This window comes from Nuphar pumila, chromosome 15 (genome assembly GCF_984573655.1).
Source record: "Nuphar pumila chromosome 15, dmNupPumi1.hap1.1, whole genome shotgun sequence".
Classification (NCBI taxonomy): domain Eukaryota; kingdom Viridiplantae; phylum Streptophyta; class Magnoliopsida; order Nymphaeales; family Nymphaeaceae; genus Nuphar; species Nuphar pumila.
In genome coordinates, this window is record NC_143263.1 from 41,552,556 (window position 1) to 41,696,734 (window position 144,179).

A 144,179-nucleotide genomic window follows, 5' to 3' on the forward strand; every position below is an offset into this window, starting at 1 on the left:
ATGAGTATGAGGTTGATGTACCCCCAAATGGATTAAATCCATATGTACATAAACCTAGCATAACATTTCTCACTTCCATTGCGAAAGTCTGATGAGTACGATCAAAGTGCAGGATGCGTGACCTTGTTTTCATCATGTCAAACTTTATTTGCATATCATTTCATGTGTTTAGCTGTCTTCGAAGACATATACAATCGTTGCAATCTAGGGGTGAGCGAGAAGTAGCAGAGTGACTTGTATGACACTTCTTTTGACCATGTGCTGCCATTGTCCCTTGTCTTTGGCTTAAACCGAGGATGCCCACATGACAAACATGATATGCTGTTTTCTTGATCTTTAAAATACATGCAGTGATTTAGATAATCATCTATCTTTTGATACCCCATACCTAGAGCGTTAACCATAACCTTCGCATGATAGAAATTTTGTGGCAATTTCTCATCTTTGAGTAACATAGTCTTCACAATAGAGCACAGACGGTCAAAACATGATTGACTCAAATTATACTCTGACTTCAAATTCAGTAGTTGAAGAACTGCAGACAAGATAGTGTGACTCTCGCAATCATTCCACAGTGGCTCATCAGCATCTCTAAGTAAGTCATAAAATCTACTAGCTGCATTGTTTGCTGCTTCTTTCTCTACCCCAGTTTGTACATCACTAGGACCCACAGTAGAACCCAGTTCTGGTCCTGCAACATCAAATATCAAATCCATATATGGATTATCATGCACCACATCTACCCGTACGTCAAAATTTGTTCAAAAATTTTCACCATGAGGCGTTCAATTTTGATAACCACTCACAAAACTCTTCCTGTATAGGTGATATCTAACGCCATGAGGTTTTACAAATTGATTGTTCTTACACATTGTGCAAAGGCACCTGATCCAACCGATGTGATCCACTGTACTGACACTTGTTGTTGCAAATTCAATAAAACTGTCAACACCATCCATATATTCAAGCGACACCTCATTATCAACTATCCTACGGTACATTCATTCACGGCTTGCTGTCATTTTATCCTATAATGTTACAAATATTATCTTCACCAGTTAAAAGAAAATCATAATAATGCGTTGATGAAAAAATATCAAATTTATCATGCATTATTGGATATATATATCATAAAGATATTTAGAAAGATGAAATCATATTCATAAACACGATATATTCAATTTAAACATATTTTCATAATACAATTTCACACGGAGGGCATAATTAATTCGAAAATAACTTCATGCAAGCATGGATACACGACACACACACACACACATATAATCACAAAGCTATTTAGAAAGATGAAATCACATTCATAAACACGATACATTCAATTTAAGCATGTTTTCATAATATAATTTCACATGGAGGGCATATTTAATTCAAAAATAACTTCATACAGGCATGGATACACGATACACACACACACACACACACACACACACACACACACATATATATATATATATATATATATATATATATATATATGACAAAGATATTTAGAAAGATGAAATCACATTCATAAACACAACACATTCAATTTAAGCATGCTTTCATAATACAATTTCACATGGATGGCATAATTAATTCGAAAATAACTTCATGCAAGTATGGATACAGTCACGTCAAACATTGCAATACATTCAATCCTTCATATAACAATAATGTCAAACATGTACCTGCAACAAACACACTCCAATATCCCGCTAACTACTACCATGACTAGCATGGACTCCAAACTATAAAAATAAGAGCACTTCTATTTCCATACATTCAAATCATGCTCAGCATGATCTCTGAACTCCAACAAAGCAATCCTAGATATTCGTAACTAAGTGAGTGTGTGAACAAGAAAGTGTTGCATCCAAGAAAATAAATAACATGTGATGCACTTGCATCACTTACTCACCATGGGTATTTACCCAATTTGCATTGCTTTTGCCTTTACATTTCTTTCTTATTTCTTTTTGTATTGTATTTTTAGCCGCATGCGATGCTTAGCACTAAGCATCTCTCAATTTTATATTGCAATGCACATTTTTATATTGCAATGTACATTTATATACGACGAAGAGGAATGAGGGCGACGATGAGAGAAGAGGTGCAGTCGGGGCCAAACCCCTCCCTCGTAACCCAAGCAATAGGGAGGGGGTCTCGGCCCCTCCCTTACGAAGAAGGAGAAACTGAAGGAGGCTAAGCCTCTCCCTCAAAACCCAAGAAAAAGAAGACAGAGAGGGAACTCGACCCCTCCCTGGCGAAAAAGAAGAAACGGGTGGGGCAAGGGTGTTGCCCCTGCATGCCGAAAACACCCAGGCAGTAGGGGCAAAGCCCCTGTCGACCGGAAGGAATGAGGGAGGTGCCCAAAGCCCCTGCCTCATTCTTTGTCACAGGCGGCAGGGAGTGTCTCCCCTGCCGACCTGTTGAAAAAACTGGCAGGGGTGCCCCTGCTTGCCGGTCGAAAAAGGGAGACAAGTTGAGGTGCAACCCCTGCCTGTCAGCAAAAAAAAAAAAAATAGAGGACAGGCAACCTCTGCATGTTGACCGAAAAACAGAAGGAGACGAAGATAAAGACAGCAGAAGAGAGAGAGAGAGAGAGAGAGAGAGAGAGAGAGAGAGAGAGAGAGAGAGAGAGAGAGAGAGAGAGAGAGAGAGAGAGAGAGAGAGATGAGGGGGGCCGAAAGGCGGAGGGTGTAGCCAACGACAAATGGCACACGGGGGTTCTGGCATCGAGTGACCTCCGGTGAGGCGAGGATCGGGGCTCAGGGAGCAGCGGCGGGGTGGATTCTGTTTGGGTTGCCGACGACAGGTAGCCAAATGCAGGGAGAGTCGGCAGAGGCAAAGGGGTTGGCGGAGGCTAAAGGGCCAACGGAGGGTTAGGGTTCTCTGACTGATAACCCGATTTGAGAGAGAGAGAGAGAGAGAATTTTGCGCCTTAGATGGGCTTATATCGAAAAATAACGACTAAAAAGTTTCGTGTCAAAATCCGTCACTAAGTAGCAACGAAAAGATTCTGTCACTAATCCGTCGCTAAGTTGCGACGGAGTTTGACACAGAACTTTTTCGTCGCTAATTAGCGACAGAGTTTGAGACAGAATGTTTTTGTCGCTAATTCTGCAGCAAATTTCAATTTCAATGACGACTACTTTTCTCTCGCTAATCTGACGTAACTTTGCCACAAAAATAATCCATCGTCAATTTTCATCGCTAATTAACATTTTTCTTGTTGTGGCAGGATTTTTTGGTGTTTAAAAAAACAGCTATTGACAAAACACAAAATTTTGTGATTTAAAAATTCTATTTTTTCTTTCAAAAAATATGATCTAAGAGTTGATTCTTCCTAAATTTGACCATGCTGAATCCATCTATAGGGTCACATTTGATCAAAACAACCGAATAATAAGATTAAAGTGGGATATGCCACCGGGGATGAGCTGAGCCGAACTGCGCACCGCACATCATCATCTTCATCATTTTATTGTTCAGTCTAGGGGTCAGCTCACCAACTCCGTGTGGTTGGTAGGAGCTGTCAGTGCATGTCTCTCCTTGCAAGTTCAAAACCCCAGTAGTACTATTGAACAATAACTGGTGGGGGTCTGCCTAACCACAGCTTGACTTAAAAAAAAAAAAAAAGGTTATGAGGCAGCTCCTAACATCACTAATTAAGTTGAACGGACATCACAAGTTTAAAACCCACGGTGAGCACCTCTTGTTAAGAGCGAAGTTGAGTGTTCTCCTTGGCGGGTAAGAGTAAGATTTTTTTCTGGTGACAACTGACATGGTGCCTGATTTTGATTTTTTCAGGTGACAATTACACGACCAAGGCGTCTAATTTGATAGGCGACAAAAGGGTAAAACTGTCAACAATAAAAATCAAGTAGCCATGTCTGGCAATTTTCAAGTAGTGAATTGGCCATATTTGACATATTTCTCTAGTCTCTGCCAAAACAAGGAATGGTGCCAAAAAGTGAGTACCATCTAATTCATTTCAGAAAAAAGAGATCAACATCTCATAAATGGATTGTAAGACCATCCAATAAAAGAAATGACTTAATAGCAGGTGGCTTGACGATTCTTGTTAAATGGCTTGTTTGACTGGCATTGATAATCTAGAATTTTGTAGATCCCCCACATTCATGTTACCAGTGAAAACACCAAAAGTTCGTGCAAATCTTGATTTTGATGATATTGGGGTACAATCATTAATGCTTTTAAGAGAAAAAAATCATAATTTCTCAGCTTTTAGGGGATGTTTGTTACACACCTACACGAGGGAAGCCACTTTCCCTTGAAAGGGATGTTGAGGAGGGAAGGTGCTTCCTCATGGGAAGAGGTGTGAACCTATTTTGATTAGGGGCGGGCATTGGGCCGGCCAGCCCGGCCTAGGCCCATTTGGAGCTCAGTCCATCCGGTTTTGAGCATGAACCGGCCTGGAAACTACCTGACCCATGTAGTAATGTGCTGAGTTTAGGCCTGGTTTTTAATGAAAACCGAGCCCGGGTTTGAAAAGCAACCGATGACCCAGCCCATTTGTCCAATAGGTCAATGTTCAGTGGATCGATCCAGCTCGACCCAAATCCACTTGCAAGTTATTTTCTTAAGTTAATAAATCAATTCTTATAAGATAAAAAAAATGAATTAAATGAAAATTCATAAAATTCAAATCAGAATTTCATAATACCAACTAATTATCTTTATGGTTTTCACACAATTAATGCAACTGAGAAGGTAAATAGCAATCTAATAGTTACCAAGTCACCATGAAGCCACTTAATTATTTTTAGCTTTTATATTACTAATTAAGACAATTAATTAGGTAGACCAGGCCCATTGGCTTGACCCAATAGTCCGTGGAACAACCCTGGCACGACCCATTTATATAACGGGCCAGGTTTTGATCCCACAACTAATATATTTTCTAAAAAGAGACCCGCTTTCATAGGATAAGGGTGTGAAATAAATGCCCTCACCATTCTTACAGAACGCAGTCTTTCTCCCTAGGGGACAACTTTACAACAGGAGTGTTTGGACAGGCTGCAGCTCCTCTCGGATTGCATCCAAGATGGCAGCTTCGTGATGAAATCAAATGGAACCAAAGATCAAAAGTGCTATTTGGTCACTCTCTTTGCTCAAATCTCCCAGCATTGATGGGTTTTTTTCGTAGATTTTTTTCAAATGGTTTTGGCCCATGGTGAAAACTGATCTCTTTCAAATATACAATGAATTCTTTATAAATAGTGTGCTTCCTAAGGCCATAAATAAATCTATATAGATCCTAATTCCGAAGCAGCACGATGGCGAGGATATCGGTTCTGGACGCATGTTGGTGAATGTTATGAAGCACGCCAGGAAATTCAGAAAAGCGAGGCCTATTTCTAGAATTGTGGGCAAAAGGTTGGCCTCTAAATGAAAAATTTCCTAAAATATACTATAAAAAATTTAAAGTGGCAGATCCACTTTAATGTTTCATAAATTTGGAGCTTCAAAAAATGCGGCTCAAAAGAATGTTGATCCATATAGCAGCATTGCATAAATCCCCCCTCGGGAAAGTTGGATTCCCATTGAAAATTATGAGTATATTCTGATGCCCGAACTTTACTTTCACAGGTGTGGATAAGCTTCATACATCTTGCCAATGTGACATTAAGGTCATCCATGTTTGTTCCAAAACACACACTTTGCAGTTACAGCCTTACGAGGACTCCATTACATATGAGTTCTAACATCTTCCTCCACTTGTATATAAAATTCTCAATTTTGCTCATGTTTTTGGTGCCCCACTGAATCAATAACAAGTTGAACTTGCATGCCCAGAGCAAACTGTAACCAGGCATTGATACAGTCAGGATTTATAATTGAATTACACGTGAATGAGACCTTAAATATATAATTCTTTTTTATGAATTGAAATGAACTATCATATGGTTAATTGCTGGACCTGTAGATTTGCAGAATCATGGTACAGTGATTATGTACCTGTTGGAATGTTGTATGAGATAAAATGATCTCTCATGCAATTCTCGTCATTTTGCACAATTTTCACTTTCATATCAGAATCTATATCCGAATATAAACGGGCCAAAGGAGACAATATACATCTGTGAAAACACTGCCATAGAAATGATTTCACATGGTTACACTCAAAATATCAACTTTCATGCCATGTGTGCACGCACCGCACCGACAAACATGCAGGTCACACAGACGTGATCTTATATATCTATATATAGGGTCACTAGAATATGCTAACTGGAAATATGTGAACCGGAGTGTGAACTAGGCATTTCGACACATTTTTTTGCAAATCCAACCCTACATAATGGACTGTTGGATCATGTATTTTTGATGAAAAAATGTGATTTTTAGATGCTCGAATATTTACGAAAATTCTGAGCCATTGATTTTCAAGCCTTAAAATATCCTTCTTATACAACACAATCAAATCGGATGATCCTAGAGTCTGTTTCCCAAAAAACAAGCATATAGATCACATTTGTATGATGAAATTTAAGAAAAAAAAACCCCATGAAAATCTCGGTTCATACTCCAGTTCACATATTCTAGTGGCCATATCCGTGTGTGTTTATATATATATATATATATATATATATATATATATATATATAAAGAGAGGGATTCAATAATTGGTAAATATATTAAAGGGAGAATATATTGATACATCCAAAACTGAAATCAGACAAGACATAAACGTTGGCCTGTGATACACACACACCCATTTCACTCGTATTCCAAAAACCACATTGCAGAAGCACCATCAATCAATGGAAGAATTAATCAGGCAGATTGCCTGACTGCCAAGACAAATGATCACCTGAAAATTGCTTGATGAATTTGGAAGGTTGTTCTCACTATAGGTGAGAGGTGAGGATGGTCTGAGGACTAACCTAAAGGTTATCTGAAGATGGATTCACTGTATGGCACAACTGCAACCTCGACCATTTAAGTCTTCTCCTTCATCCCCTGATTCATCTGCTTCACTGGTAGATCAAGAGTAAACAGTTAGAAGTCGAAGGATGAAGACCAAGTCAAAGTGTGATTCAAAAGACTGCAATAAAACACACCTTCAGTAACTAGTTAACTGAAGCAAAATGTCTCAAAACTTTGTGGCATATCTAATCCATATGGAAACCAGATATTCCAATGATGTAAATTTTTGACAGTATGTTTCTTTAGAGTGTGTTCCTGAAGCTTGACAGTGGATTGGATAGCTCTTTTAGATGCTTTGGAAGCAGAAACATCATAAACCACGAGTAGAGCAATATTAGCTTCATTAAACAGAATACTTTGCACCCTCTTAATATGAGGGATAACTCAAAAGCAGATTACTTGACTATGAAAAGTTTGAGCCAGGCAACTCCTATACCAAGTAACAATGACTTTAGTCAGTTTCAATTCATAAATGATGATATAACACGTCTCAGAACAAACTTGGCAAACTCTCTTCTGTTGGTCAATTTGTATTGTAGGGTTATGAGTGGTTGACATTGCTACGGTACACAAACTTGGATAGCATCAAGAGGTCACAAAGAGAGGTTATTCTGACAATGACGTAAATAGCAATCATGTAAATAACCACTAAACTAAGCATAGATAAACATTTATGGCTGTGGGCACTGCCCTAGAACATCATTTTTTGGGGATAGGCAAGCCAGGGGATAACCTCCATGGGATTTGAACCCAAAAATCCTCAGTTGTTATAGTGCAATCTCACAGTCCAGATATCTCATTTGAGCCCCCTAAAAGAGTATTGAACTACCTACAAAAGGAAGAAACAAGGAAAAGCCTGCACCTGTACCTAGGGCTACTCATTTGTTGCATCTCTCTCTTCACACACACACACACACACACACACACACACTTCTTTTGAAAAGCATACGTTGTGCCATCCACACCCATTGTCATACCATGTGTATGTATGTACCTATATCCATATGACACAGGCGCACATACACACAAAGACACAACCGTTTAGAAATTCGAGCTTCACATCTCCATAACCATTTCATACCCTGCCCCTGCACCCATATCCATGTGATGTAGGTGACTTTTTATATCAATCTTTTTTTACTGCAATTCTTTGTTAGAATCTATAAGATTGAGAACCATTTGCATGACAGTCAGGTCAGTGCATGCTAGCAGCATAGCTCTTCTTGTTGGTTACAGACTTACAGTAATTATCCTCATAGCTTGGTAGCTTCTTAGGCAAAGCAACATCCCAGAAAGGATCAGGGCTTGTTTGTGAAAGTGTCGGACTTTATAATTTTATTAGAGAAGGGCACTTACAAAATACAAATAATTTTTGGGTTTTTTCCAAATTCATCCCCGCCTTATAGGCTAATTCCACATTCATCCTTCCCTTAAACCTAATCCCAAAAGAGTCCACGTTTTAAACCATTAGGACAAAATCGTCCTTCTGTTAAGAACCATGATGTTAACTCTGGTTAAGAGTTTACCATGGTCAAATGGACTTCTCAAATTACTAAAAAGACATTTTTGAGTTGTGTTTTACTACATGATGTCCTTTATTATGAGACCATATGGGCCTCTACCCTTCTCCATTGCACATCATCCATGCTTCTTCCTGCACCTTTTTCTGGCATATACGAGGGCTTCTATGGCATCTACAAGGTTCTGCAGGTTTGTTCCCTAATGGTGGAGATTTTGTTCGGCAACAACCTTGATCCAATGCGGTGAGGTGCTTGCGTGTTCAAAATTTTCTCTTCAATGTGTGAAAACTTTCAAACCTTCTGTGAAATTTCTAAACAAAAAGTAACACGTCAATCTACAATTAGGCATGACTAACCAACCCCGATCTTCAATTCAAAACTGCATAGTCGAGTTGCAATGGAGAAAAAGCAAATAGGATCATAAATGCCCTTCATCAATATCAAACTTGAGCACCCCAGATAATACCCATGGAATGAATCACCTAATCGGCTAAAATAAGTTCATCAGAAATCTTGGCTTAGTCATAACACATGGATTAATCACCATTTTACCTTATTCAAATCATGGCACTAAAACACGTTCTGGAAATTCAATCTTCTTCAATAGGGACAGTATCCAAACTGCGAGTCTTGAAAAACTAATTGCTGGAGAAAGGGAAAAAGAATCGTGCGATCGAGATGCTAACACAAGCCCAAAAAACCAACTGCTTCAGAGGCGAAACATGAAAAATCTGATCACCATGATTCCACCCTTAACAAGAAAGAAAACAATCAAATGCAGGAGCCCCAATAATCCTCAACCTCATAAAGCAAAACTCTCTCTAAACACCGACCACCTTTGAGTTCCTTCTATCAGATATGAAACTACAAAAAAATTCCAAATTATTCACGCTCCCATACAATACAAACAGCAATAAGATCAACAATGCAATATTTCACATATGATGCAAAAGGAAAATTGCAGCAAGGATAAGGTAGTTGATAGGGTCAAAGCATCATTTCACTGGTCCTAAACAGTTTCCGTCACCTACTTTGATAGGAGTTCACCTCAAGGATGGATTTGGCATAGTTATGAAAAAGACGGGGACTATTTTGGGATTAGGGACAAGGCAGGAACTAATATGAGATTAGCCAATAAGGTAGGGATGGTTTTGGAAAAAACCCATAAATTTTTGAAGTGAATACGAAACCGCTTATTGAGGGGAAGTTCTTGCATCCTGCACCTTATTTTCTAAATTCCCTTTTAGTTTGATAAAGAAAACTTTATTATCCATGTCTGTAGTCTGTACACAATTTTTGCTAAGTTGGGGAGATTTTATAAGATATGGTCTCAAAGTGTGAGCATTTTTACATGTTTCATGCATGAGTATTCTATTTTGCTTCTGTACTATATTTGTTGTCTGCTAAACACCACACTTTGGCACTTTCTTTTTCCAACAAAAGTAAAAGTATTTTTCTGCATTAGAAAAGCAAAAGGAATGCAGAGTGTTGACTCGAGTGGAAGTTAATATATAGAAAAAAACAAAGATATTAAATTCTAAATTATGTCATTTGCTTCCTAACTACTTGTAAAGCTAATCCTGTAGCCTTATCTCCAGAAAATAGAGAAGCAACTCATTCCATGGACTCCATGCCTTAGGCATCAAATCCTGCACAATCCGCATGGCCACTTACAGGTGCAACTGAACAAGAGAAACAATGGTTTTTACTAGAAAACTTGAGGTAAGTTCCTCTTCACATCTTATATCCAGGAGGAAATGGGTAGATGAGACTGTAATCAAAAGACATGGCTGGGATATTTTAAGAATGAGACTCTATGGAATAGGTACTTTTCTTATCTTAAGAACACATAAAGCAAAATAGGCTGGGATTTTCCAACTCATAATTGAACAACTAGAGGATCCAGATAAATGTGTTACTACAATGCATACAAGGTGTATTCTTCAAACACATGAGGTCAAGAAGTAGCAGGTAGGATGGCCTCTTGTGCACCTTGAATAAGAGTTGGAAAGAAAAGCCTTAAGATTTCCTTTTGTGCACCTTAAATAAGAGAGAAGAACCACCTTGAATAGTTTTCCTTTTCTGCACCTTAAATAATAGTTGAGAGAAGAACATAACAGAAATGGATATTTTACAAAAGGGAATTCTCTTATATGTAAAATAGAAGATATGAAACAGATTTATTGCTCTTTCTTTGCTTTGCTTTTTCACTTTCTTAGGATATAATCAAGAGGAATCTCCACCTTTTCCTCAGTGTTTATATATAAAAGAGTCATATATTAGCTAGAGTGTAGATAAAAGTTATTGCATCAAGCCTTATTCATAAATTGCATATGAAGCAAACTATAGATCAAACAGGGCATTTGCTATTCAAATATGGATGATGTGATCTTATCCTCGACTCCCATCCTTGTCATTCTACATAGACAAGAGGCACATCATATCCTGCTGTTTCACTGTGACACATTACAATGAGACATGCTCCACAAAAAGCACTTGTATATTTAACAGTTTTACGGCTGAGAGAGACGATTCTCCACCTACTCAGGCTCCATATTTTCAGTTCTCCTTGTGAAGGAAGGTGATTGAGAATTCCCATCATATGCACTTTTATAGTGATATTCATTTGGTCAAAAAATTGATTACAACAGTCTGCCACAAAATATGAAAAATCCAACCGCATTTCCTAAACAAGGAGAGGGAACAAATTTTTATCCTCGCTTTTCGATATATCCAGTACCTCAGTAACCTGCTATTCCCTCAACACCCTAAATCCAAATTCTACGCCACATAGATACGGCCGCGGATACGGGGATATGGCCATTTTTTATGAAGTTTTCCATACAACTAGTACATAAGGGCACACAATACAGGGGGCAAAATGGAGTATCTATGAGACATGGTCCAAATTCTATACACAGCTTAATGCGGTCCAAACAGTTATCCAAATGATATCCTATTTCAACTATTATATAATCATGGTATTTTACCCATCAAAGAAGCAATAAGTAACCGATTGACCAAACAGGCTATAAGCACCATCTTGCAGTCCTAATTTTATGAAATTTCTCTACATGAAAAAACACATACATTTTCAAACAAGCTGAACTGCAAAAATCCGATGCACAAAATCCTAGTTTCCTATCCTATATAACAAAAGCATGACTAGAACACCCCAAATTTACTGCCCATTCACGTAACCCATATTTGTTTTAAAAGCAAACAGGAATCAAGAAAGAGAAATTAAGAAACCTTCCAAATCAAGATCAATAAGATCAGAAACAAACAGAAACAATAACCATAATAATCATAAAAGGATAGGAAAGAACCAAATTCATCACAGTAGAGAAAAAGCAAAAATGGTACCTTGGTTCGAATTCCCTGATCTCCGTGAGCTCTCGGCCGCATCCGTCGGTCCACTGAACTTTCCTCTTCACAGCAGTGCCCAAAACAAAACTCTCGTCCTCCTCTCCCTTATGCTCCTTAGCAGCAGCAGCACCATCACCACAACCTGTCAATGGTTTCTTCAGGCTACTCTTCTGGAAGACCTTCACACCCACTTGATCATCAACCCCATTGGCGACTCCGGTGACCCCGGACGGCGAAACCGACGAGCCGCCGTCGAGCTGGACGACGGGTTCGACCTTGAGAGGCGATGCGCCATCGGCGAGGCCCGGCGACGGGCGGCCGAAGCAGAGGAAGGGGGCGCACCCTCGGCGGGTCTTGGCCCGGTTCTTGACCTTAGCCAGGGGTCGGTCGGAGTTGATCTGCTGATCTTGTACCAATTGATAGTGGTGGTTCCAGGGAAGCACTCTCATGGGTTTCTCGTCCCTCCGCCCCCCGATCCCGAAGAGGAGAAAGGTGAGGCCCTTGGAATAGCCGGAGGCGGACGAGGAGATGAAGCCTCCTTCCACTGCTAATAACATCACCCTTCCTCACATCTGATGCTCTCTCTCTCTCTCTCTCTCTCTCTCTCTCTCTCTAGAACGACAAAGATATAGAGGGCATGAACGCTTCGTTCGCTGCTAACAGCATCCTCTTCTCATATCTGATGTTGGTCTCTGTGCGTGCGTGTGTATGTGCAGAATATGAAAATACAAAGGTATGAACCCTCTTTCTCTAAAAACAGTAACCCTCTCTCTCTCTCTCTCTCTCTTTCTAGAATGATAAAGACACAGAAGGTATTAACGCTCCTTCGACTGCTAACAGCGCCACCTTCTCGTATCTGATGCTCTCTAGAATGATGAAAATACGGTCATGAACCATCTCTCTCTATATCTCTCTAGAGATTAGATAGAGAAGATAAATTTGGGTCTTTCTTGATGACTGGGGAAGCGGAGAGAGAGAGAGAGAGAGATGGGGACAACACAACAGGCACCAGCAGTGGATCAATGATCCCATAATTTTAGAAAAAGAGGGGCAAGCTGTCACCGTAACTAGGGAGGGGGGAGGGGGAGGGTGGGGCCCAAGCCCACCACATCAGCAAATGGGCGGCATGGGAACCATTGATCATCCACCGCTCCCTTCACTTTTAACTGAAAAGAAACAAAATAGATAAAAAAAAATGGCCGGCAACACAAAAAAACATGGGACAAGAGGGAGAAGTCATTTGACCAAAGTCCATCACACCAGCCTCCAAAATGACCACAAATGCCATTTAAGGCCAAACCCTCACTTTTTTGTTTTCTGAAAATTCTTAACAGGCTTCAAGATGTCCCAAACCAACTCCACCTCTTTTTGGGCCGGTCTATGGTATATATATAAAGTAATGATAGTGTGCTCTCAGGACACCTACCACCTAACAGAAAAATTAGATTTTCAATTTTTTTTTGAAATTTTTTAATCGATCAGACTATAAGTATTATTGAGTAGAAAACAAGTTTTGGATTATGTGATTATTGCATATGTAGGTTTTTTAAGACCTTTACAAATCAACGGCTCACAATATATCAAAGATGCCTTCAAAAATCTTATGTTTTTGTTAAAAAATCATGATCCAAAGCATTAACTCTGTCAAATAAACTATGTTGAGTATAATATATACCATAGAACTATCATTTCTAGTTCGTGAGAGCACTGTAGCATTAGTCTCTCTCACACATATATATATAGCAGTGGGTACGTACTAAATGAATTAGGCTAAATGAGTTTATCAAGTCTTTTCGTTTTACTTTTAAATTTTGACCGTACAAATGTGACCTATGTACTTGATTTTATAGGAATCAGCTCTTGAAGTGTTCGATTTTGATACATGGGTGGGCTTTTACAATGTTCAACAAATCAACATTCCAAAATCTTTGTAAAATTTGGAGGCTCCAAATATAATTTTTTCATAGAAAACACATGGTACAGGTGTGGATTCTTCCTAAATCAACCATGCCCAAAACATTTATGCTGTCAAAACTATGAAAAAAATACAGAAAGAGCAGAAAAACCTATTTAGCATAATTTATTTAGCAATATATATAAGGACAGAGACAGAGACAGAGAAAGGGGTAGGTTCATGACACTTTTTTATGTCTACTGCATGCCTACCGAGCTTTCAAAAGATTGTTTCTATTTTTTCTAAAATCTGACCATATAGATGTGATCTATATGCTTGACAATTGGATCGTCTAATTCCAACACCAAGTTAGGTTTTTATAAGATTAAAAAATCAATGATCTATAATTTTAAAAAATATTCAAGAATTAAAATTCATTTTTTTCTCAAAAAACATGATCCAAGTGTGACTTCCTAGTAAATCGATCATGCAAAACACATATGTAGGGTCATATTTTTGAAAAACAATATGAAAACCCTATCCAAGCTTAGTAAGCACGTAATAGGCACAAAAAGCATTAGACACCTCTCTCTCTCTCTCTCTCTCTCTATATATATATATATATATATATATATATATATATATATATATATATATATATATATATATATTCCAATTAAAAGAAAGTCCAAAATCTACAACCGATAATAATAATCGATGGCATTCCTTCTCTAATGATTAAGTTTTTTTATCGATAAGACTTTATATATTAGATTTTTATCATTCGTTTAGTGAGTGTCATGTTTTGGATTATGAATTTTTGACGTTTATGTTTCAAAAAAACATGTCTATATATTTTTTTTTACTGTAAAGCATACTTTTTATTAAATAAATTATAAAGAACAAATATATGAGGTCTAATCAATGAGATGCTCAAGCATCGGAGAAGAAGAGCCATTTGATCGTCGTTGGTTGTAGAATTTGAACCTTTCTTTCGATTGACGGTCTCTCTCTCTCTCTCTCTCTCTCTATATATATATATATATATATATATATATATATATATATATATATATATATATATATATATATATATATATATATATATATATATAGGTTAGACAACTTAAAATTTTCGGTTTTTATTTTTTATTTTTGGAATCTAGCTTTTTATAGATGTGATCTATTTAGTATAAATAAGCTTTTGGATCATTTGATTATAATTAACATGTGAATAGATTTTTATAAGGCTTTAATAATCAATGGTTCAAAATTTTTATAAATTTAAAGGCTCTTAAAATCGTTTTTCTCATTGATAAAATATGACCCAATAGTCATTCAACACCCGGCCTCTTTCTTGAATTAGTTTGTTTGATTTGAAATGATGACTCTTTAATGGCACGTTTGCAATGTCTAAAGTATCCACCTGAGAAAGTATGAGAGTGTCATTCCTGAGAAAGCTAGTCAGAGGGTTAGACCTGTGACCCACATTCTCAAGTTTGTAAGCACTTGAAGAAAGTGGTTGGATTGAGCTTCTTTACTCAAGAACCTGAGAAAGTGGTGTTCTTTCAGGTGCTTACAAACATACCCTAAGAATCATTCTTCTCACTTTTAGGGAGAGTGATTCCCAGAAAAATGATTTTCTCAGATGATTGCAAACATGACAAAATGGCTTCCTTATGATTGTATGAGAGAGAACTATTTTAGAAACTTATTCTCCAACTCAGGGAGAAAAGAATCAGTGAGTCAAACTTGTGATTCAAAATCTTAAAGAGTTTGATTCTCATGGGGTCCCAAATCCACTTACCCGAGTACATGTGCCCCAAGAAGAGGGAGAGATGGAGATAGAGAGAGCAAATCTTTTGCCGCTAAATCCAAAGATGAGCCTCATGCTTCTGAATTTCCTGATATGAGCTTCTGTTTTTTCGAAAACTTAAAAACAAGGGCCTACCTGCGTCATTTTTTATTAATTCAAGTCAAATTACAATAACAACCTTGTTATCAAAATGTTCAAAAATATATACTCCTTTTCTTTTTATGAGGATAAATAAATATTTTTTATTTCAAAGGGCAATAATACAAGAAACCACAAAAAATATGGGTTTTTTAGATGATGAATGTTAACCTGATGCCCTTAATTTAGGGATGGCACTGGATAGGGAGAAAACGGGACCCGCCCTGCCTTGTCCCATTTGAACAGGGGATAGAGGACATGAAACCGAGAATGGACCGAGGATGGAGGTTAAAATCAAAACCTGTGCGAGGATGGACTTACTCTTGCCCCCGCCTCATCCCTGATCTCCGTTAATGAAATTACTATTATACTCTTATATATATATATATATATATATATATATATATATATATATATATATATATATATATATATATATATATATATATATATATATTCCTAACACTAACATAGATCCTTTTCTTGAATCCCTCCTCTCCTTCATTTCCTTCTTCTAACTAGCTGCGCAAACTCTTATTTTTCTTCTTTCCTTCCTCTCATTCCTCTAACGGCGGAAGGCGACAGTGGCAAAAGGATTGGGAAAACGGTAGATCGGGGATGGAGGATATGAAACGGGGAATAGACTAGGGGTGGAGGTTAAAATCAAAACTCATGCGGGGATGGAGGGCAAAATTTTGAGACGAGGGCGTGGGGTGGAGACCTTGACCCTCGTCCCTGCCCCCCGTCCCGGTCCACTGCCATCCCTGCCCTGATTGGCAGTTTTCAATAAACTATGGCTCATACCAGCAATTTCAAAAATTGAGGCTCATTTTGGGGATAATTAGTTGCAAAAAGTTGGGCCCTAAATGAAGTTAATTAAAATTTTATTATTCTCTAAGCCCTCAGAATTTTAGGCTGCCAGAACAGCGATCCTAAATATGGCAGGTAGAGCCAGCACTACCAGGTCTATGATCCTGCCCCCAAAGTTTACTTATTAGTTGATTTAATTTGAAAAAAAAGTGCAGATATACTAATTATGAACCACAAGATCTTTTGTTAATTGCAAAAAAGTTATCATTTCAAAAATTCAATATGCATGTTATTATATAACTTGTTTTTTTTTAGGAAAAAACGTGTTTTTTTAATGATAGGAAACATGCCAAAATTTCAGATTGCCAAAATTAACAGACAATCACTTCTAAGTCTCATGCACTATGTTGTTCGGAAGGTAAACTTCCACTGTATAACTGAATTTGCCCGACTAATAGATCAACCAAAGCAAACATGGGGGAAGCCAAATGTGTGCATGCTTGCCATTTGATTAGATTGTGTAATTGTGGGCAGCTATAATATTCAACAAATGAAGGAAAAAGTTTAATGCATGAAAATTTATTTATTTATTTATGATGAGAAATCTTCCTAGCAATGCAAGTTATTTAGGGATGTAAACGGTTCGCATTGGGTTCCGATATAGGCATTATCAAGTCTGACTTAATCAGGTTTTGCCTAATCTGATTCGGAGTCAGATTCAGATTTGGATTAAAAAAGATAAAACCAAACACGGATCCGACTAAAACCCAGTATTTCACTAAATCAGGTTGGGGTTTTAGTCAGATTCAGGTTAGAGTTTGAATGCAAAACTTAATACCAAGCCCAGATCTGGTTATTAATCAGATCCAGATTTGGCTACCAAACCTGCTTAATGGAATCAGATTCAGTTTGGGCATCGGGTTGCACCCGAACTGACATCCCTAAAGTCAATGAGTCTGTGCCCTAGAAGTAAACCCTAGGTAGTCCACTGTCCGCACCCCACCCCCTGTCATCAATTTTTATAGATAGTAGAAAGAAACTTAATCTTTGCGGCCCTGTTTGGATGACACCTTCCAAAACCTAGGTTTTCAATAGTCCACTTTTTATGAAATCCAGGTTTGGTAAACCCAGGTTTACCAGAGTCCGATCGAGCGCAATCACATGGCACAAAATTTGTGCATTAAGCACCTGACAGGCCTGTCTCCAAGATGGAGGGTGACCAGGTGCTTAACTCAAATATTTGTGCAATCGTATTGCACCTGATTTATTATTTTATTATTATTTTTTTCACGGTTTCCGAGACCTGATCTTTTTCTTTGTTTGGGTGACAAAACCCACACTGGGTTATAGGGTTTTCTTATTAACTTGTTTGTGGAAAAAGATAGAATGGCGCTGTACAATTTGACCATTACAGTGGTTTTCCTGCAAATAGGTGGCCGGAAAACAACCAAAAAGGCCATTCAAGAAAAAAGTCCCTTACAAATTTCAATTATTATTGGGAAAAAAACGGGATGGTACCTTTTTTCGGCCAATAGACAGCTGGAAAGGGGCAAAAAATGTACCATGAAGAAAATGGCCACCCTTTTCCAGCCACCAGCTGGCCAGAAAACGGATGGGACGGTACCGTCAACATCAGATGGTACCGTCCGGCGTAATTCCGACCACCATCCGGTTAGAGAATGGACGGATAGTGATTGCCTTAAATTGAGTCAGTAACATAGACTATGAGTTTGTATTCATGGGGGGCATATTGACAAACGTTAAAAACGGCAAAATCTAGTTTTTAAAAAACTCGCGAGAAATTGAAATTTTTTCATAAATCTTGCATTTTTTGGCAAAATCTTGGCAATAAAAATTTAATTAGAAAATATAAAAAATATTTTTTATAAGAAAATATTAATACAATTTATTTGTATAAAAATACATGGTTTTTCACAATAAATAGACATTTAAAGCATAAATATCACATTTAAATCACGGTATTTATGTTTTTCATAAATCTCATGATATTTTGAAAATCTCGCAAGAAATTGCCATTTTAAACTTTCAGGCAATTTTTCGCGATATTATAGCAAGATTTTCATAAATCTAGGGATATTTGTCACTATGATAGGGGAGGAAGGTAGCGGCCCAATAAACCCAATTTTCTGGGTGAATGAATAAACAGCCCTCAAAAAGTTTTACCAAAACCAAGTTTTGCTGAAAAACCAGGTTTTCAAAGCCCAGTTTGGGTGTCATCCAAATAGGGGTGTCAATGGGTCGGGTTTGACCCAGAACCGACCTTTACCATAACCTATAGGGTTAGGGTTTGGTGATAAACAAAAGGTCCATTTAGAATTTGGTTCGGACTTGAAGGGTCCGATTAAAATATGGAGCCTGGTATGATTTGTGAAATTTCATACCAGAACCGGGCCCGACCTGAGTTCCGACTAATTAAGATCCGTAATTTTTTAATGTAAAAAAGATAAAAAGTTATTGTTTTACCAGGTATGGTCTGAGTCTGGTTAATGAAATCCTTATAGGATCCATGGTTTTCCTTATGGCTAGTCTGATTAGACCTGGTACCATCATCTCAAATCAGGTCTGAATTTGGTTTCACCTAGATCCAAACCAAACAAATCCGTTGACACCCCTATATCCAAACATGCCAAATCTAAGTTAACACCCAAAACCTGATTAGAAAGTAGGTTTTTGGTGCCATCCAAAGGGAGCCTACATCTTAAATCACAACTAATAATATTAATTTGATTGCATACTAATTACCTTTATCTTTAGGTGTTCTGAAAATTAGTTTAAAGGGAAGGCACATTCAAGATGAGCCCCAAGGGGTTTGGTGTAGTTGGACGAGGTCTTGGCTGATAGGCGGGTGGTCAGGGTACCTTGCATATAAGAAGGGCTCAGGGCATTGTGTCCCTTACTCATGGCTAAGCAAGGTGACTCCCTTGGAGCAAAGGGGTGCGCCACAGGTTTAAAGCGCACGTAAGTATTGCAGGTTGATGTATTGATGGGGATCGCTTAATTAGTTCTTTCGTAGTGTGCATTAACAAGACGGACTGCTTTAGAAATTTATTTTGAACAGCATAGAACACATTCATAGCATGAGATCTTTAGGTGCCTTCCAATCTATTATATACAATGCAATAAATGGAAGATATTAAATATTAAAATAATTATAATTATTGTAATGTAACTGGATATTCAAATGCCATTTGCTCATTGTTAGCAAATTCATCAACTTTTGCTGCATAATATAGATTAATTTTAAAATTTCATGGTGTTTTTTTTTTTTTGTGGGGGGGGGGGGGGGGGGGGGGGGGATTCCACGGTTATATTTTGTTCTAAGTGCACCACAAATGGTGATTTACATATAATATCATCATCATCATCGTCGAGCCTTATCCCAACTACATGGGGTCACCGGTCAGCTGATTTACATATAATATATGTAACTAATTTTAAAGATTTTCTTTTTGACTTTTAAAAAAGTATAATCAACAGACGTGGTTATATTTTCTAGCATTTAGCATTTTGAAACTTTGAAGGGGTATATGTGCATATGCTGCAGAGAGAGAGAGAGAGAGAGAGAGAGAGAGAGAGAGAGTGCCAAAAGAAATAAATAGAATAACTTATAGTACATGGTTTTTTAATAAAAAGTTAAAAGATAAGGTTTTTTTTATAGTACCTTTATGTCAAGCAGTTAAATATCGGTTAAAATTAGAAGCACACTTACACGTTAAGATCTTACAAATCTCAACTGCACTAGGTGGCATGCTCTTACTTTTAAGTTCATCCAATAAAAAAAATTTGTGTATTTGTTTACATCCACACACTTTTTTAAAGTAGGATACTCTTTCAAAAACTATTTTCTTTAGCTACTTTCAAGAGTTATTTTACATTCAATCAATGACATTATATACAAATGAATGACAAACAAACGATTTTATATAAAAATTCATTCATAAAAATATTCAAATGACATTATATACAAATCAATGAGCAATGTTAATCTTTGAATATATAAAAAAAATAAAAATAATTAAATGAATTTTTACAATTGAAGATGTTATGATTGCCACGAATGTTATCATATCCTTTTTGAATATGTATCATATTCTTCACCATTTTTTATTGAAGCTTTTAGTATGCTATAAATAAAAAAAGAAACATGATTGGGTGAAGTATCAAGTGTTCAGACATTTTAGCCAATATTCCTTTGGTTCACATTTATATTCACCAATTGAAAGGACAGAATAACTAGAAGAAAGGAGCAAAAGGTAAGGGTAAAAGTTATCCAACTTAGAGACATTCTCATTCTCTAACCTCATTAAGAACATCTAGAAGCAAACAAAATTAAGAACAATCATTATTACATTGCCAAAGAGTTCATTTCTTAGACAATCTATGCATTTCAATTAGAGTGCATGATGTTTCCCAAGAATTTCAATCAACTTACTAAAGAATTGGAAATGTAATCCTTATCTGAAGATATCCAAAAATTTCTAACAATGATTTGAAAAATTCTTCAGGAACCTAGGATATAAATGTATCAAGCCAAATACTATATAGAAAAATACTTTTTCTAGATAATCTGGAAAACCTAGATCACTTCCTCTCGAGCTACCCCTTATCCACCAGGGAGTACTACCAGTTTTAGTCTTACCTCAAGGGATGCACCCAAGAGTTTGGCAATGGTGGCATCCCGAGTCGAGATCAAAGGAGCGGCTAAGTGTCATGGCTATGCGACACTAGTAGCCAATCACATGACAGCATTGCATGGAGCTCACAACTACAGAGTGCAGGCCTCACATGAAATGCTGTCATGTGATTTGCTGTGTCAAATAGCCATGGCACTTAGCTGCTCTCTATATACCCTCTCGTGGCATCCCTCCAACAGTCCAACTTGGTGACATTCATAAGCTGCCCCTACAATATGAACAAAGCACTTGTCGGCATAACTAGAAAAATTCTAGTGGCAGCCAACACGGCTACCCCCACATGGCCAGCAGGGGCATTGTGAAGGTGTTGAGCTGAAGACCCGGGATCAAACCACGTAAGGCAGGGTGGTTGTGGGGTCCTACTTGGGGTTTTCCCTTCATTCGGCGAGAATTCCCTGTCATAAAAAAGAAAGAAAATTATAGTAATAGAAATTTGAAGAGAATGACTAAGCACCTCATTACAATTAAAAAAATTGACAACATGAAACCTAGTCCCAACAATTGGAATCTCTTATTTTTGGTTGATGCTTTTTCATATTCTCAGTAAATTTTCTATTTTTTTTTCTTGTAGTCCTGGATTAGACACATTAGAGCTGGCAAATGAACCAAGAAGCTAATTCTTTTGTAATCCATTCATACAGTTGACAAGCCAAGTCACACCTTAAACAAATACCGGACACACACACACACACACACACACACACATATATATATATATATATATATATATATATATATATATATATATATATATATATATATATATATAGAGAGAGAGAGAGAGAGAGACACTGAAATATGAGCATTTTCAATTTTTTTTTGCAAATCCAACCATGTGGCATAGTAAATTTGCTTGGAATCAACTCTTGGATCGTGTGTTTTCAATGAAAAAATATGATTTTTGAATGCTTGAATATTTAAAAAGATTATGAACCATTGATTTTAAAACCTTAAAAAAATCTCATTTATGCATCATAATCGGATGATTCAAGAGCTAGTCCTTATAAAACCAAACATATAAGATTACATTGGTACAATATTATATTTAAGAGAAGAACAAAAAAACCTTGAAAGTTGCAGTTCTCATATTGTAGTGACTATATATATAGTAATGCGCTGGTGCTGCTCTTTTTCTCGTTCTGCCCCGTTAGGCCCTTTTAAAAATTATATTTTTTTATGATTTTTCTCACATCTAACAACATAGATGTGATCCGCCTTATGTGAGAGGATGAACTCGAGTGGTTTCATGATTCTAGTTGAGATCTCTAGAGAAGGTAGTTTTTTCAGTTCAACTTGATTGATATGAGACTTGTGACAGCATTCCATTGGGTTTCATCTATACTGGAAGCTATTGAAACGCTCAAAGGAGCTTCGTGCTTTGATACCATGAGAGAATGACAGCAAAAGAGAAAACTCACTTGCTCTCTCACGTATTTTTTTTGTGAGTGCAGGAATCGTTGATTAATAACATGATAATCAAATGTTATCCAATGTACAAGGCTCAAGAGAATACATTAGTTGATGCTACAAACTAGGAAAATGTTAAATGTGTTTCCTACTTGCACGATAACTAATAGTTACTTTTGAGGAGTTAGTTAAGACAATAGCTACATTAGAGGGATCGACCAGCACAATCTGAGGAGCTGATCAGGATAACTTTGGTAACTCCAAGATTTTATCCCGAAGGATTATCATTTAGAATTATCGATTCATTTGATGAGCTGGTGCTTATCTTATAGTTTTGTCTGGCCTATTGAGTTTTTCACAAATGATCAAAGACACCTTTTGGCGAAGTGATTTGAAGTATGCAAGTACAATATTCAAGCATATATGAAGTTAAAGTAGCATTCATATGGTTTGAAACAAAAGAATGTGCAACTTGATCATTCTATATTTGGCAGTCATTATTGAAGTCAAAAGATTATCATATAATCTTTTGGAAGTGAATGATCCCAGCTGCCTTCAACAAAGATGTCCCATATTATTATAAGTTTATAAGTAGGTTTGCTCTTGTTGACTAGGTTATCTGATAGATCCTTACTCCATATCATTACCATCAATGCTATAAAGCCATTACCAACTATATAATTTCTCTTCATCCATTGCTAAAGCTAAACTTAGTTTCTATATTTTTCGTCCATTTAGCTGTCACTTTTTTTTTCCTTAAGCCTTTATTAGTAATCCCCCTTCTCCTTGTTCCTCCAATTATCAGATTACACTTTGTTGCAGGCTTCCATGCAATCTAGAGATGTAAAGGGATCGGGTTCGGTTCGGATCTGTGTTACTGAATCTGACCCTAATAGGACTTTGCATATTATGATTCGAGTCGGATTAGGATGGGAAAAGCTAGCTTAAATAGCTAATTGGATATGACATTTACATGTATTTGGATTTAGATTATGTCAGTATTCTATACCTAACCTGGATCTGACCTCGGCCATAGAGTCTTAATAAATGAATTCAGATTTGGTTATCCGATCTGAATCTGAACCGTTTACATCCCTAAGAAAAACAAGACCCTTCTTTCTGTTTCGGCCTTTTTTTCTCAAGAGACCTCTAAACTTTGATAGAGCTTATGTTGGTCATATTTGGGTGGCCATGCGCCCCCCTCATGCATGGACTCATACGTTAATATCTCTGCCAATGTTACCAGTATCGGTGCGTATCGACAGATACGCATCGTATCAATAGAATTTAGATACGTTGCAGGGCCAATATGGCTAATTTTAATAAATGTAAAAAATATCAAAAAAAATTTAAATATTGTTTTAATGGTTTTAACATGTGTCATGTAATGATTGACATGTAATAAATTTTTATTATTTTTGGGCAGATACAGAACGATTCAGCTGAGTATTGGTATCGGCAGTCCAACGGTTCAGTGCCGATATCGATACTGACAACATTGGGTTACTCTTAACTGGGAATATCCAAAACAGATTCAAAATATTTGAGAAACAGTTTTTTGGAATCAAAATGTTTTTTTTTTGTTTTAATATGTAGATATCAGGTTGGGGTATAGGCCTAAGAAGACTTGGATAGAGATGATAGGAAAGGATATGAATGCTTTGCCAGGACATGGCATTGGATAGAAATGATTGGAGGAGAAGGATTCATGTGGAAGACCCAGAATGATTTTCTTTTTTGGTTCATATGGCCGACCCCAATTGTTTTGGGATGAAGGCGTAGTTGTTGTTTTTGTTGTATGTGGATATCAGGTTGCATGGAATTGATTGTGGGGCATTCATGGGCAGGAAGACTGATACCCAAGGGTGGAGTATAAATCCCCCTGCCCGGCTTAGAGAAGGGATGATCTGAAAGACAAATCTCCATTGACTGCAGGCCGTTTCCCACATATCCCTCCTCTCTTGCGCTCTCTGTCTGTCTCTCTCTCTCTCTCTCACTCCCTCCTCGCTGGACGATCCTCCAAGACTCTAGAGGTTACATTAAATACAAAGTTCCTTGTTGTTTTAACACCAATCTTGCATTTGCCTGCATGCCAGCAGGGTATGCGTGAGGCATTAAGTGGCTATGCTGGTTCAAACCCCAGTAGCACGCGGGCATATCCGTAGCTTTATCGCGGCTGGTAGGGCTGGAAACAGGTCGGATCTGGGTCAGAATAGGCAAAATCAGTCTTGATTCTGATTTTTACAATGATGGGTCCTGTTCCGAACCTGGATCTGATTAGGAACTCACACAGAGTTCCGGATTTGAGTCTGGATCCAATTCTTATGACACTACATCCGCAATGTGAAAGTCGCTTCCTGAAAGACCGGTGGCAGCCTTGTACCAATCAGAGCTCAAAAGTCGCTCCATTTGAATTGGGTCAGGTCGAGTCGGATCTGGCTTTAATTATTTATTTGTCCAGTTCCGACCCAGATCTGACTGGACCTGGAACTACAGACTCCAGGTTCTAGCTATTTTTTCAAACAAAATAAATTTTTTAATTAAATCTGGTTATTTTATGTTTGGTCTGGTTGGAATTGGGTGACGACCTGACCCATTTGTGCAACCCTAAGTGGAGCACGTAAGGCAAGGATGGTCATGTCCCCGCATGGGGACAGGCCCATTAAGTGACCCGGTGCTCAGCGAGGGTTCCTCGTCATTGTAATCGGACTCCTGGAGCCCCTAAGAGGTTTGGCATAGTGGGATGGGGCCTAGGCCACTAGGCAGGTGGTCTAGGTTCAAATCTCATGGGTGTCACTTCTTGTGCAAGCTGAAGCATGGTGACGCCCTGGTGGCAAGGGGTAAACCCACCGAGTTTTACGCTGCCAGGACATTTACCTTAACTATGGCAGGCAGAGCTGGCACGGCTAGGTCTTTGTTCCTGTGGATTGTTTCTCCGTGTAAACAACAACAAAAAAAAAAACAAATTGAACTCATGCGATTCTTCAAATTAAGACTTAAAATGCCTAATCCATGGATTTGCACCATCATTTGCATTAAGACATGGAATCCCACTGTCACAAATAGGGATGGCAGTGGACCGGGGGAAAGCGGGGCCCTGCCTCGCCCCGTTTGGACCAGGGATGAAGGGTATGAAACGGGGATGGAGGCAGGGGTGGAGGATAAAATCCGTCCCCGGCGCGGAGGCGGGGCGGGGGTGGACGTGCACTTTTCCCCGCCCCGCCCCGTCCCCGCCACGATCCCCGCCTAATCCCCGCCCCGACCACTTTTCCCCGCAATATCCCCGCCTCATCCCCGTTTGGACCGGGGATGAAGGGTATGAAACGGGGATGGAGGCGGGGGTGGAGGATAAAATCCATCCCCGCCGCGGAGGCGGGGCGGGGGTGGAGGATAAAATTTTGAGGCGGGGCAGGGGTGGAAACCTTGTCCCCCGCCCCGCCCCGCCCCACTGCCATCCCTAGTCACAAAGACACAGCACGACACAACATGAGTTTGAAACATTTTTTGAACATTTTTTTTTAAATGTTTAATTAATAAAAACTAATTTGTTGATGTCTTAATAGATACAAATGTGATTTTATTCAAATATCATTAAAAGGCATTAAAATAATGTCTGTACATGTCTTGGTCGTGTTATTATCCATGACACACCCTCTAAATGGCGTGTCACTGCCACATAGGATTCCAATGAGCAGAACGAGTGAATCATTCATTGACTTAAGCAGCTACAACAAAAGATCGTGTCCCAAGAGATCCTTAATGCAGTGTTAGGACATCCACATTTATCCACGAAACTGGGATAAAGGAGCACAAGGGAATGGGACAATTTATCCTATTTTCCTGGATTACTGGTTTAACCCAAGCACCCACTTAGTGACATCCTTGCAGCTTGACAAAAGCAAGCGCTGTAGCATGCACATCTCTCTCTCTCTCTCTCTCTCTCTCTCTCTCTCTCTCTCTCTCTCTCTCTCTCTCTCTCTCTCTCTCTCTCTCTCCACAGAAGCATGGGCTCTCTTTAGGACTGTCCTAAGAACTAGACTGCTTGGCCAAATCAAAATGTCATCTTCTTTCAATTAAGGGAGTGGATGTGGTACTCGGAATGTCTTGGTTGAAAGGGCTTGGTAAAGTGTCATGGGACTTTGACACGATAGAAATGGCATACAAAGAAGGGGATACATGGGTTACTTTGAAAACATACAACTCTAAGGAGGCGGATGAAAAAGAAGTAAAACTCTTTAAGACAACTCACTGTGCCGCCCTATGCTTGGTTCAAAAATTAGACCAAGTAGAAGTTCAAGAACATATATATCCGGATATGGCAATGGTATTAGAGGAATTCCAAGAGGTCTTTCAAGAACCTACAGGATTACCTCCTAGAAGATTACCACTCACAGGTAATTAGCATGAGTCGTGAGTTAGCACACAGCCAAGTCATATCTTCTTATGAGGCAAATGCTGTAGAATCTTAAGGAATGTTTGGTTGCATCTCATGTAATTTGGAATCTCTTGCACAGCTAACCAAACAAGTCATTTGGAATCTCATGCAAATGAGAGAATGAATCTCATCACACAATAAAAGACCATTTACTTTGGAGAGATGGCCCAACTCACAGCTAAGTGATTAAAAGGCATGAAAAACTCATTATTTGAAAAACCAAAGTTAGACTGAATCATCCAATTCATCTTGCTGGACTTCCCTGCCTAACATTCATAAGGCAAGAGTGACATGAACAAATAGCTTCTGTTGGTCACTGGTATGCATGTAGAGAGGAAAAGAGAAACGAAGATAATGCATCGATATATGGCTTGAGAGACCATGTTTATGAAAAACAACACTTTCAAGGCAATACAGCTCAACTGGGATCACCATATAAGCCCAAGAAAGTAGCAATAAGCACCAAATCAATAAGCATGCGGATCAACCCAATACCACATGTCAAAGTCATAACCAAGTTTTCCAACTACAACTAGAACATTAAAGCATAAAACTCTCAACTGCCCAACAAAGATAATGCAGCCCCAAGCCCTTGCTTAAGGATTCTCACAAAAACGGTTGTGATTTGAACTTTAAACAGAACACACACAATATCATGCAATCAAATACAAGCATAGTCTCATCAAAGATTCTAAAAAGAAATTTGTGATAAGCATCATGTCAAACTATAAGCAGAAGTCTTTTATCATTATAAACATATACTATATAATGTGAATTATCTCACTATTCAAACAAAGCTTAGAAGCACATATTCCAGGTAGAAAACAAAGTAAACAGTTGAAGTCTGAACACAAAAAGGACAACCAACAAGCAGTCCGACAATGTAGCCACTTGAACAATCCAAAACACATATCAAACCAAGGAACTGCAGAAGGCCTCTACAGGATATGTTGGTAGACACCAAGCAGAAGTATTTCAATGTGATGCACCTTTCTTTTTTCAACTCTGTAAGCTTCTTCAGTATGCAGCTGGAACAAATTCTCTAACCCGCTGCCAGTTGAGTTATAGCTTCAATGAAATTCAGAAGAACATAACTTTCCATACAGATGCACCGATTCAAGAGCAAGACTTTCACATAGATTCTTGAAATTTGTTTATTAGTAGGAGTCATGCACAGGGCTTTCCTCATGAATGTCCATTGATGAATCACTTGAGTTAACAGAATGGGCCTCCCTGTTTTGATGGGGATGGGATTGGCAGACCTGAATAGAATGAACTCCACTACTAATATCATGATTTTGTGATAAACCATGGAGTCCATTAAAAGCATCATGCTGATCTGTGTCTGAAGAGCCAGCCCTCCGTCCTCCATTTCCAGTTACACTGCTAGAGAAGTACCCTGCCTGAGCTAAATGGAATGGCTGAAGGCTTCTCCTTACTGGACTTGACAAAGCATTTGAAAAAATAGAATTCTTGTGCTGATCAGAATGAGTAGGCCGTGCACTCTGAGCCAGAGTCTGCCCTGTTGCACCAGGGTACACTATGGAACTTGAATTCGAATAGAACATCTGGGGCTGAGAATTCTGGTGATACATTTGAGATCCTGGAGATGATGTTTCTTCTCCACCACAATCAAGCTCATTCTACAAGAAATGAAATAGTAATGATAAGAACATATACTGAACGGATGTATGTGAGTAGTTAGATATTCCTTTTACCTATAAACGCAGTTTGAAGCCTTTCACTAAAAAAGCGCAATTCATTGCCTTCCCCCAAAAAGCTCAATAAGAAGCAAAGAATAGGGTTTTTTTACCTTACCCACTTTCTTGAGTGGAAAAATGGAGAAAATGCGCTTTTACTTGAACAAACCGCAAAAGCCCTCTTACTTGTGCCCGGATCGGCCTGTAAATCACTCTCACGTCCTACGGTGCGTGGATACCTCTCTAATGACTTCTACACAAATGAGAGAGTTGGCTCTAAAGAGATTTTTAAAACCCAAAACTGAAAAATTACGATTCGGCCTTTTTTAAGTGTGTCGACCCTGTATCGTACGATATACCCTGTATCGTACGATGCGTACTCATAGTGCAATACAAGTGCGTAGTATTGATTTTCTTCATAGTAACGATACGTATCGTATGATACGTACAACCTTGGTGTATAGTGCTTCTCTTGAGCATTTTTGAGATTAATAAATTTAGAATTTTTTTCTTGTGTTAAGCCCATTAGTGGCTTGTGTTAAAATGTAAACAGTAGTACATATATATATAATAATAATATTTAATATTATTATTATATATATTCCTTTTATTATTTTTTATCTTTTATTTTATTCTCTTTTTAACATCTAGTTCAATAGGAACTAGATACTTCATCCAGTCAAGTTCCTCTTGGAACTTGACTGTTCCATAGTTGTTGGACTCTAGTCCAACGGCTAGAATAAGAGCCGTTGGACTAGAGTCCAATGACTTTTGGAGAGCTCACAATGAGCTCTCCTCTCTCTTCCACCATTTTGTATATATAGGGGTGAACCCCTCCAATGTAAAATAGCAATGCTTCTTAAGCATTTTGTGCATAAATAAAATATTATTTATTTTTCAAGTGTTCTTCCTTTTATACCCTTTCCCCTTCAAGGGTCATGCTTGTAGTGTCTCCAATAGACACTTGTTTGTGAGTTGTTCGTGCATTTGTGGAAGACCACCATTTCATGACATGGTATCAGAGCTACGGAAACCTTAGATCTTGAAGTGCTTCTGCCTCGATTTTTGTGACACATTTGCAAAAGGTGTTTCATCACCATGTTCTTGGCTCAAGAAGATTTGTTTGAAGAATGGAGGACCTGTGCTACAAAAATTGGTTTTGTATCCTCTCTCTTATTCCCTTGTCTACTCTTTTTTTCTTTCTTTCTCTCCTCCTATCTATTACTCCCTTACCTTTGTAAAAGATGGATGACAATGATAATATTACCATCATACCTATGAAGCTAAATGATACTCACTATGTAATGTAGGATTCGATTATGAAGCACCACATATGGGGAAAAGGTTTATGAGGTATAGTAGATAGTTCTGATTCGGAACCTAAACTATCTCTTACCAAGAAAGAGGGTGATAAAGAGATTCCTTTAACAGAAGAAGAAAAAAGTAAGGTGTTAGCCACTTATGAAAAGAAATGGAAAGAGTGGAGGATAGGGCAAGCAAAAATTATGTCATGTCTAATCAATAGCGTAGACATTAAAAAACGATCTAGTCTAGCTAAGTTTGACCATAAGCTTGAGAATACCTTAAAAACATGTATTCTCTCAAAGATATAGCACATGTGTGCAATTTACAAGACAAAGTTCGGACAATAACTCAAAAAGACAAATCTATTCAAAAATATTATAATGAGTTGTCCAAACTTTAGAAAGAGTTGGATCTTCTTGATCCCAAATGTCATTGTGCCAAAGATATCGAGCTTCACCAAAAGCAACTCGATATGGAACATTTTTATCAATTCGTGAATAGTCTAAGGCCGGAGTTTGAATCCACCAAATCGGCCCTTTTACATCGTGGAAAAATTCCTTCTATTATTGATACTATAGAAGAGCTCACTATGGAGAAAAATATACTTAAAAAAAAGTATTCCAAAAGTTGATGACGACTCAGTTCTAGATGTGTCTAGACCGGAGAATCATACTCGCACTTACAAGCCGCTTAATTTTGGAAGGCAAAACGGTGACTTTGATAAAAGAAAAGTCATTTGTCATCATTATCTTGAACCGGAGTACTATAGGCCTTAATGTCCAAAGTTAAAAAGAAAAGAAAAAAGAATTACATCTCTTGAATCCGAGTCAAAAGATCAAGATGCACATGTATCTATGGCTCAACTGATGAAAATCATTAAACCTCTTCTCAAAGGAGTATCATCCTCAACTGGAGCGGTTGTTGTATCTTTTCTGGTCCAGGTAACTTTTCTTGGCTTTTAGATTCTGGTGCTTCTTTTCACGTGACCCCAAATGTTAATAGTCTATCCGAATGTATTAAAAATAACTCAAGTGTGTCAAAGGTTTTAACAACCGATGGCACATCTTTTAAAATAAAAAGAATAAGATGTTTTGAAAATTTTCAAAAATCCAAAAAAAAAAAATATCACAAAAGTTAGGTATATCCGTAAACTTAATTTGAATCTCTTATCTGTCTTGCAAATATCTGACTATGGATGTAATATCTTCTTCCCTTCTCATACTTGTTGGGTACAGGATCGTCAGTCAGGGAAGCTGATTAGGGAAGGCCATAGAGAAGGATGACTCTATTACATGGACTTTTTAGAATTACCCAAGAATGCATTTTGTTATAATGTTCAAAAATTAGAATTGGATTTATGGCACAAAAGACTTGGCCATCCTCGTATGTCTAAAATTCAATATTTTTCAAGTTTGGGAAAATTTTGTAATTCTAAAATTTTGTCTTGTAAATATTGCATTCTTGGCAAAATGAAAAGATTATCATTTCTTAGTAGAACTTTTGTTTCTTTACAACCACTTGAGTTAATACATTCGGATGTTTGGATTTCCAAAGGTGAATATGTATATTATGTCATTTTTGTTGATGACTTTTCTAGACATACTTGGATTTATTTTCTTAAACATATTTCAAATATTTCATAAAATGGTTAAAAATAAGTTTCATAATGATATTTTCATTTTTCGCACTAATTCAGGGGAAGAGTTTATGTCTAAAAAATTCAAAGACTAACTCAATTTTCACGGTATCACGCATCAAAGATCATGGCCACACACTCCACAACAGAATGGCCTAACCGAACACAAACATCGGCACATTATAGAAACTACTAGGACCTTGCTAATTGCAAATCAGGTTCCAAAATTTTTTTGGGTTGAGGCGGTCCTAACTGCCACCTACCTCATCAATAGGATGACATCTTCCTCATTAAATAATATAACTCCAATAGAAAAACGTGTTAATTTAACTCCAGATTATTCTGGATTAAGAGTCTTTGGGTGCAAATGTTTTGTTTTCACCAACAAAAATAACAAACTCTCTTCTCATGCAATCCCACGTGCCTTTTTAGGATATGCTGATAATAAAAAAGGCTACAGGTGTTTCGATTTTCAAAATGACAAATTATGTGTCAAAAAATATATCTTTCTTCAAAAAAGAAAGCTTCTTTGAATTTTAAAAATCCAAGGATGTCACTGAATACTCGTTTTTAATTGATCTAACTTCAAAATCCAATGAATGTGATTTTGAATATGACATTGACAATGATCAAAGTCCTATTGTTGTTGAAAATGATGATAATAAAGAGCAAATCCATAGGGATGTTAGTCTACAATATTCAAGACGTAGAGAGCAAAATTTTTCATGTGCGTTAGAAAAATACTCCGAAGTTTCACCCAGAAGGACGTCTAGAATTTCTAGACCTCCTAAAAAATTTGTGTCTTATGAATCTTTTTCACCCACATATAGGGCAGTCGTTGCATTAATACAATCATATGTTGAACCATCATCCTATTCTCAAGCCAAAAATCATATAGAATGGATAGAAGCCATGAAAATAGAATTGGATGCACTAGAAAAGGCCAATACTTGGACGATACAAGATATTCCTCCGGGTAAGAAACCTATAGGTTGTAGGTGGGTATACAAAGTCAAAACCAAAAGTGATGGGACCCTGGAAAGATATAAGGCCCGTTTAGTAGCAAAAGGATATGCCCAAGAGTATGGCATCGATTATGAAGAAACATTTGCTCCTGTGGCCCGTATGACCACTGTTAGAACTTTAATAGCCTTGGCCTCCATTAGAACATGGCCTATCTTTCAATTAGATGTCAAAAATGCTTTCCTGAATGGGAATCTCGTTGAAGAAGTATACATGGAAGCCCCACCTGGTATTAGTATCCCTAAGGGTAAAGCTCTTCGTCTAGAAAAAGCTCTTTATGGTCTTAAACAGACTCCAAAAGCCTGGTATGACCGATTTAGTCATGTTATGCTTGATATTGGTTTTCAACCTTGTTTAACTGACACTGCTTTGTTTGTTAAGAAATCTGATGCAGGCATCATTATTCTTCTTCTCTATGTGGACGATATGATCATCACCGGAGGCGACAAACAGAGAGTTGCAAATATCAAATCTCTTCTTAAAACTCACTTTGAAATGACTGACTTAGGTTTATTAAGATATTTTTTAGGCATTGAAGTTGCTTATTCCCCTCGGGGGTATTTAATATCTCAATCTAAATTTGCTCTTGATATCGTTTCCAGGTCTGGAATTACAGATGATAAGAAAGTAGACACTCCAGAAGTTGTCAATGTTAAAATGAAAATTGATGATGGAGAACTTCCTGATGATCCTACTCCTTACAGACAACTTATTGGAGTTCTTTTTTATCTTTTCATTACTAGGCCAGATATAACTCATGTTGTTCATACAGCCAGTCAATTTCAGCATGCTCCAACCTTTGTGCATATGGGAGCAATTTTGTTTATTATTAGATACTTAAAATCCTCTTTTTCACGATGACTCTTCTTGCCTACTTCATCTTCATTAAATTTAATTGCATATACTGATGTTGACCGGAGAGGTGATCCCAATAATAGGTGCTCAACTGCTGGTTTTTGTATGTTTCTAGGTGAAGCCTTAATTTTGTGGAGGTGCAAGAAGCAGCAGAAAGTCTCTCTTTCCTCCACCAAAGCTTAATACAGAGCCATGACAACCACCATTATGGAAGTTGTTTGGCTTAGATGATTGCTAGCAGATATGGAAGCTGAAGCAACAAAAGCTTCAAAGATGTGATGTGACAACAAAAGTGCGATCTACATTGCGAGTAACCGGACATTCCATGAGCGCACCAAACACATTAAGATGGACTGTCACTATGTCAGAGAAGAATATTTACATGGAATCATTGTTCTGTCATATGTTACATCAGAATATCAATTAGCAGACTTCTTCACCAAGCCTCTCATTGCTCCCAGATTTTACTTCCTCTTAGACAAACTTTCACTCATTGTACCGTAAGTTTAAGGAGTGTTAAAATGTAAATTGTAGTATATATATATATATAATAATATTATTATTTAATACAACAACAACTACGCCTTCATCCCAAAACAATTGGGATCGGCGATATGAACCAAAAAATAAAATCATTCTGGGTCTTCCACATGAATCCTTCTCCTCCAATCATTTCTATCCAATGCCATGTCCTCGGTGAGGTTCAAAGCATTCATATTCTTTCCTATCATCTATGAGATTTCGTATCTGTAGTTCAGCCTGCACAGGAAAGTAGAGAGAGAGAGACACACACAATCGGCTGGGGCAGCACTCAGTTGCTCGACCTCCAAGCCCTAACCTTTATATATATAAAACAGGTATACAATGATGCTTGTAATATCAGAGATATTACAAGGATGCCATTAATGAGATTATATTCAGCATGTGTTTCATTTAACATACCATGTGTATGGATCTGGATCCAGATCCATACGCAAGCTATATTTTAACACCCTCCCTCAAGTTGTACGTGATTTTGGAGCATGTACAACTTGCTCTTCAATAGCCAAAATTGGCGTCCTGTTAACCCCTTGGTAAGCAGGTCTGCCACTTGATCTTCTGTTCGAACATGACGTAGTTCTATCTCCTTCATCTCGACTTTCTGCCGTATGAAATGTTGATCAATCTCAATGTGCTTCGTTCTGCTATACTGGATAGGATTACATACAATGTTTATTGCGCTTTGATTGTCACATAGAAGAAAAGATCGAATAATTGTCTCCCCAAGATCACTCAATAAGTGTCTAATCCATGTGGCTTCTGTCGTGCCTGCAGTCATCGATCTGTATTCAGCCTCTGTACTCGATCGTGCCACTGCCTTTTGTTTTCTGCTGCTCCAGGACACTAAATTGTGTCCAATATATACACAATATCCAGAGACATATCGTCTCTCATCTGGATCCCCTGCCCAATCTGCGTCTGTATAAGTGATGAGTTCATGTCCTCTATGCAAATTATCATTCTTGCGATAAACAAGTCCGTCTCCTATAGTTCCTTTTAAATAACGTAGAATGCGCTTCACAGCTTCCATATGACCCTCTGTTGGAGCATGCATAAACTGGGAAACCTGATTGACAGCATAAACTATATCAGGTCTGGTAAAGGTCAAGTACTGTAACATCCCCATGAGACTTCTATACGTTGTAGGGTTGACATAAAGATGACCATCTTCAGAGCTCAGCCTTTGATGTAATACACTAGGAGTACTGACTGGTTTGCAATTCGTCATCCCGGCTCTTTCCAGAAGGTCAAGAGTGTATTTTTGTTGCATGAGTGTCAATGTGTCTTGTTGTCGGTCAACTTCCACACCAAGAAAGTACCTTAACTCCCCTAAATCTTTCATCTTGAAAGTTTTCATTAAAATCTGCTTCACGCCTTGCACATGATTATCTGAACTCCCAGTGATCACAATGTCATCAACATATATAAGAAGAAGTATAACAATGTCTGCCTTTTGGTAAATAAAGAGTGAGTGATCCAGAGAGCATCTTCTAAAACCATAACTCTGAATTTGCATAGAGAAACTTTCAAACCAGGAACGGGACGCCTGTTTCAACCCATACAGAGATTTTCTTAGTTTGCACACCCAGGCAGTAGGATCCTTCTCGGCATAACCAGGAGGTTGTTCCATATACACTTCTTCCTTTAAAGTTCCATGCAAAAATGCATTTTTAACATCCATCTTACTAAGGCTCCAACCTCGATCGACTGCTAGGGATATGATAACACGAATAGTACCCATTTTGACTATCGGACTAAAAGTTTCATCGTAGTCTTCACCATATTGTTGTGTGAATCCTCGAGAAACAAGTCGTGCCTTATATCTGTCAATGCTTCCTTCAGGCTTATACTTTGTTTTATAAACCCATTTTGAGTCAACTACATTCTTTCCTTCTGGCCGAGGGACTATTTCCCAAGTTTGGCATTCATGAAGAGCTTTCATTTCTTCATTCATAGCTTCAGTCCAATGACGGGATTGAAGAGCTTGATTAAAACAAGTGGGTTTATCCTGTTTTGTGAGCTGAGACATAAACAACTGGAAATCAAGGGAGAAGGTCTCATAACTCACCCATCGTTGAATAGGATGCTTAATGTGTGACGGCCTTTGAGCCGAATCATTGGCGATGCTTTCCACATTCCTCGGCTCTGTATTTTTGTCCCGTCTAGTGTATATCTGCCCAGAGAAGCGTTCTACTGGGGGTGGCTCAACTGAAGACTCAACTGAAGATAATTCAACATGCATCTGTGAGTCATTCAACTCCCTACTCAAGCCGAAGGAAGGACAATTTGTCTGACATGTTTCTCCTGTATTAGCAAAAAGATCTGCGTTCATCCATGGATCATATACTTCTAATTCTCGAGATGGCAACGCTGCAGAGTCATTGACCTGAAAATTTCGTTCGTCAAAAACAACATTTCTGGAGGTCCTAATACGTTTTGTAGTAGGATCATAGCATCGATAACCTTTGTATTCATCTGCATACCCAACAAATCTGCACTTGACAGCCTTGTCCTGAAACTTATTTCGCAGAGATGAATCAACATGTACATAACATACACAACCAAAAACATGCAGCTCATCGTAAGAGGGATGTTGCCCGAATAAAGTATAATAGGGAGATTTTCGATCCAAAAGTGTCATAGGAAGACGATTTATGATATGAACAGATGTGTGAAAAACTTCTGTCCAGAGACTAACGGGCACATTGCTATCATGTAACATGCTCATCGCGCTCTTGACAATATGCATGTGTTTCCTCTCCGCAACCCCATTTTGTTGAGGAGTATGAGGGCAAGAAACCTGTCGACTTATTCCTTTATCCCGAAGAAAGGCAATAAACTCGTTCGATGAATACTCTCCTCCACCATCACATTGTAAATGCACAATATCACAAGCAAACTTTGTTTTGACCATCGAATGGAATTCCCGAAATATTTGAAAAACTTCATGCTTGTGTTTTAAGAAATATATTCAAGTATAACGGGAATAAGAATCAATAAAGATAACATAGTAACGACTGCCAGAAAGAGAAGGAATAGGTGCGGGTCCCCAAACATCGGAACAAATAATCTCAAATGGCTTTGAAGCTCTTTTATTTATAATATGAAAAGGAAGAACATGACTTTTGCAGAGTTTGCATGAAGAACATTTATTATTACTATCAAAAAATGAACATAAACTAGACTCTGGAAGGAGACCATCAGATACAAGATTTTCAACGAAACCCCGACTACAATGTCCCAAACGACTATGCCAAATATCTGACTTATTACAATGATATGAATTAAAAACTTCCAATGAAGGGAAAAACAAAGACTCTGAAGGTGAAGACACTGAAGAATGCTTGGACGACTTCAACTAGAGAACTGGGACTGAAGACGAAGACACTGAAGGAATCTCCTTGAAGACGTACATGTTTCCTTGCCGCTCCTCCTTAGCGAACGTCTCCTTCGTTCGTAGATCCTTAACATAAACAGAAGAGGGAGTAAATTCGACGAAAGAATTCATATCGTCAACAAGTTTAGCTACAGAAACAATGTTCTTTTTAATATTAGGAGCAAGAAGAACATTGGACAAGTGAAGTGAGGACTTTGACATAGGGATATGTGCACTGCCAGTATGACTAATGGAGTGATAAGTTCCATCTCCCGTAACTATACTACCTTTTTCAAAATAAGGCAATAAGTGAGATAACTTACCCGCATTACCCGTAACATGTGTGGCGGCACCTGAATCAACATACCATTCGCCTTGTTCATTTTGCTTGATCGTCATCTGTGACAATGTTGATAACAAAAGTTGTTGCACATCTGTGGATTGCACTTTTGTGTCCACAGTGGTAGCTGATTTATTCTCAATTTTGTTTATTTTTCCTCTGTTCTGTAGATTAAACCAACAATCAGCTTTCACATGTCCTCTTTTGTTACATAAGAAACAAGTGGGCACTCTCCTCTGATTCCCTGTATTAAAAACCCCTGAAATATTAGGTGTAGGCAAGATACCACGTCCTCCCTGCCCAAAACGTCTGCGGCCTCTGCCTCCTTGATGCCCTCCATTCCCTCGTCCAAAACCTACAGAAGTGTCCATGGCCAAAACTGAATGAGGATGAGCTGATTCATTTTCTTCTGCCCTTTGTTTCATAATCATCTCATGATGGAGAAGTTTCGCTTGAACATCGTCAAAAGTGGGCAACTGCGGAAGGCATGATAAAGCTGTGGTAAGCATGTCAAAATCAGGACCCAATCCATTGAGAAGTTGTTGAACTTTATCTTTATCTGCAATAGCACTTCCAATAACCGCCAATTGATCAGTAATACTCTTCAAGCGGCCTATGTATTCCATGACTGTCATGGAGCCTTTCTTCAAACTTTGAAATTCATTTTTTAAGTACATAACTCGGGCTTCTGATATCTGAGAATATGTCTGAGACAACTTACTCCACAGATCCGCCGCAGTGCAATCATCTAAAAGAGTAGCCAACACTTCTTAGAGAGTGTTGACGTAATATAAGCAACCAAAGACTGATCTCGCTTCCTCCAAGCTGTATACTCTGGATTCTTAATAGAAATGGTAATTGTGTCACCCTTCTCATCCTTGGTTTCCTGCAAAATAAGTCATGGTAGTATAGGAACTAAACCATCCAGATGCTCATCGAGATCCTGACTCCGTATAAAAGGAAGAATTTGCCTCTTCCAAGTCAAAAAATTAGAATGAGTAAGTTTTTCTGTAACGAGCTGACTCAAGAAATTTGCAGAGGGACCGGATGACGATGAGTAATCCATATCAATGGGACAATGAAAGTTTGAGATCGCTTAATCAATCAGGAGAACTTCAACAAGACATGTACCTGTGCGACCGATATCTGGAAATAACCTTTTTTTTTAACAGAATCGAGATTGTAAACCGTTACAATCTGCCTGTAGGCGTTGCACAGGGGACACTAAAATAGCAATAAAGGAAAAAAATTCTGGAATCAAAGAATGAATAAAACTGACAGACGTTAAGAGTGGAAAACAAAAGAGATTGTTTGGAATCAATCGTTGATGAACGAGAATAAAAAATGAGTAGCATGTTAAAATGTAATCTGTAATATATATATATATATATATATATATATATATATATTATTTAATATCATTATATTTTCTTTTTTATTTTATTTTTTTATTTTTCTTTATTTTCTTTTTTAGCATCTAGTTCAATAGAAACTAGATATTTGATCCAATCAAGTTCCTGTTGGAACTTGACTGTGCAAACAGCTGTTGGACTGTAGTCCAACAGCTATAATAAATGTTGTTGGACTACAGTCCAACAGCTATAATAATAAATGTTGTTGGACTGTAGTCCAACAGCTATATTAAGAGACGTTGGAATCCAACGTCTCTTTTGGAGAGCTCAAAATGAGCTCTCCTCTCTCCCACTTTTTTGTATATATAGGGGTGAACCCCTTCAATGTATATTACTATGCTTCTTAAGCATTTTGTTCATGAATAAATTGTTATTTATTTTTCAAGTGTTCTTCCTTTTATACCCTTTCAAGGGTCATGCTTGTAGTGTCTCCAATAGACACTTGTTTGTGAGTTATTTGTGCATTTGTTGAAGACCACCATTTCATTACATGGTATCAGAGCTACGAAATCCTTAGATCTTGAGGTGCTTCCGCCTCGATTTTCGTGCCACATTTACAAAAGGTGTTTCATCACCTTGTTCTTGGCTCAAGAAGATTTGTTTGAAGAAAGGTGAACTTGTGCTACAAAAAAAAAATTGGTTTTGTATCCTCTCTTATTCTTTTGTCTACTCTTTTTCTTTTCTTTTTATTTTTCTCTCTCTCTCTCCTCCTATTTATTCCTCTCTTACCCTTGTAAAAGATGGATGACAATGATAAGATCACCATCATTCCTATGAAGCTAAATGATACTAACTATGTAATGTGGGCTTCGATTATGAAGCACCACATTTGGGGAAAAGGTTTATGGGGTATAGTGGATGGTTCCGATTTGGAACCTAAACTATCTCTTACCAAGAAAGAGGGTGATAAAGAGGTTCCTCTAACGGAAGAAGAGAAGAGTAAGGCGTTAGCCACTTATGAAAAGAAATGGAAAGAATGGAGGATAGGGCTGTAATGAGATATTGCGGAAATATAAAGAGTGCATACAAGCACATACAACAATGAATAAAAGAGAAAATATCACAAGTCCACGAAGGGACAATACAAGCACAAGCCTTTAAGAAGGCAACAATATACAAAGCCTCTTATTGAAATGAGAGAGGAGCTCTCCAAGATGAAAATACACAAGGGGATCACCCCTATTTATACAAGAGAAGGAGGAGGAAAAAGGAGGGCCAAAGGGCCTCAAAAGGAGAGCCAAAAGGGGGCTCCCATAGAGTCGTTGGGAGCCCCCAACGGTCACATTTGTGACCGTTGGGGGCTCCAACGACTTCTATGTTGGAGCCCCTTTTGGTCCTCAAAAATAATAAAAAGAAAAATAAAAAAATAAATAATAGAAATTACATTTGATCAAAAAGGAAAAAATAGTTGTTTTCTAAAACAACTGTGAAATTACAAAAATACCCCTATCGGGTATTGATGTAATAAACAGAATATATATATATATATATATATATATATATATATATATATATATATATATATATATATATATATATGTATATATATATATATATAATAGGTACATTTTAACAAGGGCATGCAAAAATTATGTCATGGCTCATCAATAGCATAGACATTAAAAAATGCTCTAGTCTAGCTAAGTTTGAGCATGCCGATAAGGCTTGGGAATACCTCAAAAACATGTATTCCCTTAAAGATATTGCACATGTATGCAATTTACAAGATAAAGTTCAGACAATGACTCAAAAAGATAAAACTATTCGAGAATATTATAATGAGTTGTCCGAACTTTGGGAAGAGTTGGCTCTTCTTGAGCCCAAATGGCATTGTGCCGAAGACATCGAGCTTCGCCAAAAGCAACTCGATATGGAACATTTCTATCAATTTGTGAATGGTCTAAGGCCGGAGTTTGAATCCACCAAATCGGCCCTTTTACATCGTGGAAAAATTCCTTCTATTGTTGATACTATAGAAGAGCTCACTATGGAGGAAAATAGACTTAGAAAAAGTACTCCAAAAGTTGATGATGACTCCGTTTTAGCTGTATCTAGACCGGGGAATCATACTCGTACTTACAAGCCGCCGCATTTTGGAAGGCAAAACGGCGACTTTGATAAAAGAAAAGTTATTTGTCATCATTGTCATGAACCGGGGCACTATAGGCCTCAATGTCCAAAGTTAAAAAGAAGAGAAGAAAAAAGAGTTGCATCTGTTGAATCTGAGTCAAAAGATCAAGATGCACCTGTGTTTATGGCTCAACTGATGGAAATCCTTCAACCTCTTCTCAAAGGGGTATCCTCCTCAACCGAAGCCTCAACTGGAGCGGCAGTTGCATCTTTCTCCGGTCCAGGTAACTTTCCTTGGCTTTTAGATTCTGGTGCTTCTTTTCATATGACCCCAAATGTTAATAGTCTATCCGAATGTCTTAAAAATAACTCAAGTGTGTCAAAGGTTTTTACAGCCGATGGCACATCTCTCGAAGTAAAAGGAATAGGATGTTTTGAAAATCTTCAAAAATCCAAAAGATTTTTTATCCCAGAAGTTAGATATATCCCTAAACTTAATTTGAATCTCTTATCTGTCTCGCAAATATCTGATTATGGATGTAATATCTCCTTCTCTTCTCATGGTTGTTGGGTACAGGATCGCCAGTCAGGGAAGCTGATTGGGGAAGGCCATAGAGAAGGGGGACTTTATTACATGGACTTTTTGGAATTACCCAAGAATGCATTTTGTTATAATATTCAGAAATTAGAATTGGATTTATGGCACAAAAGGCTTGGCCATCCTCATATGTCTAAAATTCAATATTTTCCAAGTTTGGAAAAATTTTGTAATTCTGAAAATTTTTCTTGTAAAGACTGCATTCTTGGCAAAATGAAAAGGTTATCATTTCTTAGTAGAACTTTTGTTTCCTCACGACCACTTGAGTTAATACATTCGGATGTTTGGGGCCCCGCACCAGTAATTTCCAAAGGTGGTTATACATATTATGTCATTTTTGTTGATGACTTTTCTAGACATACTTGGATTTATTTTCTTAAACATAAATCTGATGTCTTTGCTAACTTCCAAATATTTCATAAAATGGTTAAAAATAAGTTTCAAAATGATATTTCTATTTTTCGCACTGATTCAGGGGGAGAATTTACACATCAAAGATCATGTCCACACACTCCACAACAGAATGGCCTAGCCGAACGCAAACATCGGCACATTATGGAAACTACTAGGACATTGCTAATTGCAAATCAAGTTCCAAAAAGTTTTTGGGCTGAAGCGGTCCTAACTGCCACCTACCTCATTAATAGGATGCCATCTTCCTCATTAAAGAATACAACTCCAATAGAAAAGCTTGTTAACTTAACTCCAGATTATTCTAGATTAAGAGTCTTTGGATGCAAATGTTTTGTTTTCACCAACAGAAATGACAAACTCTCTCCTCGTGCAATCCCATGTGCCTTTTTAGTATATGCTGATAATCAAAAAGGCTACAGGTGTTTCGATTTTCAAAATGACAAATTATATGTGTCAAGAAATGTACCTTTTTTTGGAAAAAGAAAGCTTCTTTGAATTTGAAAAATCCAAGGATGTCACTGAATACTCGTTTTTAATTGATCCAATTACAAAATCCAATGAATGCGATGTTGGATGTGACCTTGACAATGATCAAAGTCCTATTGCTGTTGAAAATGATGATAATGAAGAGCAAATCCATAGGGATGTTAGTCTACAATATTCAAGACGTAGAGAGCAAAATCTTCCATGTGCATTACAAAAATACTCTGAAGTCTCACCTAGAAGAACGTCTAGAATCTCTAAACCTCCAGAAAAATTTGTGTCTTATGAATCTTTTTCACCCACGTATAGGGCCGCCATTACATTAATACAATCATATGTTGAACCATCATCCTATTCTCAAGCCAAAAATCATATAGAATGGATAGAAGCCATGAAAATAGAATTGGATGCACTAGAAAAGGCCAATACTTGGACGATACAAGATATTCCTCCGGGTAAGAAACCTATAGGTTGTAGGTGGGTATACAAAGTCAAAACCAAAAGTGATGGGACCCTGGAAAGATATAAGGCCCGTTTAGTAGCAAAAGGATATGCCCAAGAGTATGGCATCGATTATGAAGAAACATTTGCTCCTGTGGCCCGTATGACCACTGTTAGAACTTTAATAGCCTTGGCCTCCATTAGAACATGGCCTATCTTTCAATTAGATGTCAAAAATGCTTTCCTGAATGGGAATCTCGTTGAAGAAGTATACATGGAAGCCCCACCTGGTATTAGTATCCCTAAGGGTAAAGCTCTTCGTCTAGAAAAAGCTCTTTATGGTCTTAAACAGACTCCAAAAGCCTGGTATGACCGATTTAGTCATGTTATGCTTGATATTGGTTTTCAACCTTGTTTAACTGACACTGCTTTGTTTGTTAAGAAATCTGATGCAGGCATCATTATTCTTCTTCTCTATGTGGACGATATGATCATCACCGGAGGCGACAAACAGAGAGTTGCAAATATCAAATCTCTTCTTAAAACTCACTTTGAAATGACTGACTTAGGTTTATTAAGATATTTTTTAGGCATTGAAGTTGCTTATTCCCCTCGGGGGTATTTAATATCTCAATCTAAATTTGCTCTTGATATCGTTTCCAGGTCTGGAATTACAGATGATAAGAAAGTAGACACTCCAGAAGTTGTCAATGTTAAAATGAAAATTGATGATGGAGAACTTCCTGATGATCCTACTCCTTACAGACAACTTATTGGAGTTCTTTTTTATCTTTTCATTACTAGGCCAGATATAACTCATGCAGTTCATACAGTCAGTCAGTTTCAGCATGCTCCCACCTCCGTGCACATAGGAGCGATTTTGCGTATTATTAGATATTTAAAATCCTCTCTTTCACGAGGACTCTTCTTGTCTGCTTCATCTTCATTAAATTTAATTGCATATACTGATGCTGACCGGGGAGGTGATCCCAATAATAGACACTCAGCTACTGGTTTTTGTGTGTTCCTAGGTGAAACCTTAATTTCGTAGAGGTGCAAGAAGCAGCAGAAAGTCTCTCTTTCCTCCACCGAAGCTGAATACAGAGCCATGGCAACTACCGCTATGGAGGTTGTTTGGCTCAGACGATTGCTACCGGATATGGGAGCCAAAGCAACGCAAGCTTCAAAGATGTGTTGTGACAACAAAAGTGCGATCTACATTGCAAGCAACCGGACATTCCATGAGCGCACTAAACACATTGAGATGGACTGTCACTATGTCAGAGAGGAATACTTACATGGAACCATTGATCTGCCATATGTTACATCAGAATATCAATTAGCAGACTTCTTCACCAAGCCTCTCGCTGCTCCCAGATTTCACTTCCTCTTAGACAAACTTTCGCTCATTGTACCGTAAGTTTGAGGGGGAGTGTTAAAATGTAATCTGTAATATATATATATATATATATATATATATATATATATATATATATATTATTTAATATTATTATATTTTCTTTTATTATTTTCTTTTTTTATTTTTTTTATTTTTCTTTATTTTCTTTTTTAGCATCTAGTTCAATAGAAACTAGATATTTGATCCAGTCAAGTTCCTGTTGGAACTTGACTGTGCAAACAGCTGTTGGACTGTAGTCCAACAGCTATAATAAATGCTGTTGGACTACAGTCCAACAGCTATAATAATAAATGTTGTTGGACTGTAGTCCAACAGCTATATTAAGAGACGTTGGAATCCAACGTCTCTTTTGGAGAGCTCAAAATGAGCTCTCCTCTCTCCCACTTTTTTGTATATATAGGGGTGAACCCCTTCAATGTATATTACTATGCTTCTTAAGCATTTTGTTCATGAATAAAGTATTATTTATTTTTCAAGTGTTCTTCCTTTTATACCCTTTCAAGGGTCATGCTTGTAGTGTCTCCAATAGACACTTGTTTGTGAGTTATTTGTGCATTTGTTGAAGACCACCATTTCATTACATAGCAGACGAAGGGATTGATATCATGTTAAGAGTCGAGAACAGCAGAATAAAAAAATTGGTGACTACAACCAAACAAATGAAACAACTGACGGCTGCAATCAGTCGTTTATGGTTGCAGTCAAAGAGGAGAATAAAAAAGGGTTTTGACGAATTGCAATAAGTGACAGATGGAGAGACGAGTTGCAATAAGGGGAAGAGACAGATTGGGAGAGAAGAATGAAAAAGGGAAGACGAGCCAAAACCTGGTTCTTCAGATCTCGCTGAACACGCCTCTAACAGGATTCCGCAACCCTGTGCTTTGATACCATATGAGATTTTGTATCTGTAGTTCAGCCTGCACAGGAAAGTAGAGAGAGAGAGAGACAATCGGCTGGGGCGACACTCAGTTGCTCGACTTCCAAGCCCTAACCTTTATATATATAAAATAGGTATACAAGGATGCCATTAATGAGATTATATTCAGCATGTGTTTCATTTAACATACCATGTCTTCCTAGGCCTACCCCGACCTCTTTTAACTAATATATTTTATCATTTCTCCATCCTTCTAACTAGAGCATCATTAGGCCTTCGTCGAATATGTCCAAACCACCATAAACGATTCTCTCTCTTCTTATTTTCAATGGGTGCAACGCCTACCTTCTTACGTATCTCCTCGTTCTGAATCTTATCTTCTATTGTATTTCCACATATCCATCTAAGCATACGCATCTCAGCTACACTCATTTTTTGGAATCTTGGCAGGCCAACATTTAATATTATTATTTAATATTATTATTATATATATATTTTTCTTTTATTATTTTTTATCTTTTATTTTATTCTCTTTTTAGCATCTAGTTCAATAGAAACTAGATACTTCATCCAGTCAAGTTCCTATTGGAACTTGATTGTGCTATAGTCGTTGGACTAGAGTCCAACGTAGTCCAACGACTCTTTTGGAGAGCTCACAATGAGCTCTCCTCTCTCTTCCACCATTTTGTATATATAGGGGTGAACCCCTCCAATGTAAAATAACAACGCTTCTTAAGCATTTTGTGCATGAATAAAATATTATTTATTTTTCAAGTGTTCTTTCTTTTATACCTTTCCAAGAGTCATGCTTGTAGTGTCTGAAAAGACGTGTTCGGATCACGGGTCAGGGTCCAGACCTGTGATCACGCATCCTTTCATTAATGGCACATATGTAATTTTTCCTTATTGTAAAAGGGTATTTTAGTACCCTAAATTTGTATTAGTAATAGCATATAATGATAGGATTAGTAGCAGCCGATTCCTGTATTGGGAATCAGGGTTTTCTCTGCAGCTCCTCTTTTCCTTTGTTCCTCATCTTCACGCATGGTAAAACTTTGGATTTATAAAATCTAACATGGTATCAAAGCCACGCTAGAGCTGGATCCGGGATTGCTTCCAAAAGGTTCCCAAGTCAGAAAATTGATTTCCAATTTTTCCTGCTTCTCAATCTTGATTATGCCTGATCAAAATCAGATCTGATCACGTTTTTCATTAACCTATTCTCTCTCTCTTTCTTAATACTGTGAAGAAGATCTCAACCCTTGGTGTCCTTGGTTTGTGAATTTGGTGTTCAGATCGACGCAGACAGAGACGATCATTTGGGTCGTCGGCGTCAGATCTCCGTCAGATCTGATTTTGTCTCTCTTAATTCCCAAAAACTTTTCTGCATTACCTTCCTAATCAGATCTGATCAAAATCAGATTTGATCACGTTTTTCTGATTACTAACAGATTCTACGTTAATTCTCTCGCCTCTTAAATCCTAAATATTTTTTTTCTTTTCTGCATCATCTTCTTGATCAGATCTGATCAGAATCAGATCTGATCACGTTTCTCAGTCATTAATAGATTCTACGTTGCCTTCTTAATTCTCAATCTTGTTCTAAATCATCTTGTTGATCAAATTTGATCAGAATTAGGTCTGATCACGCAATCGGTTTCCTATCAGCCACGTTAATCCTTTCTTGATCAGATCTGATCAGATTCAGATCTAGCGCCATTTGCGCAATTAGTTGCTTTTTTGACACTTTCATTCAAATCTTCACATAGCCAAACAGCAAGTTTTCAATTTTTCTTTAGTCACCTGCGTAAATATTCTGTCAGCAAAAAAAAGGCTGCAGGAATTTCTTTGAGGTTGAAAGTTGTCTTTCGATATCCTGATTCTTTTAGCTATTATTGGGTTGTGTGCTAGGCATATTGTTTTTATTGTGAAACATGGATTCATTTCCTTCTCCTTCTGGTCTTTCATCAAGCTTTCTTAGTCAACTCGTGTCTGAAAAATTAAACAATTCCAATTTCTTGACTTGGAAGAGGCAGATCATTCCTTTTATTAGGAGCTATGTCACACGGACTCGGCTAGGGAGGCACCGCACCCGAGTCAACACGCCCGGACACGGGTGCGGCTCCGGACACGACCCGGACTCGGTCAACGCCGAGTCGGACTCGGTCAACGAGTCCAGGCCGAGTCCATCTTTTTTTGGACTCGGTCAACGTTGACTGAGTCAAAAAATTGTCCATTTTTAGGGTAAAAACAAAAAAAAATGATTTTTTTATATATTTTTAAATATATATATATATAGCATGAGTCTCAAACATAAGCCCCAGGAAAAAAAATCCGGAGGGTGCGGCCCCCCCTGGACCCCCGCCCGCTGACTGCGTAGCAAGACCCGCGCTGGGGGGAGCCCCCGAACCCCCCTTTCTGCAAGGGCAAAAGTACAATTTGCAAAGTTTATAAAAACACTCATGTTGGTGCCAAACTTAAGAGGACAATATCCACATATATGCACACAGGATATATTATTATTATTATATATATTTAAAATATATATATAGCTGAGTCCCCGTGTCCAAATTTTTTAAAATTGTGCCGCACCCGTGTCGCACCCGCACCCATGTGACATAGATTAGGAGACAGGATCTTTCTGAACATCTTATGGATCTGTTTCAGTCCCTCCAGAGTTTATATCACGTGAAGAAAATGACAGTAAAGGAGCATCTACCACAGTATATGTTAGAAATCCAGAATTCATAACTTGGATGAAAAGAGACCAGGCGTTAGTTGCTTATATTACTTCTACGTTGTCACAAGAGGTGCTTGTGGCAATTCCAGATGACTGTACAACCATGCAACTTTGGGACAGATTAGTTCAGACATGTTCACAAGTTTCTCAGGTCAGGATTATGTTTCTTAAAAGAGAATTTCAAATGTTAAGAAAGGAATCCATGACTATCATGGAGTACTTAAACAAAATAAAGATCATCACAAGTGTACAGCGAGTGATAAAGATATGGTACAACAAACTCTGAATAGATTGGGGCCTGAATATCATATGATTGTTACTTCCTTATTGTGTTTACCTGATCTGCCCAGATTTGAAGACCTGCGTGCAAAACTACTTCAGTATGAGATAAACTTAAAAGGGTTCTCTGAAGAATCAGATATGCATACAGGCTCGCAAGATGTTCTTGCCACAGGGGTAGCTTATGGATAAGGACGAGGAAGTTATGATGTTAAGGGAAGAGGAGGACCAGGAAGAAGTGGACAAGGAGGCCGTGGAATATTACCTACACCCAACATAGCTCCCAACTCACAGCGACAAAGGCCAATTCCTACTTGTTTTCTGTGTAATAAAAAGGGGCACATCAAAGCTAATTGTTGGTTTAATCCCCTGAATAAAGGAAAAACAACACAAACTGAAGTAAAGAAAAGAACCGATAGCTCAAAGGCCAGTGGAAAAGTAAAAGAGTTATTATTGTCAGCTTTAGCAGGATTAAATCTGAAACAGAATGAGCAGGGTACTTGGTATGTGGACTCCGGAGCAGCGACTCATGTTACTGGTGATGTTGATAAGCTCTTAAACCTTGTTTCTTACATTGATAGAAATCGTATAGTCACTGGGGATGGATCCCACCATTCTATCTCTCATATTGGAAATTTTGTTATACCTATGTCAAAGTCCTCTCTTAGTCTTTTAAAGGTTCTTTATGCTCCTAACATCAAGAAAAACATTCTCTATTTCTAAGCTTGTTGATGATATCAATACTTCAGTTGAATTTACTCCCCCTTCTGTTCTTGTTAAGGATCTCTGTACGAGGGAGACATTCACTAAAGAAAAACGACAAGACAATATGTATGTATTCCAAGAAGATCCTGCTACTCGTGTTCGCCCTGTTGATCCCAACTTGAAGCTCTCCTCATCGTCGTCTTCAGTGATTCCTTCATGTGTTTTTAGTGTCTCCGAGTCCAATAAGTCAAATCTTTGGCATGGTAGTTTAGGTCATTGCAGTAGTAGTTTCATTCAGAAGCTTGTCTCAAATAACTTCATTCCCAAGTCTAGTTTAGGAATGAATGTCAATAACAACAAATGTTATAGTTGTCTCTTATGTAAGAGTCATGTTTTACCCTTTCATTCTATCAATAAAAGAGCTTCAAGACCTTTTGAGATTATATATTTTGATGTTTGGGGGCCAGCCCCAGTTGCTTCTGAATCTGGAACTAGATATTACCTTATATTTGTTGATAGTTATTCTCGTTATACTTGGATTTTCTTTATGAAACACAAGTATAAGACCTTCAAGTTGTTCCAAAATTTTCACTCTTTTGTCAAGAATCAATTTTCTGAAAATATTCCTTGCTTCCAATGTGATGGAGGAGGTGAATTCTCTTCAAGTGACTATTAATTTTCTTCAAAGTAATGGAATAAAGAGAAGGGTGTCTTGCCCTCATACACCTCAGCAGAATGAAATTGCCGAAAGGAAGCATCGCCATATTGTTGAGAGTGCAATTATTATGATACATGATATTAATCTTCCGATTACTCTATGGACAGAAGCATTTCATTCAGCAGTTCATGTGATAAATCGATTGCCCATGGATATTTTGGAGAACAAGTCTCCTTACTTTTCCCTCTTTGAAGTTCATCTCAACTATCATGATTTGCGCGTGTTTGGTTGTGTATGTTACGTTAATATTGACAATTCAATGAGACATAAGTTTCATGACAAGGCTTTGAAGTGCAGGTTTGTAGGTTATGGAGATAACTATAAAGGATACAAGTGTTATGATCCCATGAGCAAGCACATCAAAAATATCAAGAAATGTTATCTTCGATGAATTGAATTTTGATCATCGTCGCATCAATTCTTCTTAATCAAATTCCAAAGTTGAGGTTTATTATCCTTGGTTGAATTCTGAACTTTTCTCCAGTACTAACGATATTTGTTCTTCAGATTGTGATAAGAAGGATAAAGAAACTACGCATGTTGATAGGTTGATTGTACAGGAGAGCACATAACCATCTTTGGATCTAGAAAGGTATAAAGGTTTTGTTTATACCCGACGAGGAAGAGAGGCGCCAACTATTTTTAATCAGAAAATGGATACATCCTCTACATCTACTTCTACTTTAGATGTTAGAAGATCCACCCGCTCTCATAATCCGATCGAAAGATGGGTCAGCTATGAGAATTTTTCACTAGACTTTCAACTTTTCTAACTTCTTTGGGAAAAGAAGATGAGCCCACAACATTTTCTCAAGCAGCAAATTCTAAAAAATGGATTGAAGCAATGAATGAAGAAATGGAGGCTCTATATGAGTGTGGTACCTGGGATGTTGTTCCCAGACCACCTGACAGAAATGTAGTTGGGTCAAAATGGGTGTACAAAATAAAGTACAAACCGGATGGCACCATAGAACGGTACAAGGCGAGACTTGTCGCCAAAGGTTTTACACAGGAGCAAGGACATGATTATGATGAGACCTTTAGTCCAATTGTGAAAATGGGAACAATCAGAGTCATATTATCTTTAGCTATTGAATATCAGTGGACAATCAGTCAACTTGATATCAAAAATGCTTTTCTACATGGAAATTTGAAGGAGGAAGTATACATGGAACAACCCAATGGATATGCAGAAGGCAATCCTACAAAATACGTTTGCAAATTAAAAAGGGCAATATACGGGTTGAAGCAGGCATCCCGTTCTTGGTTTGATAGTTTCTCTCTGAAAATACAAAAATATGGTTTTAGGCGATCTCTCCTTGACCATTCCTTGTTTATATTCAAGAACCAAGACACAGTTACTCTCCTATTGATATACATAGACGATATTATCATCACAGAGAACTTCAAAGTTCATACTAAGGAGGTTAAGCATCTCTTAAATCAGAGATTCAAAATGAAGGACCTTAGTAAACTGTGATATTTCCTTGGAGTTGAAGTTGACAGTACTTCTGAAGGAATGACGCTCACCCAACATAAGTACACTATTGATGTTCTCAAAAAGGCAGGTATGAAGGATTGCGAACCTTTGGGAACTCCTAGTGTCCATTAGAAACTCAGTTCTCAAGATGGAGATTTATACGAGGATCCTACAAAATATCGTAGCATAATCGACATGTTGCAATATCTCACTTTCACTCGACCTGATATCGTTTACTCAATAAATGAAGTATCTCAGTTATGCATGAGCCACGTGAAGGGCATATGGAGGCAGTTAAGTGGATACTTCGATACTTGAAAGGAACTGTTGGGGATGGTCTTTTGTACAGAAAAAGGACAAATGGGCAAAATGCACACGAAATTATTGTCTATACTGATGTAGACTGGCGAACGCAGATCCGTATCAGGTCATTGTGTGTTTGTTGGGATGAATTTGGTATCCTGGAGCAATAAGAAACAAAAGGTTGTTGCTAAATCAAGTACAGAAGCCGAATATAGGTCAATGGCAACTGCTACTGCTGAAGCTACATGGATTAGGCACTTACTGACAAAAGTGGGAGAATCAATCTCTCGATCCCTCCTTTTATGTGATAATCAAAGTGCCATAAATATGTCCTTCCATCCCATTTATCACAGTCGTGCCAAACACATCGAAATAGATCAACATTTTGTGAGACAAAAGGTAGAAGAAAAGGAGATTGAGCCTGAATTTGTACGAACCACCGATCAAGTGGCTGATATATTCACAAAAGGATTGACTAAAGACGGGTTTTGGATGTTAAAAGGCAAGTTGTTCATGGTTCAAAACCATGCACAACTTGAGGATGGGTGAAAAGACGTGTTTGGATCACGGGTCAGGGTCCAGACCTGTGATCATGCATCCTTTCATTAATGGCACATATATAATTTTTCCTTATCGTAAAAGGGTATTTTAGTACCCTAAATTTGTATTAGTAATAGCATATAATGACAGGATTAGTAGCAGTCGATTCCTGTATTGGGAATCAGGGTTTTCTCTGCAGCTCCTTCTCTCTTCCATTGTTCCTCATCTTCACACATGGTAAAACTCTGGATTTATAAAATCTAAGAGTGTCTCTAATAGACACTTGTTTGTGAGTTGTTCGTGCATTTGTGGAAGACCACCATTTCATTACAGCTTGTGTGTGTGCTCGTGAGTGTTGATTGTAGCCCTTAGTGGACTTGTGCATGTGTACTCTTCTTTCTAGTTTCATTACAGCTTAGCCATGTCATTATGATCGAGTGTTCTGAAAGATGAAGTTTGATATATAATGCAGTTTGATTTAGAAATGGAAAATGCATGCTTCCCTTGAATATAGAAAAATGCCTTTATAATTGTACAATCTCGCCAGTTTATTGACCCTGCTTCAATCATTGTCTTCTATGTCTAAGGTACCAATTCTAGCTTGTGCCTCTAAGACCAATTAAGCTCATACCTACAAGCAGAAAACCTTTATCCTAATATAATGTATACTGTTTCTCTATATGATGTGGAACTAGAGCAAAATAAAAACTGTAATAGAAGAAAGGGGAATAAAACGGATGACGAGGTTATGACTCAAGCTGTTATGTCTGAATGAGCCAAGCTAAACCAAAAATCTTTTAAACCATGTCAGAAGCTTAATCTACTATATCCTCCTACTTTTGTGGTGGAAAGTTGTTAGCTATGTGACTCCTCTTCCATTAAATTACAGATTCCTCTTACTCCAAAGAAGACTTTATTTCCCTTGATCTACCTTTTCTCAGATCTCCTTACCAAATCAGGCAATAAGGATATCCTTTATAGTCCAACTGATATTCCAATCTTTAATATTCCATAAAGCTTTAAAGAAGAGGAATCTCAAACCATTATCTGGAAAAGGTGCATTGCCTTTCTCTGGGATTTGTGGCAAGTCGCTCTCTTCTTTGCTGGATGATAATCTGTCTGGCATCTTCTCATTGTAGTAAACTTTGATTTTTAAGAGGCCAAGCAATTCTAGTTCAAGGTTTAGGTCATCAAGCCAGATGCCTTTGGTTTGAGTTTAGCTCAACTCCTGTTTACGAAGATGAATTGGCAAGATTTTGCAGATAGTGTTCCATGGTACCCTATTTCGAAATGGTTCCATCTAGCTTAAAAGGTCAGATCTGCGTCATAATTTCATCCAATCTGCAAATTATCCTTTTATTAAAATGACATTATCTGAAAACTATATGAATGTTTAATATTGTATGAAGATATAGGATTCCTGTGATTAACAGGTATCATCTCTCTTTTCTATCATTAACTTTATCTGATCTGAAATAATAGTAATGATGACGATTATTGTCGTCATTGTTTTTTTTTTTTTTTTGTTATCATTATCATTATCATTATCATCATCATCATCATCATCATCATATTATTATTATTATTATTATTACAATAACTTGAATGTTCACAGAAATTAATGGTGGTTAAAATTTTCAGGTCATTTTTTGAACACTTTTGGTTGTTGACATTATGTATTCGGATGAAAATGATCCGGCATGACAATGGGGCACTTGAATAATGATATCTTATGCAACTCATAGAGAGATAAATGCTTCATATGTGATTTTATGGTTTTATTTTATACAATTCATCATTGTTTCGTATGTTATAATTTTTTGCTAATTTTTTTTATATTTCATGATTTTTTAAAAAGTTTGAAAATTTTTTATTAAAAATTTATTGTTTTTTACGATACGATATGTATCTTATTTTGGACCGGACCAATACAGACAATGATATGATACTTACAACCTTGCTATACACCATGGGAGAACACCCAGATGTAAAGGCTAGTCCAATGACTAGAAAAAAGGGATTAAAAAGGATCAAAATAAAAATAAAACAAAAACTAAAAAATACAAAACTGCTCCTAATGGGCAGGACCTATTACATTACGTAAAAGTATAAAAATGTGAGGGCATGACTTATTACAAAAAAAGAAAAACAAATAATATATATATATATATAATATAATATATAATATATAATATACATAATATATATAACACCCCCACTCAAATTGATGGTGAAATAACTGAAAGTTTGTCAAGGATGAATGAAAAGTGAGACACCGACAAAGCCTTGGTGAAGAAATCAACAATTTGATATTCAAATGTAACATAAGGCAGTTCAATATTGCCCTGAAGGAACTCCTCTCGAACATAGTGACAATCCATCTCTATGTGCTTTGTTTGCTCATGGAATGTGTGATTGCTAGCAATGTAAATAATGTTCTTGTTGTCGCAACACATCTTCGATAGAGTAGAGATGGTGACACCTATATATTTTAATAGACTTTTTAGCCAAACAATCTCGGTGGTGGTAGTTGTCATTGTTCGATACTTGGCTTCAATGGAGGAGAGCAACACCTTTTGTTGCTTATTATGTTAAAATATGTGTGTATGTGTGTGTGTATATATATATATATATATATATATATATATATATGTTCAATCTTGTAATAATTAATGCTTTATGGGAGCATTTTGGTCTTTTCACATGTAATAGTGATTGTTTATTAGAAACATATTTTTATCTTTGTTATTTTTTTTTCTTTCTTTGACCATTTAGGGGCTCTATGGTCTTTTAACCAGTCATTGGGACTCCCCAACAGTTATAAATATGATCGTTGGAAGCTCCCAACGACTCTATTTGGGAGCTTTCAATCGCATCCCTCTATCTTGTAATATATATAAACATGGGTGGTGTTCCACCCTATTCTTTAATGCATTTAGCTAAAGCATATGCTCAATAAAAGGTATATTTTTTACCTTTTATGTTGCCCTTTGTTGGCAATTTTATTGTCCTATAGTGGATTTATGCTTGTGCACTTTGTGTTTGTGATCTTGTAAGCCCTTTGAAGTATTTGTTTTAGATTTTTCGCATATTTCATTACATGGTATCAGAGCCATAGTGCTCTTGGTCATATGGAAAGTGGCCATCATGTGTTCGTGGTGCTTGTGGTGACTCAAGTGGATGTATTCTTTCACATTTCTCTCTCTTTCTTTCTCTCTTCTACCATTCAAAATGAAGCATGAACAAAAAAATTGACCTCTCCTTCAAGTTCATCAATCCAAGGTAGAAGATTGAGAAAGTAACCATGCAAAAATTCTTACATGGTTTATGAATAATGTTGCTCAAAATATATGCTAACATTGTAAATTTTTGTAAAGTCAATAAAGTATGGTTCTTTACGAAGGGTATGTATACCCAAAAACACCTTGCAAGGCAATTTTTCTTGCAAGAAAAAATACAAACCATCAAACAAGGGTACATGAGTGTCCATGATTATTTTAGTGCACTTGGCCATCTATGGGATGAGTTGACACTTAACCCAAGTGGGTGAAAGGAAACAAGGTTTCCAAGGATGTTTACCAAAATAACAGCGGACACTTGAAGGGTTCCACTAAAGCACAAAAATGAATATACGACTACAAATAGGTTCACACACAAACACCCACTTAAGGGATGAGAACACAAGATAAAAATAATATTTTAATCTCAATACATGCAAAAAACATACATATTGTGGGGGTTTTGCTCCCTATTTATACACAAAGATAGAGTTCAAAAAGAGAGTCGTTAGGGGTCCAACGGTTCTAAATAGAGTTGTTGGGCTCCAACAACTCTATGTGTTACTATTAACCCTAGTTATTATCCTAGTTATACATAAATATAAATACATATATCTATATTTATATTTTTAACACTCCCCCTCCAACTTACGATTGGACAACTGAAAGTTTGCCTAAGAGAATGTGAAATCTAGGAGCAGCGAGAGGTTTGGTAAAGAAGTCTGCCAATTGAAGAAAAAAACTTTTTGTAAAGAAGTAGCATAGGAAAGATCAATGGTGCCATATAGGTCTCTTCTCGTACAATAATGACAATCAATTTCAATATATTTGGTTCGCTAGTAGAAAGTCTGATTGCTGGCAATGTAGATGAAACTTTTGTTCATGTCAACCAACAATCTTCTCAACCAAACCACTTTCATAGCGGTTGTAGTCACGACGCGGTATTCTGCTTCAATTGAAGAAAAAAACTTTTTGTTGCTTCTTACACTTCCAGGAGATCAATGAGTCACCTAAAAATACACAAAAAACTGTGGTTGAGTGTCGATTATTAGGGTCTCCTCCTCAGTTAGCATCAATATAAGCAATTAAATCTAATGATGAAGAAGCGGACAAGAAAATTCCTCGAAAAATGAAAGTTTTAATATATCTAATAATACGCAAAACCACTCTCACATGGAGAGTGGTAGGAGCATGTTGAAACTGGCTTGTTGTGTGAACTGCATGCGCAATGTCTAGTCTCATAATTGAGAGATATGGCAGTGTCCCTATAAGTTGTCTATATAGTGTTGGATTTTCAAGTGGTTCTGCATCACCAATCTTCATTTTGACATTAACAACTTTCAGAGTGTCAACTTTCGTATCATCTGAAATTTCAGACCAAGTAACAATATCTAAAGCAAATTTAGATTAAGTTAGCAAATAACCTCTAGAAGAACAAGTAACTTCTATACCAAGAAAATATTTTTAAAATCCCAAATCAGTCATTTCAAAATGTGTTTTGAGAAGTCTTTTAATATGTTTAACTCTCTATTTGTAACATCTTGTGATGATCATATCGTCTACGTAAAGGAGAAAGATAATAATACCTGCATCAGAAATCTTAACAAATAAAGTTGTGTCAGTTAAACAAGAATGAAATCCAACATCAAGTATAACTTGATTAAACCTATCATACCAAGCATTTAGAGCTTGTTTAAGGCCACAGAGGGTCTTGTCTAAACGAAGAGTAATTTCTTTAGCAATAACTATATCAGGTGATGCCTCTGTATAGACTTCTTCAACCAATTTACCATTGAGAAATACATTCTTAACATCCATTTGGTATATAGGCCATTTTATTTTAGAGAAAATGGCTACTACGGTTCTACCTGTGGTCATCTTAGCAAGAGGTGCAAAGGTTTTCTCATAATCTATTTCATACTCTTGAAAGTATCCCTTGACAACTAACCTAGCTTTTTACCTTCAAGGGTTTCATCATTCTTGGTTTTTATTTTATAGACCCATCAACAACCTATGGGTTTCTTTCCTAGGAGAATATCTTGGACAATCCAAGTATTCACCTTTTCTAAAGCATTTAATTCTACTCTCATGGCTTCTACCCATTCAAAATGTTTCTTTGCTTTAGCATAGTTTGAGGGTTATATATGTTAAAATATATGTACTCGCATATATATACTTATAAAATATATATATGTGAAATACCCGATAGGGGTATTTTTGTTATTTTACATAGTTGTTTTTTAGAAACAACTATTTTATTTAAATAGTTTCTTTTAGTTCTTTTATTTTTTTATTTTTATTTTTTGTTTTGTTTTTTTTTAAATATATGAACTTTATTGAATGAGGGCTTGAAAAGCCTTAGGAATACATGGGGTAGAGACCCCTATTTAGACAAGAAATGAGGGCTGAAAAGGAGAGCCATTGAGGGCTCCCCATAGAGACGTTGGGAGCCCCCAACGGTCACATTTGTGACCGTTGGGGCCCCAACGACTCTATGTGGGGCCCCTTTTGCGTGAATCCATATGCAATATAAAAAAGAAAAGCAAAAAAATAAAAGAACTAAAAGAAACTATTTAAATAAAATAGTTGTTTCTAAAAAAACAACTATGTAAATTGACAAAAATAACCCTATAAGGTATTTCACATGTATATACATTTTATAAGTATATATATGTGAGTACATATATTTTAATAATATATACAAATGTATTAATGCAATGTAAGCTTGATACTTAGGTTAAAATGACTCATAAGACATAAATTTTTCAGTTGGTTTTGATACTCTCGATGACCTTCTAGTGTATTTTTATATGATTTTCATTAGTATACTTTTCAGTGCGAAAGATAGACATCTTTTTGAAATTTATTTTTGACCAAATTGTGAAATATTTGAAAATATGAAAAAACTTCAAATTTATGTTTGAGAAAATAAATTCACGTGTGTCTAGTAAAATCATCAACAAAGATTACATAATATGCAAATTCACCCTTAGATATAACAGGTGTTGAGCCCCAAATATTGAATGCACTAACTCAAGCGGTCGTGTAGAGACAAAAGTTCTTTCTTGGAATGACAATCTTTTCATCTTGCCAAGAATACAGTCTTCACATGTAAAATTTTCAATATTATAAAAGTTGTTCATATTTGGAAACTATTGGATTTTGGATAAACTAAGATGGCCAAGTCTTTTATGCCATAAATCCAAATCCAGTTTTTGAACATTATAACAAAAGGTATTTTTGGGTATTTACAAAAGTCCATGTAGTATAAACTTCTTTCTCTATAGCATTTCTCAATCAGCTCCCTGACTGACGATCCTACACTCGACAACCAATAGAAGAGAAGAAAACATTATACACATGGTTAGATAATTAAGAGACAAAAAAATTAGGTTTAACTTGAGAATATATCTAATTTTTTTAATAGAAAAAACTTTTTAAAATATTTTTGAAATTTCCTATTCTCTTTATCTCAAGGGATGTCCCATCAGCAGTAAAAGCATTTGACCCTCTTGAGTTATGACATTCGAATAAGATATCACCATTTGATGTCATATAAAATGAGGTACCTGAGTCAAGAAGCAGAAGCCAAAGAGTCTTACCGAGGTCAAAGATGCCAACAGAAGAGACCGCAACTTCGGTTGATGAAACTCCTTTGAGTAGAGGTTAAAGAGCTTCTACAAGTTGAGTCAAGGACATGCTCCCAATGTTTGATTCTTGTGTAGCTTTGAGCTCACTTGACTCTTGTGTAACCGATGCTACCTTCTTCTCATAGAGCCTCTTTAATTTAGGACAATGTCTTGACATGCCCCGGTTCACGACAATAATAACAAATAATTTTTTTCTTCTCAAACTCATTGCCTTGTTTTCCATAGTGATAGTTGTTTGGTCTCCCATAGTGTGGTGGTTTTTAAGCATGGACATGGTTTTTTGGTCTAGACATGGCTAAAACCGAGTCATCATTTTTAGTTGTCTTCTTTCTGAGTCTATTTTCTTCCATACTTAGCTCTTCAATGGTATTTTCAATAGAAGAGACTTTACCTCTATGAAGAAGAGCCGATTTGGCAGACTCAAACTCCGATCTTAGACCATTGATGAATTGATAGAAGTGTGTTGCATCAATTTATCTTTGGCAAAGTTCTATGTCTTCAGGACAATGTCATCTTGGCTCAAGAAGAGCCAACTCGTTCCAAAGGTTGGACAACTCACTAAAGTATTCCATGATACTTTTTTCTCCTTGAGTCATAGTATGTACTTCGTCTTACAAATTACATATGTGGGCAATGTCCTTAAGAGAATACATTCTATTAAGGTAGTCTCATGCTTTATTTGCATGTTCAAATTTAGTTACTCGAGTATTTTTTAATGTCAACACTACTAATGAGCCAAGGCGTACCCCATTCTTTATTCTTTACATTTTTTCTTATAAGTGACCATAGCTTTGGTCTTTTCCACCTTCGTAAAAGGTACTTTTTTCTCTCCTTCTATCTTAGTAAAGATTAGCTTGGGTTTCGAATCGGACTCATCCACTAATTCTCACAACCCTTTCCCCCATATGAGGTGTTTCATGATTGAAGCCCATGTTACATAGTTTGTGTCATTGAGTTTGATGGGTTTTATGGTGACATTATCATTGTCATCCATGTTTACAAGAGCTAAAAAGAAGATAGAGAGGAGGGAGAAAAAGAGTGGATAACAAAAAAAGATCACGAGCACTCCACCACCAAGAGAGCTCCTCCAATGAAAAGCATGAACACGTGAACGCTCCACCACTAAGAGAGCACATCCAATGAAGAGCATGAACACTCCTCCACAAAGTGAGCATCACAATCTCACAAGCACTCAAATAGATTTTGCAAAAGAGGTTTCAACTCTTCCAAATCTTGAGTGGCATGCTTCCCAATGCACCAAAAATAGCTTGATCTCCAAGCTTTGATACCATGAAAGGAATCAAGGTTTTTGATGTTTATCAAAATAACAAAGTGGACACTCAAAGAGTTTCATTAAAGCGCCAAAATGAACACACAAGGAACCACAAATAGGTTCACACATAAACACCCACTCAAGGGATGAGAACACGAGATAAAATAATAATTTATTAATCTCAACACATGCAAGAAGCATACATAATGTGGGGGTTTTGCCCCCTATTTATACACAAAGATGGGGTTCAAAAAGAGTCATTGGGGGTCAAACGGCTCTAAATAGTGTTGTTGGACTCCCAACGACGCTATTTGTTGACTAGTCCCATCCCAACCAAAAAGGAAAAAACATCCTAACTAAACTAACATAAATATAAATACATATATGTATATTTACATTTTTAGCAATGGGTTGTTAGTGAAGATGTGGAGCTAAGAAGAGAACAAATGGAAAAAAAAGTTTTCCCAATTTTTACATGGGCTTCGGCCAGAATTTGAGTTAGATATTTTCTTATTCCTAAATTTAAACATTTTTCTATGGAAGATGCGGTTGTCGAGATATGCCAAGAAAAAACTCATCTTGGCATGATTAAAGGAGGAGATAAAGTGTTGGCGGATTCTAAACCTGACAACCATGTAAAGACCAAGGTTTTAAAACCCGTGACTCGGAACTCGACTCGTTCTTTATTGACTCGTGACTCGGCGGGTCAACTCGGTGACTCGGACCGAGTTTTGTTAACTTTTGATTTTAAAAGAAAAACAATATATAATTTGTCTGAAACCATGTTTTTGAGTAAACATAGTCTCCAAATGTCTGTAAGAATATAAAAACAACTGCAAAGAGCTATAGAGGTTTGCTTGAATAATTGAATTTGATATCTATACAAGCACTTTGACTAATTCATGACTTGAATTAGAGGATTTGGTCACCATGAGTTCAATCTGCTACTACCTAAGGTTCCTAAAATGGTCAATCATATATGCTAGCTTGTTTTAAAAGTTTTGATTCCCTCTAACAAATCCATAAATGTAAAACAGGGATATATGTGCATATTGAAAGTTTACAGAATGCCCAATATCAACATAAATAAGCAATTTTCTCTCATGTATAAAACTATGCAGGAAATATATTAATGGCACAACTATAAAAAGACTACTAATATTTGAATATGTACAATGCTTGTTCACATAACAAATGGATGATGAAACCTAAATGTGACTTCCCATAGGCACAGTTGACCTGCCATATATAGTGAGAATCATTTCTTTAAAATATTTTGCTAGAATAAGTTGATAACACAGGGTGAACAGTAGTTCGAACAACATGGCGATTTTATTCTATGGATTTAAATGCTTTTTTATCTTTAAATGCTTTTTTTTTCTTTTTTATACAAAATCTGGGGGTAACCCTTATTAAAATATATGTACTTGTATATTTCGAAACTGTAATTTGAAACTCAAAAAACAAATTTCAAACATCCCAAAACTCGCCCGAGTCAGGCCGAGTCAAGCTGAGTCAGGCTGAGTCAAGCCGAGTCAAGCCCGAGTTTTGGCAAACCGAGTTTGCCTTGCCGGGTTGACTCGCTGGAGGGGCAAGCCGAGCCGAGTCAACGAGTTGACTCGGCGAGTTTTAAAACACTGGTAAAGACTCACAAGCCTCCACACTTTGGGAGACAAAATAACTATAGTGGTGGCTATACCTATAGAAAAGCTATTTGCCATTATTGTAATGAGTTGAGATACGTAAGGCCTAATTGTCCCAAGCTCAATAGTACCTCCAAGAACAAGGTGGCTTCCGTTGAAGAATCCACACCAAAGAAGGAATAATCAATTAATGGAGGAAACTCATTTTCTCTTTCTCAACTATCGGAAGCACTTCAACTACTACTCAACTCCCTATCAACTTCGGGTGTTGCAATAACTTCACCCTCTCCTCCATGTGTGTGTTCTTGGATTCTTGACCCGAGAGCCTCCTTTCATATGACATCACATGAGAATATTCTATATGATATTAATGTGTCTCTTCCATGAATGGTATATCTTTGCAAATCAAAAGTATTGGAACCTTAGACTCTAAAAACTCTCAAAAATTGTGTTCCAAAAGTTAGGATGGTTTCAAAATTAAATTTAAATCTTTTTTCAGTTTCTCAAATCTCCGACTATGAATGTGAAATCTCTTTCTCATCTAAGGGTTGCTCTACGCATGATCTTCGGTCCGGGAAGCATATTGGGCAAGGTCATAGGAGGAGAGATATCTACTTCATGGTTTCGCTAAATCTTCCTTCAAATTTTTTTTGTAATTATGTCCAAGACAAAGACATTGAAACTTTGCATAAAAGACTTGGACATCCTAGTTATTCAAAAATGTATCTATTCCCTTTTGAGAAAAAAAATATAATGAAAAAGATGTCATTTGCAAAGATTGTATTCTTGGAAAAATGAAATCTACTCTTTTTCATAATAGAACCTTTGTTTTTACAAATCCTTTTGAATTAGTGCATTAGAATGTGTGGGGACCTTCTTTGATCATATCAAAAAGAGGCTACTCATATTATGTTACTTTTATTGACGATTTCACTAGATATGTGTAGATCTACTTCCTCAATCTCAAGTCCGAAGTTTTTTCCTTCTTTAAAGAATTTCATATAATTATCAAAAACCAATTTCAGAGCAATATTTTCATCCTTAGATCTTACTCGGGTGGCGAATACTTATCCAATGAATTTCAAAATTATTTAAAACAAAATAAAATTTGTCATAAAAAATCTTGCCCTAATACTCCTCAACAAATATGAGCTAGGTAAAAGAAATCATAGGCATATTATGGAAACTACTAGGACCCTACTTATTTCTAAAGATATTCCAAAGAGTTTTTTGGCCGAGGTCATTTTAACTTCAACTTATTTGATAAATATAATGCCTTCATCATCTTTACAAAACATTTCTCCATATGAAAAATTATTGAAAAGAACAATTGATTTTAAGTGTTTACACATTTTTTATTGTAAGTGTTTTGTTCTTTTACATAAAAAAGATAAGTTATCTCCAAAAGTTGTCTTTATTGGCTATGGAAAAAACAAAAAAGGATATACATGCTTTGACTATAAAAATAATAAACTTTATGTTTCTAAAGATGTAACCTTCTTGGAAAATGAAAATGGACTTGATAAAATTAAGGAGAAAGAATAAGTAGATTATATGCTTTTATTTGATCTCTTACCAAGAAAAAATAATTCTTGTGATATTCATTTGAATGATAATGTAGAAAACTTAATGATAATGGGTCTTCTAATGATGAGAATGTTGAATCACCATTGAATAATGGTGATGTTGAAAAACCTATACAAATATATACTCGTCATGAGCAAAGAAATCCTCCAAATGCTTTAGAAAAATACACACAACTCTACTATATAAGAAACATCACTTAGAAGATCCAGTCGTGTCTCTATTTCACCAAGTAGGTTTGTATCTTATGACACTTTGACATCAAACTATAGGGCATGTTTAATGGCCTTACACTCCTATCAAATTATATGCCCTTAAGAAAGTTATGACTTGGGAAGTAGTTACATTACCCTTAGGAAAGAAAGTCATAGGTTGCAAATGGGTTTTTAAGGTCAAAATCAAGAGTAATGGGACCCTATAAAGATATAAGGCTAGGTAAGTGACCAAAAGATATTCTCAAGAATATAAAATTGACTATGAGAAAACCTTTGCACCAGTAGCTAGGATGACTAGTGTTAGGACACTCATGATCGTTGCATCTATTAAAAAATGACTCATATATCAACTTGATGTTAAAAATATTTTTCTTAATGGAGAATTAAATGAGGTTTGTATGGATCATCCGCCAGGATTTAATATTGAAAAAAAATAAAACTTTTAGAGTTAATAAAGTCTTCTACGGTCTTAAACAGGCTCTTAAGACCTGGTACGATAGATTTAGTAGTGTTATGTCTCATTTGGATTTTCATTCTTGCTATACTGACACTACTCTTTTTATCAAAAGTTCAGGTTCTAAGGTTGTTATATTTCGAATTTATGTAGATGATCTGATAATAACTGAAAGTGACAAACAGAAGATTAGTGATATTAAAATGTCTTAAAAGAAAATTTTGGTATGTCTGACTTGGGCTTTTTGACAATCAGAGGGTATATTCTTTCTCAAATGAAACTTGTTAATATCTGTGTTAAATTTGATATTTTAGATGATAAGAAAGTAGAAACTCTTGAAGCGATCAATGTTAAATTAAGGCTTGAAGATAAGACTCTTCTCGAAGATCCTACACCTTATCGATAACTAACTCATGCAATTTACTCTGTCAATCAATTTCAGCATGCCCCGACCACTATACACATGAGTGTTCTATTAAGAATTATCAGATATGTCAAGAATACCATAACAAATAGACTTTTTTTATCCTCATCTTCTTCCCTAGATTTACTTGCTTATACTGATGTTGATTGGAGAGAAAATCCTAACGATAAAGTCTCAATTATGAGTTTTTTATGAATTTTTAAAAGATTCTAATTTCGTGAAGATACAAGAAACAACAAAAAGTATTTATGTCCTCAACTGAAGTTGAATATTGTGTAATAGCTACGACAACAATGGAGTTTGTATGACTACAAAGTCTTCTTAAAGACAATGGAGTAATTATCTCAAAACCTTCAAAGATGTGTTGCGATAATAAGAGTGCAATTTACATTGCAAGCAACTACACCTTCCATGAGTGAACCAAACACATTAAGATGGATTGTCATTATGTACGTGATGAGTATATGAGAGGAACTATTATGTTGTCGTATGTTACATCGGAGTACCAACTTGCGGATTTCTTCACCAAAGCTCTCCTGCACCTCGGTTTATTTTTCTCCTTAACAAACTTTCGATCACTTCAACGTAAGTTTAAAAGGGGTATTAAATATATAGATATATAGATATAGATATAGATATAGATATATATATAGATATTCAGTATTGTAATAATTAATGCCTTATAGGGGCATTTTGGTCTTTTCACATGTAATAGTGATTGTTTATTAGAAACAATTTTTTATCTTAGTTATTTTTCCTTTTTTTGTCTTTCTTTGGCCATTTAGGGGCTCTATGGTCTTTTGACCATAGAGTCGTTGGGACTCCCCAACGGTCATGATGGCTCCTCTCTCTTGTAATGTGTATAAATAGGGGTGGTGTTTCTCCCTATTATTTAATGCTTTTAGCTAAAGCATAAGCTCAATAAAAGATATATTTTTTACCTTTTGTGTTGCCCTTTGTTGGCTATGGTATTGTCCCATAGTGGGCTTGTGTTTGTGCCCTTTGTGTTTGTGATATTGGAAGCCCTTAAAGGCATTTGTTTTAGATTTTTCACATATTTCATTATATATTACACCTCCAAGATATAAGCAAATCGCCAAGAAACACACAATAGCCAGTAGTGAAACTACGATCATTAAGATTGTCTCCCCAATCTAAATTAGTATAAGCAATCAAATAAAGAGATGAAGAAGAGGATAAGAAAATCCCTTTAGTTATAGTGTCCTTTAAATATCTAATAATTCTCATAACAGGTGCCATGTGAACTGGCATATGTTAAAATTGGCTTGTGATTTGAATTGTATGTTCTATATCGGGTCAAATGATAGATAAATATGTGGGAGACCCAATTAGTTGACAATAGAGAGTGAGATCCTCTAACAAAATGCTATCATTGGTTCTCATTTTCGCGTTGAGTACCTCAAGAGTATCCTATCCACTACCTTTTCATCTGCTAGACTTGAACTAGCAATTACGTAAGATGTGAGTTTCATTTGAGAAAGTACATATCCTCTTGGGGAGTATGCAACCTCGATACTTAAAAAATACCTCAGAAAACCAATATCAGACATATCAAAATTTCTTTTAAGAATGCTTTTAACCTCATCAATACCCTTTATATCACTTTCGGTGATAATCATCTCATCAACATACAATAATAAAACCATTATATTGGTTTATGCATTCCTAATAAAAAGAGCAGTGTCAGTATAATCTGTCAATAATAACTTTAGTAAAATGATCATATAAAGCCTTAGGGGCCTGCTTAAGACCATAAAGAGTTTTTTTAAGTATAAGAACCTTACCCTTTTCAATGTCAACCTTAGTGGAGGGTCCATGTACACTTCTTAATTAAGATCCCCATTAAGATATGTATTTTTGACGTCTAATTTGTAAATTGGCTATTTCTTAATCGAGGCTTCTACTATAAGAGTTCTAACACTAATCATTTTAGCTACAAGTGCAAAGGTTTCTTCATACTCCATCACATATTCCTAAGCATACCCCTTGGCTACTAACTTTGTTTTATATCTTTTTCAAATTTTATTACTCTTGGTTTTAACTTTGAATACCATCTACATCATATGATTTTCTTTCTTAAGGGAAGGATCATAGTTTCCCAAGTTTTGGCTCTATGGAGGGCATCTAACTTAACCTTTATAGCTTATACCCAATGAAAATAATCTTTTGCTTCTTTGTATGTAAATGGTTCATAAAAGATATGAATGGCTAATAGACAAGCTTTATATTTAGGGGAAAAGAACTCATAAGACACGAATCTACTAAGGGCCTTAGATATACGATATGATCTCCTAAGATTGGTTTCACCTATGGATTGATTTTGCATGTATTTATCAAGTGCACATGGATGTCCCCATTGTTACACCAGGAATAGACCTTCAACTCTTGAACATCAATGGCCTTGCTACTATTGTCTTCATTACCAACAATGTTTTGAGAGTTATTATCAACATTACAATTATTATTATTATTATTATTACTTGGTTCATTAGTGATGCAATCACTCTCAACATCATTCACACAAACTTCATCAATGTTAGATGATTTGTTCATTTTCTTAGGTAATAAATCAAACGAGAAAGAATAGTCAATATTTTTCTTAGTCATGTCCTTTTCAAAACCATTTTCATCTTCAAGCAAAGTTACATTTATCAAAACATAAAGTTTATCGTTTTTTAAGTCATAACATTTATAACCCTTTTGATTTTTTCATACATTTATCAAAATATAAAGTTTATCGCTTTTTAAGTCATAACATTTATAACCCTTTTGATTTTTTTCATAACCAAGAAAAACACATTCAAAGGCCTTAGGAGATAATTTATCATTTCTTTCACAAAGCACAAAACACTTACAACCAAACACTCTTAATCTTTTAAAATCTGGTTCAATATAAAAAAAAAATTTAGATGTCTTTCAAAGCGGAAGATGGCATTCTATTTATTAAATAGACCTTGGTGAAAGCGATTTTGGCCTAAAAATTTTTAAGAACAATTTTCAAAATAAGTAATGCTCTAGTAGTCTCTATAATGTACCTATATTTTCTTTTGGCGAGACCATTTTGTTGTGGGGTTCTTGGGCAAGATCTTTGATGTAAAATTTCATTTTCCTTCAAATAACACTTGTACTCATTTGATACAAATTCACCTCTCGAATCCAAACGAAAGATATTATGTTAGTTTGAAATTAATTTTTAATTAAATTATGAAATTCATTAAAACAAGATAATATTTTCGTTTTTGCTTAAGGAACTAAACCCAAGTATAACCCAAGTATATATAGTATAATCATAAATAAATATGACATGTTAGGAGAATCTTCATTTAGACATGACCGGAGTGGGTCTCCACACATCTGAGTATACCAATTCAAAGGGTCTCTTAGTTTCATAAGATCTAGAATAAAAAAGAAGAGTTATTTTCTCAAGTATACAATCTTTGCACACATTCTTTCTCATCACAATTTTTTTCCAAAAACAGAAAGTTTAAATACACTTGGATGACCTAGTCTTCTATGCAAAGCTTCAATATCTTTTTTCTTGAGCATAGTTACAAAAAGAGTTTCTTGGAACACGCAAACAATTCATGTAATATAAATCTTCTCTTCTATGGCCTTCCCCAATCAGCTTTCATGACTGGCGTTCTTGTACAAAGCAACCCTTAAATGAAAAGGAGATTTCATACTCATGATCAGAAATTTGAGAAATCGAAAGTAAGTTCAAATTTAACTTAGGAATAACTCTAACTTTTGGAACAAGGAAATTTTTAGAATCATTTTTTAAATCTCTAATGTTTGTGATTTCTAAAGATGTGTCATCAACGGTATAAACACTAGAAAAATCTTTATTGGTGCCACAATTAGATAGCATAGTGACAAAAGTTTAAAACGGCAATTTCTCGGTAGTGAATTTCTCGGGAGATTTTTAACTTTTTGAATATTTATCAAGTTTTTTTGGCAAAATCTCGGGAAAAAATTAAATAAATTCTCAAAAAAAATCTATAAAAAAAAACAAATAAAATAAACTAATTTAATTTTACATGCAAAAAAAGTATAAAATCTATTTTCAATCCTACTAACCATATCTAAAAAGTATCAAACATTTGCACCAAATGTACTTTCATTTAAATAAGTGCCAAGCATCAACTAAAACAAAAACAAAAACAAATTGACCACAAGTTCATGAAAAAACAAACATCATAGTGATTCAAGTTTATACAAAAAAGACTATTCATTTGCTATTAACTAAGAAATCAAAAGTTTCCAACAGAAAATACACAAATAGGCTATGTATGAACAGGCTACCTAGAAAGCTTGCATTGACAATATCATAGTGATTCAATAAATATCTAATGCAATTTTCTTGATGATAAGAGGGATTTAGACCTGGCCAGGCTATCCTAGAAAGCTTTTAGAAGGCCAACTTTACAGTGGATATGTCATAGACTCATCATCATAGTAACAAATCACACAAAAGCTCACCATATGGATGACCCATTTTGGTTATTCGAAGTCTTAATTTTTTCCAATAAAATAAACAAAACAAAAACTTACTAATAATCATATTCAGTATAATAAGCCAAAAAAACTTTGGCTCTTCAGTTTGTATTCTTTAAGAAGAAGCCACACCCTTATAGCAATTCATTGTTCACTCGTTATATCTGACAGAATTACTAGAAACCATTCCTTTTTTAAATAATGTGAACAAACTTATTTACCAAAATAACGGAAGCCAGAATGAAAAAAACAACAACAAAAAGACGAAACACCCACATACCACAAACTTTGCATGTTTTTTTCCAACAGTGAACCTACTAGAGAGTTTCCAACAAAAAAAAACACAAATAGGCTATGAATGAACAAACTAGACCCATCCAGTAGAAATAATCCAACATGCACACAAGCAACATCACTCTGGACAAACCCACCAATCACAGTGTTCCAAGACACCACATTCCTCTCAGGCATTGCAACAAACAATTGGTGGGCATTGTCTTTTGAAGCATGCATTGACAATGTCATTTCATGAATAAACATTTCGCTGGGGAATTCCCTCAAACACTTTGTGGGCATTGCCCAAATCACCAGAACTATAAGAGTCTGCTGCATAGGAATGTATCATCAAACAACGAGAGCCTAAACATTTGGCCAACAATAACTCTACCCAATATGAATGTGTGTGCGTGTGGAGAGAGAGAGAGAGAGAGAGATGAACCTATTGCAGTCGGGTTGCCTCTCAATGCTCTCACAGGCAGAGCAGCACGTTTGTGTTTTTTGCAAACAAGTGTGGAGTCTGGGAGCGGGGACTCACCTAGGGTTTCAAGCTTAAGAACGCGTGGGAAAAAAAAACTGTGACACAATATCGCAATATTATCGCATGATTTAGTAAATCTCGTGATAATATCGCGAGATTTTATCACAAAACAAAAATCTCGCAAGATTTTGTAAATCTCGTGAGATTTAACCGTTTAAAACGTTTACAATAAATATCGTGTTTTTTTTGCGAGATTTTAATAAATATCGCGATATTTGTCACCATGTTAGATAGTAGAGAACTATTTGGTGTCATGTGAAAGAGGCCCCCCGAATCAATTATCCAAGGTGACATACCCGGAGGAGAAGAGGATAAGATCGTGACACCTGAAGTGGAGGTAGATGTCTTCAAGTATTGTTGTAGAGCATTGAACAACTGTACAATTGAAAGGTCTTTAAGTTCTCTACCTTTGTCGACATCGTTGCTTGTTTTGGAGGAGTCCCAACCGATGCCACATTTTTCAACTTCGGGCAAGCCTGCTTTATGTGCCCTAGGCTCATTGCAAAAGTGATAAATGATTTTCCTAGATCCCCTATTGTTTTGTCTTCCAAAATGTGGAGGTCTATATGCCTTGGTAATGGCACCAGATTTGGAGGCGGCAATAACAGTGTCACCATCTTTGCCATCTTTGCCTTCTTTTTCCTCCTTCAATCTTCCTTCTTCCATACTCAATTTGATAAGAGTCTCATGGAGAAGGAATTTCAAATTTATGGAGTAACATCATTCTTACCCCTTTAAAATCAGGACCATTAAGGAACATAAAAAATTGTTTCATTTGATCCCTAGTGGTCTCCCACTTAGGCTCCAAGACATCAAGTTCCCTCCATAGAAGAGTCATATCATCATAGTAGTCTCAGATGGATTTGTCACCTTGTTTTAAATACATCAACCCCTTATAAAGGTTCCACCAATGAGCCATGTCCTTCATAGTGTACATGTCTCTTAACAACTCCCATGCTTCCCTGGCCATTTTGAATTAGGTCACACTATGAAAAATGGAAGCATCTACACTACTCATAATCCATGCCAAGATTTTTGCATTATCCATCAGCCACTCCATGTGTCTTCTTTCAAATTCAAGAGTGGCAATGACTTTCTCACCTTCTTCAAGGAACCTCAAGTTCCCATCCACAATTTTTGTGAATAAAAGTTGAGGCTTCGGATAATCTCCCTCATTATACTTGATGAGGCCTTTGGATAATATGTGGTTCTCCATAGTAGAGGCTCAAGTGTGTTGAAGTTATTCAACTTGATGGGCATGATGAACACAGACTCCTCCATGATGAGCAAGAGAGAGAATAGATGAAGACATGAAGCTTTGGCACATTCTCCAAGAAGAAGATCGATCACCACTAAGGTCTACCAATAGAATCAAAAGCCTATTGGCTCTGATACCAAGGAATGAAACTAAAAAGAAGAGTGCACATACACAAGTCCACCATGGGAAGTACACATAAGCCACTAAGGGCTACTCTCAACACTCAAGAGCACACACACACAAACCACTAATGGGATTAACACACAAGATAAAAAATATAAATTTATTAATCTCAATAATGCTCAAGAGAAGCACTAAACATCAATGTTGTATCATATTGTATCGTACGATACGTATCATTACTATGTATTCTAACGATACGATACACACTCATATCGCGATAGGAGTGTGTATCATATCCGTATCGGATGTATCGGATGTATCGTACGATACACTTCAGGCGCACTTTAAAAGGGCCAAAACTTTTTTACTTTGGGTTTTAAAGACCTTCCTAGGGTCGATTTCTCCATTTGTGTAGAGGCCATACACCCATAAGAGACTTGAGAGCGTTTTGGGGTTTAATTCTTGAGTCACGAAAATGCCCTTGTGGTTTTATGGCATAAAAGTACATATTCACCCAATTTTCACTCAAAGAAGTGAGATAAGGTGAAAATTTCTTATTTTTTGCTTCATTTGTGTATGATTTAAGTTGAAGGAAGGTCAGCTCCTTTCTTTTTTTATGCTTTTAGAATATATTACTTTACTTTTAATTTTTTTACCCTTAAACTCATTTTGTATGCTCTTAGAACTCAAAATTTGCCCCTAAGTGTGTTATTGAGCATTGTTTTACATCTTTGTAGTTATTAGATTTAGTAATCTGTGTTCTAGGAGGTCGATGGAGGGTGGAGATCTTGGAGGATGCCTCTCAAAGGATCCTACATTGAAATATTGCATACCAATTGACTTGTTGATGTGTTTGAAAGGAACAGTGAAGTGTAACTTTTGTGGTTTTATAATGCATGGAAGATTGTATAGATTTAATTGTCATGTTGTGGGGCAATATAAACTCCATGGGAGAGTATGTTGAGGGGATCAACCAATACGGGTTACGATACACTACTTACAACCTTCCTATACACCATGGGAGAGCACCCATTTAAATAGGCCAAAGGAGAGGTAAAGGCTAGACCAACTAGCCATTAGGCTAGTCCCAACAGCTAGAAAAAAGGGACTCAAAAGGATTAAAAAATTAATAAAAATTGAAAAATACAAAAATGCCCCTAATGGGCAGGACCTATTACATTATGTAAAAGAACAAAAATGCCCCTAGAGGGCATGACCTATTACAAAAGAAGAAAACAAATAATATATATATATATAAAACATAAGCCTCATCACATATTGAATAAAATGATGGATCTTATTTATATCATTTAGTTCCTAGAAAGCTTCAAAGGAGAAATAGCAATATGATGTCACTGACAAGTTATCACCTAGATCGGCTAGGTGATCAATCCATCTTTGTCTTTCTAGATGAATAAAATCATGGCATTCCAAAGAACAAACAACTTGTTGTCAACTCTGTCTATCTTATCATCACAAAGAAAAAAGAAATGATGGAAATTGCACCACAACTATAAACTCCACAGATATCATTTTGTGATAAAAAATAGAGTCCTAGAGGATATTCATTAGCTTAATCTTCTCCCTTTGAGATCTGGAAGCAAGAATTTCCTAGTTGCACCTGTTGATAGATTAACTACAGTACCATCAATCTCTTGGTCTTTTGAGTTTTTGGAAGAATACATGATGCTCTGAATCAGTTGATTAGACAAGCCAAGGACGGTATGAACATACCTTCACTAGTGATGCATAAAATAGTTACCATTTGCTATGATGTCGAAAGAATGCATCTTGGGATATTTCATCATGCTGCAGATTTGAGATACTTCCACATTGGAGCTTAGATATTGCTATGTGACATATATCCCACCAAAATACATGGTTTAATTGTATGAGCCCACCTGAACCAAACTGAGCAAGTAGCCCTTGATTGCTCAAGCTTGACTCAGTGAACATGATTATCATATTAGACAAGCCCGCAGAGGCTCATTTCTAAGACAAACCTAGCCAGGTTGTTTACCAGTCCTACTTGCTAGGGAATATTCTCATTTTATGGGAAGGTATATAGAATCATGCAGCTATGTTTCTTTTCTGAATTAGAATATTAGGTCACAGCAACCTGCATATTGCCTGAGTAAGAATTCTAGAAGCACCTGAATTCCTAATCTCAAGATAAAGGCCGTACTGAGAAATATTTGAGCAATACAAACAACATATAATTTTGTTTTTATATACTACAACAGAGTATATTTATAATGTGCCTCTTTACCACATGACTAGCTTCATGATTCACACATCATAGAGATGCTGATATCCACCTTGACAAACTCCCGTTATGCATCCTATTGATCTCGAGGGAGTTTTTTACATTTTTTTTCTTTGTTAAGAAAATTTAACTTTATATTTGCATGTGCATGAAAGAATAAACACAAAATCTAATGAAGGGAATTACAATTGATGGGCACACGACAAAGTAGCCCTTCCCACCAGCAGTCAAAAGGACCCTTAATCTGAAAGTGTTTGCTCCCCAAACTCTGATAATAAGCAGGTCTTACCCCCACAAAGCCTGAAGAAGAAAACCTGGAAAAAAAAAGCTCCCTCATCTTATACCCACCAACACCAACACCAAGAAGATTAACAACCCTACAGCCTAAAGTCTTGTTCCCCTACAAAGCCCATTTATACATCTCTTCCTGAAATACAATAGGTTACATGGCTAAGAAATCTAAATTCTTCTACAAATTGTGTGCTTCTAACAATGAGGATACTTCTCCAAACAACAGATTTTGTAAGCCGACCCACATAACAACCAACAAGAGTTGCAGCCAGAACACTTGTCTCCCTACAACAACCAGGAAACCCATTTCTTTTAACTTCATTTGATTAAGACATCATAATCCACCTCCAAGATATGGATTTCTGACAATAAGAGCTTCTGAAGTAAATGCACACACTACACAACAACACCAGCAAAAATGCACACAAAAAAGAGAAAAAGAACCGATCTTAAACAACAGTATCAACCAATCGGTGTCACTTCACCTGCTGCCGCCAGTAAAAAGAACTCAAGAAGAAGCAAAGAAGGGGTCCCTCCAAAGTACGCCCTTTAACCGACAAGTGAGCCATTAACTTGAAATGAAGTACGACCCATTGAGCCAAAAACAGAGGCCCCAGGTTCAAACTGACAAGTGAAAAGCATGAAACAACACCAACATCAAGCATAGGTCACCTGGATAGCAAGGCAAGCCCGCATGAGGCACACGCTGTGACTACGTCAAACAGTTTTCTGGTTGTATTTGATATAAGATAGATGTCTGAAGAAGTGTGGCTATTTCACTTCATGAATGGGTTGCAACCATGCGCTAGATTGTGGTAATCCTTGCCTCGGCCCAAGAAGTTGTGGACCATCTTTCTTTGATTACATGTATGTGCCCATGGAGGGCCATAATCAAGGCACAGCCAAGGCGGAACATTTCTTCAAGGGGAAGGACACAATCCGAGTGAGGATCTGCTGTCTGAAGGCCCAGGTTAGAGAGAGGTCATAGTCTCTATATAAGAATAAGGGTGATATACAAGATTGCACAAACTATCGTGGTATAAAACTCATGAGTCATACTATGAAACTTTGGGAGAGGGTGATTGACTCTAGGTTGAGGAAGGTTGTCATGATATCGGAGAATCAATTTGGTTTTATGCCTGGAAGATCAACTATGGAAGCTATACATCTTCTTAGACAACTTATTGAGAGAAATAAAAAAAGGAACAAAGATTTGCATATGGTTTTTATTGATTTGGAGAAGGCATACGATAGAGTACCTAGGGATGTTTTCTGGTGGATAATGATGAAGAAAGGTGTTTCTCTCAAGTACATTAGTATAATTAAAGATATGCATGAAGGAGTAGTAACCAATGTCCGCACTTGTGGAGGAGTGACAACCAATTTTCCTATAACGGTTGGGTTACATCAAGGATCTGCTTTAAGCCCTTTCCTATTTGCTATAGTGATGGATGAGCTTACGAGATCAATTCAAGAAAACGTGCCATGGTGTATGTTGTTTGCTGATGATATTGTTTTGATTGATGAGTCTAAAGTTGGAGTTAATGCTAAGTTAGAATTATAGAGACAAACATTGGAAGCAAGAGGTTTTAAGTTGAGTAAGAGTAAGACAGAATATATGGAATGTCGGTTTAGTAAGCAACGAAGTAGTGATGGGAGTGTAGTGAAGCTTGGTGAGCAAGAAATACCGGTGCATGATTGTTTCAAATATTTGGGATCTATCATTCAAAAGTATGGAGAAATTGATGGAGATGTAAATCATAGGATAAAGGTTGGGTGGATGAAATGGAAAAGTGCAACTGGAGTGTTGTGCGATCATAGAATGCCATTGCGGTTGAAGGAAAAGTTTTATAGGAGGACAATTAGGCCCACTTTACTATATGGTACGGAATGTTGGGCTGCCAAGAGACATCATATTCAAAAAATGAGTGTAGCTGAGATGCGTATGCTTAGATGGATGTGTGGAAATACAATAAAAGATAAGATTCGAAACGAGGAGATACGTAAGAAGGTAGGTGTTGCATCCATTGAAAACAAGATGAGAGAGAATCGTTCACGGTGGTTTGAACATATTCGGCAAAGGCCTAATGATGCTCCAGTTAGAAGGATGGAGAAATGGGAAAATATATTAGTTAAAAGAGGTCGGGGTAAGCCTAAGAAGACTTGGATGGAGATGATAGGAAAGGATATGAATGCTTTGAACCTCACCGAGGACATGGCATTGGATAGAAATGATTGGAGGGAAAGGATTCATGTGGAAGACCCAGAATGATTTTCTTTTTTGGTTCATATCGCCGACCCCAATTGTTTTGGGATGAAGGCGTAGTTGTTGTTGTTGTGTGTGTGTGTGTGTATATATATATATATATATATATATGAGTCACTAGAATATGTTTACTGGAGTATGAACCTAACAAAACAATGTTCAACCAATGCATGCCCAAGACTCCGCAAAACTTTGAACAATGGAGAAAAATGGGTCTCACTAAAATTTAGTGTACTAATATTCACAATCATTAGAAAAAGATAAAGAATGTTTAGAAATAAAAACAGTGCTTACAGTTCTGTGCAGGCATAATGAGATCAACATGACATCAAGAAAAGTAGACAAATAACGGTTAGATCTTGAGTCTCCACCAGAGCCGATCTGCAATAGGAGCAAAAAGGAAGAAAAGGTGGAAGAAGAGGAAGAGGATCAGGCGTTATGAGCTGCAATAGGTTCACGTATTTTTCATAATCATACGTGACCTAATAGTTGATATTTATACACAGCACAGGTTACAAAACAATTTGGTAGTAAATACAATATTACAAGAATGACACTGCAAGGACATCAAACACGCAAAACCTAGTTCGGGTCTGGATCAGACCCAAACGGGTCCAACCTATTTCACGACACTTAATAGCCTCCCTCAAGTTGTGTGTGGTCTTGTACCATGGACAACTTGTTCTTCAAGAACCAGAATCTATTTTTTGTTAATCCCTTTGTAAATAAATCTGCCACTTGGTCTTCTGTAGAGATGAAGTGAGACTCAATCTATTTGTCTTCAATCTTTTGTCGAATGAAATGTTGATCTATCTCAATATGTTTTGTCTTACTGTGATAAATAGGATTAAAGGATATTTTGATGGCACTCTGGTTATCACATAATAGGATAGATTTTGAGATCCGTTCTTCCAATTCATTCAACAAATGCCTTGTCCAAGTAGCTTCAGCAGTTGCAACAGCCATTGATTGGTATTCAGCTTCAGTACTTGATCTAGCTATTGCTTTTTGTTTTCTACTGCTCCGGGATACTAAGTTTTCCCCAAGAAAGATGCAATACCCAAAAACTGACCTCCTTTCGTCAGGATCTCCTGCCCAGTCGACATCACTGTAGACCATGACATCATGCATGTCTTCTCTTTTTCAACTTTTCTTATATACTAGCCCATCTCCAACTGTACTTTTTAAATACATCAACACTCTTGATTGCATACATATGTCCCATTCGCGGCTCATGCATAAACTGCGACACTTGATTGACTGAGTAAACAATATCAGGGCGAGTACAAGTAAGATATTTGAGCATACCGACTACACTTCGATATCTTGTAGGATCTGGGTACAAATCTCCATCCTGAGAGTTGAGCTTTTGATGCAAGACACTTGGTGTAGGCAAAGGCTTACAATCTTGCATGCCAAATTTCTTCAACAAATCCAATGTGTATTTATGTTGTGTCAATGGTAAACAATTATGCTTCCTGTCTACCTCAACTCCAAAGAAATATCGCAAATCTCCTAAGTCTTTCATCTTAAATCTTTGACTTAAGAGTCCTTTTATTTCCTCAATGTGGCTCATTGAGTTCCCTGTAACAATGATATCATCAACATATATCAACAACAGGGTGGTGATACCTTTGTCCTTGAAGATGAACAATGAGTGGTCCAAGAAGGATCGAGAGAACCCATGTTTCTGTATTTCTAGGGAGAAACTTTCAAACCACGAGCGTGAGGCTTGCTTCAAGCCATAGATGGCTTTGTTTAACCTGCATACATGTGTGCTTGGGTCTCCCTCAGCATATCCAGGAGGCCGCTCCATGTAAACTTCTTCCTTCAAATCTCCATGAAGAAATGCGTTTTTGACATCCAACTGACTCAATGTCCATTTATGTTGAACCGCTAAAGACAATATAATTCTTATTGTTCCCATTTTGACTACGGGACTAAAAGTTTCATAATAATCTTGGCCATATTCCTGTTTAAACCCCTTCGCAACAAGCCTGACTTTATATCGTTCTATGGTACCATCGAGTTTGTACTTAATTTTGTAAACCCACTTGGAATCAACAACATTTTTGTTAGGAGGTTTGGGAACAATTTTCCATGTCTGACAGTCATGAAGCGCTTCCACTTCTTCATTCATGGCCTCAATCCATTTGTTTGATTTCACGGCTTGATGAAATCCCACGGGTTCATCATGCTTATCAACCTGAGATAAAAAGAGTTGAAGATCCATAGAAAAATTATTGTAGCTGACCCACCTGTCAATTTAATGTCTGATTCTATTTGAACTCCTCACGTTTCCAACATGCACATAGGTATTTGGTTCTATGTGAGGAACATGAGGAGTACATTTTTCTCTTCGCACGTAGACATTACCTTTTAATTTATCAATAGGGTGAGATTGTGAGTCTACACATTCTTCAGCATATGAAACCCCATCTGCCTGATCACCTAATTGAGGTAAGCACGCTTGGCCTGAGTCGATGTCATCCTGGTCGGCCGATTGTGTCTCTTGAGTACACTGAGGTGAGCAGTCGCCATAAACACTTGCAAATAATTCTGCATTCAGCCATGGATGATAAACTTTTTCTCTGAGAATTATTTGGTAGGTATTAAACAATATATCTCCAAAATCATTCTCATCGAACACAACATTCCTGAAAATTTTGACACGCCTAGTCGTAGGGTCATAGCACTGATACCCTTTGTAATCATTTGCGTATCCCACGAACCTACACTTGGAAGCCTTTGGTTGAAATTTATTTCTGAGAGAATCATCAATATGAACATAGCAAGTGCATCCAAAAACACGCAGAGCATTATAATCAGGCCGAATGCCGAAAAGGGAAAAATATGGTGAACTATTCTGTAAAACTGACATGGACAAACGATTTATGATATAGACTGCTGAATGGAATGCTTCTGTCCACAAACTAATGGGGAGATTATTGTCATGCATCATGCTCATGGTTGTTTCAACAATATGCCTATGTTTTTTCTCAGCGATCCCATTTTGTTGTGGTGTATATGGGTAAGACACTCTACGCTTTATTCCATTACTTTGGAGAAAATCAATAAAATCCTTTAACATCACCTCCATCACAATGAAGATGCAAAATATTGGTAGAGAAGTGGTTTTGAACAAAGGCATAAAAGTTGCAAAATATGTGAAAAGTTTCAAACTTATGCTTCATAAAGAATATCCAAGTATAACGCGAGTAACTGTCAATAAAGATGAGATGATATATGTTGCCAGAAGGGGAACAAACGGGTGCAGGACCCCAAACATCAGAATAAACAATTTCAAAAGGTCTTGAAGCTCTTTTATTTATAGAATCAAAAGGAAGTACATGACTCTTACGCATTTGACAACTGGATCACTTTTTATTATTTTCATCAAGAGTTAAACTTGATTTAGGAATTAATTTTCTTGAAACAAGTTTCTCAAGAAAGGAATGACTGCAGTGACCAAGGCGGTCATGCCAAATACTTGGCTTATTACATTTAGAAAGACTAAAAACAGACTCAGGACCTGACACAGATAACTCAGACTGAAAAGACTTAGACTTCAATTGTGGCTTCAAGACAGAACTGGTATGCGCAAATGGATCTTCCTTGAAGATGTACATATTTTTTTGTCGCTACCCTTCAGCGAATGTCTCCACCATTCGAAAATCCTTGACACGCACAGAAGAGAGAGTAAATTCAACATAAGCATGTGTATCATCAACAAGTTTAGACACAGAAATAATATTCTTTTTTATGTTAGGAGCATGAACAACATTTGACAAATTGAGAGATAATTTTGACAAGGGAATGATTGCATCTCCAATGTGAGAAATATGATGGTGAGATCCATCTCCAGTGACAATACAATTTTTACCAAAGTAAGAAATCAAGCTTGAGAGCTTACCAACATCCCCCGTAACATGGGTCGCTGCTCCTGAATCAACATACCACAATCCTTGATCATTCTACTTCAAATGCAGCCCAGACAATGCTGCCAACAAAAGTTGTTTTACCTCCCCATCGGTTTTGGTAACAGTATCTTCCTTCTTGCTCTCAGTGTTTTGCAACTTTCCTTTATTTTGAGGATTAAACCAGCAATTTGCTTTAATATGTCCCCCTTTATTACACAGGTAACATATTGGAACAACTCTTTGATTTTGGTTCCTCGTATTGGAATTGAACGGCATATTGGGTGTGGGAAGCAAACCTGGACCGGCAAATCTGCCACCACCTCTTCCTCCTCTGAAGCTATTTCCTCCACGACCACGACCAAAAGAGAACCCAGTAGCTAAAACATCTTGGGAATCAGATTGAGCGCCAGAATCTTCAGCAATACCTTTTAACGACATTTAATACTGTAAAAGTTTTGCCCGGAGGTCCTCAAATGTGAGAAGAATGGACAAGCACAACAATGATGTCACCAAGACGTGATAATCTGGGCCCAAACCATTCAACATTTGTTGTACTTTATCCTTGTCCGGCACTTCACATCCAATGATGGCAAGTTGATCTGTAATGGTCTTTATCTTGTTCAAATATTCCATGATGGATAGGCTGCCCTTTTTTAGAAGCTCGAATTCATGCTTGAGAAACAAAACTCTAGCTTCAGATATTTGAGAATAAGTCTGCGTCAACCTGTTCCACAATTCCATCGCAGTGCAGTCATCGAGAATAGCAACTAGCACTTCCTGAGACAAGGTAGATGTGATGTATGTGATTAATGCTTGATCTTTCTTCATCCAAGTGACATAATCCAGGTTTCGAACAAGTTTAGTGGATGCAGCTCCTTGTGTGTTTGTTTTCTCTTTTGCGATGAACTCTGGTGGGTCTAGAATTGATCCATCCAGATGACCAAAGAGATCTTGGCTCCTGATAAAATGAACTATTTGTCTTTTCCAAGTCAGGAAATTTGAATTGTTTAATTTCTCATAGACAAGCAGGTTAAGAAAGTTTGAAGACAGACCGGACTGAGTTGAAGAAGAATCCATAATTACGGGATACGTAAATATGAAGGGAAAATACTCAAAGAAAGAAGCGAGTGAACCTGTTACAACCGAATTCGAATATGCCTTTTTTTTGTAACAGGGATCAGATCACGTGAATATTGCGATGAACTTCAATGTTCATGAACTAGATCATTTGAACACGTCGTGTTCGATTAGCATTAATAGACCTTTAAGAAAATATCGTTACACGAGGATCACGATAAAATCATGTTTTCATACTTATCAAGAATCAATTTTTCAAACTTATCAAGAGTCGGTTTTCAGATGAGAGAATAAGAAAACAGAAACAAAGAAATTGTGATTCTAAGATGATCACAGCAAAGGGTTTCCAAACTGACGATTCAAGAAAACACGAGTTTCAAAATTTGTATACGATGGGTCGTCTTAGAGACACGTGAACAACTTCCAAAGGAGAAGAGAAGGTCATAATTTGGGTGAAGATGGGAAGAAAGGATGTTGCCTGTTGCAGCCGATTTGAAGGAAGAATAGATTTTTTTAATAAAAAAAAAGGGGGTGTGTTTCAGATGGGAACACGACCAACAAATTTTTAATAAAGGGGGCGTGTTTCAGGTGAGAACACGACAACACTTTCAAGGAGAGATGGGGATGAGAAGAAGAGATCGTATTTAAGAAAATAATACGATAATACAGATTTCACCAGAGAAGAAAAACCAAAAAACAATGAAGGAGGGGTATTTCCTGATTAAAAGCAGACATTAATCTCTATGTTCATACCTTTTGAAAACAATACCAAGCCCTAGATCCAACAATGCTTTGATACCATGTTAGATCTTGAGTCTCCACCAGAGTCGATCTGCAATAGGAGCAAAAAGGAAGAAAAGAAGAGGAAGACGATCGGGTGTTATGAGTTGCAGTAGGTTCACGTATTTTTCATAATCATACGTGACCTAATAGTTGATATTTATACACAGCACAGGTTATAAAACAATTTTGTAGTAAATACAATATTACAAACGTCAAACACCAATATTGATTTTCCCTTTAGAGAGTGTCCACCATATCAAAAGTCATTTTTTTTAAAGAGGAGCCAAGCTTATGTTCAGCAACCTTGATGTCATCAGCAAAAAACTTGCCAGAGACTTTAGCAACTTAACCGAGCTGGATCAAGCAAAATAGTAAACGGCAAACTTGTAGGGTAGGATCTTAGCTTTTCAACAAGTTAAAGATCACGCAATTTGGACCAGTATCTAGGAAGATACGATCAAAACACTGAAATTGTGTTCACCCTTCAAACATTCGCTTCCCACACTGAGTCTACATTAGAAAGATAGAGAGTAGAGGAAAAGAGAAGAGAAAGAGGGTTGATGTTGGAGAAGAAACATGAGTTATAGGTAATCCATTGTAATTTTTTTCAATGACTTACCATGGGAGCCAACCACCATGCATTTTCTTTGTTGTTTTTTGCATATGGATTGATGCAAGATCTCTAAACAGACCTTTGACAACATCTACGTGAGGAGAAAGATCGCTCTTCAGATTTTTTTGGTGTTTTAGGTGTTCTTGTCATGATATGATACTCGTTTGCGCCTTCATTGTGATTTTTTATTCGTTTACGCATCAAAGGTACATGGTGTTTTATTATTCAACATGTTTATGGTTTAGTATAGGTTAATCAAGCATGGAATCAAGTTTCTACGGTTTGATTTAATATATATTAATTTTTAAACTTAGTTTTGATTATATTTATTTATTTTTAATCATAGGCTTGATTTAATTCATTTTTTAATACAAGGACAATGTAGATTGATTTTTAAATTCATGTTCATGCTATATTTGATGTTTATAACATGTTAGATATTCTTATGCATAGATTTAATATGGTTTAAATGTATTCAAAATGTACTCGAAGGTTTTCATAAACTCAAAATCTTTTTCGAGAATCATTTTTTAATAAAAACGTGTTTGCTTGCTTGAAAACGTTGTTTTCGTGTTTTGAATGTAATTATAATATGTTTAGATATTGGTATATATGTGTATGATGTGCTTATGATTAATAAAAAATCATTGGATGTATGATTATAGTGTTTTCTTATGAAAATCATGAAATTAGTTAGATTTTAATTAAAAAGCATGACGTCTAATTATTTTTATGCCGACTAGTTTTCAAAAACTTTATTGTATGCTCAAACGGTGAGCCAAAAAATTCTCAAATTTTATAAGAATTTTCTTAATATATAGATGAAGACAAAAAAAAATGGCTCCATTTGAGGTCCGAATAAGGGAGATACAACCTCTAAAAGTTGGGATAGAATAACAGAAATTCTATCGTTGATTGCACAGGTTCGTGGATTTTATTTCTCCTAATTTATTTCATGGTTTAAAGAACATTCAATAAAAATTTTAAACTCATTTTTATTATGGTCTGTGAATTAAAAATCATGGAACATGGTTTTGAAACCTAAAAATTTCTAGCATACAGTCATTCCAAAACCCTGAACAGGTTGTAGTCCATGAATTTTAATTCATAGTTGGGATGGAGTTTGGACTTAATCTATCTGGGAGATTTTTTCAAACGTATCCATCTAGCTACAGTAAAATTTATAGAATTTTTCTCATTTTGTAAATTTGTTTGTTGATATTTCTTCAGAGAAACTAAACCGAACAGGTCTGTTTAGTGATTTCTCCCTGGTCCGAGATTAAATTTGACCAAGGTTTGTGACTATAGTTATCTAGCACATAGAGAAATCTATAATAAAAAAATACAATTTATTTCAATAACTAGAATGCATGACAAAATTTATAAAAACATAAAAAATAAAAAAAAAATCAGAATTTCGCGTGTAAATTGTTTTGGCTTATTTTGTGAGATATGTTGATTTACATGCATGTGTTGGTTCTAAATTTGAACCATGTGATGTACGTGCATCAACATGTGTGATGTATGTATGTTCATGATAATCATGTGGCCATGGTATATGGCTTTTAAGCATTAATTATCGTCTAACGAGTAATGCCTACTTGAATGAATGAAACAGTTCGAAAGGGTAAATCAAAATGTATTGTGGCTTATTAGTAAGTTACATGTGAGACTATGGATGGTTGTGTGCTAGTGCAGAATTGATATATTAATCATTTGAATGCATTATTTATCATGTGTTATAATGCATATATTTTATTTGCACCTGTTGACACAAATTAATACACTGTTGTAATCGAGCGAGGAATTTTCAATCAGATAATGCATAGTGATGTGTATGTTTGAATCAAATTATGAAGCATAACGATGTGCATGTTTGAATTAATGATGCAAGATGATGTGGAGCTCATGCAGTATAATGATGTGTTATGGATATTGTGGAACCAATTTATTCTTGATGATGAGAACAATGAATAATTAAGAGGTTAAAGGTTCTTAAACAATGTACTTAATTTCTCCTTGATTGTCCTACGTATATCGTGGGATCCTTGGAATGGTGTTGTCATGGGGGACAACGTTGTACTAAACTTTGTGGTGTTTTTTTTAAGAACCCGATATTGAGGTTTGTGTTCTCAACCATGGTAGCAGGGGACGTTTCAACTGCTTGGGGTCATTACAAAGTTGGTATCATAACAAAGTTTAGAAACAACCCTATGATTCATAAATTTGCACTCCAAAAGCAGTTTCTGCATTACCAGTAAGAGTTATTTTGTGATTTGAATTACTTTCCTATGCTTGTTACTGTCAATAAAATAACAACATGAACAGACAAAGGTTGGTTTAGATGAAGAATCAAGCTAAGGTTGCAATAATGTATAATTAACATAAACATGGAAATGGCATTTAACGACATAAATAAATAAAATTGGTCAGTTGTAGACCTGCAAATATGCAACAATATCTGTTGCAGTCACCCTCGATCCTTCTTCATGTTGCCTCAATATCCATTGGTACAGTTTCTCCTGATGAATATTCAACAAACATAAGCACAAAGATAAATGAAAATAACAATAACAAAACAACAACAACCACATAATAGTGATATCTCCCCATTGCAGAAATTAACCAACTTAAAAAGCATTTGTTGAATGCCTTAGTTATTGTTCCAATCTCATGTGAAGACGAAGCCTCTTGCCATGAGAAGATATTCTTTGTTTTCTCGATAACGTGTACTCCAACATGACTAGTTTGTTGACAACACAGGCCTGCAAATAAAATTTGTTTCCTGAAACTCACAAGGGGTCCTTTGTTGTTGGGTAAAAACTACAGGACCTATGAATAAAAAGCCGCAGACACCATATAGACCTCCTATCTTTTTCTACATAATACTATCTTTTTCTACATAATGCAGATTGGTGATGGCAACAAAAGCATCGACTGGATACAGATAAACCAGACTACACAATCCATTTTAGCTAGTATTTAGCTCTAAGGTCCCCAAATTTGATCCATAAACAACTTCTGCCCGAAGGCTATACATCCTACACTATTAACACATTCATTGATCGAAAGACAAATAAACCAGGCTACTTAATCCAACTTAACTAGTATTTAGCTCTAGGATACCCAACTTTGATCCTTGAACAACTTGAGCTAAGTCGCCGAAGGTTACGCAACACACAAGATTACCATTGATTCCCCTTAAACGCACACTCTAAGCATAGCAATCAAAATCTAAAAAATCAGTTTCTAGAGGAGTCCCCAATTAAACAAATGACAGTATGCCCATCTCCATTGGCTCCTATCATCAGCACACAGAAGACTTAGAAGAAACCAATCAACACTCTGGAACTCCAAACTATACACCTCCAGATAACCATAAATCGGGAATTTAAAATACCTACAATCCACGAACAAGAAATCTAGCACAAAACCCAAAAGAATAATAACAAGTCCAAACAAACAAGCAAAACAACGTAACAGCTCTTCAATCAAGAAACCCCCAAAACACAATCTTTCTGTACCAAGCGATCCACGAAACACTAAAAACATAACATCCAGAACCCCTAAACCAGAGGTATGAGACACTCAACAACCAGAATTCGATAGTAACCGATAAAATTGAATCGAATTCTCACCATCCCGTGCCGCTCCCCTGCCTGGAAAGCGAGCTTCTGCTGGCTCTGCGCCTGTGTGTACAACTGCGAAAGCGAATTGGCTGCGCTGCAGAAGGTGGTGTACATGGTCCTGTCAACCTCGTCCAAGCCGGTCGCGTCGGATTTCCTCTTCTTGGCCATACTTTCACAGACCCAACAAGGCAATAAGGGAGAGAGAAAGCAGGAGAATCCTAGAATTGCTGACAGGGTTGAATCCAAAATCTAATCTTTTGATGGTTTCAAGATTCCACCGTGAGTTGATGAGAAGGGATTGAGATTGAGAGCATCTGAAGAAAGGAAGAAGAGAAACCCCCTTGATGGCTCAAGGAAAGGAAAACAACCAGAAGCCGCGCCCCCTTGTATATATATAATAAGGCGCTAAGTCTATATTCTCTCTCCCTCATAGATCGTCAAGCAAGAGAGAAAAATGGGTAGGTGTTAAATTGATACTGGTTAAATGGATTTTTCTGTCGTTCCCTTGTTGTTTTCTCAGTTACCACCGAGAGGGTGGTGTATGTTCCCCCCGATGATTAACTGAATCTCACGTCTGTGTTAGGGGCTTTGAATGAGCACCACGTATACAAGCACATGGGGCTAGTATTCCTGTTTATGTTACATAACTTTGCATCGGACTATTGCAAAGACTTAAGTACTCTTTCTTACTATTCTTCTTATAAAGCGATGATTTGAAAAAATGATAAAAATGTTCTTCATTCAAAAAAAAAAAACAGTTCAAAAAAAAGACAAACATGTTCTCCATCCAAAAAGTCGAGGATAATGTTGACTCTTCAAAGTCTTCTTCTTTTTTCTTCGTTCAAAAAAAAGACAAACATGTCCTCCATCTAGAAAGTCGAGAATGATGTTGATTCTTCAAAGTCTTCTTCTTCTTTCTCCGTAAAACACTGTAAAACTCTCTCTCTCTAAAAAAGAAATCAAGGGAGGCAAAGAGTTCTCCCTGGAGAAGGTCATGAACAGCAACCATCTCACTCTCTCTCCCTTCTCTCTCTACTTCTGTGCACATCTAACAAACTATCCTACATTGCTCCATCAAACACCAACTGACCTGCACACTGATTGTAGCATCATTCAACTTAAAGAGTTGATATGTATAGGAGAATACAAAGATGTTTCTCCGATTCATTGGAACATGTTATTTCTTTTTCAATGTGCAGTTGGCTCTTATCATTTTCAGTTGCTTTTTAAATTGTACTTTCAATTTTGGTGTATTTTAAATTCAGCAATTTGTATATAATCGAAGCTCATTTCGATCTGAATTTTTTACTGCAACTTCATGCATATGTCTTCATGCTCTCCACCAAAAATCAGATCATTCTTAGTTTGTTTGTCCCACTTTAAAAATCGAGGTTCAGAATCTGTTATTTTGCACCGTCAGGATTTTAGCAGAATCATGACCAACTTGTGGGAGTGATTTCTCTTTAACCAGAGATGATCTTTCTGTTCCGTAAAAATGGTTGTTTTTAAATTGAATCTAGTTTGTCCATACCAAATTTTAGTGATTTCTATGGTGTTTTTATACCAAATTTGGATCAAAAACCACAACCCTATCACCTGGTGTCATTTTAACGACTCAGATTTTGATCTATTTTGTCAGAATTTTATTTCCCTAATGAACGATCATTTTTTAATTTCGTAAAACGGGTTCTCTTAGTTTATGTGTCTAGTTCATCTCTGTAAATTTTCAGAATTTTTCATGATCAATTGCTATTTTACTTTTATTTAATACCAGAACCCTGTATCCAAATTTTGTAAATGTTCTGATTTTGGCCCACATATCATGACTGTTGTAGCCCTCCTTCAACAAATCGCTATTTGATTGACAATATTCTTTAGCAAATCATTGTTATGATTTTTTTTGGTCTCTAATGTGTCCCTACTACGATTTGTAGTATTTTCGAGTCTCCAACGACCCCTACAATGATTTATAGGGTTGTTCGATCTTTTAACAACGATTTATAGTATTTTCAGGTCTCCAACGACCCCTACAACAATTTATAGTGTTGTCTGGTCTTTTAACTATGATTTGTAGTATTTTCGAGTCTCTAACGACCCCTACAACTATTTATAGTGTTGTTCGGTCTTTTAACTACGATTTATAGTATTTTCGGATCTCCAACGACCCCTACAACGATTTATAGTGTTGTATGATCTTTTAACTACGATTTATAGTATTTTCGGGTCTCTAACAAGACCCACAGTGATTTATAGTGTTCTTGGACCTCGCTATAACGATTTGTAGTGTTTTCCGCTAAACACTGCAGCGATTTGCGATACAAATCGCTGTATATCGCTACCAAAATTAGGACCAACTTGTCAGGGTCATATCTCTCTAACCAGAGATTGGATTTTAAATCCGTAAAAAGTGGTGTCTTTGTTATCAAGTCTAGTTTATTCTTGTAAATTTTCAGTGATTTTTATGGTCATTTGATACCTCATTTGGATAAAAAACCAGATCCCTATCAGTTTGTTTTATTTGAATGACACAGTTTTTAGTTTATTTTGTAAGAGTCATATCTCCCTAACGGGAGATCATTTTCCAAATTCGTAAAAAGTGTTTTCTTCCTCTATGTGTCTAGTTTATATCTGGAAAATTTCATAACTTTCTATGTTTATTTGATATTTCAAACCTGTTAAAAACTGAGACTGGTTATAGAATTTTAAATTCCATAACAGGTTCATTTCTTGTTTAGAAACAATGATTTCTCGAAGTCGCCATTTTCAAACCAAAATCGATTTTTCAATTCTGTAAATTAGGTTGATTTTTTGATTGAGTTAAGCAACTTCTCCCTTAAATTTGAAAGAAATCGAATATGTTTAGTCTCTGTAACATCCAGTTTACTGAAACCTGTATGTTAAAATCCAATTTTCTGTTTCTAAAATTAATGCTCTGATGTTCTGATTATAACTCTAGTTTCAGAAATGATTTTGATATTTTGTAAAAAGGAAGTGCTTCCTTGTTGAGCTGTGAGTTCATGAATTCATTTTAAGTTAAACTTCGATTGTTTAAGACTCCCATCTATCTAAAAATGATCTTTCAAATGCTTTCATAAAATCATGCATCATATATGTTTATTTTGTTTAATTTTCTTTATCTCTAAGGCATGAAAGGCTAATTTTGGATGTATTCTTCAATTTTTCAATGATTGGGGAAAAATCCATAAAGGCCTACACTTATTTCTAACAAGTTTGCTCATTTTGCAGGATTTTCTATTTTTGTTATTTCTTTTTCAATTGTTGTATCAATTCAAATGTTGTAATAAATCAATTAATGAGAAGTTTACTTTATGCTTAGATTAGAATGAATGAGCATGTAGTTTAATTTTCCATTTTTCATAATCAATATGTTGCATTTTTATTTTCATTTTCAATAACACTATGGTGAAACACGAATGACACAAGCACCATTCTAATAAAAGGTGATTAAATCATAAGTTGACGATACCAAAATTTGAGTCAAAAACCACAACCTTGTCACCACAACAGGGTGACAAGTTGGTCTTCTGCAAATCGCTATAGCGATTTATAATGTTTTTTAATCTCACTATAGCGATTTATAGTGTCTTCCGCAAATCGCTATAGCGATTTATAGTGTTATTCAGTAAGCAAATCGTTGTAAATAGCTACCCGAATTAGGACCAACTTGTTAAAATTTATAACTGGTTATACATATTTGATATTTTAAATTTGTTAAAATTCATAACTGGTTACAGATTAATCTTATTTAACCATGATTAAACAAAATAGTTATGGTTTTTTATATATTTGAAATATCAAATAAATATATAAAGTTATAAAAAATTCCATATATAAACTAGACAAATAAAGCAAAAAAATATTTTTTACAGATTTTAAAAATAATCTTCCGTTGGGGAGATATGACTTTTGCAAAATGAACAAAAAACATGAGTAACTCAAACGATATAGAGTGTGATAGGGTCTTAGTTTTTGACCAAAAATAGGTATGAAATGACCATAAAAATTACTAAAAATTGACATGAATAAACTAGACTCAATAAGAAAGACACCGTTTTTTACGGATTTGAAATCCGATCTCCGGTTAGGGAGATACGCCCCCGACAAGTTGGTCTTTATTCAAATAGTGATTTACGCGTGATGGCTATAGCGATTAACACTACAAATCGCTATAGCCGTTACGCGTAAATCGCTATTTGAATCAAGACAAACTTGTCGGGTACGTATCTCTCTAACCGGAGATCGGATTTCAAATCCGTAAAAAGCGGTGTCTTTCTTATTGAGTCTAGTTTATTCGTGTCAATTTTCAGCAATTTTTATGGTCAGTTCATACCTATTTTTGGTCGAAAACCAAGACCCTATCGCACTCTATATCGTTTGAGTTACTCATATTTTTAATTCATTTTGCAAGAGTCATATCTCCTCAATGGGAGATCATTTTTCAAATCTGTAAAAAGGGTTTTTTGCTTTATTTGTCTAGTTTATATCTGGAAATTTTTATAACTTTATATATTTATTTAATATTTCAAATATATAAAAAACTGAATCTATTTTGTTTAATTATGGTTAAATAAGAATAATTTGTAACCAGTTATGAATTTTAACAAATTTAAGCTATCAAATATGTATAAGCAGTTATAAAAATTTCCAGATATAAATTAGACACATAAAAAAAGAAAACCCTTTTTACAAATTTGGAAAATGATGTTTGATTGGGGAGATATGACTCTCGCAAAATGAACTAAAAATATGTGCAACTTAAATAATGCAGAATAATAGGGGTCTGGTTTTTAATCAAAATGGGAAAACAAATGACTATAAAAATTGCTGAAAATTGACAAGAATAAACTAGACTCAATAAGAACAACATCGCTTTTTACGGATTTGAAATCCAATCTTCGGTTAGGGAGATACGCCTCCGACAAGTTGATCTTGATTCAAATAGCGATTTACGCGTGACGGCTTACTGAATAACTCTACAAATCGCTATACCTGTCACGCGTAAATCGCCATTTAAATCAAGACCAACTTGTCGGGGGCGTATCTCCCTAACCGAAGATTGGATTTCAAATCCGTAAAAAGCGGTGTCTTTGTTATTGAGTTTAGTTTATTCCTATCAATTTTCAACATTTTTTATGGTAATTTCATACCTATTTTTGGTCAAAAACCAAGACCATGTCATACTTTATATCGTTTGAGTTGCTCATGTTTTTAGTTCATTTTGCAAGAGTCATATCTCCCCAATGGAAGATCATTTTTCAAATCTGTAAAAAGGGTTTTTTTGATTTATTTATCTAGTTTATATCTGGAAATTTTTATAACTTTATATATTTATTTGATATTTCAAATATATAAAAAACTGGAACTATTTTGTTTAATCATGGTTAAATAAGATTAATTTGTATATAGTCCTGAATTTTAACAAATTTAAAATATCAAATATGTATAAACAGTTATAAAAAATTCTAAATATAAACTAGACACATAAAAAAAGAAAACCCTTTTTACAGATTTAGAAAATGATATTTCATTGGGGAGATATGACTCTCGCAAAATGAACTAAAAATATGTGCAACTTAAATAATGCAGAATAATAAGGGTCTACTTTTTAATCAAAATGGGAAAACAAATGACCATAAAAATTGACAACAATAAACTAGACTCAATCAGAAATACACCGCTTTTTACGGATTTGAAATCCGATCTCCGATTAGGGAGATATGCCCCCGACAAGTTGGTCCTAATTCAGGTAGCGATTTACGCCGTAAATCACACAGCGATTTACTGAAAATACTATAAGTCACAATAACGATTTACACATAATGATTTACTGAACAACACCACAAATCACTTTAGTGACTCATGAAATACACTACAAATCGCTATATGTAGTGTTATTCAGTAAGCCGCCACGCGTAAATCGCTATTTGAATCAAGACCAACTTGTCGAGGGCGTATCTCCCTAACCAGAGATCGGATTTTCGATCTGTAAAAAGCGGCATTTTCGTTATTGAGTCTAGTTTATTTATGCCAATTTTCACAATTTTTTATGATAATTTCATACCTGTTTTTGGTCAATAACCAAGACCCTGTTACACTCTATATCGTTTGAGTTACTCAAGTTTTTTGTTCATTTTGCAAGAGTCATATCTCCTCAACGGAAGATCATTTTTCAAATCTGTAAAAAGGGTTTTCTTTCTTTACTTGACTAGTTTATATTTAGAAATTTTTATAACTTTATAAACTCATTTGATATTTCAAATCTGTTAAAAATTGGAACTGGTTACAAAATTTCAGGTTTTGTAACAGGTTCATTTCCTGAAATTGAACGGTAACTTTCAGAAGTCACCATCTTCAAACCAGAAAAAAAAATAGAAATTTTGTGAAAAAGAGTGTTACAAAAACCTTTAGCAATAAACAACTGAAAAAAACATAAGCACCATGATTAAACAAAACACTTTATTGCGCCGGGAGAAGCCCCCAAACCCCCCTCATGTAAGGGCAAAATCTCTGAATCAGGCTCCACAACTCATCAAGTTGAATCATGCTACAGTCAGTGTGCAGGTCAGTCGATGCTTGATGGAGCAATGTAGGATTGTCTGCTAGATGTGCACAGAAGTAGAAAGAGAAGGGAGAGAGAGAGGGTTGATGTTCATGGCCTTCTCCAAGGGGAATTCCTTTCTCGAATAATCATGCAGTGCATCAAGTTGAATGATGCTACCCATGCTGGGAAGAGCCCTCATACCCCCCTCCTGTAAGGACACAAACTATGCTACTCACATTGAGAGGAGCTAGCCCCCAAACCCCTCTCGTATAAGGGAAAAAACTTCGAATCAGGCTCCACATCTCATCAAATTGAATGATGCTACCCATGCTGGGAAGAGCCCCCAAACCCCCCTCCTGTAAGGGCAAAAACTATGCTACCCACGCTGGGAGGAACCCCTCTTTTGTAAGAGCAAATACTCTGAATCAGGTTTCACAACTCATCAAGTTGAATGATGCTACCCACGCTGGGAGGAGCCCTCAGACCCCCCTTCTGTAAGGGTAAAAACTCTGAATCAGGCTCCATAACTCTTCAAGTTGAATGATGCTACTCACGCTGAGAGGAGCCCCCAGACCTCTCTCCTGTAAGGATAAAAACTCAGAATCAGGATCCACAACTCATTTAGTTGAATGATGCTACCCACGCTGAGAGGAGCCCGCAAACCCTCCTTCTGTAAGGGTAAAAACTCTGAATCAGGCTCCACAACAGTCAATGTACAGGTCAGTCGGTGCTTGATGGAGCAATATAGGATCTTCTGCTGGATGTGCATAAAAGCAGAATGAGAAGGGAGAGAGTGTGTGAGAGGGTTGATGTTCATGGCCTCCTCCAGAGGCGATTTCTTTCTCGGATAATCTTACAGTGCAGAGACTGGGTCTTAAATAATCATCTTCGGGGCACTTAAGTCTTTACAACCACTCCTTTTCTAAAATCACCATTTTTTTGCACCAATGGAGGAGAGGGTACTTAAGTCTTTGCAATCGCATCAAACTCCAATGCTAATTAATGCTGACAAACATGGGGATACGAGACACACATGCTTACATATGTGGTGCTCTTTGGGGCCCCCGAACATGAGATGTAGCTAACTGCCCTGTTCAGGGGGGGAACATATAACCTGCTTCGGTTACGACCTTATAAATATGTTGGGCATGGTTGATTTACGAGGAATCCACACAAGAATTATGTGTTTTTTTTATGAAAAAATGATATTTGGAGCCTCTAAAATTTACAAAGATTTTGGATCATTGAATTTTGGAATCTTATAAAAACTCACCCATGTGTCAAAATCGAACACTTCAATAGTTGATCCCTATAAAATTAAGTACATAGATCACATGTCTACGGTCCAATTTTAAAAATAAAACAAACAAAACTAAAAAACTCATTTAGCACATCATTTTGCACTTATCCATTACTAACGTAGAAAAAAATTAACCATATATATAGTTAATTTTATATTAAACTAGTTATGTTTAATATTAAATAAAACAACCTTATAAAAATAATTAAAATACTGATAAAAGAATGATACTTTTAAAATACATAACTACTTTTTGAGCTTATGGTTTAAACTTGGGAATTAAAAAGTCAAACACCTTTTCAAAAAAATAACTTTAAAAAATTACTTTTTTAACCTAAAAAAGTAATCATATATTTTAAAAATACCATGTATGGTTGAATTTATCAAATGTTAAAATATTTAGTTTAATGTTAAATTAACTCATATATATAGTTTTTTATATTTACTTGATTAATTATATTATTTTTATATACAATTAAAAGTTAACAAAACCCAAACAATTCACTGAGTTGATTGATGAGTCATTTTTTTAGTCACTAGGTTTTTAAATCATGGTTTTGAACACATGAGTGGGTCCTAATGCTATCAGAGGATGCAAATGACTGACCGGATAAAATGCACTTTTGATGATTTATGAATATTGCATCACGAACCATTAGTTATAGTCTTGTAGATTTCATTGTGCAATTTTTGAATCTCAAAACAAACACATTTCAATTCTTTGATTTTAAGTTGATAATCTTGAAAGGTGTGACATGCACGCACCACAAGATTAAAGTACTAGAGAGAATCAATAAATGCACCTTAGTCTGAAAATTTCAAGTACAAAAGTGAAGATCTATTGAGACCAACTGAGGATGTATTCAAAGGTGATAGGCTAAAGTTATGGTGGAAGAGAGGGAAAGATACCCTGTGTAGGAGAAAATGTCACTCATAGGCTAAAGCGGGAGTTGAGAGCATTCTTGTTCTACTTTGTTGGCACTTGTGTGTTCATCGATACTAATGAGAAGGTGGTTCATGCATCCTATGTGAAATTGGTGTATTGTGTCGATGAATATGCATGAGAGGTAGCTTAACTTACACACTTATATGTAAGTTTGAGTCAAGTGAAGCATGAAAGAAGAAAAATTCATTGGCATGTTGGTTTTGTAAGAGGTATAAAATTCGATTCATTGATTTGATTTGATTCATATGACTATGTATGAATTTGTTATATTTATCTACTAATCTATGTATTGACCATTGTAAGTTTTGATATGAGTGCACATATCCATTAGAATGCTCCTTAAACATGGCCAAGTTATTAGGTTTCCACGTATAGCTATGTGAAGTTGGTCACACAAGGGAGAAAACAAAGAAAAAGAGGAAGAAGAAAATGATGGAAGAGGGAACGGTGATCCTGTAGGAAGGTCCCTTTAAAGTGCAAAGTTGTGAGTGCTAACTGAAACATATAAATATACGTAAAGCAAGCGGTTATATATTTATAAATAATACAATATAATATTTATTAATGAATGAAACTTTATTATGTAGGTAATGTGGTGTCCTTATGGAGAAGATGTGGATGATGGAGGGGATGTGGTTGTTCATGCTATGGAGCTCTCAAAGAAAGATATTTAGTTATATAACATGAATGAAGTTGAACGCCAAATGATGAGCCAAGTGGTCCAACAATTTTGATATGGTCAGCCACAACCTAGTGATCCTCTCGATGTTAGCAGGAGCGTTTCATATTTTTTTAAGGATCGGTCGAAAAATTACTCCACCCTGTTCTTCAACAAGCAACAAAACTGGTGTGACGATGATGATGATATCAAATATTATTCCATTGTATGCGTCCATCATGAGAATGTAGATGATCACAACCAGTAGTTGACAAGCAATTCTAACATCAAAAGGGGCAATGAGATGCTAATGCACTTCCATTACCTCGCACACTTTGATATTAATAATTTTAGTTTGAAACTATATATATACTTTGATTATAAATGCAAGGGAGCCGAGCAAATTAGGGTTAAAAATCTAAAGCTTAGAAGGACTTCAAGTAGTGTGGATGCAGGGACATAGTTAGCTCTTGCAAATGCTGGAATCAGTGTGTTGCATGGTTTGTTTGCATCAAAAAAGAATATTCTACAAGCCCTGGATGAACAACTCACTACAAAGGAAATTCTTCTAAAAGCACAAACTGAGTTTCTCTCTATTAAGGATAAGGAGCATAAGGACCTAAGAGTATGAGAGCAGGATGTGTAGCATCCACAAGAGTCTACAACCCTAGAATTTTCGGGTATCTAATGCTTTCACAAATATAAAATATTGTATAGATACTTTTATATTTATGTTATTATTTGTATATACGTTTGTTGTTATTATTTGTATATACGTTTTTTGTAATTAAGTGACAAGTTTATACTTTGTTTCAATGTTTTAATGTATATGTTGTGAATATATAGATGTGTATACTGTATTTTTTGTGTATGAATGTATTGACAGGTTTTTATGTATGGATGTATATACTATATTTGAATTGTTGGTGTATATTATTTGTAGTAGATTTTTTATATCATATATAGATGTATATATTGTGTTTAAATATTAAATGTATATAATTTGTAAAAAAAATATATTGTGTTTGAATTATGGATTATATAATTTGTAACATGTTTTTTATATTATATATGGATGTATATAATGCATTTTTTTGTGTATGGATATATATATTGTGTTTGAATTGTGAATATATATAATTTATAACAAATTTTTTATATTATGTATGGATGTATAAACTACTTTGAATTGCGAATATATAAAATTTATAAAGTTTTTTATATTGTGTATGGAGGCATATATTTTATTTGAATTATGGATGTATATAATTTATAAAAGTTCTTTTTTATATTGTGTATAAATGTATATACTATATTTTTGGTTTTTAAATGTATTGACAAGTTTCTTTGTATGGATGTAGATAGTATGTTTGAATTTGTAACAGGTTTTTACAATGTGCATGGATATATACTGCATTTGAATTGTGAATGTATATAATTTGTAACAAGTTTTTTTATGTTGTGCATGGATATATATATTGGATTAAGTGCTTGTAATATGGTATGAATAGAATGATGTTCACACATCAAAGTGTGTAAACATCATGGTATTCATAAAGTCAGATATTAACAATACAATAGGATGATGTTCATATATTATAGAGATTCACACACACTGATAAGTGGTTTTCATCTAATGGTAAGGTTACAAAAATGTGTGAAAGTAAAGATGTTTGCAACATATGTTTGTGAACTTCATACCCATATTTGTATATGTCAGTCTTGAACTTAAGCACATTTTTAATTAAAGGAGGTTTGCATGACTTTTGCATGAATGTACTGAATTTCACACACATTGACATGCGAATATAAGGACATTTGTAATATATGTTTGTGAAGTTTAGTCACATATTTGTGGATGTTGGTCTTGAACCTAAAGGCGGTTCACATACAATTAACAACATGAAGGTCATGACATCCACAATTGTGTGACACAAAGTTTCCTAGCTAGTAATCAACACAAATTTATGAAGTTAGGGACTTTCGAAGCACATATTTGCAAACTTTGAACCCATATTTGTGAACATCAGTCTTGAACTTAAGCAAGCTTTTACTTAAAAAAGGTTTGCATGATGTCTACGTAAATGTTATGAATTTCACACATGCTGACATGCAAACATTATCTAATCTTAAGGTTAATCAAATCCACGAAGGTAAGGATGTTCACGACATATGTTTCCAAAGTTCAGACACATATTTGTGAACGTAAGTCTTGAACTTAAAGAAGGTTTGCATACAATCAATGGAGTGAAGGTTGTGACGTTCATAATTGTGTGATGTGAACCTACCTAGCTCATAATCAATGCAGATTTGCAAAGTTACGGACTTCCATGATACATATTTGCAAACTTGAAACCCATATTTATGGATGTGATATTGAACTTAAGCGAAATTTTACTTAAAGGAGGTTCACATGATGTCAGTGTGAATGTCCTGAATTCTACACACTCTTATATGTAAACATTGTCTAATTTGAAGGTTAATGACCTTCACAAATGTCTTGAAGTTTGTACAATTTAATAACCTTCTAATCGGATAATGTTCCTTCACAAATGTTCACCGAATTATGAGGTTAATGACGTGCACAAATGTCATGAGTTCACAAAATTTGACATGTGAACATCTGTCTGAACCTGCTATTATCATGTTTTTGTTATTATCATTCACATAATATCTAATAATCATGAATATAAACTTGTTATTTTACATGCAATCTCATATTTGTGTAGAATTTACATTATAAATGATGGCATTTTTGTAAGTGTTATTTTAAAACATTATTTTATCATTGAAAGCGTTTTGGAAAATCACCCATCAAGTAATAATAACTGACTTTCCGCGAATGTGGCGAGTACAAATCGAATCCACAGGAAATGTGATACATTCGCAATTAAATCTAAAACTTCAATTTATTAATATCAAAAATGTTTACAACCAAGTTAACAATACAATCCTAATTAATTTACAAACTAAAAATGAAAATGAACTCAAATAGATTGCTAAGTCTTTTTCAGATCGCCAGGGGTAATTTTGTTATTTTGCCATACATGCATCTGTACTCGCATTCTGAATACACCCGTTGATCTGTTTCTAACTTATCAACCTAACATAACAAAAATAAAAAAGGCAGTACATAATCAATAATTAATTCTAGGTTTCATCTACAACTATTTCTGAACTAATTACTAAATTAAACTGCAATTAAAAACAAAGAAAACTAAAACTGTAATTTCTAACTAAACTAACTGAGTAAACAAACTCTAACTAGTCTAACTACTGCTAGTATATTAACTACATGCTAGGAAACACTAAAAACTATGGAAATTCAAATAAGGGAGGAAATGACAGTTTTGCCTCTGAATAACGCAAACTTGGATTCTGATAGGTTTTTGAAAACAGGAATTTGAAGCGGCAAACTGAATTTGATTTTTAAGATTTTCCTTTTGTTCTTTTCCTGATAGACTCAAAAGTCTGTCGGACTTTACGAAATTGAAAAACTCATTCGGAAACTCCGGATACAAGCGTTTCAAGTTCGATAAAAATTCTAGAGTCGTTTGACCCGAAATCCAAAATCGCGAAAAACCTAATTTTGAAAAATGCTTCAAAGGCAAACAAATTCAACTCGAAATGAGTTGATTTTTGGTTTATAAACAATTAACACACTAATGAATAGAATAGAGCAGTAAATTCAGAAAAACTTGGGAAATTGCGAATAAAATGATTATTGCAAGTTGGTGCAAAAATGTGGTGTTTTCTTGAATGCACTATTCATATCAAGGAATCCAATTTATGCACTATCGAACTAAGACTTATTCAAAAACAGTCATACGGACCTATGAACTAACTAAATATCAGTAAATGAAACTAACTATGTTAAACATTACATTAAACCTGAGAAAACTAAAACTAAATTATCATACACAGTTAATGCTAAGACAGGACCAATCTAATTACTCAATTAAAACTATATTTCTATAAACTACAATGCTAACAAAACACTAGGATAACCTATTAATCAGCCATTACACTAACACAAAATTGTTGTTAAGGACTGGAACCACAATCTATATGCTAATTGTACAACCCGTCTGAAACAAATCTACTATTGGAATATGAATTGAACAATAGCAAGTAAACCATAATGTAATGCTGAATTACTCACGAATTTGAGCTAATTAACTCTGAGTCTACAAAGATTAAAACCTCCAAATCTACAACTAAAACCACTAAACACCTATGACACTCTAATGTCAATAAGACACAAAGCACAAAAAGCGATTATTGTGCAAAGGCTACAAGCAAGACCAAATTATGATTATGATTAACACATGATCAAATTTAAACAAAAGCAACCTAATTAATTTAATAATCAACAAAGGGGATATTTACATAATTGCAGTTAATACAAGAATTAGCTAACATGTTCTAATTACACAAAAATACGAAAATAGGGTAGAATCACTTCTACCCGATTTTAGGCATTTGCAAAATCATAAAGATGACATATACTTTCATAACAAAAACACCTCTACCGAATTAAAAATCTACACATAAGAAGCTAAATAACTGGACTATTTAAGCTACTAAAAATACATCAACCGGCTAGATTGAATCTAGCCAATTTTGGCACAATAGAGGAAATCAACCTTATTTAATTCCAAAACAGCAAAAGTAATAAAACAACAATTACCACTATTACTTAGACTCGATCTATGGTGTTGTTCGACACACCAACTATACACTAAGGCTGGAAAAACTAAGAAAAACACAGACAACTGAAAAGCAAGCACATGCATATGGGGTTTTATCTAAAAGCAAGGGGAAAGACATGACAAACCACACCTTGGGATTTCCTGACGAATGGGAGGATGAGGTAGAGCGAAATCTGCCTAGGATTTGCGCCTAAAGGGACCCTCATTGGTGTTGTCTAACATCTCTTTGTTGCAGGTTGCTAGGAGCCGCAGGTGGTGGTGCTTTGAAGTAAAGAAGAACCGATTGCGAAGGGAATGTAGAGAGCCGGATGGGGGAAAGGACTGGCTGGCCATGGAGGGGCACACAACACCCCGTCCATGACTGTCGCACTCCATTGCTGTGGCTACCTACAAAACACACCATGGATTGTTAGTTCTAGCAAGGGGAGAAGAAAATGAAGTTCTGAAAAAGAAAGGAAATAAAGGAAAGGAGGGCGGCGACTCCAATGGAGGTTGCGATTTTTCTGCAACTCCCACGGATAAGGAAGAAGGTGGATGCAAGGGGCCGCTAAGAGAGAAGAGGGAAGGGGAGGAGTCGGGTTCTTAGGGCACGAAATCCCAGGCAAAGACGCCCTCCTTAGGGCGTCTCTTCATTTTTATACAAAGAACCCCTCTTTCTGGAAATTCCAGGAAGAGGATTAAAATGAAAATAAAGGCTAGGCGCCTCTTTGTAGGGAGCATTTAGCAAATATTTAATAAAAATCGTAAATGGGGTTTGAGTGGGTTGGATTGGGGCATTTTGGCCCAGGTCTAAGGTTCAGATGGGCCAATTGGATCCATTCTTGACCCAATTCGCTTCGAGGTTTGACCCGTTTCACTAAAAATGCGATATCTCTTTTCTTTTAAGCTCGATTCGAATGAAATTTGAACCGTAGCTCAATGACATCTATATGCATCTAAGTGTGAGTTTTAAACCTATAGATGATGCGTTTATACAATAAAAGTATATTATGATTACGAATAATTAACGCATCATCAATAAACCTGACCAACAATACATGTGTCTTCCAATAAATTCATACATATCAATCACATTATAAAAAAGGTAATATATAAATTCAGATATATCAATCATAGTGTAATTCTAAAATTCAAAAAATCCATATAGTTTAATTTAATATAAAAAAGTTGGATGTTTCTTTATGACATCAAATACAATTAAAAAAAGTCCATGTCATTAGTAGAAACTTCCTCATCATAATCCTCCGCCTTGTCTTATGTTTTTCTTTGTCTTATGGACCTTTTGTCATGCTTGACTTTCCCTCCTCTACCTCTTGGCTTGCTTGCCTCCTTATTTTTTATGGCTTTTAGTTGCAATTCCTTTTTCATCATCAACCTCTCATAGAATCTGACCATGCACACCTTTACATGTATAACATTATCTTGAAAAAATATTGTTAACAAATAAATAATTATATTATATCTTAAGCACAAAAAAATGGAAAATATGACAATGTACCTCCATAAAAGTGAGTTTTTTTCCCTTTCCTAAGTACTTTAAGTACAATAATACAAATACACCATAATCATACTTGTAACAATAGCATAATATATATATATATATATATTGAGTTAACAATTATATACAAAGTAATCACTCATTATTTTGTTAGAAAGTATTTTGCATGGAACAGACTTGCCAATCATAGTAAGTGTCGTAGCCAAACATTTCTGCAAAAAAAAACCTTGAAACCCAACATTAATCCTACTTAATATGAGAGAAAACCAAAGATATTATTAAATAAGTAATGAGTTTGTACTAGAACTTTGATGTCTTGATCTGCATGCATTATGATTCTCATAAGATTGTATAGTTAAAACTCCCTTGCTTTCATGATAACATCTCAAATAACCCAATGTTGATTGCTCTAGTTGAAAGAAATTAAGATCTGCAATATAAATCATGTTGAAGACATATACACATATCGTATATAGTGTAAATATAAATGTAACTATGCAATATTGTTAAGTAGATACCTTGTCAGATTATTTAAAAGAAAATAATAAGTTATGGTTCTCCAATAAAGAATGTGCCCTAAATTTTTGATTTAAGACTGAGAACCATTTGCTGTGAACAATAGTGTTAGGCAGTTAGTTTTTATGAGTTAGTAGAAAAAATGATTATCACTTTCGGGACTCATCGAGAATAGCATGTTTAAGGTAAATGGTCTTCGGTGGTTCTATTTTTGTTGTCACGTCCTATTTATAAATTCGATTAATTTTGGTTGTGAACCTTTCTAGATGATACATAATCAACATATATGATACAATCCACGCAGGTGTGCACAAATAAAGCCTATAATCCATACAAAAGGCATTTTTTCTACTTGAAGGTTTTTTAATTAATCACCAAATATATGGTCTATTTTGTACTTCTTCACTTGAAAGAATGTTGTTTCACACACCTTTGTGCAATGAATCTTCTTGGAGCAACCAACTATAGTTTGTGAGTTCTTTCTCTTGCATACAACAATCACTCTATTATTGTAGCTCCTCAAGAATTTTGTTTTGTTGTTATTGTTGATCACATGATTTTTCAAAAACTCATGACAATTCTTTAGATCATTAAACTTTTGGTTGATAACAATATCTCCATCTTTCGAGCTTGTTGCTAAACACTGAAAAGATTCACGGTCATAAAGTTTTTCGTTACAACTCGTCAATCATTTGAGATGTCTTTGCTTCAATAATTTTTAATTGCTCTTCATTGTATAATAATCCATTAAACAGTAATCTATTCAACCATGTCCCGTTAGTAGAAAAATAAAAGATAATTATACTACTTAATAAATGTTTATATAGTTTATACAATATGCCAAAGGTTTGACTCTCCAATTCCCATTATGCATCATTTGCATCTACTATTAATTGTTCAATGTCATAAGTGTCTTTGTCCTCTCCCATCGTCTAAGAGTCATCCTTATCTGATATTGTATAGTCATCATTATCATTATCCGATTCTTCAATGTCTACATAATCACTGCAACCACTAATTTATGATTCAGGTGCACAAACTAAATAAAAAACTATTGCATTTATCTCTTCATTTGCTTCCATGTATACATCATTATTGTATTTTCAAAATTTATGATTAACAATAAAAATAATACCTTCATCATAATACATATATTTCAAGCATATATTGTAAAGTTTAATAACTTGTACCTAGTTATGTCATTCACCCTTAAAGGTTGGATGTTATCCATATTATTGCAATGAATATCAATAGCAATAGTTTATTAGAGCAACTCCACATCCTCTGATCATGTACAACATTAATTGTTGGTGCAAATTGTTCATTGTCTATACATACGACATTTATATTTCTAATTAGTTGGGACAACTCCATGTCTTTCGTATGCATGTTACAAATATCAATATTGCTAATTGTTTGTGAGAGTTGGATGTTCACCTCATGAATGAGCTCAACAGATAGTGCCTGAGATGGATGCACATTCTTCACATAATTTCCATCATTCTCATCATCATGTTTTCGATTAATATTTTGTTTATCAACTACTTCTTCTAAATCACTTTCAATTGCTTCTTGTTTAACTTTGTCATCTTGTACGATGAAAGCAATTGAGTAAACATCACTACTACATAATATCGAGTCTACATCATCATCATACAAAACTTTTATCAATCTTTATTGCCTTTTTATGATTGTAGAATAACTATACTACAGGCTAAAAACACTCTTATGCATATTCAGTTTTACCATACATCAAACCTATAAATTCCCTAAAGCTACTATTTTTTGACACCATTATAAATGTTCATTGAGAGTAAACAATGAGACATTAGTATATTTTAACCCTTTTAAAACTTATTATTAATTTTTTATACCAACCAATAACATATCATTCATCAAATGAATTTATATAGCCATCACATATTCAATTAACACAACTTACTACAACAACCACTTTGAAAACCATTCACTTCAACTATAACCCCATTACCACTATTGAATGTTTGTGTACAATCAACCCCAACCCTATTACCGCCATTGAATGTTTGTGCACAGTTAACCCTAACCACATAACTACAAAATAAAACATCCAAATATTATAGAAAAGTCAAACAAACAAACATAAATATGTTGTGAACCTCTTGATATTCGCATGTGAACCTTCTAACGTTCGCATGCAAACCTCTTGACATTCGCATGCAAACCCTCTGACATTCACACATATTTATGTGAAATATTGTGAACCTCTTGACATTTACACAAATATATTGTAAACCTCTCGATGTTTGCACAAATATATTGTGAAGCTCCTAACATTCACATGCGAACCTCTTAACTTTTGCACAAATATGTTACAAACCTCATGATGTTCGCACAAATATGTTGTGAACATCCTAATGTTTGCATACAAACCTCTTGATATTTGTACAAATATGTTGTGAACCTCTTGATGTTTGCACAAATATATTGTGAACTTCTTGACACTCGCATGTGAACCTCCTGACATTTGCATGCAAACTTCTTGAGGTTCGCAATATATTTGTACGATCATCACAAACATTTCACAAAGGGTAAAAATATACTAAAAGGTTGAGAAGCAAAATTCTGGATACGTGGAGGATTTCGGCAAATTGTAAGGCACACTATTTTAAAGTTCAAATCTTATTGCTTAAAGCTTTGAAACAATGTATTTATTTTGTAAATGAGTCAGTTTGAGTTTGCTCAATAGTTTGAGTCTAACTTTTATTGTTTCCAAAATTTTAAAAAATATATTTGTAGTTAATGAGCGAGCTTGAGCTTGTCTTGGCTCGCCACAAGCTTGAGCTGAGCTTCAACATCCTTAGTTTGGTTTGTTGGGCTCATTTACCAATTGTATGATTGTATCGATGGTACATGTTTGGGTAGAATATGTCCGTCCAACACGAACACGTTTAATGGAGTTTGGTAAAAAAACCAATTTTGAATGTATGTCAGATTTGGGTTTGCATGGCAATATCCAATTTATCATACGATTCAAAATTTAAGAAGGTGAATAGTTTATAAAGATAAAGATGGTCTAAAATGGCTTAAAATATCATGTTAAAGTCAGTTTTAGCACGTGAAAATAGTAAAAAAAAACTTGCCAAATTTAACAAATAGGTTATTTTTTATTTATATAGCAGTGTTTAGCATGCAGCCCCATTGTCTATGACCATCCATCTCAATATTTTTCCATATGAACACCACACCCATCCCGAGAAATGTCAAGATCTATCAAGCAGGTTGCTGCATACCGACCATGCAACAACACTGCATATAATGTGAAGTCGAAAAAAAGTATATAAGGACACAAATGTTTTAGTTTATTGAATAAAAAACTATCTTTTAGCATTTTAATGCATAAAAAGGCACTTTTATTAAATACTATTTAAATTATTACAAATCATTAAAATGATCAAAAATTAATATCCATGTGTATTTGTGACTGTGTCACCGCATACAATCGTGTTAGGTTGTCTCACGAGGGAGACACCACACCAGTGACATGCCTTTTACCTATGGAGTTCATATCTATTTTAGTCGAGTCTAGAAACATAACCAAGTGGTGGTTCTTTAGTCACTAGTCAGTACTAGAAATGCTACAACCATGACTTGTCTTTAACAATAGTCTTGAGACAATTAGCCATATCATTTTGAATGTCCAATGTAAAGATATGATTCTTACTTGTGGTCACACTTGTAAGCAACTTGTTCTTTTGGTCTCTCATGGAAAGCACAAGATCCTTCATGCATATGTCATAACTCTTTTATAAGAGTTGCCCCAAACTTAAAATGTTGCTCTTATATTGTGAACATAATAAAAAATTGAAATGTATTATTGACTTTCATTATTTAATTGAATGAGAATCTTACATTTGCCTTTCACCGGTCTTTGAGAGTGATCCCAAAAGTGACAGACTTTGATGGTTTCGTTGAGCTCCATAAAGATTTCTTTGTTGCCACACATGTGGTTACTTGCATCGGTGTCTAAATACCATACATGTGACATACCATCAACTCCATTATATGCTAGAAAGAGTGTACTCCTTACTTTATCTTCTTTCTTTTCAACATAATTTGCTTGAACACTAACTTCATTATCCATTTTTTCTCTACACTCTGCTATAATGGCCATACTTCTTGCAATTAAAACATTGCACATTATTTTTATCATAACCTTATCGATTGAAATCATTTCTTCCACGTGCTCTTGATGCATTAAAACTTTGATTTGAGTGATCACCATTGTAAGCATTGCTTTTACCACCTCTTCCTTTTGGGCAATATCCACTTCCTTGGTTTTCATATCTTCATCTTTGACTACTTGAATTTTTTTTTTCTTTTTTATCTTTCAAAGAGAGTTTGGTTTGAAGTTTATGCTTTAATGAGTCACTTAGCTTCTTGTTCATTCTTTGCTCCTTACACTTCTAAGGAGCCCATTAGTTGATCTACTAGCATGGATTAAAAATCCTTTGATTCTTCAATGGCGAACACCACATGCTCAAGCTTGGAAGGGAACCAAAGATCTTCTCCACTACATAGACATATTCAAACTTTTTTATCATTCCTCTTTAATTGATTTACAATTACTTGAACCATTAAAAATAGTAAAAAATTGATTTAGAGATTCATGTGCAAAGTTTCAAATTTGACCCTCAACATTTGTAACTCAACCTTCATGACTTTCTCAACACCTTTGTATGTGATCCATTGGATATGAAAATCTGATTATGAAGGTATATGCATGATATTAAATATTATTCTCCTAAATAAGGTTCATGTTGTACTTTTTATTTTAAAATATTTTATTAATTGTTCTTAATTTTATTTATTTTAAAAATTTTATTCTTTTGAATTTTTTAAACAAAAATATTTTTAAATAGGAAAATTCCTCTTGCTTTTTAAGTTTTTTTATTTTTCTTAAATTTTATGCATGTTATATTTTTTATTTTTCATAAAATTTATTTATTTAAAAAAAGGTTGTGATTTTTTCTGAAATATAATTTTCTTAACAGAAATTATTTTTAAATAGGTCAATTTCTCTTGAGTTTTTTTGAAATTTGCATCTTAATTTTTGCAATTTTTAAATTTCATTTTTTTTTATATTTTAATTTCCAAACACAACAAAATTAGATTTTAAAACAAGTTTATTTTATTTGACTAGATACACTTGGATTCAAGTCTCTTTTTTTTTGAAAACCAAATTGGTTGTGAATCCAAATTTAACACATTGTTGAAAAATGTTAAACCATGCGTGAGCCGTTAATTTCTTTGGCAAAATTTCCCTGACTAGAAAAAGTTGTTTTGGCAACTTGAACAAAGATTAATTTCTTCAATGCCAATTGTTCTGTCAAATAAAAAAGAGAAATAAAATTAGTTTAGGACAACTTGTTCAAGAAAAACATCTCTTAACACAAGCTTGTACTGAACCAATTATCTTGAAGAATTGGTTCTCTAAATCAAACCACTACAAGAAAACACGTTATTACCAAAAATAAAAATGGTGATGATAAATTATCGTTGTCAATAGTAAATTAATCTCGATGATAAATAATGTTGTAGTAAAAATAGTTATAGTCTATGATTAAATATTGTCACATCTATCACACCGATAATATAAATAGGAACACACGAAAGATGGTTATGACTACATATTGCGATGATATTATCGTCGCTTTTTAAATACGATGATAATTAATCATTGCCTATTGTCTTTTATACTTTTTATAATATAGGCGATGATAATTATCGTCACATATATTCTTATTTTTTGATGATAATTATTGTCGTTAATAGATTATAAATAATCAGTATATTGATGATGATAATTATCATTATTAATATACTGATTATTTGTAATCTCTTGTTGATGATAATTATCATCGTCAATATGTTGATTATTTATAATCTATTGATGATAATAATTATTGTTATCATTATGCTGTTATTTGAATCTATTATCGATGATAATTATCGTCGTTAATATATTATAAATAATCAACATATTGATGATGATAATTATCGTAGTGAATATGTCAATTATTTGTAATCTATTGACAATAATTATCATCACCAATATACGATTATTTGAATATATTAGCGATGATAATTATCGTTATTAATAAATTACAAATAATCAACATATTGATGACGATAATTATCATTGCTAATATACTGATTATTTGTAATCTATTGATGATGATAATTAGGTTGATCTAGATGCATGGTTTTACATAAACAGACTGTTGGATCATCTGATTATTTGTAATGCTTGAAAATCAACAACTCCAATTTTTTGTAGACATGTAAGCATACAAAATCAGATTTGTTAATCTGATTACGGTGATCTAATAGGTGATTCCAATCAAATAGACCATGCCAAATGCATATCTAGGGTTAGATTTGCCAAAAACATATGAAAATCTCAATTGATACTCGTTTACATATTTTATTAGTTTATATGTTATAGTTTTCCTTGATTGAGGGCAACTAAAATATGGAAACTGGTATGCACTAGGTTTTTTATGGTTTTTTTTCTAAAAGTTCACTGTGTATATGCGATCTAGATGCATGGTTTTATAGAAAAAAAAACTCTTGGATCACCCAATTACGATGTATAAGAAGAATCTTTTAAGGCTTGAAAATAAACGATTAAAGATTTTCGTAAACATGCAAGCAGAAAAAATAACATTTTTTAATCTATTTACAATGATCCAATAATCAATTTCAAACTACTTTTAGTATATCTGCTTGAACCCACCTTAGGACCTAAAGATTTAACCGTAGACTCACTTGACCCAATCCAAAGTAACCTTATGCAAACTCTACACATATCCGATTATATCTAGGATCCAGACCCTAATAACCAGGTCCAAGACTCTCTTATGCCTATATTCTACAACCCAAATGCATTTGATACTTTACATGTAAGAGTTTCATCTAAAACTAGGGGTTGTCGGGTCGGGTTGGCGGGTCAGCATACCTCAACACGAATCCAACCCATTTATTAAACGTGTCGACTGTGCTAAACACGAACCCGACCCATTTATTAAACAGGTAACCTGACATGCCATGGTTAACCCGTTTAATAAACGGGTCGGGTCGGGTAAACAGGTTGGCGGGTCGGGTTCGGGTAAATGGGTTGGCGGGCGGGTCGGGGTCGGGTAAACGGGTTGGCGGGTCGGGTTCGGGTAAATGGGTTGACCCGCCCGCCTAACCCGTTTATTAAATGAGTTGGCGGGTTGGCATACCCCTAACACGAACCCGACCCGTTTAATAAACGGGTTAGGCGGGTCGACCCATTTACGACACGAACCCGTTTAAGCCAAACCCAAACCTGGCTAAGAAGCGGGTTGGCGGGATTTTGCCACCCTTATCTAAAACCAATGATAATTATAATCATTATTATTAATCTAAAATGAACAATAATTATCATCATTATTAATATAAAATGAACAATAATTATCATCATTATTATTAATCTAAAATCAACAATAATTATCATCATTATTAATATAAAATCAACAATAATTATCATCATTATTAATCTAAAACTGATGATAATTAATGATAATCAATATGCTGATTAATTAGTTTAATCTAAAGCTGTTAATATATTTAAAATCAATGATAATCATCGTCATTAATATTAATCTAAAATCAACAATAATTATCGTCGTCGGTAATATATTTAAAATCGTAATAATCATGTTAGTCAATATTAATCTATAATCGACTTATGAATCTAAAACCGACGATAATTACCGTAGCCTTTCTCCCTATCTCTTCCGTGACTCCGTCTACTGGAAATCTGCAAACACGCGCCCTTTCCCTCCTCTACTTCCACGAAGAGGAGCTCGAGGGAGAGGGCGATGCTGACGGTCACCACGGCGGTGAGAAATCGTCGAAATAGAAGATCTTGAGCACGGTCAAGTGGGAGTCGACAGATCCGGTGGTGGGTACTTGGAGGGTCAACTGGAAATGCCTATCTTCCGCATCGTTGTGGATGTCGCTTCCCTTCCACCGGTCTGAAAAAAGGGCAGAGAAATACTTGGAGCGGTGGAGGATGAAGGAGTGAAGGAAAACCCTAGTATAAGAGTGGAAACCCCCAGAAGAAGGTTCTCCTTCGGTGGTGGTAGTAGTAGAGAGGGAATCGGGGTGGGCGAGGGATGGAGAGGACTAGAGTTGAAGGTGAAGGACTACATCTGCGGTGATGGGATGTTTTGAACCTAACATTGAGCTTATGTTTCTTTTTTGGGTTTTTTCTTCTCAATGTTTTTTTATGCAATTTGGTGGTGCTTGCAGCTTGGTTGGTGTTAATTCTGAAATTTGGTGCGTGAAATTGCTACAGTTAAATCAGCTTCATAGCCTACTCTATTAAATGCACTTTTATGGAAATGGAAACAGAGACAGTAAACTTTCTTGGAAGATTTCAAAAAAGAAAAAAGAAAAAAGAAAAAAGAAAAAAGAAAAGAAAATCTGAAATTTTGTTAAACACCAACGTCCTCTAAAATTATCATGGTAACTATGCTATTAATATATACTGCCATGTGGTGGGAATCTCTTTTTCTTGATAAGCTACTTCTGCTAATCTTTAAACATCAAGGAGATACTGCTAGTGAGGCATGCTTCTTTTGCTCTACAAGTGTGGCCGTCAGTATATTTGTATTTCTCTGCTTTCTTTCATGTGGCTGTACTTCAATATATATTTCACCAGTATGTTGCTTACTCTGCTACAATATATCATTATAAGTAACATGTCTTATTTCAAAATTTTGAAGTTCAGATCATACAGAGTTATTTCTGAGTTCACGGGTAGTCTCAGAACCATTCCACTGTTCCCATGGCATCTAGTTCTTCATCTGTGTTTGCAAGAAGAGATTCCTTCTCAGATGAGGACTCTGTGAGGAGTGAACCTGTTGTTTCTGAGAGAACAGAACCTGAAAGCATATCAGAAAATGGATGCCTTTCCATTGTTGTCCTTGGTGCTTCAGGAGACCTTGCCAAGAAAAAGACATTTCCAGCTCTTTTCAATCTTTCAAGCAGGTATTCTATGATACCTTCACAAAATAATATAATTGATCACGAATTCACGAGTGATGCATGCTCTAATTTCTGATTGTTTGGTGATCAAGTTGTCTGTCCTTTCTTTTATGGTTACAGCACATGCATGATGTGTGCAGTTTTTTTATATCAAAGGCAGATAATTTAGGACCTAATTTCTTTATCTAATGAAAGGAAAAGAAAAAGTTGGAGTAGAAGCATGACTATATGTCTTGCCAGACTTATATTTTCTTCTAAGATTCCATTGTGGTAACCCTATGCAGTGATTGCAGTAGATATTCCCTTTAGCGCCTCTTATTTCTTATTTCTGTGTATATCTTCAAGAGAGATTTTAATATGATTTATTGCCTTATCTTTTTGCATTTCTAGCAATTCTAGCAATTTGTTTATATTGTTCTTTTATGGTCCCCCAATGGAAGAGAACTTGTGCATGCAATATAAAGGAGAGTCAGTCTCACTCCTCCCAAATGCAAATACCTGATTGTAATAAAGGCTATACTTAATGAACCTAACATTGAGCTCAAGCTTGCTTTGTTTAACTAAACAAACACAAGGTTAAGCCTTCTACTGTGCATAAGCTCATTAATGTTGTATCACTATATCCTTAACATTGAGCTCAAGCTTGCTTTGCTTAACTATATTGTATCATATTTTTTATGGGAAATTGGTTTGTACCGGGGAAAATGGCGGATAGAAGCACAACTGACATAACTGCTGATCAATATCACAAGTACAGTTTGCCCAAGGTATTCAAGTGGCCTGTGTTTTATTAACAAAATACCAACAAAGGAATCTTTTAGAGGAACCAACTGTTCACATGGAGCAAGTGATAACTTCGAACAGTTTTACACCAACAATGAGAGCTCTGTATGTTAAATAGCATTTTGCTTTAGTGTTGCTTTCTCTGCATTGTTCTCATTCAGACAATCCTGTTTTCTTGAAAAACTTATCATTTCTTTGGCGGATTGTGTCATATGCTTTGATGCGGCAGAGATGTTGTCGAACCAATTGAACATGTTCTCTGTGTTACTGAAATTCAATGCTGCTTTTATTATGATTTAAAGGATGTTTTTTCAAAACTGCAACTCTGTTTGTTAAATGTGAACAATATCCTATGTTTTCTTGTTAATAAAGTTAAGTTCTATTTTTGATAGTTCTAATTGTTTCCAGTGTCATAAACTAGCATTTGACTTTAGTTCAGATTGGGCCAGGGCATACATAACTTGACCCTTAGTCTGAACCTGACCTGATAAATCCAGGCTTGATCCGGAGATGAGTTTTTGTGAAACATATCCATTTGTTACTTGTAATTTCAATATATCTGATCCTTTTCTCATTTTTCTTTGGTTTCTTCATTATCGTGTTTTTCAGGTTTCATATGGGACATGTCAAGAAGAATATGACTGGCGTTGAACTGATCTTGACTGATATATGTCCCAGTAAATCACTTGCAAGCATGCTATTGAATATAAATCTTGTTCTTCCAGTAGGTGGTAAACATTCAATGTTCTCTCTTGTTCTTCCACTAAGTATTGCAGTAGCAGCCTCTCTACTCTGTAATTTTGGTTTAAGTTCCCCTTCATATTACCATGGATGTTCTGAATTCAATTTCCTCTCTACTCTGTTTTCTGAAGTGGTTGTTCTTCAAGTGCCTCATGAACAGGATAGGAGGCAGTATCATTACTTTCTGATTTCATTTCCTGATATAAAGATAGCAGATGGAATATAAACTAAATAGCTCTAGATCAAACACAAACTATACATGATATAAGAAAAATGGAGTTCCAATACAACTTGTGGCACAAGCACAACAATGTACTTGATATGCATACCAACAGATAGCAGTGAATGCCTCAAGGTGTTCCTGCATCATCAATTGGACAGTTCCATGGTAGTTGTTTCTCCACCCGAGACCAAGGGTCAGATAAGCAGCTTAGTTGCTGCATACTAACACACGAATAAACCATGAAATGTTTACCACCTACTGGAAGAACAAGATCTTGGGAACATCCATGCAATCTGCAATAAAAGACCTGCCAGAAATTCAGAAAACAACTTGCTATTCAAATATGTTGGAAAAAAATATGTATATCCTTGCGTAGTATTAGAATGGCATGTTCAGTCCGCATTGCAGTTTGTGCTTTGATGCTAAATGTCTTTCATGATAAGTTCATTTGATATTCAAATATGTTGGAGAAAAAGATCTATATCCTTGCTTAGTGTTAGAATGACATGTTCAGTCACTTTTTGTGGTATTCCGTCCTATATCCATAAGCCTTATTTCTGAATATTAATTGCAACAATCTTGTGAGCGCATCCTAACAATTTTCTTGCAGTAGTAGCCTTTCTTCAATATCCTTGCATAGTGTTCTTGTTTGTGCATGTGGATTATTATTTTCTAAAAGCTCATAATCCTTAACTTTCACTATAGTGTTGGAAGTTATATATATATATATATATATATATATATATATATATATATATATATATATATATATATTATTGCACTTTTGTTGTCTCTTTTGATTGCAGACTTGTCTAGCCTTAAAATATGAATGTTGCCTTTTTCTTTTCACTGTTAAGTTTTTCCTTGTCTTTTGTGTTGAGCTGCTAGTTCTTAAAAGATGCTGTTAATTAATGACGAGTGGATCCAAAAAAGGTTTTTGTCCAAGTAATGCATTTTCTATGTTGAGTTTGAAGGACTTAAAGTCTTAAACCAGTATCACTCTGTTGCAGGAGAAGATGGACCACCTCTGACTGAATTGAGTGGCTATAACTTGAAGAGGCAAGAATTCAATCCAGAGTATGACAATGATGCTGAACAACCTCTAGCAGAGATGGAATTCAAGGAGAATGATTCTGAAACTGATCGTGAGCTGAAGCTGCGAGTATTGCACATATATCTGTCAAGGTGTGTTAGTAATGCAAGATTAGTTTCTATTTTCAATAAGTGAAAATGTTTCTTACTACTAAAGTGGTTTATCCTCTCTTATATGTATCTCTAGCACATCTTTGTATCTGCTATATATTGACAGGGAATATACAATTAAAAAGAAATGAAAAGTTTGTACTGGCACAGTTCTAATTTGCGCCAGTAAACACTTTTTACTGGCGCAACAAATGTGCCAGTCAAAAGTCCTTTGACACTCTGAAGGCCTTTTACTGATGCAGTTTCTGCGCCAGTAAAAAGTGTTTACTGGCACAACTCTGTGCCAGTAAAGCCTTCAGTTTGTTATTGGTGTAGTTGGTATCTGAAAATAAATTGATCACTAAGGAAGCAGTCAATGATAGGACCGACGTGCTGGAGCTGATTCAATTGCTATGTAAGTTAGGAGAAAAGGAGGTGGAAATGTTGTTTAGAAACAGTCTATGCATATGAAGTCCATTGACACCTTTGGACAGAGAACGTCTCATATAGAAGGGTTAAATAATTAAATATATAAACATGTAATATTGGGCATGTTTTTTGTTTTTGACTGATTTTGGTTAGGTATTGTTATCATGATTGTATTGATCATACACAGATGGACTAATACATATGAATCCCCATTTATGGGAAATAGCTGTAAGAAGGAAGGGCAAACCAAGGAAGGAAAATTAGGTTGGTCTGGTCAATGTTGTCCCCATTTAGATTCTAGTCATTGTCTGTGAGGTATTGTGCCTTTTTTTTCAAGTTTCTGCAAGCCTGTAAGCTTGTTGGTTCTCTCTATTTGAGTTTTTTTTGTGTTTGTCATGTTCTCGTGGAAATATCATATAAACAACACTACTATTATTGAACAAGCACATACTTATATTAGCATGAAAAATTTGTTATGTGTTTTTGGGATTACTCTTCTTTATGTGCTGTCCACCAACTTCCCCTTTCTGTGTTTTGTACCTTAGTTTGCTATTATGATATGGTTTGCAAATGTTCCCCTGAGACCTACTTTGTACCATTGTGTTTAGAGTTTGTTTTGCTTTGGTTGAGTCTTGATGTAAAGTGTAGAGTTACTTGTAACTTTCTTCGGGCCACCCATGCACTTTGGTTCAGGTTGAAAAATACCCTCGAGCAAAAATGTAAATGAATGCAAATGCGAAGAAATTTCTTTTGTTTACCCTGGTTGTGATTGCTTTTGAGTGATTGCGATTTTCTCTCCCTCTCTATTATCTTGCTCTCTTTCACTCTCAGTTATCAAAGCTTCCACAACGACAAGTGAGCGATTAGAAGGCTTGCGACGATAAGGAAGGACCGTCGCGCCACACTAGCCTATTGAAGAAAGTAGGTCCGTGACAAGTGGTACCAGAGCCCGTTCTCGAGCGGGGGAAGGGATTTAGGAGTCGATGTCGAGAGACGCGCCACAAGCCGCAATTTGTGAGCAAGACATCGTGGCACACCATTACAACTTGCGAAGCACCAAAGGAAAGGCAGTTGTCCAGGTCGAGGAGATGAGTTCACCTTGGGGCCATGAGGAGATGATTGCGATTGTCAGCAGACTGGTGGTTGATATGACTTCACATGAGGAAGCGATTTCGCGCGTAGTTGAGTCGTTCGGAGGACTGAACGACGAGGTGACGAGCCTGCGAGAGGAGGTAAACTTGCTGATGGGACATGCTACTTCATTGACTACGACAGTGACCGTCTTACAGACTGAAGTTGAAGAGCTTCAGTTGAAGAACCACACTCTGTAGCAGATAGTTACCTTCAATGGCAGAAGTGGCGATAGGTCATCAAAGATAGATGTGCCGATGCCAATTAAATTCAATAGTTTCAAGGATAGCAAGGTCATAAAAAACTTTCTATTCCAGGTAGAAGATTACTTGGATATTCAGAATTTATTGCCCGAAGACCTCATGGTGAAGGCAACAACAACTCTACTCAACAGAGATGCTATAGCCTGGTGGAGACGGAAGCGTAGCTGTTAAGATATGTGCATTCATATATATTTATATATTTATATATGAATATATAAACCGAAATACCCATTAAGGGTATTTCGGTCCTTTCACTAGATAGGCGTCGACCCATTAGGGGCTAATACTTTGTTTTTTTGTATTTTTAGTTTTTTTGCTTTTTTACTTTTTCATTTTTTGTCTTTTGTGATTGGGACAACTCCATATAGCTGTTGGAGCTGCCCCAACAATCATAAATATGACCGTTGGGTGCAGCCCCAAGAGCCATATGGGGCTGCCCCATATGTATCCTCATGTATTATAAATAGGTCTCTCTAGACCTTGTATTTTCATCTTTTTTGAGAGTGTCTCTATGTAATATCAAATTTGTTAGACCCTTGTGTGGGTAGTTTGATGATTCAATCAAGTAGATTCAATCAAGTATTCTACTTGATTGAAAGTGTGTTCTTGCATTGATTGAAAGTGTGTTCTTGCATATGTATTGTATTCAATCCATTTCATTACAATAGCGACATGGAAAGAGGCCATTGCGTGATTGATACCTTTTAAGCTTTCAAAATTGAGCTATGAAATTACTTTATGTCAAGGAATGTACAGTGCCAAACTTATCGGATAGTGGCAGAACTCAAACACACTGGAGTCTTGATAGACTACATCAAAACGTTCTAAAAGCTCATGCTAGACGTACCCACTATACCGAATGAATACAAACTCAACTGGTTTATTGTGGCGCTACATCCTTAGGTACAGTCCGAAGTGGAAAGGAGCAATGCCCAGACTTTGGAAGATGCGTATGTGATGGCCGAGCGACTGGTAGATACACAAAGCAAGCCTTTCACTCTATCAACTAAGTTTGGGAAGAAGCCGGACCACAGAGTCAAGGAGGATCGACGCAACAATAAAGGTGAGTAATCGACCCATCACCATTATGATAAGAGGTAAAATTATAGAAAGCACAACTATAACGGCAACAAAGGGTCGGTTGTGACTGGTTGGTTCTGTGGCGAAAGACATCGTCAGGCAATGTCTAAAGCGCTTTGTGAAGGATGACGAGCAGGACAATGCAGTGCATGCATAGAGTAGTGACGCCGAGGTCATGCAACCAAGGATGTGAGCCATGCAAACTATCAACACAGTTAGAAGTTGCGCAACTGAGAGCATGCCGATTAGCAAAGAGTTCATGTAACTAGAAGTCATTGCAAATGAAAAGTCTACTACGATAATGATAGACTCCGGGGCCACGCATAACTTCGTCTCACGAGAAGAGGCTGTGCGATTGGGCTTGAAGCCTGAGCCAAAGCAGAGGACTATCAAGACTGTGAATTTTGAGGACAAGCCAATCCTTGGTGAAGCAAGGGATGTGGTTATCCAAGTTGAGAGTTGAGCCGCTAGAGCCAACTTCTCAATGGTGTCCCTGGACGACTTCAAAATGATTTTGGGCATGGAGTTTCTTCGCAGTCAGAATGTAATGATGTCGTCGAAATTCAACTCGTTGACAATCATGGGGCCAAACTTTTCACAAATGGTGCAGTGCCTTACTCTTGGAGGTAAGTCTTCAATGCTATCTGCTATGCAATTGAAGAAGTGTGTCAAGCGTGGAGATCAAACATTCCTAGTCGTCGTGCGCATCGAAGAAGGGAAGGTGAAAACAACATTGCCGTCGACCTTTGCCCCACTATTTGCTGAGTTTCGGGGAGTGATGCCCTTGAAATTGTTAGAGTGTCTGCCGTCGAGACGTGAGGTCGACCACAAGTTAGAGTTGACCCCTAGAGCAAAGCACCCTGTCATGGTCTCTTATTGCATGTGGTCGGCTGAATTGAGGGAGTTGCGCAGACAACTGAACGAGATGTTGGAGACAGACATTATTCGTCATTCTAAAGCACCCTTTGGTGCCCCAGTACTCTTTTAAGTGAAGCATGATAGCTCCAAATGGCTATACGTGGATTATCGTGCGTTGAACAAGGTCACGATGAAAAACAAGTATCGGTTGTCACTGATAGCGGACTTGTTCGACCATCTAGGTAGTGCCCATGTCTTTTCAAAGCTAGATTTGCGATCGGGTTACTGACAAGTGAGGATTGCTGACGGTGATGAACCCAAGATGACTTGTGTCACTCGCTATGGTGCTTATGAATTCTTAGTGATGCCATTCAGGTTGACTAATACTCCAACCGCATTCACGACGTTGATGAACAAAATCTTCTGCCCTTAGACAAATTCATAGTAGTCTATCTCGACAACATCGTGATTTACAACAACAACATGGAGGAACATGTCGAGCACTTGCGAACAATGTTTTAAGTGTTGAAGGAGAATGACTTCTATGTCAAGCGAGAAAAGTGTCTCTTCGGTCAGGGAGGAGATCAATTTCCTTGGCTACGTCGTGGGGCGTGGTTTGCTGCCCATGAACGGGCAGAAGATAAGAGCCATCAAGGAATGAAATCCGTCAACCAAAGTGCCAGAGTTGCGGTCATTCCTTGGCTTGACCAACTATTATTGACAATTCATCGAAGGCTACTTCTTTATTGATGCCTCCCTCACAAATTTGCTAAACAAGAATCAGGTATGACTTTGGATAGGAGCCTGCTAATATTGAATTCTTAATTTCCTTAATAGAGTTACGTTCATTGAATAAAACTCTTTGAATTCTGCAGCGGACAAAAATTAAGGCTGATTAAAGAGAGGATTTGAAAGGGCATACGTTAGTTGTTCTGATTTTAAATGTTGGAGGTTTCAAGTCGGTTGGACTTCTCTATAGAAAGTTATGACTATTTAGTGAGGAGTTATCAGAATTTAATGTGTTGTTTAGAATGCAGTTTTTTTTTTTGTGGGGATTTCTAGAGGTGTTTAGGGGTATAAAAGGAGTCGTATTCTGTTGTTATGTACGTGAAGAAAACCAAAAGAGTTTATATTTAAAAGAAGAATATTTCTTATCATCACATACTTCTCTTCTCTTCCTTCAAAAGGGTTCCATCCACCGTTTTATCTTTAACAGAGTGGTATCTGAGCCATGGCAAATAGTGGCGCGATCATTGGTGCATTCGGGCAAGTCTCATGCCCGCGTCTCTCAAAAACCAACTACGACAACTGGAGCATACACATGAAGGCGTTACTCGGGTCCCAAGAGGCGTGGGATGTCGTTGAGCAAGGCTATACCGAAAGAGAGACCACGGAGGGCTTGACGACCAATCAAGTGGAGTGGAGTTGAAAGATTCACGCAAGAAGGACAAAACTGCGTTCTACATAATCTACCAAGCAATTGATGAGTTCGGCTTTGAGAAGATAACCGGAGCAAAAACAACAAAGGATGCATGAGAGACTCTTGAAAAGGCATACAAAGGTGCCGACTGAGTAAAACAAGTTCGACTACAAACTCTTCGAGGCGAACTCGAAGCAATGAAAATGAAAGAGTCCGAAGGCGTATCCGACTACATAACGAGGGTGCAAAGTGTTGTCAATCAACTAAAACGAAATGGCGAGACTCTAACCGATGCAAGAGTGGTGGAGAAGTTATTTCGGTCTTGGACCAATGACTTCGAAAATGTGGTGTGCGCGATTGAAGAGTCGAAAAACTTGGAGGAGATGACCATTGACGATCTCGCAAGTTCTTTGGAGGCTCATGAACAAAGAAAAAAGAAAAAGAAGCAAGAGATGCTAGAAGAAGTGTTGCAAGCAAAGGCTACACTAAAAGAGGAGAAATCAAGCAATGGTGATCGTGGTAGAGCTCGAGGTCGAGGTCATGGCGGCTATAGAGGTCGTGGCTTTGGTCGCGGTAGAGGCCGCAGTCGTGGACAAGGTGAAAATGAAGAAAGAAGCAACAACAATAATTCACGTGGTAGAGGACGTGGTCGTGGAAGAGGCGACCGATCAAGTAAGTACAATGTTGATTGTTATAATTGTGGTAAATATGGTCATTATGCAAGTGAATGTTACTCCGAGAAGAAGGTGGAGGAAAATGCTAATTTTGCAGCTAAGGAAGAAACCGAAAATAATGATATTGTGTTATTGGCAAGTAAGGAGAATGGTCCCGAAAAAGAGAAGGTGTGGTACCTCGACACGGGTGCAAGCAACCATATGTGCGGGTACAAGCATATATGTTCACCAAATTGAAGGAGATAGCAAATGGCAATGTTTCTTTTGGTGATGCTTCCAAAGTGTGTGTAGAAGGCCAAGATAATATTTTGATTAAATTGAAAGATGGAACACAAAAGTTTATTTCAAGTGTTTATTATGTCCCAGAAATGAAGTCTAATATTTTGAGTTTGGGACAATTGTTGGAACGAGGTTACACGGTGTTCATGAAAAACCAATATCTCTATTTGAGAGACAAAAATAATCGGTTAATAGCCCAAGTTGAGATGGCCAAAAATAGGATGTTTAAATTGAATTTGATGAACATCGAAGCCAAATGTTTAAAGGCTTGTGTAGAAGATAAAAGTTAGTTGTGGCATTTAAGATTTGGGCACATCAATTTTGGAGGGCTAAAAGAAATGGCTAGCAAGAAGATGGTGTATGGATTGCCATCAATCGATTCTCTTGACAAGTTTTGTGAAGGGTGTGTGATTGGCAAACATCCAAGAAGTACTTTTCCAAAAATGGCGGAATAACGAGCAAAGAAGTCTCTTGAATTGGTGAATACCGATATTTGTGGGCCGATCAAGCCAAGCTCCATTGGTGAGAACCGATATTTTATAACTTTTATTTATGATTTTTCTCGCAAAACTTGGGTTTATTTCATAAAAGAAAAATCGGAGGCTTTTGTGATTTTTAAGAAGTTTAAAGTTTTTGTTGAAAAACAAAGTGGCTTTCATATCAAGGTGTTGATATCGGATCGAGGCGACAAATTTATTTCGGTCGCGTTTAACTCTTTTTGTGAAGAACATGGTATTCAACGTCATTTGACGGCCCCATACTCACCACATCAAAATGGAGTCGCGGAGCGCAAGAATCAGACTATTCTCGACATGGTCCGAAGCATGCTCAAGAGTAAGAACATGCCAAAAGAATTTTGGGTAGAGGCAGTGGATTGTGCCATTTATTTGCAAAATCGATGCAAGACATCAAGTTTGGAAAATATTACACCGCAAGAGGCATGGAGCATGGAGCGGTTTAAAACCGACGGTGGCACATTTAAAAGTATTCGGTAGCGTGGCTTATGCGCACATACCGGATCAAAAGCGTGTGAAATTAGATGACAAGAGTTTGAAGTTGATCTTTGTTGGGTATGATGAGAGGTCAAAAGCATATAAACTTTTTGATCCTACTAACAAAAAGATGCATATTAGTCGTGATGTGCAGGTAAACGAAGAGGCGATGTGGGATTGGAATTCAATGGTGGAGATTTTTCATGAGAAGACAAGAGATGAGATGCACACACTGATGAATATGCCAAATTTGACATCCAACAACCATGAGAAGGAACCAACTATTATAACACACGAAGCTCCTTCATCGGATGACGAGGCAAGAACCCCAAAAACAAGAAGCATACGTGACTTGTATGAGGCGACAAGCGAGTTGCATTTGGTGCATCTCTTGGCTCAAGGCGACAATATTTCTTTCGAAGAGGCGATTGTAGATGGCAAGTGGCGAGCCGCTATGGATGATGAGATGCATGCAATCTAGAAAAATGATACATGGGAAGTCACTTTTCTTCCCGAAGGTCATAAAGCTATTGGTGTCAAGTGGGTGTACAAGAAGAAAATGAACCCTCAAGGTGAAATTCAGAAATACAAAGCGAGATTGGTGGCAAAAGGCTACAAGCAACAAGCCAGTATCGATTATGAAGAAGTGTTTGCACCGGTGCCTCGAATGGAGACTATTCGACTCTTGATTTCTCTTGCGGCTTAATCAAAATGACGCATTTATCAAATGGATGTCAAGTCGGCCTTTCTCAATGGTATGTTGGAAGAAGAAGTATACATTGAGCAACCCCCTGGGTATGTGAAAGAAGACGATGAAGGTAAGGTTTTAAAATTAAAGAAGGCTTTATATGATTTGAAGCAAGCTCCTAGAGCTTGGAACACTCGGATTGATCAGTATTTTAAATTGCACGGGTTTCTACAATGCCCTTACAAACATGCATTATATGTGAAGGTTAAAAATGAAGATATGTTGGTTGTGGCTTTGTATGTTGATGATTTAATTTTTTCGGGCAATAATGCATAAATGATTGATGATTTCAAAAGGGCCATGAAGAGTGAATTTGAGATGACCGACTTGGGACTTATGGAGGCTTATGCTAAGGAAATTTTAAAAAGGTATAAGATGGAGGATTGCAAGCCGGTTAGCACACCGGTTGATTGTGGTGTTAAGTTGTCTCTGCATGACAAAGGAAAGGTGATCGATGCGACCTTATACAAGAGCCTAGTTGGTAGTTTGAGGTACTTGACATGCACTAGGCGGATATTTTATATGCGGTTGGATTAGTAAGCCGGTACATGGAGGAGCCGAGATCGACACATTGGAAGACTATCAAGCGGATTCTCCGTTACATTCGAGGTACTCTATCTCTTGGTTTGTTTTACGGTTCATCCGCTAATAACTCTAAAATATTTGGCTATTCGGATAGTGATTGGGGCGGAGACACGGATGATAGAAAGAGCACCTTGGGATTTGTATTTTACATGGGAGATACGACTTTCACATGGCTTTCGAAGAAGCAACCAATTGTGACACTTTCGACATGTGAGGCGGAATATGTGGCGGCAACAACATGTGTGTGTCATGCAATTTGGTTAAGAAGGTTATTCAAAGAGATTAATTTTGCTCAAGATGAGGCTACAAAAAATTATTTGGACAGCAAGTCGGCAATCGAGTTGGCGAAGAATCCAGTCCATCATGAAAGGAACAAGCATATCGATGTGAGATTTCATTTTATTCGGGAGCATGTGAAGAAGAAGAAAATCGAATTGATACATGTGAGTAGTGAAAATCAAGTTGTCGACATATTTACGAAGCCATTGCCAACCAAGAAGTTTGAGAAATTTAAAAATCTTCTCAGCATCAAGGATGAAAATGGAATTAAGCTTAAAGGGGGGTGTTGAATTATAAACTTAATTTCCTTAATAGAGTTACGTTCATTGAATAAAACTCTTTGAATTTTGCAGCAAACAAAATTTAAGGCTGATTAAAGAGAGGATTTGAAAGGACATACGTTGGTTGTTCTGATTTTAAATGGTGGAGGTTTCAAGTCTGTTGGACTTCTCTATAGAAAGTTATGACTATTTAGTGAGGAGTTATCAGAATTTAATGTGCTGTTTAGAATGTTGTTGTTTTTTGTGGGAATTTCTAGAGGTGTTTAGGGGTATAAAAGGAGTCGTATTTTGTTGTTATGTACGTGAAGAAAACCAAAAGAGTTTATATTTAAAAGAAGAATATTTCTTATCATCACATACTTCTCTTCTCTTCCTTGAAAAGGGTTCCATCCACCGTTTTATCTTTAACAGCTAAGACGCCTTCGATGACTTGAAGAAAGGCCCTTGTGAGGGAACTAGTGCTGCGATTGCTGGACCACTCCAGACCCTTTGAAGTTCACACAGACGCCTCAGACTTTGCCATTGATAGAGTTATTATACAGGAGGGCCATCCAATTCCCTATGAGAATCAGAAGCTAAAGGATGTGGAGAGACGCTACACAGTGTACAAGACTGAAATGACGACCATCATGCACTTCCTCAAGACCTGGCGGCACTATCTTTTGGGTGCCCAGTTCGTCTTCAAGACGGACAACGTCGCCGTGAGCTATTTCCAAACACAGAAGAAGTTGACACCCAAGAAAGGTTGATGACAAATATTTCTAGCTGAGTTCGACTTTGCTTTAAAGTATAAGGTGAGGAAGACCAACGTTGTTGCTGATGCCTTGAGTTACAAGGTAGAACTGACGGCTGTGTGGGCGGAGCCTTCTGAAGTTCACTTGAAGGGCACATTGCTGGACCGCATCCGCGAAGGAATGCAACATGACCCAATGGCGCAACACCTTGTCTCTCTGGCATAAGCGGGAAAGACTCGACGATTCTGGTTACGGGACGACCTTCTTGTGGCTAAAGGAGGATGCGTATTTGTGCCACAGTGGGAAAACCTTCGTCGCAAATTGCTTAAGGAGTGCCATGATACTTTATGGTCCGATCATCTAGGTCAAGAGCGGACCTTAGCACTCCTTGAGCGCGGTTACTATTGGTTGCAAATAAGAGACGATGTGGAGGGGTATGTGTGAACGTGCATCGTCCCCCAACAAGACAAGAAGATCAATCAGAACACTGTCGGCCTCCTTCAGTCTCTATCTATCCCAGAACGTCCTTGGGAAAATATTTTTATAGATTTCATGTTAGCTTGCCTAAGATAGATAACTTCAGCTCCATCCTGGTGGTGGACCATTTCTTTAAATACGCGACCTTCATCTCAACTTTCAAAGAGTGCCTGTAGAGAAGTCAATAGAGTTGTTTGTTAAACGTGAGACAAAGCATTGGGGTATACTAAAAAGCATTGTGAGCGATCGCGATGCTCGTTTCACGAGCAAATTTTGGCGTGAAGTGTTTCAGTTACTCGGCTCCGATCTGATATTTTCAACAAGTTTCTACTCACAGACCAATGGGTAGACAAAACACATCAATGGACTGTTGGAGCAATACCTCAGACACTTTGTTAGCGCAAATAAGAAAGGTTGGGTAAAGCTTTTGGACGTGACTCAATTCTGCTACAATCTTCAGAAGAGCGAGTATTCAGTCCACAACCCGTTCAAGATAGCCACGGGACAACAGTCGCTGACCCCGCATACTCTAGCTGCACATGAGAAGGGAATGCCATCCTTTGCCTATCCGTTTGTTCAAGATTGACACGAGCAGACCAGACTGATGAATAAGTTTCTGCATAAAGCGACCAAGAGGATGAAGAAGTGGGCGGACAAACACCGTCGTCCTGCTGGGTTCCGTGTTAGGGACTAGGTGTTGGTGAAACTCTACTCGGACCACACAGACATCTTCTGTGGACGACACCGTGAACTGATCAGGAAGTACGAGGGACTATTCACCATCACCAAGAAAGTGGACAACCTAGCGTATAAGCTGGACTTACCCCCAAACTTCAAGGTGCACCCGATGTTCCACGTGTGCAACTTGAAATCGTTCCATGTAGACGAGGGGGATCCAGAACGTAGCATGCTACAACACGCTCTTATCCTGTAGAGGGCCCCGACAACACAATGGGTCGAGAAGCATTTCAACAAGATCTTTCATTATAAGGTCAATTACTTTGGCGAAGCGAAGAAGTATCTGATGCAGTGAGAGAAGACAACGAAACCAACGTGGGAGTCAGCATTCCGGATGAAGAGCCACTATCCGACCAAAGTCAAGACCTACCACGAAGCAGATGGCACTGAGGGAGGCACATGACTTGAAGGAGGGAGCCTGTTCCCCTACGACCTACTTTGTACAATGGTGTTTAGAGTCTGTTTTGCTTTGGTTGAGTCTTGATGTAAAGTGTCGAGTCACTTGTAACTTTCTACGAGCCACCAATGCACTTTGGTTCAAGTTGAAAAATACCTTTAAGGGTCAGATGAACTGTAACGAGCCCTCGAGCAAAAAATGTGAATGAATGCAAATGCGAAGAACTTTCTTTTGTTCACCCTCATTGTGATTGCGATTTTCTTTCCCTTTCTATTCTCTCGATATCTCAGTTATCAAAGCTTCCACAGCGGCAAGTGAACCACCGAAAGACTTGCGGCGGTGAGGAAGGATGGTCAGGCCACACTTGCCTATTGAAGAAAGTGGCCCATGACAGCAAATGGGGCTAATATAAAAAAACCAAATGTTACTGGTGATTATTTTATGTGATTATATCTCAGCTCTTCTTGCTATTCTTATATCTATAGCGTGTGCATAAAAAAAATATAATCTCATATTTTGTACAAGGCATTGTCTATAAATTACACATTTTGGGTTGACATCCTATTAGTTGCTTTATCTTGATTATAGTGTTGAAAGAAATATTTCAAGTACAGTACATTTCTGTCTTGTTACTTTGAGCCATTTATATAGAGGTTGCAACTGGTGTCTCTTTTCATTCATTATGCTGAAATGGATATTCAAGGTCTGGAAAACCTGAGTCATCCATAATAACACCATATCATAATCTTTTTGCGAATTATTTTTCTGAACCTTCATGATTGAACCTCTGTGTGCTGTATATCTAAATATTTTATGCATATTCTTATATAATCACTTTGGATCTTTAAGTTGATATATTAAGGTTCGGTTTTTCTATTTTCACAAATAAAGGACCTAAAGGAAATTGGTTATATATATATATATATATATAAAATGTTTTTACTGGCGCACCGAGGAGCTTTGACCTTGTAGTAAGGGACGCCACCTATCGGTTTTGAACTTGTGACGTCCACGTTCACAGGTCACCCCTACCAGTTGAGTGGGGCCCTTGTGAGCCGCCTCATTCATTTCTGCACTATAATAATCATCAGCTACACTATCGTTGGAAGGTACCCTTCATGTATAGCCAATACTTGGGTTGTGCACCTTCTCTACCTCAAATTTATTTTCTTCACCGTCTTTAAAACTGAAGAAAAAGAAGAATAACTTCTTGATTTTACAAAGCTTGCCAAGACCACCAAATCGTAGAGAAAAAATTGACCTTTAATCAATGCTTCCAACTCAACAAGGAGAAAAAGACAGAAAATAATGAATTCTTGAGTTCTAATTTTCTTTGTTTCTCACATCTTCTCATGCTTTTCCATGAAAAAGTGCCATTCTCACTGTGTATATTTAATTATAGGATTTCTCTACATACTTCTAAAACCATTATAGTAAATATTGAACTCATTTCTTTAGATTTTAATATTAATCACTCATTTACATAATTAATTCGACATAACAACCAATAAAAATATGCCAAACCACATGCATGTCAGTCCATATTCCATGTCACTTGATACATTCCATAATACTTCGTATTCTCTGACACTTCATAGTCCACTACATGCATGTCTGACTCTTCACATTCTCACTGCATGCACATTTGACTACAATTTAATTTTCACCATATCCATGCTTCCCATTTAAACACAATTTAATTTTCATCATGCCCACGCTGCGCTTACATATTTGTATAAATGCTAAATCAACACTTGAACTCTTTATACCACTGCTGGGGTCGGCCGCATGGCCAGTGGAGTGGTTGTGAGGGTCCTGAGATGAATGCACTGGATCAAACCCTGCTGGTGCACGGGTCAAGGGTGGTCGTGGGGCCCCACCCGGGGTTTTCCTCGCATCAGTGAAGGTTCCTTTGAACTCTTTATACTTGTCAATTTACCAAAATGCTTTAGGAAAACACTGATACTTAATATTTAAGAAAGAAGTGCGACTGATTGAGGTTAATTTTGGTCTTTGGATACAAGGAGTTGAAATAGCTGGCACTGCAATTACCTGCACCAATGTTGTCATTAGAGGAGCTGAAATGCTCACAATGATAATTTCAGAAAAAAAGGCTATATCACTAATGGGCAAATAGTATCTTTATGATTGTTTAAGGCAAATTGACTTGAAACCAAATGAAGATGAACCATGGCTGATTCACCAAAACCCATCAAGAAATAGCTTCCTGTGGTGTAAAAACTAGAAAGATGGTGCAGAAAATGAGCACCTCTTTGTGCTGAAATGCCATCTTTCTTTATCACGTCATCAAAGTATATTTGCAACCACTTTAAATCGAGACTGACACAAGATATCTTTGTTCTCTGCTGTTATACCAAATTGGTACCAATGAACTTGTCATCTTTCTAATTGCCTTCGGTCCTAAATGACTCCTGAAATATGAAACATGTCCTTGAGACAAATGAAAGCTCTTGAAAGGGAAGCTGCAAGGTTGCTTCTGTTCCATCTCTCAACAAGTCCCTTGATTAATTTACTATTCAGATTGGCTTTCAGCACTTGGCTAATGCCTTCAGCCCAAAAATCCTCACCAATTCACTAAGAAAATTTGCCTTGAAAAGCTTTTAGGCCCTACAATGCTGCAGGTCAATAAGGGTGATATATCTCGCTGCTATTGCCTTGTTTCTTGTTGCTATAAGCCTATAACAGTGAGAATTTTTGCCGACAAGCTGTCAAAAAAAACTGGCCTTTGTTAAGTAATAACTACGATATTTATAGCTTGCCATTAAAGGGTGAACCAATATCAGCGATGAATTTTGTCGGAACTAAAAACATCAATAGCGTTTTGACAATGTTTAACGGCGAGATAAGATATAATGGCGAGATCCCTGGCTCGCCGACCTATAACGGTGAGAATTCTCATCGACAAATCTTAAAAAAAAACTGGCCTTAAGTAATAACAGTGATATTTATTGCTTGCCATTAAAGGGTGAACCAATACCAGCGATGAATCTCGTTCGAACTAAAAACACCAATAGCAGTGTGACAATCTTGAAAGGTGAGATAGGATACAACTGTGAGATCCCCGGTTTGCCGCTATAACAAGAAGGATTGATTTGCCGTTATAGGCTATAACGGCAAGACAGGCAGTAACAAATGTTGTAAAGGAAGGATTCTTGAAAATAAACAAAGATAAAGGAAAGAAACCTTTTGTTTTCACAAGAAAATGGTAAGATATTTGGTATTTACATGTGCATCACCGGATCGATACAAAATAAGTAGCCCTACTAGACTAGATTGCATGATATCAAGGTGGGAAAATGAAAGAAATCTACCTTATTCATCACATTCCACTGACCAACCTGAGGCAAACAATCTTTTTCCTTTCCAGTCTCATGATACTTCAGCTGAAAAACATGTAAAAGTGTAGAAGATTTTAGGAAAAATCCTCACCCTCACCCTCTACCTATGAATATGATAGGATAGCCGCACTAACAAATGGTTATGAACAAGAAAATTACCCAAGGTACAGTCTGAATCCGGGCCTCAACAGAAGCAAGCTTTTCGCTGATTCTAATCCCAAATTCATTTGCATACGGATCTTGGTCATATGCATTGTGATAGAGTCTGTGCATGCATATGTAAGTTTGTTTAGAAAACTTGAAACCACTATCAGTTGTCAAGAGGGCCAAATGACTAATGTTCAAGTTAAACCAAGGAGTAATGAATCTTTTCTAATGGCTAGAAAAACATGAATTTAATTAGTTAATAGCTGACTAATTAAGTGGTAACTGGTAAGCAGTAATAAAAAGATCTCTTAAAAATAACCTACCTGCAAAATATCCATTTCCCGATCTTTTGGTCTCTGGCATATAACTTTGATAAGTGAAGTAATTTGCTTCTCATTAAAATCAATTAGAGACTGACAAACCAAAAGACCCAATGAAAGTCAACTTCTTCACAATAGTGGTGAGTGGGGGATGAATGTGTACACCTCCATTGGCAAATAGTTAGCCTTTTGATTTCCAACTTGAAGGCAAGGAGGCCGAGTGTGTTGGATGGTGAAGCCATACATCTGTTGAAAGTATTCAACTACTTTCATGGTTGATTGGTCATCAACTGGAAACCTGTTGGACATGATAAAAGCATGCAACATTCAGCCAGTAGTGGTGAAGCATAAAGCCAAAATGAAATTGAAACTTTCACTAAGCATATTTCTGTCATTTTTCATTCACCCACGTGTCTAAATTTCTTAAAAAGTAGCAATGGATTTAGAATGATCTTGAAGGATGTAACTAATTCTAAAACACATACATACATATTAAAGAGGCAATCACCTCTATCGTTTGATAGATAGAGAGTGATCTTACCGTGGATGTTAGCTATACTAACACTCAAACCACGTAAACCGGTTTCCTTGTGGTTGTTTTCTCTTTACCATTGACATCTCTCTCTCTCTCTCTCTCTATATATATATATATATATATATATTAGGGGTGGCAATCGGGGCGGGTTGGCGGGTCGGGTTGGCGTGTCAGCATACCTCAACCCGAACCCGACCCGTTTATTAAACGGGTCGGCTGTGGCAAACACGAACCCGACCCGTTTAATAAACGGGTAACCCGACACGACCCGCCAACTCATTTAATAAATGGGTTGGGTCGGGTAAACAAGTTTTCAGGTTGGCGGGTCGGGTTGGCGGGTTGATGGATCGGGTTGGCAGGTAGGCAGGTTGGCGGGTCGGGTTGGCGGGTTGACGGGTCGGGTTGGCGGGTTGGGAGCCGGGTTGGCGGGTCGGGTTGGTGGGTTGGCGGGTCGACCCACCCGCCTAACCCGTTTATTAAACGGGTTGGCGGGTTGGCATACCCCCAACCCGAACCCGACCTGTTTAATAAACGGGTTACACGGGTCGACCCGTTTATTAAACGGGTTGGCGGGTCGTGTCAGAAATTGCCACCCCTAATATATATATATATATATATATATATATATATATATATATATATATATATATATATATATATATATATATATATATATATATATATATATATAGTAATGGGTAGGTGCGAAATGATGTGCTAAATAAATTTTTTAGGTTTTTTTTTGGACCGTACAAATGTGATCTATGTACTTGATTTTATAGGGTGCTATTGAATTGTCCGACACATGGGTGGGTTTTTATAAGGTTCAAAAAATCAACGATCTAAAATCTTTGTAAATTTTTTAGGCTTCACATATCATTTTTTTCATCAAAAAACACATGATCCAGGTGTAGATTCTTAGTAAATCAACCATGTCCAACACATTTATGGGGTCATAACTGCAAAAAAAAAAAAACATCAAAAGGACAGAAAGAGAGGGTGGTGTATGTTCTCCCCCGACGATTCACTGAATCCCACATATGTGTTCGGGGGTCTGAATGAGCACCACGTATACAAGCACATGGGGCTCGTATTCCCGTGTATGTTGACATCGCTTAGCATTGGAGACACATTGTGTGGTTGCAAAGACTTAAGTACCCTTTCTTGCTATTCTTTTCATAAAACGATGGTTTGAAAAAATGACAAAAATGCCCTTCATTCAAAAAAGAAAAAACAAACGGTTAAAAAAAAGGACAAACATGTCCTCCATCTAGAAAGTCGAGGATGATGTTGACTTTTCAAAGTCTACACAACGAAACGAACCTTAATCATTTCGGCGATGGTGATCCGACAAAACGATGGTGAGCCGACGATCCGATGGTGAGCCGGCGATCCGATGGTCATCCGACGAAACGAACCTGAGCCATCAAAAATGTCTGTTTGAACTTTTCATCATCGTCTTCTTCTTCTTCCTTCTCCGTAAAACACTGTAAAACCCTCTCTCTCTCTCTCTCTAGAGAAGAAATCAAGGGAGACAAAGAGTTCACCCTGGAGAAGGCCATGAACATCAACCCTCTCACTCTCTCTCCCTTCTCTTTCTACTTTTATGCACATCCAGCAAACGATCCTACATTGCTCCATCAAACACCAACTGACCTGCACACTGACTGTAGCATCGTTCAACTTGATGAGTTTTGGAGCCTGATTCATAGTTTTTGCCCTTACATGAGGAGGTTTGGGGGCTCCTTCCAACGTGGGTAGCATCATTCAACTTGATGAGTTGTGGAGCCTGATTTAGAGTTTTTGCCCTTACAGAAGGGGGATCCGGGGGCTCCCCATGGCGTGGGTCCCGAAAAACGTTTTCTAGATTTAACTATCGAAAAAGAGCAATACAGAATTTTCTTTCCCATGATTTTTCTATTTTTCTTTTTTTGTTTCTTTCCCACAATTTTTTCAATGACTCCCCTACACCGATTTTTAGTGTTGTCGGGTCTCCAACGAGCCCCACATCGATTTATAGTATTGTCCGGTCTTTCAACAACGATTTGTAGTATTGTCGGGCATTCCTACAACGATTTGTAGTATTTTCGGGTCTCCAACAAGTCCCACAACGATTTATAGTGTTATCCAATCTTTCAACAATGATTTGTAGTATTGTCGGGCCTTCATACAGCGATTTGTAGTGTTTTCAAGTCTCCAACGAGCCCAACAACGATTTATAGTGTTATCCGATCTTCCAACAATGATTCATAGTATTGACGAGCCTTCATACAACAATTTGTAGTATTTTTGGGTCTCCAATAAACCCCACAGTGATTTATAGTGTTATCCGGTCTTCCAACAACGATTTGTAGTGTCTTCCGCAAATTATTATAGCAATTTGTAGTGTTTTTGGATTGCACAACATAGAATAATAGGGGTATGGTTTTTAGTTAAAATGAGAAATGAAATGACCATAGAAATCGCTGAAAATTTACAGGAATAAACTAGACTCAATAACGAAGACACTACTTTTTACGGATTTGGAATATGACCTCCGGTTAGGGAGATATGACCATGACAAGTTGGTCCTAATTTGGGTAGCAATTTGCTTACTGAATAACACTACAAATCGCTATAGTGATTTGCGAAAGACACTACAAATCGCTTTATTGCTCTTTTTCGATAATTAAAAGAGGAAAAAAATAAAAAAATTATACAAGGCCCCAAAAGCCGGGGGGAGCCCCCGGACCCCCCTTCTGTAAGGGCAAAAACTCTAAATCAGGCTTCACAACTCATCAAGTTGAATGATGCTACCCACGCTGAGAGGAGCCCCCTCCTGTAAGAGTAAAAACTATGAATCAGGGTCCACAACTCATCAAGTTGAACAATGCTACTAACGCTGGGAGGAGCCCCCAAACCTCCCTATTGTAAGGGCAAAAACTCTGAATCAGGATCCACAACGAATCAAGTTGAACGATGCTATCCACGCTAGGAAGAGCCCCTAAACCCTCATCCTATAAGGGCAAAAACTCTGAATCAAGCTCCACAACTCATCAAGTTGAATGATGCTACCCACGTTGGGAGGAACCCTCAGACTCCCCTTATGTAAGGGTAAAAACTCTGAATCAGGCTCCACAACTTATTTAGTTGAATGATGCTACCCACGCTGGGAGGAGCCCCCAAACCCTCATCCTGTAAGGGTAAAAACTCTGAATCAGGCTCCACAACAGTCAATGTGCAGGTCAGTCGGTGCTTGATGGAGCAATGTAGGATCTTCTGCTGGATGTGCACAGAAGCAGAAAGAGAAGGGAGAGAGAGAGTGAGAAAATTGATGTTCATGACCTCCTCTAGAAAATATTTCTTTCTCGGATAATTCTGCAGTGTAGAGACTGAGTCTTAAATAATCATTTTCGGGGCACTTAAGTCTTTACAATCACTCATTTTCTAGAATCGTTATTTTTTTGGTACCAATGGAGGAGAGGGTACTTAAGTCTTTGCAATTGCATCAAACTCCAATGCTAATTAATGCTGACAAACATGGGGATACGAGACGCACAAGCTTAAATACATGGTGCTTTTTGGGACCCCGAGCATGAGATGCCCTGTTCGGGGGAGGGAGGAACATATAACCTGCTTCGCAGGAAAACCCATTTAGCACACCCACTAAACAAAAAGTAGGAAAAGTATCATTAGCAAAATGTCTTTAGCTAAGCATGAAAGGGTAATCAATTTTATACAAAAAGCTAGGTTTCTACAGGAGGGAAACTGCCCAAAAGATGGGGATTCAATTAGTAAATCACTATCTTCAAAGGCAAACTCAGGGTTAAAATAAACAGCTAGTGATTGGTCTATAAAAGTTCTAATATATTTGAAAAAAATAAACATTTAGCAACGATGGTTCCCACTTCAGTATTGTTCATATTGAAAAACATAGGTCAACTTTAAAGGAAAAACTAACCATTAATAAGATGCTTATCACTTGAGTCTTCGACAAAAGCACTCTTAGCAAAGTTCAATAAAGAATGAAAAACCTGCTGCAACTGATTCTATAAGTAATGAGAACGGTGATGGATCAAGCTCACTTGTTGGTGCCTTCCCCGCTAAAGGATGAACCATCACAATGGCGAAGCTTGACTCTATTCCAGTTGAAAAAGTCTTGAGTATAAACAAGCAAGTATCTTGAGGATTTATCTCAAGAGAACAATAAAACATTCAAGTATTTCAGATACAGTAGGATATCTTACCTCCAACTCAGAAAAAATGAAAAACGAGTACATGGTAAGCAAAATTTCAACAATCCGGAACAATAAATCATTCAAGTATTTCAGATACATCAGGATATCTTAAATCCAACTCAGAAACAATTCTGATCTGTTTAAAAACAAAAACAGCGGCTGAATCGGTAAAACCCAAACCCTATCATTTCCAATCGCTTGAAAAAACTTAACAAAAATTTGAAAAACACAAGCAGGATCATCTAAAACTGAACCATCTCCGTCTAAATCAACAAATGCACACAACAACAGCAACGGAAACCCTAATTCCATCAGATCCATCACGGCTTGCTAAAGCCCTAACAATTTCCATTTTCCCATTCGACATTCGCGATCACAACCAAATAAAACACAAAACAAATCAAATCATTTGCTCTTCCAATTTAGAAACGGTAAAATATGGTCAATATATATCACATAAAAAAAACTCAAAAAACATGAAAAACATGAAAAACTGAGTGCTCCAAGAAATGCCTCAAGACTCAAGCTTTCCCCCTCCGAGGATTGTGTGCACAAGCTGCTTCGCCCCAAAGAGCCAGTTGATCGCCAACGAAATGGATGACTTTGGCTCCTTGTCGTCGGAATCTAATGAGGAGGAGGAGAGATCGTGGATCTTCTCCACCACGCTTTCAACCACCAAATCGGCGCCCTCTGTGTGCTCCGACATGGTTCCCTTCCTTACTCTTTTCATAACCCAAAGGAGAAAAACCCTAATCCCTGTTATTGAGTAAAACCATATAACGGCAAGAACCGGATCTCACAGTTATTGATTTATAACAACGATATAATATAAGCGTTAAAGTGTCTTAACAACAATATCTAACGGCTAGCAAATATCACTGTTATACACGTCTTTAAGTGCAGGGGCAAGGCATTCCATAGGATATCCAACTCACCGTTATTGATGAAAACTAATAGCGGCGAAATTTATGGCTGTAGCAGAGTAATAGTGGTGAGATTCATGGCTGGTGAGGACAAAAATCTTGCCATTATTGCTTTATCAATAGCAAAGTCACCGCTATGCTCATAGCCATGAGGTAGATTAGTAGCTACAAACCACCCAAGCTCTAAACAAAAATTGAAAATAATTTTGCATTGTTTTCATACCTGCATCACCCACAAATAGAACATATAACAATTCCCTTTCTCTAAAAATATAGAAGAAAGAAGTCTGTGCACCGATATCAACCATAAAAGGTCCAAGCCATAACAAATGTGAAGACACATAGTTCAACTCCAGCATTGTATGTGAAGCTATGCACCTCACTCCAGCATAATTATCTTGATATACACCTGCCCAGGCAGCTGCCTAGGGTGAAATTGCTGACCCCTTCGTCCTAGGTTTGACTCCTATTGGGTGTATGGCTGTAAAGGCTTGGGTGTCAGTGACCCACTCAAGGTTACCTCAGGCAGGCCCATTAAGTGACCCGGTTTCCAGCAAGGGTTTCTTGTCAAGGCACCTTCTATTTGAAGTTTTAAGTTATAACCCTAACTATTGTTTTTTCCCTTGACCTCTTTCTCTTCTCAAAAAATAAAGAAAGTAACGATGAACCAATTAATAGTGGTGAAGCATATGGCTGATATAAAATCTTTAACCTAGTTTTTCCTGTTTTGGGACATCCAAACACCAACAAAAACTTTTTTTTTAGAGGAAGACGCTGGGGGATTACCCCGGATTTCTATAGTTAAAATAAATCAACAAAACGTATTTTTTTTTTGATAGGCAAGCTGGGGTTAGGAAGACCCCTACCAGATATCTCTTAAGCCCTATGTGGCAGAGGGATTCGAACCTGGGCCTTCAGCTTGGCACAGGACCCCCCCCCCCCGCTTACCACATGGGATAAGTTTTGCCAACCAAGTTTTAAGGCAAAACCAGATTTCCGACTAATTTTGCCTCCTGTCATCCAAATGGAGCTTAATAAGTGCAAGTATTGCAAATTGGCAACGAAATTCATCGTGGGATAAAATTTTGTTGGATGATTATTAAATTCATCAGTTGGCAAAGGCTGATGAGTTAGTATGAAAATTCCACTGCGATTATTCAAGCCATATTTGGGATCACACTTCCCAAAAGTTAGCATACAACAACAAACAACAACAACTACGCCTTCATCCCAAAACAATTGGGGTCAGCGATATGAACCAAACAAGAAATTCATTTTGGGTCTTCCACATGAATCCTTTTCCTCCAATCATTTCTATCCAATGCCATGTCCTCGATGAGGTTCAAAGCATTCATATCCTTTCCTATCATCTCCATCCAAGTCTTCCTAGGCCTACCCCGACCTCTTTTAACTAATATATTTTTCCATTTCTCCAACCTTCTAACTGGAGCATCATTAGGCCTTCGCCGAATATGTCCAAACCACCGTAAACGATTCTCTCGCATCTTATTTTCAATGGGTGCAACACCTACCTTCTTACGTATCTCCTCGTTCCGAATCTTATCTTTTATTGTATTTCCACACATCCATCTAAGCATCCGCATCTCAGCTACACTCATTTTTTGAATATGATGTCTCTTGGCAGCCCAACATTCCGTACCATATAGTAAAGCGGGTCTAATAGTCGTCCTATAAAACTTTCCCTTCAACCGCAATGGCATTTTACGATCGCACAACACTCCAGTTGCACTTTTCCATTTCATCCACCCAACCTTTATCCTATGATTTACATCTCCATCAATTTCTCCATACTTTTGAATGATGGATCCCAAATATTTGAAATAATCATTCACCGGTATTTCTTGCTCACCAAGCTTCACTACACTCCCATCACTACTTCGTTGCTTACTAAACCGACATTCCATATATTCAGTCTTACTCTTACTCAACTTAAAACCTCTAGCTTCCAATGTCTGTCTCCATAATTCTAACTTAGCATTAACCCCAGCTCTAGACTCATCAATCAAAACAATATCATCAGCAAACAACATACACCACGGTACATTTTCTTGAATTGATCTCGTAAGCTCATCCATCACTATCGCAAATAGGAAAGGGCTTAAAGCAGATCCTTGATGTAACCCAACCGTTATTGGAAAATTGGTTGTCACCCCTCCACAAGTGCGGACATTGGTTACTACTCCTTCATACATATCTTTAATTATACTAATGTACTTTAGGGAAACACCTTTCTTCATCATTGTCCACCAGAGAACGTCCCTAGGTACTCTATCGTATGCCTTCTCTAAATCAATAAAAACCATATGCAAATCTTTGTTCCTCTCTCTATATCTTTCAATAAGTTTTCTAAGAAGATGTATAACTTCCATAGTTGATCTTCCAGGCATAAAACCAAATTGATTCTCCGATATCATGACAACCTTCCTCAACCTAGACTCAATCACCCTCTCCCAAAGTTTCATAGTATGACTCATGAGTTTTATACCACGATAGTTTGTGCAATCTTGTATATCACCCTTATTTTTATATAAAGGCACCAAAGTACTCTTCCTCCACTCATTAGGCATCTTATTTGTTCGCCAAATCAAGTTAAAAAGATTTGTCAACCATTCTAAACCTTTTTCTCTCAAGCATTTCCAAGCCTCGATAGGTATACCATCTGGTCCAACTGCCCTTCTAGATTTCATTTTCTTCAAAGCCTCTGCAATTTCTTTCTTTTGAATCTTGCGCATGAAGTCACGATTTATCTCATGAAAAGGAATGGAGAAGTCTCCAAGATCTTGAGCATGACTATCATTAAATAGCTTATCAAAATAATCTTTCCATCTCTCCTTAATCTCCTCATCTTTAACTAAAACCCTTTGCGTTTCATCTTTGATACATCTAACCATACCCAAATCCCTCGATTTTCTATCTCTCATCTTTGCAAGCCTATAAATATCCTTCTCGACTTCTTTGGTATCCAACTTGTCATAAACCTCCTTATATACCTTAGCCCTTGCGTTTCGAACTACTTTTTTAGCTTCCTTCTTTGCTATCATATACTTCTCCAAATTCTCATTATCACGACTCTTACTTAGATTTCTATAACACTCTCTTTTAACCTTAATAGCTAATTTGACATCCTCGTTCCACCATGATGTATCCTTACCTAGTGGTGCACCGCCTTTAGACTCACCCAATATCTCCTTAGCCACTTTTCTCATGCCACCCGCTATCTTATTCCACATTGATTCTGAATCCTCCTCGAGACACCAATCAACTTCTTTAACTACCTGCTCTACAAACATTCCTTGTTTAGCTCCTTTCAGTGCCCATCACTTAATTCTAGGATCTATCCTATGTCTATCTCTTTTGCGGCATTGTCTAATTCTAAGATCTAAAATTAAGACTCTATGTTGTGTAGCTACACTTTCTCCCGGTATAACCTTACAATCGATGCAACAACCCCTATCTCTCTTTCTAAGTAGGAAAAAATCTATCTGACTCGTATTAACCCCACTTTTAAATGTTACTAGGTGAGACTCCCTCTTCCTAAACCAAGTGTTTGCTAAGATCATATCATAGGACAAACAAAAATCTAAAATCCTTTCTCCACTTTCATTTCTTTCTCCTATACCATAGCCTCCATGGATACTCTCAAATCCATCTCTACTAATGCCTACATGTCCATTAAGGTCACCGCCGATGAAAAGCTTTTCTCCATAAGATATCCCTTGTACTACTCCATCTAAATCTTCCCAAAATTGATGCTTAATGGAATCATCTAAACCTACTTGAGGTGCATAAACACTAATAATATTAATAATATCCGTACCTAATACTAATTTAATAAGTAAAATTCTATCACCCTTCCTACGGACCTCAACTACATGATCTATAAACTGACGATTCATAACAATCCCTACTTCATTCCTATTCCTATTTATTCCTGTATACCAAATCTTATATCCCCAAGGTTCTATCACTTTTGCTTTCTCACCTACCCATTTGGTCTCTTGTAGACATAAAATATCAATCTTTCTCCTACACATAACATCTACTAACTCTACCAACTTACCAGTTAAAGACCCTATGTTCCAAGTGGCTAACCCTATGTTCAAAGTTAGCATCCTGAACTAAAATTCGATGGTTAGTTCCATCAGAAAAAGTGAAGAGATTGTGAACTTTGGTCATGTTTTATGGGGTACTTCATCTTCTCTAAAGTACTCTAAAACTAAAATCACATATAAATGGGTTCTAAAGCCTATAGAGCTCATTCTGATGAACATGGCCAAGTTCATGAACTGTTAGTGACTCATGAATTTGGGTCATGATTGATGTGATGCCCAAAAAAATAATCACAGATCAAATTTCCCCTGTACATCCTTGCTAACTTTTATTTCTAGGGTGCATATCAGTGAGATATTGTGACCCACAAATCCCTTTAGATGAAATAAAACAAGGAAGAAAGTGAGTCCTTAGGGCCCACATGAGATATTTCATATTGGCATGGTGGATACCAATGGAAAATATAGTTTTTTTTTTTTAATGTATGACACATGAGAAATGAACTATTCTTCCTTTAAATTCAAGTGCTTCAAGAAAATCCAAAGGGGACAGTAAATTAGTCGACAAATTGTGTGCATGAAAAGGGTGATTCTTTTCTTTGAAGGAAATAGTGAACGTTAAATTCATTAATATGCAGGTGACGAGAGGTCACCCTGCAGAAAAACAATCATTGCAAAAATAAGTGCAGACATATACCTCATGGAAGCAACGATCAGACAAAAACAAAAGTAGAACATAATCAATGGAAACCCTTGCCCAGTCTAGCCTCACCGATCAAAGATAGATCCGTGTTTGGACAAACTTCATCTCAGCAAGCATATAGATATCCCTTTGTGCAGCAACGTGCATGAGGTGAACGTGAGATGATGAACCTTGGAATATTCTACGATTTCTCTCACGCAAAAGATTCCACCAGGTGGTGAAATGCCACCATCTCTAGATATGAACCCAATTCTTCTTATGCCACAAAATGAAGGGACCCATGATTAGAAACCTAATACTATAATCAGTAGGAGTAATTAAGTTCAGTTCTGGACAGGCCATCCTCAGAAGACACTGAAAAAATGGGCAACGACCCTAAAAAAGATGTTTGGGAGCCGGCAACTGAGGATGCATCTATGAAATCCACAATCGCTCCAGCAATTATGATTTTAGCATTTCCTACTCGTCTGTTTGGTAGCAGCAGTATCAAATTTACCAACTCCATGTTCACCTTGTTTGGGATAGATCAAGTTCAACGGTGAAAGCAGTATTTGCATCCTCAATTGCTATCTCACAAAAATGCCGATGTTTTGACTGTTACAAAGCTGTTAAAATTATTATAGCGTAGCATTCAATTCAACCATAAACTTTAAAATTATACATTAGATATGTCTTAATTAACTGGAATAACTAATATGCATGATTTCCAGGAAATAAGGCAAGTGATATTTGTAATCAAAAGAAGCGGTTAATGAAAAACAACAAACCTGAAAATGAAAGAAAATTTCTTTTGCATTCAAAAAATATATTGAGCTATGAGTTCCAACATAAAAAATAAAAAAATAAAACTTATGGAATGGAACTATGAGCTCCATCATAAACAACAATACACCCATGACAGAGACAAGCTTACCACTAAAATTTGGATTTTAATAACAAAATGCCATAAAACACAACCTCAAATAGAATTTTTACAAGAAGATATTAAAAAATAGTGGATACAACAAAATAACCCTAGTAAGAAGAAGAATGCAACATACGTGATGCAGTCGATGTGCATCAGAATAATACCTGCAATTTGCTGTTTTTTTTGGATCGGAAGGCAGGGAAGAGAGGCACAGACCAGCCTCTCCTTCTCAAGCCACTTTATGGAGAGAGAGAGAGAGAGAGAGAGAGAGAGAGAGAGAGAGAGAGAGAGAGAGAGAGTCAAGGTCAGCAGGTCAGGAGTTAAGGTGGTAGCTGGGAAGGTAGTCGAGAAATCAACAGGAGTGCCGGAGCATCCATCGGAGTGGACGTCGGTGTAGATATTGATAATTACTAATATGGAACAAACTAAAAACTTCATTTCCATATTAATTACCACCTCCCTCAAAGGGCAGTTGCTTTGAGGATTTAGAATCAGTTGCTGCTACCTAAATGCCCTTATTTCCTGTTTTTACATGCTTCCGAGGATTTCATATCTCCATTCCGACTTCTACGGTTGGCTCCCAAATAGAGCCTAAATGAACTTGCGTATTGACCTTCTCAACTGCCACTAACCAAGCAAAAGCTCCCATTAATGTCACTTTAGCTTGTCCCTTGATAGCTCTGAATGCAAACTAGGCCCAACTCACAGACCTATAGTATGAAGTGAAAAATCATCTGTCTCCTGCTGTTACAAATAATGGACCCAGGCAGTACCAAGTAAGAGTTAGGCAAGCTCGTCAAAAATAAAGATCTAACACAACCACAAATTTTCTCTTTAAATGGGAATTTAGCCTATTTTATTTGGTATTGTGACCTGTGGGTCCCGCTTTCAACGTGTTAGGTATCCAGCCCGTGAGGGTGCACCCCAACCCATCCAAATCACAAGTCACTTGGGTTTGGGTTCAAGTTCAGGTCATCTCTCTGATCGAGAAAATGGAATCCCAACCTGACTCATAATTTAGGAGTGCCATGAGGTGCAATCACATTGCATACTTTGAGTGTGCTACTGCACCTGACTGCCCTCCATCTCTGGCTTCGCCCTTGGGTCAGCTAATTTGGTAAAATTCCTATCATCGTTTAAGGGAGCCCCATAAGCAATTTGGGTAATTTACATATACGCGCCTAACATATGGAAAATCTATGCTAAGACATCTTCGGTTTCAAACATTTGGATAAACATCCAACTCTTTTAAGAATTTTCCTATTATTTAAATTAAGAAAACACTTGATCACTTGGAATATATCATTTAATGAGTTTTTCACTTACTCTCGAAAAAAAAATACCCAAATTGCATTTCCTAGCTTATGCTGGTAAAAACTATTTGATCAGTTCAACGCCAAAGCAATTGCATGCAAAAGTGGGACATGATATTGACACATACTGCTGTATCTCAGTTAATGACATGCACTAGGTCTGTGGACAACTATTTCATGCACTAGTGAGGTGTGATCTACTGATCAAGATCAATAGAAATACTCGTTTATGGTTGTTGATAAGGTCAGTTCACTGTGATCATTTGCAGAAAATGTTGTCTACACAGATGATGTGATATTGGTAGCCATAAAGTAGGATGAATGTTATTGAAAGATGTTAAAAGGACAGAGAATCTGTTACTGTTTATGGGCCAAGAAGCATCTCTATAGGGGATACGAACAGTCACCTTGATGATCCCATAGGGCTATGCGTATCATATTCACCTAGTGGCAAAAGTAGTGCTAACAACTCACCTCCCTCTGGATTATGTCTTGTTTAGGCATTTAGGCAGTTGACTAGTTCACTATATTCAGCTGGCATGTTCTGTTTCAATAAAGTTTTGTAAGGATGAACTGAATGATTCCGCGGAGGTTAATTAAACCATGGTTACCAAAGTAAGAAGTGGGTGCAAGAAGCGATACATGACCCGTGAAGCTAGAAGCGAATGTTATAAGACCTTAATGTGTGAAGAATGAAGCATTTAGAAAGCATAAGTGGAAGTGAATAAAAAAGTGTTAATGAAAGCGACTAGGAAGTGATTAAAAAAAGGGGTGGATAAAACCTGTGTTTTTATTTAATTACATGTTTAAGCTTTTTTGCTCAAAAAAATCCACTGGATGTAAGATATAACATGAAAGTGAATTACCAACATTAGAACGTTCGATTTTATATTGAGGGAAGCAAGCTCCCCATAAAGCTTTAGGAGCATGAAAGAATCATGTGTGGTTTCGTTCCACGATTTTAAGAAGCTTCCGGTAACTATGGTTTAACCTCTGTTAGCGGCACATTTGGGCAGTAGGTTTTCACAGTATATTCTTTCAAGATCAGTACAAAGTTGGAGAAAAGATAGGGGCAACCTCATAATATAGGTGTGTTGACGATAAGGATGTATGTGGCACCGACGGTTTCTCTTTTCCTAAAATATCTGCTCTTTCCTTCTCTGAAAGACTCTGGATACTTATCTTCCTTTTTTGGTTGCCATGATTTGTGGATCTGACACTATTTGTAACCCATCCTTCAGGTAATGGAAGATATACTGATCGGTGTTCTCTCGTGGATGTAGGTCTCTATGACCGAACCACGTTATCTTATGTGTGTTGCTTCCTTCCCTTCTCATATACTCTTGTGACGAATTGCACATCATCGTTTAACATGGTATCAGAGCCAAGTTTGTGTAGTTGGTTCCCTTCACACAAGGTGGTGCTCTTCACCATCATTGAGTGTTCAACATTAATCCAGGCCTGAATCAGGCAGGGCCTCTCGTGTGGTGGTTTCTGCACCTTGTTCAGCTGTTGATCTCTGTGCAGCCTCACGTCAAAGTGTTCTTCATTGCTCATTGGTGTTGGGTGACATTGGTGTTGGGTGTTTGCTGATTTGCACCATTGTTCAGCTTATGATCCCTATCCATCCACATATTTCTGAGTTAGGGCCTACGTTCTTTGCGGGTTATCTGAATCGTAAGTAGTGGTGTTGTAGTGCTTCTCTGTTTTTATGGCTAACAATAGCCAGAATATCGAATATGCTGCTCCC

At 36.6% G+C, this 144,179-nt stretch overlaps 3 protein-coding genes and 1 long non-coding RNA gene across 6 annotated transcripts; 1 reads left to right on the forward strand and 3 right to left on the reverse strand.

The window, feature by feature from the left end:
- Positions 1 to 6,639: 6,639 nt before the first annotated feature.
- On the reverse strand, positions 6,640 to 12,523 carry LOC149815244 (uncharacterized). Its single transcript, XM_089988580.1, has 2 exons — positions 11,838 to 12,523; positions 6,640 to 7,001 (listed from the first exon to the last, which is right to left on the reverse strand). The coding sequence occupies exons 1-2, from the start codon at positions 12,395 to 12,397 to the stop codon at positions 6,932 to 6,934; spliced, it is 630 nt and encodes a 209-aa protein (XP_089844706.1). The 5' UTR covers positions 12,398 to 12,523; the 3' UTR covers positions 6,640 to 6,931.
- A 15,263-nt stretch (positions 12,524 to 27,786) lies between these two features.
- Positions 27,787 to 86,835, reverse strand: LOC149815245 (uncharacterized). The gene is made up of 3 exons (XM_089988526.1): positions 86,399 to 86,835; positions 85,202 to 85,282; positions 27,787 to 28,698 (listed from the first exon to the last, which is right to left on the reverse strand). The coding sequence occupies exons 1-3, from the start codon at positions 86,555 to 86,557 to the stop codon at positions 28,213 to 28,215; spliced, it is 726 nt and encodes a 241-aa protein (XP_089844652.1). The 5' UTR covers positions 86,558 to 86,835; the 3' UTR covers positions 27,787 to 28,212.
- A 23,573-nt stretch (positions 86,836 to 110,408) lies between these two features.
- LOC149815246 (uncharacterized) lies at positions 110,409 to 123,531 on the forward strand. Of its 3 annotated transcripts, none has more exons than XR_016427927.1 (5): positions 110,409 to 110,789; positions 111,385 to 111,644; positions 113,034 to 113,148; positions 114,399 to 114,573; positions 123,421 to 123,531. XR_016427927.1 is itself a non-coding variant. In XM_089989112.1 (5 exons), exons 2-5 carry the CDS (start codon positions 111,442 to 111,444, stop codon positions 115,856 to 115,858), a joined length of 528 nt encoding a protein of 175 aa, XP_089845238.1. In that variant the 5' UTR covers positions 110,409 to 110,789; positions 111,385 to 111,441; the 3' UTR covers positions 115,859 to 116,354. The 3 variants fall into 3 exon arrangements, 2 of the variants coding, with proteins under 2 accessions (XP_089845238.1, XP_089845237.1); XM_089989112.1 differs by lacking the exon at positions 123,421 to 123,531 and adding an exon at positions 115,831 to 116,354 and having other exon boundaries at positions 113,034 to 113,155; XM_089989111.1 differs by lacking the exon at positions 123,421 to 123,531 and having other exon boundaries at positions 113,034 to 113,155; positions 114,399 to 114,725.
- Positions 123,532 to 129,184: 5,653 nt separating this feature from the next.
- LOC149815247 (uncharacterized) lies at positions 129,185 to 130,043 on the reverse strand. The gene is made up of 3 exons (XR_016427895.1): positions 129,765 to 130,043; positions 129,454 to 129,559; positions 129,185 to 129,339 (listed from the first exon to the last, which is right to left on the reverse strand). It is a non-coding gene; the product is annotated as an uncharacterized LOC149815247 (long non-coding RNA).
- Between the last annotated feature and the right edge of the window lie 14,136 nt (positions 130,044 to 144,179).

What these genes read in the sequence shown, in the direction of transcription:
- LOC149815244 (XM_089988580.1), bottom strand. Translation starts at nt 12,397, where the DNA reads ATGTTATTAGCAGTGGAAGGAGGCTTCATCTCCTCGTCCGCCTCCGGC. An exon ending in ATCAGGGAATTCGAACCAAG is followed by an intron (nt 7,002 to 11,837) that starts GTACCATTTTTG and finishes TTGATCTACCAG; the next exon opens with TGAAGCAGATGAATCAGGGG.
- LOC149815245 (XM_089988526.1), bottom strand. Translation starts at nt 86,557, where the DNA reads ATGGCCAAGAAGAGGAAATCCGACGCGACCGGCTTGGACGAGGTTGAC. An exon ending in CAGGGGAGCGGCACGGGATG is followed by an intron (nt 85,283 to 86,398) that starts GTGAGAATTCGA and finishes AATATTCATCAG; the next exon opens with GAGAAACTGTACCAATGGAT. An exon ending in ATATTGTTGCATATTTGCAG is followed by an intron (nt 28,699 to 85,201) that starts GTCTACAACTGA and finishes CATTTCTTGTAG; the next exon opens with AATGAGCTTGATTGTGGTGG.
- LOC149815246 (XM_089989111.1), top strand. Translation starts at nt 111,442, where the DNA reads ATGGCATCTAGTTCTTCATCTGTGTTTGCAAGAAGAGATTCCTTCTCA. An exon ending in CTTTTCAATCTTTCAAGCAG is followed by an intron (nt 111,645 to 113,033) that starts GTATTCTATGAT and finishes CGTGTTTTTCAG; the next exon opens with GTTTCATATGGGACATGTCA. An exon ending in TCTTGTTCTTCCAGTAGGTG is followed by an intron (nt 113,156 to 114,398) that starts GTAAACATTCAA and finishes ACTCTGTTGCAG; the next exon opens with GAGAAGATGGACCACCTCTG.